The sequence below is a fragment of the Cuculus canorus genome, chromosome 1 (assembly GCF_017976375.1).
Source record: "Cuculus canorus isolate bCucCan1 chromosome 1, bCucCan1.pri, whole genome shotgun sequence".
In the NCBI taxonomy this organism is placed as follows: Eukaryota; Metazoa; Chordata; class Aves; order Cuculiformes; family Cuculidae; genus Cuculus; species Cuculus canorus.
This window is the reverse complement of record NC_071401.1, coordinates 169,836,286-169,958,181: the sequence shown is the minus strand read 5'-3', so window position 1 is coordinate 169,958,181 and position 121,896 is coordinate 169,836,286. Positions and strand designations below refer to the sequence as shown.

Here is a 121,896-nt window from a genome sequence, read left to right as displayed (position 1 = left end):
CAAGCCAAAAACCATTCCAGATGAATGATATCAGGAGAAGCGGTCAACAGCATGCCTTGGCTTACTTCCACTTCCTCAGAGTTCAAGAAAATACAAAGGTGAAAGAAAAATGGAGAGACATGTTAAGTATTGATAATTATAAAAATGCTGAATCCTGTCTAGATCTGTCTAGATCCTGTCTAGATCTTGAAGACAATTTTCGTATTAGAGTTCCGTGATTACCTGTGGGTCAGGTGTGGCAGAGAAGTGCCTGTAGAGGTGATGCTAGATTCTAATACCCCTCAGGGAAACTGTTTGCTATTTCTGAAGTAAAGTGGAAAGCACTTGGTGTTCTCTTGGATAGAAAGAGCAATCTATTTGTGGCATTTGCTCCCATCTGAAAGAGTGACTTGATTACTAAATCTTTCCAAACTCAGCTGTATGAAGAGCTGCTCCTGTTAACTTCATGTGGATGTACCGTCTCGCGCACACACTGCTGCAGAAGTGATGAGCAGGTGAATGTGCCACTTTCAATGACAGATGGCCTCTGAGCTGAAGGATCTGAAATACACTCCATTGTGGCAATTTATGTAACACACCCACAGTGGTGCTGCGCTGGAAAGAAAAGATTTAAATGTTAGTATGACAACTCTGTCTAAGCTCTTTTATGCATCATCAGATCTCCACTTGCAGCCAAAGCTAAACATAGTAAGATTAGCTAAATTCTCTAACATGTTTTGGAGCTGTCATCATGTAGAATAATTGCAAGAACTGGTGTTTAAGAAAACATGAACAATCATCTCTGACTCTACCTTCAGCCACCCCCATCTTCCAAAGCAGTCTTATACTCAGACTGGAAAAACAGGACTACTAGAATTGGAAACAAACAAACAGACAACAAAAAACCCAGAAGGCATCTCAGGTCTTACATGCCCACATTGCACAGTGTGTATCCAAGTACCTAAAAACAGTGCCTTCACAGTTGAGATTGCATTGCCTGAGAAGTGTAGAAACCAGATGGAGTCTATGGGTCACCTTAAAATGAAAGAGACTTCACCTGCAAAGAATCTATAGACATTCTATTGGTCTTCTCTGCTGAAGTAAAGTGGTATTGCTTTCAATTTATTCACACATACTTAGTATTTAGAATTGAGAAGGCATCATCAGGTTTTTTTCTAAAGAAAAAAAAAAAAACTTTCTTCTGCTAAAGATATGGAAAGACCCATTTATTATGCCTTCTTCATTGAGTTGCTGCCACATTTATTAAATATGTCAGGCAAAGTAAAGAGGTGAAATAGCAAAGTTTTGCATGGGCTAATAAAGTTCAAAGTGGAAACATAGTCATTTCCAAACTGATTTTGATTAAACCAAATCACAGAAAGCAAGCATCGTGCTAAAATTTACTTGCCACCTCCTTAGGGCTGCTGTCACTGCTTCTCTTGCCTCCCTTTTACATTTGTCAGGAGAGAAAAATAACCATAGATTAGGATGTATAAAGGCCATAGTAAACCGAGAGTACTTGAAAGTTTATGATTCTATCATGCTAAAAGGCAAATTAACATAATTTAAGACAAAGATAGTTTTACTTTTCTCACATACTTTTCCTTTTTTTTTAATGACACCTGCTCTACTTCCTTTCCTGCCAAAGAAGGCAGCAAAGTACTGAAAACATAATCAAAGCCTTGAGGGAATTCAAGCAACTGGCCTGCCTAGTCAATGTTCATGGAGTTTGTAAAATAAACGGAGTCGATTGTTGATATCAGGAGGTAGAGGGTTCTTCCATAGCTACAGAGAGGATGCCCCCTATTTTGGTCAGAGTTAATACAGAGTAAAAGGGAGCGACACTGGCCACTGGAAGGAGAGAAGGAATAGCATGACAGAGTCATGTCCCTATCTGAGTCAAGGTAAGACAGTATTTCCTTGAGACAACGAAGATTTCTCTTGGCCTAGACTTTGTGATGTTTTAACACCAAGGTTTAAAATGTGGTTCAAGGGAAGCCTAAATCTGATAGAACCTCACTCTCAAACTGTTGCTTATGCCTTTAAACCAGCAATGATTCAGGATCTTCTCTCAACATTATTTGAAGAAAGACTAAATGAGATTACTGTACTTCTATGCTGATACTTGTATATTATGAAGAGGATTAATGCCTCCATTTTATATTACATTTGCATTCTATATACTCATTCTATGATAATAATGTAATAAAAAGCTAGCATATAACTTGGGTGCATATCAGCAAAGTGTGCATCCTACTCTCAACATTCACTTCCCACATTAACATTGTTGCTAGACACTGAAAAGATTAACTACATAAGTGAAATATGCTCATTAGCCTTAAAATGATCATAACAGATCTACACCATATCTTCAAATTGCTTTTCAAAGCCTAGTTTCTATTTTTATAATCAATTTCTTAACTTAACTACATTCATCACTACAAAAACAAATGATGTAAGTCATACATACATTTTTGTCTCCTTGTGACAGACATTGATTGAGAAAGGAACAACTAATTTCAACCTCCAGTAAACAGCTGGTATCCTTAGATAAGAAAATCTCTGCACACGGCCAAGCTTCCAACATTGTGAAAAAATGATGCAGTAGAAAGAAAAAGGCAGCAGAAGTCCCAAGTGCTTACATGAGACGAAACAATTTATATCCAATATTCATAACATAACTTAATTATCAGATTCCTTTTTGCATTCTGTCACTAAAGTGCAACCACAGTTTCCTTTGGCATCATTGGATTTGTTCCTGGGAAAATAAAACACATCACAACAGGAAATATCTGACTTTTGATACAAGAAGATCAGAGAAGAACGGTTGAAGGATAAACTTATGCAATAATTAAGCTTTGATACACGACAGTTCACCATTCATGACTCATTCATAAGATCTGCATGTTCAAAGTCAAGCTCAATCCCACTACCGTTTTAGCAAGTACCTCAGGGTAGAACCGGAGTGTCTGATTGTCATTTTAGCATTAATGCTGTAAAAGCAATTCAAATGTGTTTCTCTGCTTAGAAATCTTATGACTGTATTTAATAAAATGTCTTTTATAAAATGATGACTTAGATATCAGATTGGGCAAATACATTAAACAAGGGCAAATAAAGACTAGAACTTGAATAGAGTTAATTATTGTTAAAGTCACATTCTGTCTGGTTCCTAGGGATGGCATATAAAAGGCCAAGCAACCAACTTGTAGTTACCATAAATACATTTCTTTCAAATTATATTAATGAGAAAAATATCATTTAGTAGTAAAGGAGTAGAAAATAAGATATTTCTTCATGAGTAAAAAACCCTTCCCCTTTTTGTAAGGACAAGAAAGAGAGGCAGGAGATGTTAAATGCCTTCCTTTAAATAAACAAACAAATAGACAACCAACAAAAAAGTACTTTTCATATCTTAAACTATACTAGCCCATCACAATCCTTCCTAATAAGGGAAAGAGTACTATAATCTCCTTATTGGCTCCCCCCTTACTCCAGGATGCCAGTTAAAAAGAAATAACCAAAGAAGCTGTTGTCCTTTTCATGCAGTGCACCATACTCTTGGCAAGCTAGACAGAAATAAAAAAGCACGCATGGTCCTCCTTCACTTAAGCACTCAAGACAGACAAAGTGGCCTTCAGATTCCATAATTAAAGAAGAAAAAGGCAATTGGCTTTCAGGCTATAAACTCTTGAAAGAGCAGCTAAGATATCAAAGAAGTAGGAAAAACTAAAGATCCAGATAAAGTAAATAATACTTAAAGTATTTTAAGTAGAAAGTAAAAAAAAAAAAAAAAAAAGGGAATAAAGAAAAATCATGTATATAGATAACTACCAAGAAAAATATTTCAAAATTATTTTGTTTTTTCTTTAACTCCTTGCTCCTTTCCATTAAATTTAATTTTATTTTATTATTAAGTAAGCATACAAACTTTTCAGAGATGGTAGATTGTTTCCTGCTTTAAAGAATAAAATTAAGCTATATACATCAACAATAATACATCACACCTCCAATATTTTCAGTCAACATTACTCAGACATAATTACAAACACGTTTTTGGTTATATTGTATCTCATGTCATTCTGGACGTGATTCTTTATTGCTATATGCTGAAATATGATAGATGCCAGTTCATATCGGCTGTTTGCAAGGTATGCTTTTCATAATCTTCAGTAAAAGATTCATTAGAGTCAGGGTCGGTTTGTGTGATAGGAACGGGAATCATGAGTTTGACTGTTGATGAATGTCTTTCCTCTAGGACTGTCCAGGAACACCCACACACATAAGGCAGCAGGAGGCAAAAGTAGCCTACTAATTCTTCCATTAATTAAGAAAAATAAAACAAACCACGATCTCCTTTTCTTTGGGTTACTTACAAAATAAGTGCTGACGTCACATACTGTAACTCCAAAAGGGACCAGGTGTTCTACTGACTGGGTGAAGAAATGACAAGAATTCTCCAAATGTTTTTTAAGAAGCCACGAGGAGATGGAAAGAAGGAGAAAGAGATTAAAGTCATATGGAGTCATAATTGTTCTTTACCTATGCAGTGAGCAGAGACCTTTAATCAGAAGCTGCCTTTACAGACTTCCTATGATGGTATACCAGTAGACTCACTTGGTCCAACACTTCATCTGGAAAATGCCTAACGCCCACTGCTCTTGTCCTGCACAAAGACCTAAAGGATGATATCAGACTGAAAAGCCACGACAAAGAAACTTATCCTTCATCTCCTATGCCTGATACAACCAGAAGCATCTGCTCACACTGTCTGCCAGTCTGTTCTGCAGACCTAGTAAAAACGTACAGCTGAAGAGACAGACTTAATTTCAAATGCATTAAATCATAGCCAGACTGCTATTTGGCATAATGAGACAGAGCTTGCCCATTCCTTTTCTGTTTATGTATAAAAATGCATCTATATCGCTTGTCATTAATTGGACTGACTAACCTTGAGGGTTTGCATTTTTGTTTCTGTTCTTTTTTAATGTGCATGTAGAATAAAAAAAATACTCCATGCTATGACACCGGGGAAGAGTTGTACAGGATGAGTTCTCCGGTTTGTTAAAATAGTACATAGTGGTTATATTGCCCATGATGGGCTGAACCGCTGTTTTACCCTGCTCCTTTCCAGCATATATAAAAGAATTGATTCATTGTTTTCAGAAACTGACATTTGTATGTCATTCCCATAAACATTTTAACACATGCTCCCCACAGTATTCAGGCCCTTGGAAGTATTTCATGACTGCTGTGACACTGCAGCTGGAAAGCTGAGCAAAGCTTCTTCCAGAACATTAGCTTTCTGAGGAACAGGAGAACATCACCTGTGAAGGCCATATCTGTCTAATATCCAACACTAGCCAATGGTTCAAAAATAATTTTCCTGAGGTGAACACAATGCATGCACAACATTGTCAAAAACAAAATTATAATAATCATGTATAAGGACATAGGCCTCTGCATTCCTTAATGATCTTTATGAATGGGAATGGTTCTGGAAACCTCTTGTGTGGGAGAAAAGCTGCATCTCATGAATTAAGGAGGCCTTCACAGAGAAGATCATGTGTGTATGTAGGCCACAGTCAGGACTATATACACAGATCTATATGATACAGAGATACATACACACATACTGGCCTAGTGTTAAAGTTCCCCACAGTATCCACAGTCAACAAAACAGTCATCACATTGGGATGACTTGTCTATCTTTTCATTGAGACCTCCTCTTCTCAAATGGAAAAACACTTCAAGAATTTTAAAGCACACCAGGCAAAGCAAAGGAAGGAAAGTTGTAAATAAAGTGCTTACCATGAAACCGAAAGAGTTATAAGTAACTCAGTGTATAAGCACAACGGAAATGAGCACCAGTTGCCAAAGACATGCAAGCTGATATAGAGTGAAAAGGAAGAATTACTGCAAGAGAAAGTCAAGAAAAGGAGCTGTAACTTTCTGCTGAGGTTTCTTCTTTCCCCTTACTCTGCGTGTGTGTGGTGGAGGATTAGGCAAGGCTGACTGAAAAAAAATTTTAAATTATATTGTATTACCTGCAGAATCTGTTGGGTAGAAAGTAGTCTGATTTGAGTTTATAATCCCTGGAGACATGCATTTAAATTCAAGCCAAAGGTTATTCCCTTGGCTTCAAAGTTTTCCATTGCTACATTTGAAAGGAGGAAGTTTTGACAACTGAAATATAGATCTTCGAGAAAAGAATAAAAAGACAGTGAATAAATGTCTCTGAATAAAACACCGCAGGGGTCCAACTCACAGAGTGAAAGATACCCAAATAACAATTCTAGACCTGTGCTTTTCTAATATTTTGTTTCTTTTCTTGCTGAAAAAGGTATCCTCTTTAAAAAGGGAAATTCACCACCTTTAGCTCAGTTTTAGGAAATTAAATGGACCACCTTAATAATATTGGAAGAGCCAAAAGCAACCATCCCACCTGGTGAACTTGGCGGATGAAGAGTCCCGAAGGCACATTTTTTAACTGCTTGATCTTCATTTCGCCAATCTGCTTTGATCCTTTGGAATTACTTTGTTGAAATATATCCTTTCTATGAGTAATATTAATACATGTTACATCACAGTCTATTTGCTATTCATTTTCCAATGGAAACAAAGAAGAAAAATGCTTCTCTCTCCTTTCTTCCTCACATTACTTAAAAAAAAATAAATAAATCAACAAATGTATGTCTCCTCCTCACTGATCAGCTACTGTTGGCCTTCACATCCATGAGGGAAGGAAGCAAGGTCTCCTAATTATTCATTCTTCATATGTTAAGCAGCACAGTTTCTGAACTCCTACAGAAAAAAAAAACCCAAACTCCTACAGAACAGTTGACAAAAGAAAGGTGAAATATTAAGGCTGTGTATTTAAGTTCATGAAGCTTAAGACAAGAAGAGAAAATTATCTATTTCAGGGAGCAGTAGAAGTGTCAAGTACAGGATGGGAAGTTTTCTTCTGAAATCCAAGCAGAAGTTTTAGAGTTACAATAAGTCTATTACAAGACTTGAGAATCTTAAGGCATTATCAGAAATTGACTCTTCTCCAGCTCAGGTTTTCTTTCACCTATATTTTCCAATATCCCATATAAGGCATCAGCTCCTCCCTCTTCCTTGCATTAGTTGCCAAGAACAGAAGTGTCATCAGATCTGCAGTCCTCAGAACCAGACTTGCAATGCTGATGATAAGAAGTCTCACTGTGTGGGTTTTAAGGGTGGCCAATATAGTCAAGTGCTCTTTGGGAGAATCTCTCATTTGTGCCAATTCCATGTGCCCTGGTCCCATTCTCACACCACTTAGCAGCAGGGAATACAAAGACAGCCATTAAACTCTGTTTACATAGATGCACTGTCTCCACAGAGATAGGGTATTTCAGAGTCACGAGAGAGGTAGAGGTACTCCACAGCCTATCCCTCAACCCCTCCTGGGCGTTAGCTGTCTGTACTCAAATCTAGCACTAATAACAGTGCCGCTAGATAACCTTGGATTAGCTGCTGGGTGTGGGAGCTGCATTAATGCACCTCTGCCCCTCGGTGTGGGAGCTGCATTTAAGCTCTAGCATTTGGCCCTTTCCTACAAGGTAGGAAAGGTAGGTACACCTGTGACTTGCTGATCCTTAACCGCTGGTCTTGGCTTGATCTCACTCCTATCAGCCCTGGTCTTGCAGAGGTTCCTGACATTGGTGAGGGATATTCACCAGAAAGAGAAGCTACAACGAGAAGGAGACACAGCAGTAGAGGGCAGCACACTCAATGCTGAGGATACCTCTTCAGTCCTTAAAATTGCAGAAAAATCCAGAGAAGCACTTTTAACAACCCTGCTACATAAGCTACCTGCACTATCCAGCATAACTTATGAGCAGAAATACTCAGAGAGTAGTTGAACTACGTCATTTTTAATTTACAAATTTCAAGACTATAATTTCATTAAACACCTTGGCAAAGAATAGTTGTGACTAACACAAAAAGACTCTTGAACAGAAGGGTAAAGATAGGTGAGCTATGTCTGATGCAAGGGAGGAAGATAAGGCTGAGGTGAAGACCTGAGTGAAACACAGGATATGGAATGACTCAGCTGCTTATTTCCTTGCTTTTTTGTGTTTTGCGTTGGAGGGATACACAGTCTAGCACATTTCACTCATGCTTGATGACATTTTCGGATGTGCCGTTTTATATTTACATTTCAAAACCTATACACAGTTAAAATTAAGGTTACATCCATATCATTGACAATCGAGACTCAGGAAATGAAAATCTACTTCTATTAATTGAACTTTGCCAAGCTGTACATCCCATCCTTTAATCATTGCTGTATTAGCACTGTGTAGCTGTTGACAGTGTACAGAAGACAATGTATACCCTGAAAAAGGCTATTTCTTCCATGGAAAGCAAAACAAATGGCAATACAACAAGCAATAGAAACCTAAAAAAAAAAAAAAAAAAAAAAAATCTGTTTGTGTAAAGCAGCTGGGCTAGTTTCACCACAAGAACATTCATTTTTCCACCTCCCAACTCCAGAGTGTCAAAAAAATTTACTTTTATTAGAAAAACTAATCCAAAGGTTATAAGCTCTTCCAGTTTTATTTGTTTGTCTTCTATGACGCAGACAAGCATCACCACAGATGAGACTGCTAACCCCCAACTTCTGGCTCAAAAAAACATATAAACCCAGATATTTCCCCACTTCTTCTAAATAATTAAGATGGGGATTGCGATCAGAAAGAAAACACCTGCCTCTCCATACCTTTACAAAATGAAAGCCAAATACTGTGTTCTTTCTAAAAGGAGCTGAAGAACAAAGGGAGGCGACTTCTGTTCTTCCATAAGTTTCAGCTTTTTGCCGTATCACTAAAAGAAAGGAATGAGTGATTTAAAAACAAGTTATACTTTCAGTCTCCAAAGTGATTCTCACTTCCTATATCACACAATAAGGAAGCACTGGAGGTTACAATTTTAATGCTTTTTTAACACTGTTTCATAGCTAAACAGGCTTCTGCAGTCAATACCATCTTTCTGTTAGCCTGCTTACCACTCTCATTAATCACTTCCTGAACTGTTAGTTTTGCTGATGTTTAACTTGGGGGTGTAGGGGTTAAACAAACTGTTCCCATAGGTATTGTCCAAAGAGACTGTCGGTGAAGGGGAGAGACCTCCAACACCCACTCCTAAAGCGGGATAGACTGTGGTATGAATGTACATGCCAGCAAAGTCAATATGTGAAGGAGCTCAGGCACAAAATCTATGAAAAGTTTGAATCCTTGTATCTTTCTAAGGCTCCAAAGACAAGATTAAATCAGTAGCAGAGATTTCATTAGTACCAGTGCCCAAGGAACTAATTGCTTTTATTATTTTTGCAAGAGGTACAAAGAAGATATATGGTCTTCTTACACAGGAAATAACCGTGTTTATCACATGGTGAAAAAAGGGAAGTAAATGGTAAAATGGTGGTAATGTAAACAACTTTGTATTTTCATTGTATGTGCTGAAAGGAACTACATTTCATCATACTGTTGACTTTATAGTGGGTTTTCATTAAACAGCAAGAAAGGATATTGCCAGCCTATTCTCTCTTTCTTTCCAGTTCTGGTTTGCCAAAAAAGCAAAATGAAAAAAGAAAAGGCACTATTCATACATGTACAACTTAATAATAACCTTCTATGGATTGCATGGGGATTGCTGCCTGCATTAGTATAGAAGACTAAGGAGAATCCATAGCTAAACAAAAATTATTTTTAAAAAAAATATTGTTGCAAAGTATACAGATGAAACTACTTTGAAAGCATAAGAATCCCATGTTCTACATAAGAAGAGAAATATTTTTAGGTTTTATTATTTTAGCCCCTTATATTTCTTAACATTTCGTTGATTGTTAAAAGGAATGCTGTTGCCCCACCACTCATGTGGTAGCATATGGATCACACAGATTATTCTTTTTATCACAGAGGTAATGAATCATTCAAGGAGGTTAACATGTCCACACCTAAGTTTTGTGGACGTTGAAAAATGCCAAATTTGGGGGAAGATTTCAGTGATCCAATCTAATAGAGAGATTCTCACTTACATTTTTTCAACCAGCATGGAGCACCCTCCAAAGCTAAACAAAAACAGTATATATAGGAGTACCCCCAATGATGATTGATAGCATCTTCACCTAAATACAGTTGGAGGGTGGGATTTTTCAAGCTTAAGCTATAACTGCACTTGTACTATAGATCAAGAAATCTCATAGGAATCAAATCACACTTCCAAATGAAGAACAATATGGCCTGTCAACAAAAACAGACTTAAGAGAAATTACATAAGCACAAAATGTTGCAGAAAATGGAGACCTAAACTTAGAAAACAACCTTTTTTAACAAAAAATGGTGTCAATTCCATTTGGTCAGTTTTAAATGGTTCTGTGCAATACTATTCTCCTCTCTTTAGTGCCTGAAATTATTTCTGCTTTAAGTCATTGGAAGAAATTTGCTTAACGTATGACCACAACACACAGCACTGTTTTGTCTTCAAATAGCAGGAGAATAAATGGAGCTGAAATGCTGCAGAGCAGACACTGTGATTCCGTCAAGTTTATTAAACTTCTACAGTGAAGAACAGCCCTAAAGCACAGAGCAGAGCAATCTTACCAAGCATCATTTCTGAGGTGTGCTATTACTTTGCAAAACTGTGACTGTTCTCTGGTGAGCTCCACATCAGGCTGCTGCTGCCGCTGCTGCTCACGTCCACACTCCTGCACATGGTTCACATCAGCAGCTCCTCAGTTAGGGTCCACATGCTGTAAGACAGGGTGTACTTAGAAACAGGGTCACTGACACATGGGCTATCCAACCGCCACAGGTGAATCACAACCTAGAAATGCCTCATGAGCCCCTGAGAGGGAACTTTGGGAACTCCTGTACTGGTCATAAAAATGAAAAGAATAGTCAAGAGGGATGTGGGCCTAATGCTTCAGCAGCAGGTGATACACAGTTCCTCGATTACAAAATGCAAATAAGATGAAGGAGGGAAAAAAGCTCTGTAGAATATGACTCGTTTCCTCAGAAGGTTCACTCTATTTTTCTTAAACCATGTGTCTAAAAATTACAATATTTATGTTTGCAGCAATCCTGCCCCAACAATCTGTAAAAATGAAATTCAGTTTCTTATGTCCACCCTCCCCTTCACCGGCTTGATTTGGGTAGACTGATCTGCCTTACCCATATGGGACTACCCCAGTACAAACCTTGTCTTCCCTGGGAAGGAAAACCAAATCCATCAATAGCGATACACTTCAAAAGGCAACTCAAGTTACTGAGCAAAAGCACCTCCAACTCATAGCCCCTCAAAACTCCACATCATCATTTAGACATCATAACACTTTGGTTTTTCATTATGAAAGAAACCAATGCAGTATATATCATAGAATCATAGAATGGTTTGGGTTGGAAGGGACCTTAAAGATGATCTAGTTTCAACTTCCCTACCATGGGCAGGGACACTACATGTATGTCATAGTGGTCTCCAGATTGATGCCATGTAAGACAAGGAAGTTGCAGGACCATTACCTCCCAGGCACAAAGCATGTTACAAATGGTCAAGGACAGCCTTTCACCAACAGCTGTAACCTGACCCCAAAGACTGCTGAGATTACAGTAGCAAGGAAAGAGCAAGCAAGTTGTCCCAAAATTTACCTGGCTGACTGTGGAAGCAAAATTGAAGCAATCTCTGGAATGTTTTGAGATTGAGTCACCCCAAACAGAAGGATGTGGTAGCAATATGCTAATATGCTTATGTGCTAATACGACATTCCTCTTTCCTGTATGCAGAAGCACAGAATTAGAGGCATAAAGACATTGGAAAGCACCTGAAAAATACATTTTCTTCCTATAAAATATTTATGACTGATCTAATCTTATGTTAAATGTTTCTTAATAATGGCAAATATTGGAGGCATTATAGTCAGTCAATTGCTAGGCAATGTCAGGAAACTAAATGTTTAAAGTGTAGAAATTACCTTTAAGCTATTTCATTTTGAATGAAATTATAAAATAGAAGATGTTCTATTCATAATTTTACATAGGTTTTATTACAATAAACAATATGGTTCAGTTCATGTAACAAAGGTATCCTAGTTAGATCTCTCTTAAATAGTTAGAAGTTTATTAGTTAATGTATCCTGGATAAACCATTCCAGCTAATGCAGCTATCACAGCTAATGCTATGTTTTAATTCTTGCCAGTTGCTAGAGGAGTTATTTATATGCACAGCATGGAAGCTTATACTCATGCTTCTTTGACGGCACATGAAAATAAAGGACATTCACGTAAAGAGAGAGAGTTGAAAGTTAAAAATTTGAAGTCTCTGACTAACCTACGTTTTCAATAGTAAAAAAGACAAATAGATGGACATGACATGATAAATAAAAGATGTGCATTAGCATATCCGAGTTTTAATAGGCAATTTAATTTATACCTCCCAAGTAACAGACAAGAAGGGATACTTTGTTTTTTAAAACCAGCACATTACTTAGAAGACAGATTTTTTTTATTTAACTGTTATAATTTTCTACAAATTTTCTAATGCATGTTAAAACACTAGACACTCTTCCTTGACTTTTCTCTTTTCAAGGATGACTTTCCTTATGACAGAGATAAATTTGTCCAACTCCCTTCCTTCCAATCAACACAGTTTAAGTTAAACAAAATCAGTGAGGAAAAGAGGAGGAGGACAAGCGTTTTGGTTTAGAGAGTCACTGCCTATGTCAGAAATTCACAGATATCAAAATAAATTAAGACTCATGAATTATAGCTGAGCTCAGCTAGTCACTGTTCCCCACTCCCATCCCAAGAAGAAGCCTCAGTTCTCTTTAAAAACACTGATCTAAACACTAAATGTATTTCTACATTTCCTTATTATGATCACTGTATCTTTTTGTCTTCTTTAATACTGCTTTGACCTGATTTCTAAGAAATTAGGCTTAACGAGATCATGTTTTTTTCTAGGTACAGTTATTTTTTAACTGTTTGGCCAAGTTCCACCAAATTTGAGAGTAGGATAGTGATCTCAAGCCTCAATAGTACAAGAAATAGCTTCCTGTGACAAGCACAGTGAGCACACCTCAGAATACAAACCAACATCTCCCTAAATGTACAGTTTGCTGAAATCCAGCAGTAAGCCCTCTCAAAATATCTCAAAGAGAAGGTTTTGTGTTGAATTACTTTTATTTTCCTCTTATTCATCTTTTAAATGGAAAACAGCTTTACTGGAATTGTATCAATAAAGAGATGGTAAAAAAGTAGCTTTTCCACCACAATTTTAAAAACAAAAATTCACCTACACACCCTGACATCTCCATACAAGTTTCAGCATATTTGTCTTAGTTCATGATGTAAGTATTGTATCACAAATAATTGATAAATAGAAGTATTATATACATAAAAGTGTATTTTATGTACAAGAATACATGATATATTGAATGTATACATACATTGAATACATAAATACATATAAACACATATATAAATGTGTCAGTTGAAATATTTCATCTCTTATTAATAAAAAGATCTTCTGTTTGTACTATCATGTTACAGTTCAGCATTTCCAGAAACAATCAGATTTTTGAAACCACTGTGAAAGGAAGCTTAAATGTAACAAAAACCTAGAGAACTGTGATGTGTTCCTGGAAAAACTGAAAACAAAAAGCACACACCAAATGGTTTTTCTTTGTGAAAATAAACACATGTAGGTTTGATACACAGAAAAATCCTGGAATCTGAATAGTTCACAACATAAAATATACACAGGTAAATGTGATACATATAATTAAGTGCACACAAGCCAGAGACCCGGATAAATAAAGAAAAGCAAATTAGTCCTGTTCCTCACCACAGAAAGCCTTTACATTGCCACTCATCAGTTTTGGAAGCAAGCACTTTCTTTCCATTGTAAGAATCAGCTACTTTTCTGCATTGCCTTTAGATACAGCACAATAGTGTTAAGTTGTATCTACAGCTCTCTCAAACTATCATTGGCCTCAGGTAGCCAATTCCCCTCATCGCCTCTTGACATACTGTAATCTAAATCCATGTCCTCTCTATTTAATTACTGTCCATTAAAAATGGTGTATTCTCCCAGCTACTAGAGCTGGAAAGGAAAATACAAGCATATTTTCCACCAGTTTGAAGAAAACCCCGACAATAATTATGACAATAATATGAATGATATTTTATTTAGATACAAATTATGAATAAATACAACAATATAAAGATGTAAAACATCCAGACTACAATAGCTGAAGCAGCTGCATGACAAGATAGTTGGCTATCAAATTTCTCATCGATATTATTATTACTTAAAACTCATTGTCCTCCAAAGACTTCAAACTCCTATTCAAAGAAGTGACACCACTTTGTATATGTAGACTACAGAAATTTCAGTTTCTAAGATTTAGTATATACCTGAAGTATCTATTGATCAGCAAATCCATCTATTTTACACAATGCATTCTGATTATCCAATGGCTCCCTGAAAGACCTTGCAGATACACGAAGATTTTGTTTATTTGTTTCTTAGAGTTTATTCAAATATTTAATTTTTGAAATGAGAATATGAGGAGAGAGAATCTTAAAAAAATCTACATACTTCTAAAGACAGATGAGGAAAAAATCTTACATGAGTTATACAAAATATAAATTTCTTTAGAATAAGGCAAACAACATGACTAAATCCTTGGATTCAGAGCCCTTTTATGAGGAAACATGATTTGTTGCAAAATGAATAAAGAATAAAAGAGAATACACAAAAAAAAAAAAAGCATTTGCTTAGTGTTTAAATCACCTCTTCAACTTCCTCCTGTTAATTGCATAGTACAACACATTTAAAGAATGATAGGAGGTATCATCGCTTTTAGTATAGGAGGTTATAATTTAACAACACTACCACTCTGTTGAAATTCAAGAAATTTAATTCGTGATAGACCTAAATAAAAGATCTCTGCTTATGAAAATAGCATTAGCAAGCATACTACCCAATTATGAAACATGATTTAAATATTTTAGATAGTAGAGACCCAGGAATAGCAATACTGAGACAGAAAAAACAATCACTATGAAAAATATGATCTTTTCTTTTCCACCAAAAAAAAAAACCAGTCAGAAAATTATAAGATTTATTCTGTTAAAGCAAAATGAATGCGTGGTATAAGTATATTTACCCTTCTTTGGATAATCAATTTCTTCTTATTTTTCATCATATGAACAAGTCTAAAGCAATATTCCACCTTGATCCCTCTGCCTCTTTTGATCACTTTTTCCTAGACAGAAAAATAGCAGAAGTAATGAACCGAAAAAAAAATTACAGATCTCAAATTAAACACCAGAGACCTATTTAAAATAAAAAAGTTATCCATTTATCATTACAAATTTGGCAGTACTGTGCCAATATGGAGTAGAATTTCAAACCTTACGGTCAATGAAGCATAAAATAGATTGTCAGAAATACTATTTGAAATATGAATCCACTGAAAAAAAAATGATTGAAAAACCCAGGATAATTTAAAGAATCAAAATCAGCTGAATATACCTCTAGAAAGTCTCTGCATTCCTTTTCTTCACAGAAGCAATAAAAAGAAATAAAAAGCTACTCATTTATACATTTGAAAATGCTGTACATTTTTTGTCAGCCAAATCACTTCTTATCTTGAAATAATTTACTCTGTAATACAAATTAATAGCAAAATAGTAAGCTTTCCCTCACACTGAAGCCATCTTCTCAGAGAATTCAGGAGGCCCACTGCCATGAAGCCCATGGTGGACTAACCATGATGTTGTATGAACTAGAACATTACCACAGAAAACACAACTTCTTGCCATGAAAAGGCACACTGAAATTAAATTTTTCATGACTGTTACTCAAAATGGAATTAAAAGAGGGCTTTAAAAAAACCTGAAACATACGCCTTATGCTCCAGTTGAAAGGAATCATCTCTCAATAGAGATCTGAAATTTGGTCAGCCTGAATTCTACTCTTGCACGTTAAAGCTTATTAAGGATAAAGCCGGCTACACAGAGTTGTGATGATTCTCTTGCCAGCTTAACTGGCTTGGCTAAATGACCTCCTTAGGCCTACTTCCAGGGCACAAGGACAAAATTGTACCCCTCTCAGTTGCCATTTTGGCTAAGACAGTTTTGGCTTTGCCTACGCTGTTCCATGGCTGGGCTACTTTTTTTGCTTGCAATTGTCATTTTGTTATTAAATGAGGATGTTGCAGAACCAAAAAAATCAATCCCCCAAATAAGAGCAATTGTGTCTAGAAGGAACACGGTAACAACCAACCATCTAGAATTATGCATTCACTACTACCAACAATGATTAAGAGAGTATTAAGCAAGCTTTGCATTTTTTCTTATCCTAATAGTTCATTAAAAAAAGATCACAAGCTAATCTGTTGATATTACTAAATGAGGGGAAAAAAAGATATCTATCTGTTCTGACTCTATTTTCCCCTCTAAGAAGAAATTCATCTGGAACTATTTTTTAGTGAGTCAAAATTCATAAGGAATGAAACAGCAGCTGCTTTCATACTGAAAATAACAAAGTCTAGACTCAGAACACCCAACTGTGGCTTCTTTCAAAACACCATCAGTTTCCAACATAGAATTCCTGAATCTTGTAAACAATCTCTCACCTTTGTTTTGACCAGTGGAGAAGAGGCACTGAGGAGGGAAGCGTATGAACAGACTGCAGAGAAATTGAAGTCACTGCCAGAAAAAGATGGCAGTAATACAGGGTTGAACCAACGCTGCCTCTTGATTTCAGCACATGGAGGTCTGTGTTATTTGCAGCTGGAAATGGAAAATGTCTAACTGCTGACAGAAAAAGAGCTGATGGCTAGGTAGAAGGAAGCAGAATGAAAAAATTGCCCTTTCATCGTGCAGCTACTAGAAGACACTTCAACACTTCAAGCTTCTTTTGTCATTTTTCCTCATCTTTACCCCCACTGCATTCAGTCTCTGTAATCACACAGTACATAGAACACTTTGGTCCAAACCATTCACCAGATAAGGAATCAGGAAAGATTGGGTTTGGAGTTTTGTTTTTTCACTGAGCCCAGCTGGTGAAGAATTGGTAGCTTTTTGCATTATTTACAGTGATAAAGGTAAGAGTTGTAGGAAATAAGATTAACGTTGATTTGAAAGTCTAAGATGCAAGCTGGGAACAAGTATCCCACTGCAGCTTTCAGCCCATATTTAGAGGCAAGGACATCCAATAATGCTCAGCAGTGAGCCCCAGGACTGTAACTATAATGGTGATCTGAAATCTTAATGAGTTTCCATTTAGTATTCTTATACTGTGAGTAGAAACACGATATTTACCAGTGATTGATATCTGAGGAACATAATCTGTCTTACACCAGGTTATTTATTTATACATGAAGAGTCTTGCAGCTCTGCCTGGAGACAGAGTGGATGCATATGTATGCCCTGTACTCGGTGCCAAACTGTAACCTTCTATCTAAAATTCCTTAGGTGGTGCATCTTCACTCAATCTTGTGGCCAAAGCAATGGCTTACTCATGTTAATTAGAGAGTGAGGCCAAGAACTCCTGTCTCCTCCTCCTAGTTCAGATTCCTTCGTGGCTGGGATTCTTCTTGCACTTAAAATCACTTGGCAGTATTTTAAACATGGCAGTGAGAACAGAGACGATATATCTGTAAACAAGTCAAATGATGAACTCAGGAAGATCACACACATGAGTTTGTTTAAAGTCCACTCCTACTCTTTTGGTTGGAAAAAAAAAAAGACAAAAGAAAATTTGCAGCTTAGTACAATGTTCGTTATTTATGTTAAAGGAAAGTGAGGGAAAGTAATTTATGGGTATCAGTGGCCGACAGCATTTCAAAATTACATGCTGCTTAGAGGCTAACTGGGTCCATTCCAGATATTAGAAGTTTGTTACTTTAAATGTTGTGTATTTTAGATTAAAGGATGGCCCTTCAGTAAATTCCTAAATAAATTGCACTAGTGGCAAGCATTCATCCTCAGTTTTCCATTATTTTGAGAAAGGCATCTAACAAGAAAATTCCCTCACATCCATTCTCAACATATATCCACAATATCCACAGAGATGTTGTTGAGGTTTATGTCATTAACGTTTATTAAAAAATCTTCAATAATGAAAATTATTATATAAAGTTATATTCATATATGCCATTTTATCCTTGCATTCAAAGTTCAGAAGGCTGCAGATCTGAAAGGCCGGCAAGTCTTTTGCTTCTGCATCATAATTATTCCTGGAAGAATCTCAGGAATAATCAAAATAAATAAATAAATAGAAGTTTTAATCTTTAAATACTTCACACTTCAGAAGCATGTCAGTCTATCTGAATTCACATTAATATATTTGGCACCTATGAATTTACCATCGAGCTCCTTCAGGGCATGCTGCTGTATGGGGTATCTTTATATGCACATCTTTAGGCAAGGACTTGATCTCCCTGTGATTGATAGAGGCACTTACCACAATGGAATTGTAATCAAGACTGAGGTCCTCTGAAGAAATAAGAGCAAATAATTATGACAGTAATGCTTTAATACCTTACTAAGCAATAATCGCCTCTGCTTTTTTTGTTACTTAACTATCATTTAAATCCATAAAATGTTGAGGTTAACTGGTATCACTATGACCACAATCTGGTCTTCTGCAGAATAACAGCCATAATAAAACACCTGCTTGATGAAATAGCATACTCATTCAAAAAGTATGGGAGTTTTTTACATAAATATTTCTGAAGCTGAAAAACTAACCTATGAAGGAGAAAGGAGAACCTTGAAAGAGCAAAGGAAAATTTTATCATTCCTAGAAAGCAAGAACCCAAGAATTTTGGACCATCGCTCTATGTGCTTTCTGAAAACAGATACATTTGTGAACTCTGAGGGAACAAGGGACTGTAACACATCTGAAATGTGTTGATTTGGGCAAGTGGAGAGTGGCAAACAAGTGAAGAAAGACTGAGTAAAGGGTGGATTTAGATCAACAAGGGGTGAACTGCTGGGGGGGGGGGGGAGGAGGAGAAGCAGTTAGCATTGATGTAAAAGGTTTTACACTTCTCTCGGTCCTGTGCTCATTCTGCAGTTTATGGACATGAGAGGCCGAGGGGAGAGGGGGACAAAATATTATTCCACCTTTGAGTGCCGCACACCTCAAACAGATGGGAAAAGGGAGAAAAGGAAGCAATACAAATGGACAGGGCAGATTCTTACACGCAGCAGTAAAGAGAGAATGCAAGAACAGGGCATACTATCAAGCATACATAAGATTATTTTTTGTCCTCTCATCCTCCAAGGTCCTTAAGACACCCACATTCCCTGCTAACCCCTGCAAAATGCAGATAAGACAATATTTGATGAAGATAAACTCCAGATCTTTCAAAATAAAAACAAACCAACTAAATAGCTAAATATTATATGGCAAGCAATATACCTATGGTAAACAATTCTGTTGATGCAATGCAATTTGTAACCTCATTTGTTGATTTTGAAACAACATGTTTGTTCAGCGTCTGCAATAAACAACCAAATGTTCTTTCATCAGAAAGTGCAAATCAACAAACTTAGTTAAGAACTATTCTAAGAACACTTAATAGCATCCAGGTTCAGTGGCTGATTTTCTATTTTAAGCAGGAAGAGAGGTACAGCACAAACAATCTGCAGGATAAAAGTCTGACAGCAAAAACTCCACACATAGCAAAGAAAATAATGTGCCTATGACAGCTACAACAGCAGCAATTTTCAGCTTCTTGCACTACTCCTGCAACACATTTTGCAGTCATCCCTCTTGCATAAATCTGTACATTATAATTTTGCGTTCCAATGGATCAGTTTGTATGCTCCGTATCTGCAAATGAGGCAGATAATACAGAATATGAGAAGTGATTTGTGCTATCGGTGACATCAGGAATTTTGGAGCTGTAGTTATTAACAGATATATTTTCATCCAGTAGCATTGACTGAAATCAATCATTCTGATAACTAGGCACGGCATGAGCTGTCCACCCTGTCATTTCAATCTGATTAATCACACGTACACAGACCTTTACCTTAAAGGAGCAATTGTTCACATTTAATCACGAAGATACATTCAAGCATATCATCACAGATTACTAAATTTAAGTGCAATTTATGTCTTATGTTTTGCCAAATACGTTTACGATAATGTGGCTTTGGCATATAGATGTATTGTTTCATTTATTTTACAAACATTAAAATCTAAGCTAATGTGTTGTACTCCAAATCATTTATCACATCAGATTTGAAGCTTTTGAAGCTTCTGTTATATACATATCTTTATCTGCAGTTTTATCCTAATAACCCAAGAATAGAGAAGTTATTATTTATTATGTCTTCTTCAGACTGTGCTTGCTAGACAGTGGGTATCTTCTTCATCACAGATGAAACTTGATTTCATTTTACCTGAACATCCTACATTCTATTAACTGGTCCTTTTTTTACTTCAATTTTCCTTTTTAACCTTGGAACAAAGCACAGTTTTTCCCTTAAGATTTAACCAGGAGTTGTTCCATGTCTTTTAGGTTTTGTGGTGGATATTATTGGAGCTTTGTTTGTTTTTTTTTCTCAAATTTGCTTTTCTTTTTAAAAGGAAAGGGATACAAGAGAGTTCTTGCACAAGCATAAAACTCTAGAAGTCAAAGAAGACTGCTTCAGCAAAAACACACAGTTGTGCTAAAACCAAATTGACTTTGCGATCTGTCAAACCAATAACATATTAGATTCTGCTAGAAACATCCTACATTCCAGATACGCTTCTTGATTAGGCCTAAGCACACAGAAGCATTCAAGTGTCTTGGGGTCCACCAGTATTCAAGCAAACCACATAGGCATATGCTTCACTTTCAGTTCAGAGGCCAATTAAATATATGCACTGAAAATTGAGTATAACCCTAAATGTTCTGCTCAAATAAGTGTACAAAACTGTTATCTTTGTCTCTGCTGCTAAATTGAAGTTATATGTAGCAGACAATTATGTTATCTCTTATGTGCATCTAGCAGGTGACTCCTTAAGCTTTTAGTTTCTTTAGAAGTATAAATTCACTAATATCTCCCAAATAGGTTTGGTTTTCTGAAGAGTCAGATCTATATCCTAGAAACTACTTTTTAATTTACTGTTTCTACATTTGATAATGATTATGCTTTATATATATGCTCTATGTACTTTATGTACTTTTTCAAAGATTGTTGTGTTTGAATCTGTATGTGAATTGCCTAACAAAGATTTTTACATTTTACATTTAAATAAGTACGCTATAAGAAATTTAATAAGGCAAAAGTTTATTAGTCAAAAATATAACATAATGGATATAAACTGGACCTTTCTTTCATTTGTAGCCCAATATACAGAAGGCCCCCCAAAAACAGGCTTCTGTTCTGACTGCTGCCCAACCAGGCTCTCAGAAAATGACAAGTTGGATAGGATGACAAGCAACTAAGCACTTGCAAGACAGGAGAAAGTATTCTTCTGCCAATGAATTTTGAAGAGAAAAGTCAAAATGTTGGAAGCAACCAGAGAGTTGTTTATGTTTAAAGAAAATTGCAGAGACATAGATTCATAAACAGAGTGCAACTAATTACTCAAAACTCCACAACGCATTTATTTAATCAGTCTGGATCAGGGATACAGAAAGATATTGCTTCCTATCAAGAACGCACATGTTAAAACACTCCCAGAGGTTCATTTACCACTCAGTAATGCAATCCAGTAGCTAGGCAGAATGTAACAGGAGTGTAATCGTCACTAGAAATTTTCATGCAAATGCTCCTTAAGGTACAGAAAGCTGACTTTTGAAAACATTCCTCCTCATCATATCCTAAAGTATTTTTCAGAACAAGAGCAATTGTTAATATTATTGTGCCTACCTAGTTTAGCAGTAAAACACTATCACCTTCGGTCTTGATATTGCAACGTACCTTTATCAGGTAGAAAAAGGCATCAACAAATTGTACAACAACCTATATTTTATGCAGAGTATGTTTGGGGATACACTACAGCAAGTGATTTTGGATCTTTGTTAGGTTCCGGAAAAAAAAGAAAAGATTAATGTGAGGGGTTTTGTACATAGAGCCATATACAAATTAGAAATCTAGAAAATGCAATCACAGACCAGAATATTAGTGCATCTAGTATGTAGCCCATTTTCCATAGCTAGCAGCATGAAGGAACATGCAAAATGCCTGTCATCAAATAAATGAGGCTAATATCTCCCAAGTCATAGGTTGCATCCACAACATTGTGTTTAATAGCTACTCATTAGCCAGTTCTCTGTTGATTTTCTGGTCTCTTTTTCAATCAGTTTGTACTTTTGTACACTGCTGGTTTGGTTGTATGGGGATTTTTTTCCCCTGCCTAAGCATACTTTGTCATAATTACACTGGATTCCAATGGTTCTTATGGAAGAGGATGAACAGCTAGTCCCTACTAATCTCCTTTGCACTTCCCTCACATGTACCTCTTCTGTGCTTAAAAGTTCCAGCCTGTCCAGCCTACCCTCATACAGAAAATCATCTAGGTACACTTTCAAAGATTTTTCTTTAAGACCATTTGATAAAATACTTAAGAAAAAAATATTCTGAAATCCAAAGTAAATTAGAACTATATTTCCCTTTTTAAAGGCTGAAAAGGGAATAGTGTTAACTATTCTCCACTACATCACATTTTATTCATTCAATTTATTTTCAGCACTATACCACGGCAGCCCTCTGGCAGAACTCTTTCAAACATTTGGAATTTATCACCTTACTGTTTTGCTCAATATTCTGTTGTTATGAAAAAAAGGCTAACAAGAACTATCAAAATCATCATTTTGAAGACAAGATAATTTCAACCTTTCTGTATTTCTTCTTTTAAACATGGTTTTCATGCTCAGATTTTCCTGTATTCTCTCCAAAATTTTTGTGTGATTTAGGGTGATACAATATCGCACTGAACATTTGAAACACTATTCCTAACAGTTATTTAGAAAGGCATACTAACAGGTTTTTGCCTTCTTTATTCCCATTCCTTATGTCCATCATTTTTCATTGTGTCATTAGAAAACTGACCTGCCTTGACTGACAGCAAAAACCAAACAGCACAGAATACAGGACATAACGGGATTCCTTCTCTCTACTTGAGACACAGTTGGCCAGGAGTCTCGTGAGTTAGGGTTTCCGTAGGTAAAAATATGTAAATAAATAAATATTCATACACACAGTGAAGAGTAAACATGAGTGGCTATTTCTTCTCACCACACACACGAAATATATTTTTTTAATGTAGTAATCCATTTTTAGCCTCTTGAAAAGAAACACTTGTTTTTATTATGCAAATCTAGTTGAAAGAGTTGAATGCCACAAGACATGACAGAAGCCAAGAAGTTTACTACACCTTTTCTTTTTGCCCGGATGATAAAGCGTATCCTTCAAGAGAGAAGCCAAATAGGTATTTATTTACAGGTTAAGAAGAATGTCTCTTAACAGATAGATTACTTTATTATCATCCAATAAAATAGTTCTTGTATTTTCCTGTGAGTAATGTAGTAAAGCCTAAACAAGACACTAAAGACAACACATTGACTTGATGAATCATGAAATATGTTAACCTTAACTTTCCAAGGAGGAATGAAGCAATTTGCCCAGTCATGATTTTCTTTGCTGACTAACTGGATTACATCTTGAGCGTTTGCAGGGTGGGAGGGTGTTTTTTAAATACATTTTAACTGGCTACTATATGATCAAGATCTATTTCTGTTGCTTCATTTGTTTACTTTTCCTGATGAAAACAAAATTAAGATACAAGACACACTTCATCATCTCAGCTGGGCTGAGATATGCATATAAGTATATTCGTGTGATACAACTTCCATCATACAACTATACTTCATCTGTAAAAAACATATTTTGTCTCGTTAGGGAAAAGAAATTTACCAATAATGCAGCAATATTTTTATCAACTTCAATTTGATATGATTGAATCAGTAGGAGGAAGATTTTAAAAGGATTTCTTTGTAGGGATAACTTAAAGGAAGAGTTGTTCAGAAAATCTAACATATAATATTCCCCTAAATTTCTAACTTGAAAGTTCTCTCTGAGAAGCTACACATGTGGCCAAGATGATGTTCATGTAAATAAGGCCTTTGCAGCCCTATGATGTAGTTTTTCAAGAATGTAATTTTAAGAATGTGCCCAACGTCAGATTTTACCTTACCTACAACAGTCATTTATTTTTAACTCCTTTCAGAAATGGGAGTACATTCAGCAAAAAAGAAAGCTGAGTTTATCAGAATTGAATCTGATATATTAATATGGTATAAGTAATTAATAGACCAATATTAAATACAATCTATTGCTACCATCCTACTCCAATCCGCTGCAGATCATGTAGATGCCATGCAATTCTTAGAGCTTAAACATGATTTTTCCTATTTAGTGTATTTCTGGAAGTCAACATTGCGACAATTTTTAAAAAATAATCCTATGGGAGGGAAGTCTAATTTATTTCTCAAACATACTGATTGTTTCTAGATTCTGTTAAAGACTTGTCACAAGAAAACCAATAAAGAAAGATGATGATGTTCTGAATTCTGTCATCATGCACTCTTATGACAAGCCCCTAGACAAAAGACGTCAGGAAAGGAAGGTTCTTACTGATTTAATGCAATAACTAGGTGAAGAAGAAATTAAAACAGAATCAAGGAAAATTCTCAGAACCTATAATCAGAATTACTATTGAAATAAAAATAAAAAGGACCAGATCCAAAACAATATTTTAAAATAAGTTCACTAAGATACATTTTGTGCATATTATATCATTAATTTATATGATGTACACCAAAAAACTCTACTAAGAATGCATGTTTAAAAGAAAGATTGGAAATTGTGTCTTACGTTCTAACTGCTTTAGACTGTCAAATGAGATGTGGACGGTCAGATAGGTCTGAAAGCATACATAAACTTTTTATTTTTTTCTTTCTTTGTGATATACTTGCAATTATGACATTATCTAAATTCAGCTTTGGTAATGTAACTGAAATCCAGACATTGCATACAATACATTGCTATATATCAAGAAACACAGGAGCTGAGCAGGCCTTTCCTTTTAGTTATGTAGCAGTGATATGGTCATAATTGACATTTTTGTCACGTTGCTGCGTAAGTCTCAGTTTGTGCTGCATAATTGCACAGAAATTCAGCTGCATTTCATCGCTCTTTTCCCCTACCTGTCATTGTATTTTCTGCTCTCTTCCTCTCCATCTCTTCCTTCCAGCCTTTCATCACATGTGAGGATTCAGTGGTTTGGGTTTGTTTTGGTTTTTTTCTTCCTACCCACAAGCAGAAGAAAGAGGCTTTAGTGTCTGCAGACTATGTGGTCCTAAACAAAAAGCAGCAAAATTGCAATCAACATCCAGATGAGGTCCTCTAATTTAATCCTGAATATGAAGGATAATTTAAATCACAGTATCAGAACATTGCTAATGCTGGTTAAAAACAAACAACACCCCCCCCCCTTAAAAAAAACACCAAAAAAACCAGAACATATTTTGAAATGACAGAATGAGATGTGATTTATGCTTTACGTCTTCTAATTCTAATTTTTATAGAAAATATTTCAGCTAGGACGCATCAACGATATTAATATTCAAGTCTATCCCTTTAAGTATCACACAGGCACTAATCAGAGCTGAAGGGGACTAAGCTTTTCTCACAGTTTCCATTCTCATTTTAAAATGACTTGATTTTGAACTATTTTATATTCACAACACTGTTCTTTATCTGGCATGTAACCCCTACAGTTCAAATAGTTAAACAAACAGCATCTAATTTGATATTCTATAAAATTAATTTCAATAGAGTGGCTGATGAAAACCAGAAAGGTTTTAGAATTTCTCATATATATATATATATATATGTGTGTGTGTGTTTGTGTGTGTGTATATATGTATGTATTTCTCATGCTTGTCCCTCCAAGGAAGTCTTCATAGTAGTCATTTCATAAACAAGATATTTTTTATGAGGTGTTCCTTACATATGCAGTAGAATATATTTCACAATACACCTTCTTGTGCTATTAACATAGAAGTATGTCCTAAAATACAATAAAATAACACTTATTGAGAAGCAAAAATTTCATCAGAATTATAGAGCAATCACGGTACCTAAAACTGAATTGTGCTCGTGGTACTACAACACTCATACACGGGTTCTGTTTAGCAGCAATGTTTGCTTCGCAGTTATCACCTTCCACCCATCTGAAATTCTGATCTAAGCTTTTGCTTTTACAAAAAGACCCACTGACACCATATATACTGGATTTCCAAATCACCACCACTTACTGATTCCCCTATGTTTTAGTCTCATTTTTTTCCTTTCTGACAATAAGATTCAGCTTGTTTTGTCACACTTGAATAGCCCAAGATAATCCTTGCTTTCCCAGGCTGACAGTGTTTACAAAACAGAATATGGGAATGCCAAGGGAGATTTTTTTCCAAGTCCTATTCAAACTTACAAGATTTCTTCCCTTTGAACATCGCATAGAAATTTAAAGCATCTAAGAAGGGAGACAAAACTTCTTATGTCATCAATATGAATACCTTAGCTATTTTTAGCATTTCAAAGGTAACCATTTAATGTCTTATGTATACTGAGCCCAGCTTGAAGACACATCTTCCCACCAGCTTCAGAAGGCTTCGCACAGGGCCCATGGGAGCAGCACAAAGCCATCCCTCTGCTTCAACCACAGCAGCGCTCCAGAAACATCACTGCACATACGCACAAGAGAAAACTCACATTCATCAGCATTTGTTTTGTACATTCAAACGACTCCACAATGCCATGCCAAAATGGTGTGAGGGCACAGAGTGACAAAAGCCTGGGCTGATGCTATCAGAGAATAGGACCTCTGAGGATGGAGACGGCTATGACAGCACTTCAGACCAAACCTCTCCCCACTACAGTAGTGTCTAAGCAAAACCTTCCTACCAATCCAGTTCAGAAAAAAAAAAAAGACAGAAAACTCACAATGCTGAGCTAGGAGGAGGCTGGGGGAAGGTTGTTTACAGGCACTTACACTAAGAGCACTAATGGACCCTCAGATCAGGTACCAATGTATGCAGAAGCAGAAAGACCAACTGTCCCTCAATCATCCTTTCAGATGCATTAAAATATAATTGAATACATCAGTCTACCACTTCACTTTTCTCCATATTTATTTCTGGTTCCACTTACACAAAAAGCCAAGTTCTCGTGGCTGGAGTCTCCCCCTTCCTACTTTTCCACATCACTTGTCAAATCACGCACAGACCTCACTATGGCAGAAGGAAGGAGGCAGTGAAATCCTTCCAGATTTGGACAAGAGATAAACAGACCTGTCTAGGACTTCCTAATTTCACAGCGTAGCCCACAGTATTGCCATTTTGACATGAGTCCTTGATGTATACGTCGTCTTTCTTGAAACCCACATATCTCACTCACCTTGTCTCCTACTTGCTAAGCCTCCTTGGCCAGAGGGCACAGCACTCCTCAAAACCCCTTACACTGTAGGAAGGAAGCAGCAAACACAGAACATATTGCAGAGGTTAAATGAAACTTGAAGAAAAAAACACTCTTTTCTCTCTGACCTTTTAGAAGAAGAATATGGAAAGGAGGAATTCAGTGCACTTATTGCTTTTTGAGCATGTCTTTGGCCACATTTCCAACTTAGAGTAATCAGGTTGGTATACTTTTACTTTCCACTGAGGCTATAAAAGCCTCATATTCATTCCCTGATCAAAGGCATTGATCTGCATGGATACATTGTCTACACTTATTTTGTCCCATGAATTTGGACACTGGTAATTCTCCCTTTAAAAACTTGCAATGAGAGCTATGTGGGACCTTTCTCACACCAATGGGAATAAATTGTTTTAGAGGGTATAAAGCATTTGAAGGAGAGAACATTTTCTTATCAGACAACACTGCTGCCCTTCTTAAGTGCATTCCTGTAATCTCACCCACGAAAACAGTCACGAGAGGCCAAGTTTTCCAGCAACTCCTCATTTCTTCCACATGGAAGCCCCCTCTCCTGTTTCCTTAGGAAACCCTGCTTTGTTAAGGAACAGCTTCTTCAGCCTTCAGTTTCTTATGCCTTATCTGTATCAAAATTGTCTCTTCATGAGTGAGAAGTGTCTCCCTTTGAGTCATTTTTTCCATGCTATTTTGTTCCTTTATAGATTGTCTACTAAATTGTCAGCTGAGTCACAGAGGAGCAACGTTATGAACAGTTGTAATAAGAAAATCACTCCAACGCCAGTGCTTTCTCCGTATGCATACCAGTGGGGGGTTATGTTATACTCATAAATATTGTTGGAGCTTTCTTGTATATTTTCCACAAAAAAAATGAGAAATTATGAACATCATCTAATCTTATGAAAGAAAAAAAATAATATTGGTTAAGGGACAGCTTGTGGACAATCTTGATTTGATTCTCTGTTTGACTTCTGTTATTTATGCTGCTTTATACTTATCATCAACGTGCCCTAACGCTGTCCATGCCATTGGGCTGATGTCAAGTACCTCTACAAGCCACACACAGATGCACATCACAGAAACCTCCTCTCGATAGTGTGCTGCACTGATTAATGGGGATCAGTGCCCAAATACACATAAAGGTATCAAGAGGCATCCAACAGCTGTTAGATTTCACAAAGTTTAGTTGATGATACTTCCCGCTCACATTCTTCACCTGCACGAGACCACAGCAGAGAAGTCAGGCTGGTTGATCTGATCACATTAACAAGATAAACATATGCCCTCGAAAGAGCCACAGTCCTATTGATGTCAAAAAGCAATGGATCGGGTCCCCTGTCAGACACAGAAAGCAGACATCTGCTTCGCTGCAAATGTAAAGAGGAATTCATTAAGTCAAGCATAGTCTTATTCCAAACCAAACACTATTAACATTTGAAGTGCTTAAATTTTTTAACCAATGTAAATTGTCTTTAAAGTCTCTTGATTTCCTGTGTGAAACGGTGATAAATATTCAAATAATGAATTCTATGATTTCTTATTTTTTAATTTTCTTGCAAATTTTTGATACTTTCCTTGTGCTGCTCCCCCCTCCTCGTTCTATGCATTTCTACCCCCTGCTGAGTGCATCTGCTGTCTCTCTCTCACTTGCTCTCTCCCTGCTGTGTACATCCACTATTTCTCCCCACCACTCCTATATGCATGTTTGCCATCTCTCTCTCCTCCCTCCTGCTGTGCGTATTCACTGCCTCTCCCCCTCCCCCAGTATGTGCATCCATCATGCACCTTCCTTTCCTTCTGCTGTGAACATGAGCCTTTTCTCAGCAACTCCTACAAGCATTCACGCGCATCCTCCTGTCTGCCTGTCTTCCCTCTCACCCTTTTTTTCAGCCCCTCCCTTTGCATATCCCTTATTCCTGCTTATCTTTATCCTTTTTTTCCTTCCATCTTTGTGATATCCTGCCTCCTTCTATCTCCTTATCTGCACCACCCTTCTCTCAGTCTCCCCTTTGTACCATTTCTCTCCAATTTTCTCTGATTTGTTCTCGTAAATTGATTCTACAGGAAAAATGTTCTGCTTCCATTTGCAGAGGTATGCAAGCCTATGTTGCAAAACATTCCATGGTTTGCAGATTCACAGGTTGAAAGCTTATGGATGAGAATAAAAGACCCAGGTAACACAGGAACCTTGTGGTTGGTGTATACTCTAGGCCACCTGATCAAGGAGAGCCAACCAATGAAGCCTAAAGGAGGCTTCACGCTCGCAAGCTCTCATCCTACTAGGGGACTTCAACCACCCCGATGTATGCTGGAAAAGTGGCACAGCAAGCTGTAGGCGATCCAGGAGACTCCTAGAGAGTATAGAAGATAATTTCTTAACCCAGCTAACAGACCTCCCAAACTGAGGGGATGCAATACTGTACCTGATGGTCACCGGTGCAAGCAAGCTCATTCGTTACATCAAGACTGGAGGCAGCCTTGGGCTGCAGTGACCACGCATTGTTGGAGTTCAAGCTCCTGAGGGATACAGGACATGTGAGGAGTATAGTCAGGACCCTAAATTTTTGAAAAGCAAAATTCCAGCTGTTCTTCTTCTTTCATCCCCCTTTCCAGTCAATGCATAATAATAGTGACTTGGTTGTTCAGTTATCAACTAATTGACCCAACTCCTCCTTCTCCCTCATCAACAAATTTTATCAACTTGCTCTCACTTTCAATGTCCAAGACACGTGAGGAAAAATTTAAGACTGACCACAAGGCTCATCCTTCAAGAATTTCACTAGTGATACCTACGCAATCCTGTACTTTCTCATTCAACAGTAACCAGTGCTGTTTCTCATTTTGCTAATTGCATATTTTACTTATACTGATCCTCACTTTTCCAATTTTCCTATTACTATCCAGATATTAACTTCCAGGTATCCAGTACAGACAGATGATGTCAACCATGCCTCGTTGGTCTAGAAATCCATTAAATTTAACAAAAAAACTATATTTTCTCCACTTGGTATAATGTACCTCTAGGAACCCCTGCAGCATTTGTCTCACTTTGCATTATCTTCAAATCTTAAATAAATATATTTCATGTAGACTGTGTTCTATTGCCTTGCTCAGGCTTTCTTTAAATTTTTCTTTTTAGAACATGCGTGGTAGATTTGCTATATGCCCATTTTCTACCTTTTTTGCTGGTCCTACAATAACATCTACTAATTCTTTTCCGCAGTCTAGGATGGGAATTATTGGGAAAAAGAAATAGTTAATTTTCACTCTGTCTTCCACTTACATGCCTAGTCTGCCAACTTCCACATATGTAAGTGGAAGCCTACTCTAGTCATATCTCCTTTGTCACTTTTATTCATCATGGCTACCTCTGCAGCTATCTATTTTCATAGAATCATTAGGCTGGAAAAGACCTTAGAGATCATCAGCTCCAACCGTACCTGCCTACTACTAAATCACGTCCCCAAGCACCTCATCTACCTGCCTTTTAAACACCTCCAGGCATGGTGACTCAACCATCCCCTTGGGCAGATTGTTCCAGTGCTTGATAATCCATTCTGTGAAGGATTTTTTCCTAATATCGAATCTAAACTTCCCTTGACTCATCTTGACACCATTCCCTCATGTCCTATCACTTGAGCCAAGAGATCAACACACACCTCTCTGCAACCTCCTTTTAGATAGTCGTAGAGAGCGATAAGGTCCCCCCTCAACCTCCTCTTCTCCAGGCTCAACAACCCCAGTTCCCTCAGTCATTCTTCATAAGACTTGTGCTCCACTCCCTTGACCAGCTCCACCCCCTTCACCTGGACACTTTACAGGACTTCAATATCTTTCTTATAGTGAGGGGCCCAACACTGAACACAGTATTTGAGGTGCGGTCTCACCAGCGCAGAGTACAGCGGCAGATTCTCTTCCCTGGTCCTGCTGGCCACACTGTTTCTGATACAAGCCAAGATGCTGTTGGCCTTCTTGGCCACTTGAACATGCTCCTGGCTCATGTTCAGTCACTGTTGACCAACACTCCCAGCTCCTTCTCTGTCAGGCAGCTTTCTAGTCATTCCTTCCCAAGCCTGTAGCGCTGCACAGGGGTTTTGTGTCTGAAGTGCAGGACTCTGCACTTGGCCTTGTTAAACCTCACCCCACCAGTCCAGCCTGTTCAGATCCCTCTGTAGAGTCTCCCTACCCTCCAGCAGATCGACACTTCCTCCCAGCTTAGTGTCATCCACAAACTTGCTAAGGGTGCATTCAATCCCCTCACCCAGGTTGCTGACAAAGATATTAAATAGGACTGGACCCAGCACCAAGCCCTGGAGACACCACTTGTGACCGGCCTCCAGCTGGATTTAACTTCATTTACCACCACTTTTTGTGCCCGGCCATAGAGACAGTTTTGAACCCAGCAGAGGGTGCACCTGTCCAGGCCAATGGTAGCCAGTTTCTCAAGTAGGATACTGTGAGCAACGGTTTCAAAGGCTTTATTAAAGCCCAGGTACACTATATCCACAGCCCTTCCCTCATCCATCAAGTGGGTCACCTTGTCATAGAAGGCAATCAGGTTATTTTGGCAGGACCTGCCTTTCATAAACACACAATGAGTTGGCCTGATCACCCGGTTGTCCTGTATGTGCTGTGAGATGGCACCCAAGATGACCTGCTCCATGCCCTTCCCTGGCACTGAGGTCAGACTGGCAGGCTTGTAGCTCCCCAGATCCTCTCTCTGGCCCTTCTTGTAAATAGGTGAAATATCTGCCAGCCTCCAGTCCAATGGAACTTCCCCAGTCAGCCAGGACTGCTGGTAGATGATGGAAAGAGGTTTGGCAAGCACCTCTGCCAGCTCCCTTAATACCCTCAGGTAAAACTCATCCAGCCCCATAGACTTATGAATGTCTAATTTGCCTAGCAGGTCTCTAACAATTTTTTCTTGGATCTGCTCTTCCTCCCTGTCTACCAGGTCAGCAGTTTGAGTACCCAGGGAACATCTCTTCTTACTATTAAAGACTGAGGCAAAGAAGGCATTAAGCACCTCAGCTTTATCCTCGTCCTTTGTCACTATTGTTCCCCCTGCATCCAGTAAAGGATGAAATCAAAGTCCTAGGCAGCTTGCTAGCCTCTCTAGACCTTCCCTAGTGCACCTTTTTCTTCTATTCCCTGCAGGTGGTTACATCTAGGAGCCAGAGTGGCACGATGGCGCAAGCAAGGCTTGAACACTCTGCTTTTCTAACCTCCTGAAATGTGATAGAGTCGTTTCACAGTCAAGGAAGATGTTCTTCGGTTATGTTACTCCCACATGTCTGCAGTACGCCAAACCTGGAAGCACTAACAAAACGCTACCCGAGACTGTAATTTGAGAAGGCATATATTTGTTACAGGCATGCACGTGTATCCCCACATCTAAGACTAATTCAGATTTTCTAGATCATCCTCTACCTGAAATAGCTTGGAACTACAATCCTCCCACCTGTCAGTTCTGACCTTAAACTAGGCTAAGTAAAGTTCCTGCTCAAAACCTGAAGCCTGATCTACGTTTTTTGTCAAAATCTTCTGTTACAGTAGTACTTCTCCAGACAGATTGGAAATACTTCCACAGCTCCTGATAAATTTTATTGAACCATTTGTGAGTTGGTAGGACAGTCAGTAAAATATTCACTGATATTAAATTCAATTTACTTTTCTTTCATCACAGAGAGCACCGCTAATCTTCTTTTAAAAAAAAAAAAAATGAGGCAGAACTTTATATTAAAATGCATAATAACACCTGTTCTACATTTTGTACTAAAAAAGTACATTTTCTTTCAAGAATGCATGATCACTGTCATTGTAGCAGGAGGAAATTTTGGCAGCTACACAGAAAAAAGGGATAAAGGATTTAGTGCTTAAAAAATGACCTGGGATTAAGAAACGGGTTCACTTGCTGAATAAATCTTGCTGAAAGTGATCAACACAAAAAAGGATAACATTGCAACTGACATTTTCATCACACACTTTGAGTCTTGACACTCCAAAGAGATAATAAGAAAGGTGCAAAAGATCAAAGTTCCTGCCACAGGCTTTCTGTACTTTCAAGGAGATGATGGTACATCAATTTATACTAGATTCAATATTTGGAAGTGTTCTTTTTCCTTCTGTATTCATAGAACTTTAAGACTCATCTATATGACTTTGTGCTAATGAATAGATTCTACAAAGAACACAAAATAGGTAGGTCCATACCTATACATAAAAACTTAAACAGTGAACTAGGATATTTCTCATGCAAAGCACTTTATAAACATGAGAGAACAGCAGAAGAATATTAGGGATATTTTTCCACACAAAAATACCTGCAACATTTTTGTTGCCTTCCTAAAGTTAAAAACTCCATTTGTATTTTAAAGAATGTCACCACCATCATATACCAACTAGACTAAATGTAACTTTATCTTGGTCATCTAGAAACAGGTCAAACCAGTTCTGAATTTCCTGCCTCTTTTGCCAAGCAGACATTCTTCATCTGAGAATAAATTTTTATGCCCTGATGGAATAAGCCGCTCACAGGAGAGTGATCTAACAAAAATGACTGAGGCCCAGAATATGAATGTAAAACTGATTGCTTGACCTGCTCTGCAACACAGCTCATATCATGCATATGCACCTGAGAAGCTATTATGATTTGCACATCTTCTGTCTGAATGACTGCTATCCTATCTGCAATAACTTTACCAGTTAAATCACCATCTGTTTCACAGGCTTTCTAATGTTTATATCTCCCTTTTCTGTCCTAGAAAAGGAACGAAATTGTTTTCCTGTATTGTATGAGAAGAAGTACCCCTGCACTCAGCTGGAGAGCTAACCTAATGTATCTTAACTATCTCTATCAAACCAAGACAGATTTAGCATTCAGATGATATGAAATTAAACCTATGATCCTGCTTTCTCTATAGAAGGCAAGATAGACCAAGAAACACATTGCATATCTTCCTTCCTCCCTCTGTTGCATCTGGTAAAGTTTCTTACACGATGAATGCACAAGAAACAGACACTTAACATGTACCAATAGAAATGACACAGCATTTACAAGGATCCCATGTAGGTCCTAGGTAAATATAACCTGAAGAAACTGGGATGCTCCTGGCTAGAATATAAACTCTAGGAGCTGTCAGCTCTGCCCTCCACAGAATCATCAATTGGAGATTAAGTAGCTCCCATACTGTTATTCAATTCAGCATTATTAAAGAAAAAAATAAATAAAACCCAAAACACAACCCTAAAACCAACAAAGCCACATTGACCTAACCTTGTCTACAAAACTCAAGGAAACAGAACACATCTTCTCCAGCAGAAGTGAAGTCCATAATCTCATTCCTTACATTTGTACTACATAATTACAAATTCAGACAATGGCGACATCTACTATAGGTAGCTCAGAGCTGATACTGTGCAGGTCAGAGACTTACAGAGGTCTGGCAGGAGGGGGCTCAAAGGGAATCTTTGCAAAAGATGTCTCAATACAGATTTGCAGAAGCATTCTAGCATGGTCAGAATTGCTATTCAGCTCCCAGGACCCTGGATTAAAGAGTCAGAGTAGAGATCATAGTGATTATATATAAAATCTTTCACACTGGACAGGATTAAGATTAATTAATTTGTCTCTCTTTACGCCTTTCCTGGACGCAGCCAGAATCTTTGTGGGTTTGTTACTGCTGAAAAAAAAAGTGTTACTCAATTAAAATGACAAATATGTATTAGAAACTGACCACTTACAAAAGGAGCATTTGCTATGCTTCTGTATGCTGCTCTATTATTCAATTTTACTGACACAAAGAAAAATTACTTACCACTAGTTGTTAGTCATAGTCTGGTCTCTTCCCTTCCCATGACAAGCAGTTCCAAGAGTCAGCAATATGATGCCATCTATCAAGAAGCACAGAAGCAAAACATTTGCAAAATCATTTTACTAATGTGCATATACCCTGAGTCCTACCCTCTCTCTCTCACACACACACCTCTTTTGTTGAAGAGATTTAAAATTTGGTGGGAACTGCACCTGTATCCAAGTTTATTTGTCAAATAAAACATCAACTGAGCAACAAGCCCTTCCTGTCCACACCATGCTTCTACCCTCCTCAAACTGATAAAGAGCCTTCAGAGCATTCATTTGATAACTTAGAGATGTAGGCTTAATGCTTATTACTGAATCACTGAACTATGCCAGTACAAAAGCCAACAGTCTTGGAAACCTTTGCCTGGTCCCAAGCAACATGAGGCAAAACCAAAGAATGAAGAATGATGAGGCAAAATCAAATAATGATGAGGCAAAACCAAAGAATGACAAAGCAATCACAAGGAGGAGTCCCAGCAGTACACTCAGTCCTAACCTTGCCCCAAGCCCTTACCTGCACCAGTCCTTTCCCCAGCCAAAGCCTATCTAGACTTTTATTAAACGACCTCCACTAGCAACATCTTCACAGCCTCCCTTTGCATACACAGCTGGGTAGAAACAGCAACCTCTAGTTTGAGTCAGCTTCACTGTAGCCATTAACCAAAAATGTTTTCAAGCAGATAAGCAAGAGTTAAAGCTTTCAAAAGAAGTCTCATGTGCAGCAGTTGCAAAAGTCACTGGCACAGAAGGGAGTGAACAAGATGTGTAGTTGAGAGCAAATTTTGCCCGAAATGATTGAGAAAAGCAAATCTACTCAATAATTTAAAAATATATATATTAATATCAGAGATAAGGAAAAGGGAAATTACTATAAACTCTGAAATTTCTCAATCCATTGCTACAAGAACGTAGGAGTTGTTAAAAGTTGAAGAGCATACGCAATGCGGAGTTCCTTGGGAATTTGAAACCAAAGCAAGACTCCCACACTGGTATTCCAGAATGAAAAGCAGGGCCCTGCAAGATTTGATATGCTAGTCTTTCTTTTTATTTTCTAATTCTTTTTTAATTGCAAGACTACTAGCAAGGAGAATATCTTGGACATAGAGATTTTATCAATTCCAAATACAAGAATTTGCAAATGTTCAAGTGCAAACTGGAAGCTAACAATGCCGCAGTGTTTTCTGATCTGCAAAAGGAAAGAATTCATGTACAAAGTCAGTTCCTTCTTGCTATTAAAGCAAGCAACAGCTGAAAAACTCTGCTGCAGGAAGCATCTCTACTCATCTTCCTTGTAGTCACCTTCAAATGTCACCTAGGATTTTGAAGTACAGGGCACTGAAACAAATGTTCAGTGTCTTTTAAAGTGTCTAGAAATGAATGAGTTGCCAGACTCATCAATTTCTAGAAACCAGGGTGACAGAACTATCAAAGACCCAGAGAAGTAACCACTGCTTTGTCTTGCCTGACCTTCTGTGATGATGCGCAGAGGAATGCAGCTGCCACAGGCCTTATTACAGGGAAAGAGTTCTTTGTTCCTATAGCTTTCAAAACAAAGTAGCATGATCTTTTCCAGTGCAGCTGAAGCAATTCTATCACCAGTGTCATTTTTCCTGATGGCTGAGCTGTCTCCCTCAGAACTAGTTCTCTCTCTAAACACAAAGAGCCGGTGAAAAGACAGAATGTAGGTAGCTGGGCTTTCACCCACAAACTCAGTGGCAACCTGTGCTAAAGGAAAGATGTACACTAAAAATAATAGTGATGGTCTGCATATGGTAATTACTGTTTATTTGCTGTCAGATTCAAGTCCAGACGGGGGGGCAGTTAAGCACATGGTCCGGGTCTCTTGCAAGGATAAAAAGCCTACTACTTGGAAGAAGACGATGTGGTGAACAGACTCTTTCAAAACCAGATTCCCTGAAATCCGAGTATGGCAGTTTTTTGTTACTCAAGTGCCCTGACTCGTTTTCACCATCTATGGGACAGACCCTGTCAGGAAAGCCTTCTTTGCCCTTCCCACTACTCTTCTACAATGATCCCTCACTTCAGTCTTGGCCTTTCTACTCTTCTTTTGCTAAAGGGGTTTCCCCTCTTTCTTTTATTTCTCAGACATAAGACAGAAAGAAAAATGAAGGGTGACCTGAGGAAAGGATCAATCTAGACACTGAGAGAAAAGAGGCCTGACAAGATTACACAAACAAGATGGTCTATAGTGCTAAGTGCCCTGACTACCTGTCCTGCAACAAAAGAACACTTCAAAAGTAATTATTCCAAGAGACAGAAATTTGGATATGACATCCCAGCAGAAATATGTATGGAATAATACAAGTACAGGTTATCTCATAACAAATTCACCAGTTTTACCTATTTTAAAAAAAAAATCAAGCTCATTAACAAACCTCCTACTTTATATGAAAATTTTAGAAAATGGTCAATTTTTATGCCATTCATGTCCAGCTACATTAACAAAATAATGTAAGTCTTAACCTATGATCAAACTGTCTGTTGGTAAGCTTTTGCTTTAAGACTGTACTATAGAAAGCCTAATTTAAACTCGTTTAAATTTCAGACAAGGAATAGGTGGTCAAGGACTTAATACTGACATATTTTGCTTCCCGAGATCAGTAAGCTAAACCTAATCTCCAGAAGGAGATTTTAAAAAACTAATATTTTTTAAATGAAAAATATAGGTTTGCAAAATAGACATCTAGTAAAAAGGTAAGAGTATTTACGGTTAAGACGGCAACTTAAAAATCTGAGATAGCAAGGAAAATGAGATCTAATATTTCAGCTGTCTCTTTAATTAAAGTATTTTCCCTCTTAGAAGACATTTCAGCAGCACAAAAGAACTTTGACTGCATTCTATTCTCAATTGCCTGACATAACCTGTTAATTCACAATGACAAAAAGTGAAGTGGTATCCATAAATGCTGAAACACTGGACGCATTTTTTATTTATTCATCATTCTGCTTTTTGAACCGAGTTTCATATTAGTATATTATGTAATCTAAATTTATTGTACATAGAGAAGCATGTATAAAGTTAATACCAAACTGTAATAGCAAAAGCAGTTAGTGCTTTTTTATACAGTATAAACTGCTGCAGGAATTAAAGCAGCAGATGTACAGAGTAACAACAGTAAAACAGTGCAAGGTATTAAAAACCTTAAGAAAGAAAGAAAGAATCTTACAGATTTGCAAGATCTACAGTGTTCAACTCCAATCTCATCTCTCGCATATGCCTGACCGTCTTACCCCTGTAATGAAAATCACAGCTTCCAAAATAATATTATGCATATACTATGCCTACTCTTCACCTCCACCCAGATTTGTACTGGTATGGCACTCTCTATACTGACAATTACAGCTCATAATCATTTACTCCTCTTTTTGCCTACTTACATTAATGTTATATTTCATTCATTATAAGGTTCATTTTACATTCTTGACAAAGGGGCAAAATCTTTAAAGAGCATTGTAAGCGTGACTGCTGTTATGGTAAGATGGTACTTTCCCCTGTTCCAACAACCATCTACTTCTCCCCTGCATTTATCAGACCTGCTATGGAAGACCCCTTCCAGCTACTTCGTGAGACAATCCTGCTTCTGCATAGGTCACTTGGTAAAATAGGAAACCATAATCTGTTTTACCTGATTACTTGCTCATTTTATTACAAAATGAGTGTTTCGTATATGACCATAGACAATGCTGAAGTCAAGGATCTCACTGAATTCAGAGTTAGCCAGTCCTTTAAAAATCTCTCCCAAAATATCATGACCTCCATGGCTTTGAACTGACTCTCCTGGCAAAACATCCCATATGCCACCTTTAACAGGAGTGCTGCAGCCTGACAATGCTTGTAAGGTATTCAGGCAGCAACTTCAATTAAATTTAATTTCAGCAGGAAAGACCTCTCAAGTGTAACAAAGAAGATATTACAATACCTACACTTAATCCTTTTTACTAGATTGCCCTACATTGCTTTGGGTCTATAACTTGCAGTAGAAAGTGACTGCATGCAATTTTAGGATGCAAAATGACTGACAACAGCATATAACACCGTAAGTAAAAAGTGATGGAGACAGTCCACCATCACATTATCGAGACAAACAGCAATACTCCTTTCTTAAAGGGAATAATTTCCTTTTGCTAAGCAATCCTTTAATTTCACAATGTCTTCGTCCCAGTGAGGATCTTACTTCCCCTCCTTCCATCTGGGACTGCATTTTCTTCAAGAGTGTACACCTCCCGCTGCCACCTTCCCATCAGAAGCAGGGAGATGAGGGCTTTTTCCATTGATACAAGGCAGATGGAATCTCAGAGCTGAGATGTCCCAGGATCCTCTCCTCAAGGTTGCTATGGCTCGTTAAAGCAGGCAATAGCAATGCAAGTGCTTGAGGACTGCCTTCACCCCTATGTTTTTTCCTGCAGCAGCAGCAAAGCTTTTTCAAAGAAACAGCCATTAATAGCAGATTTCATGATTCACCCTGACTGGCTGTTAGTAGCTCTGAAGAATTGATACTGCCGCCATGGAGATAGATCCAGAGAGCATCACATGTCTCCAGTCACTTTGACAGTCTCTGGCTTCTCCAGGAATGTCAGTGCTCACAACATCACAGTAGCAGGAAAAAAAATAGAGAAGCTCCTAACTTATAAATAAACGGAAGTAGCTTTCCTTTCCTCCCTTTATACCAGATGTATTTACCTAGGTGTATAATTCCAATGTCTTGCAGAAAATTACACCGTTATACCACACATTACAAGCATTACTTGATGCTTCTTTTTATTTAAAAGAAAACAATGACAAAACAAACAGAATGTATGTGTGTGTGTTCTTTTAAATATAGCATTATATATTTAACTTCTGAAGTGTATATAAACATGTATATGTACCTCAACTGACCAGAAAAAGCATGGTAATCTAAAGGACTATATTTAAAATTGTACTCGCTCCTTATCTCTGACCTCTTTACTTATGTTTAACATGATAATTCATATTGATCTACAATAGTTCAGCGACAGCAAGCTTCACAGCTTCAAACATCTATCTTTACAGGGTGAAAAAGGACACTCAAAAATAAAAACAAAACCTAAAATCTTCAGGCAGATTTTTTCTTTTTATTCTCAAATACATGAATAACCCTTCAAATTGTACTGCCTTTAGGCTCGAATGGTTAATATCGATTCAGAGTTTTATATTCTTTCATTGTATCACAGACAAACACAAGATATTTCTTCCCTTCCTCTGCTCTTCCTGATATTAGATCTAACAGATCACAAAATCCCTGACCTTAAACCCTTCAACACTGCATCCCAGTAGTTTTGCGCTGGTTCTTAAGCAAGCCTTTCATTTTATGGCTCTCTTCCTAGTCCTTAACTTCATCAAACAACAGTAAACCTAAATAATTCTATTGACTTCAGAGATCAATTTGAGGATTCAATGTGTTTTTGGATGAGAACCTAGGGAAGAAAGGGGGGAAGGAGAGGGGCTACAAGGGTACCTGGGAACCACAGTACTTCGTACAGCAATACTGCATTAGAAAGCACCATGAGCAGGAATTATAAAGCTCTGGAGACCTGTTTTGCACATGTACAAGGAACATGATTTAAATAAAAGAAAAGCTGAATGCCAAAATGCCTGGAGGGTCAGACAGGCTTTTTGTGAACTGCCAGACAGAACCAAGATACTGGAAAAACAGTCAAGTACCACTGTGGATCTTGCTGTCAGTTATTAGGCAAAGAAATAATATGACCTGCACAGCAGAAAAGGCCTTGCTTCGAAATGGATATAGTAGCTTGGGATATATGTGTATCCACAGACAAACCATCTCTCAGCTTGTTAACGGAGGGTTGCGTGTCCTGGCAGGTCTCTGGAGACTGTGCTGCACAGGCTGGAAACATCTTTGTAGCAGTTTCAGCTAATAGCCCTTTCTGCTTCCTAATGGCTCCAAATATATCTTTTGTGATACAAGCCTCTTGCTTTTAGCTGGCTGAAGTTTGGCGAGTGACTTATCTTCAAAACATCAGCACAGGTTATTTGTATGTGCCCAGCCTGGGAAAGCAGTCACCATAGGCTTTCTTAAATCAGAACAGGTCTGGCAAGAAGTTACATCAAACTACAGAAGTTCAATACAAAACTAGAGAAAAGATAGCTAGATCAAATAATCACATAATGGTCCAACTCCTGATGGCAATTACCGAGGCTGATTTAGCACATTCAGCATCCTCCATACCTCACTCACAAATGTCAAAAGACGTTAACATTATTCTAAGCAACATTGCTTCACAGTCTCTCTGTAAGCAAAAGGATAATAAACTTAATTCTTTTTTAAAAAAAATCAATTATATTTTCTTAAAAAATAAAACAGCTTACTTCTATAAAGCTCTCTGTGGTAAAGGATTTAAAAAAAAAAAAAACCCTGTGCTTTAACTAACTTATTTTGTGACAAATAATGAGAGCATAGGTATCACTCTGTTCACAATTAAAAAGGCCCCAGAATTACTTCTCTGCTGGCATTTTGGATAAAATTTTAGCAGACTCCCTAGTCTAATTGCTATGACACCGCATACAGCCTGCCTCAAAGCCCAGAACATATGGCATCCTCAAAGGATTTGATATCATTTTTTCTTTAAAACGTGCAAGTCAGTTGGTCATTGTTACCTCTCTGTGGAATTATTCAAACAGCTGCTACCTTCCAACTAAGAGGTAAGAAAATCTTTGTCTTTTTTGTTGCTGTTAAATTCACTGACACACTTCTGTCATATAATGAGAGTTGGTAATACATCTATAATGCATTTTAATGTTGCATATTTGATCCACAGTGTAAACAACACTTTGTTGAAGACTGACATCTACAAAAGGATGCTTTTCATGTTGCTTGCAAAGTAGTCTTAATCATGAGGCACACATTTTAAACTGCAAGAAATTAATTTAGTACCTAAACCTATATGAATAATGATATGCAGTTGATGTTCACTTCTACAGAATCACAAATGTGACACTTGAACCCACTTATAATGCATAAAACATGTCATCTTTAAAATGTTTTAAATTCTTTATCACCAAAACAGATTATTTGTTTTAAAGTTGTCTTTTATTTACAGAATAATGATTTGTTAAAATGTACTTCTACCTTATGACTAGAAAGTAGATTTGTCTAACGATACCTTGTTCATTCTAGATATAGCAGAGTTATGGATCTCATAGTTTTCACAGTTCTTATCTTCCATGGTTCACAGATCCCATCTTTTCTTGATCATCAGGGTATCTCTCCAGATTGAACTTTTTTTTCCTTTGTACTCTTTCATACTGATAAATTTTTCATTCTCTATCAGAAGATTAATGAAATAATAACTAATGTGATAAAAAGAACACACTAGCAAAAGATAAAATGATAAATGACTAAAAAACAAATCTCACAAAGTAGAGAAAAAAATAAACGGAAAAGAGAAAGAGAGAGGATCAAATCATGATCATGCACCATAGGAACAATAAATGAACATCACAACCTCCTACGTCTAATAGGGGAGTAAAATTTAAAAAGAGATGTTCACAAGATTTTAAAAAATTAAGTCACGGGAATATTCTTATAGGGATCATCCTGCATCTGGCAAGATAGTTGCCCAAGCTTTGTTTTCCCACTTTTTCTCCTTCTTTGGAGTTTTAGTTGTAGTTCATATTTCTTCATAACACATATGACCTTCTCATGTAATGGAAAAACACTAGTGAAAAATAGTTAAAATTTTCAAGAACCAGAAGATGACAAACATTATTTTTATAGCCTAAAGACTGCAGTTTTATTACAGTTTAGTAATAAATAATTTATACTATTATAGAAAAAGTGCGTAAAGGCTCTCGTGATACTTCAAAGGTTCATATTAAACCATATTTTCAAAATCTTTAATTCCAACACACCTATATCAGAGAAAAACCTATTCAGAAAAAAAGACCCACTTTGCTGTCTGCTGTGCCAACAGTACGTTCTTGGCCCTGTAATAGATGTGAATAAGCATAAAATAAATTACTGAAGAATACTAACCATATAAAAGATACAAAATGAGTCAATAAAGGAAGAATTCATGAAGCATCTGATCCACAGTATACAGCCAGTGGGACTCTCCATTCACTTCAAATACTTTTAGATAGCTCCAAACAGACAGAGATCAGCCCTGGTTTTGGTTTAGTATAATTACCCTACTCCCCTCCAGCTTCAAATGCAATAGGAGAGGCAGAGAATATACTAGTTAAATATGAAACATATTAGAATCTCAGCAAACATAACTTTCAACAACTTCAGAAGTACCAATGATCCAAGAATTTATTAGACCCAGTAATACTTGGGATATGTCCTTTCATGTTTAAATCCTGTCCAAAACTCAAAAAAATAAAACACTGAAAAAAAAAATATATTAAAAAGTCATTGTGCTGTAATGTGCCATTTTTCAAAGACTTTTATAGTTTCTCCCATTCCTATACTCTAACAGAAAGACATCCATCATCTTTTTTATCAAAACTATCTTCTTTTCATCAAGACTCCCTCCCACAAAAAACATTCCTATTAAGTTTTTCTTTTACTTTTATGAATGTAGGGGATTGTTAAGAATATCAAAACCCTTTCACTGAGATCTAAGTTACCTCCAGAACAGACACATATTTTTTGCCAAGAGGTGAAACAGACGTTTTTTCAATTATTTTGAATTTCAGGAGTTATAAGAGATAGTTGGATACGTGCACATGCACATCTACATTACATGCATTGTATAGTAAGAATATATTCTTGTCTATAAAGCCCATCATCAGCTTGAAAATAAAATTACTAGTGAGGTGACACTACCATTCTCTTATGCCACAGCCAAAAATTTCCAGATAATTATAATCATTTTACAATTTTCACTGATGGAAGACAAGAGTTTCCAAGGTGCAGAGAGAGGTATTTTCTTGTCAAATTATTTGTCAGATCTAGTTGAAAGAAGCTTTACTACATACTTCTCCATTTAAGCCTGGTAGTGTAGGGAAACCAAAGACATTTAAACTGTAATACTCGAGGTAGTATGCCTGCTTATTGATCAAGCAAGTTCAGTTAGCTTACCAAAGCATTATAGCCAATGATAATAAACTTTGTTTGTTATATAGCTCTTAACTCCAGGAGCTGCATAATTGCACTGTGTTTACTTTTTTTAAAAGTTATCTGAGCTCTAAAATAAAATCCACCTTACCACAAAACACATGGTTACATCTCAAAGCCTGCAAAAAAATCAAAGGGAAAAAATAAGCACACATGCACGAGAAGGACAGCCCCATCTTCTAAATGTTCTCTTCTGCCCTATGAGGACACATTAGATTGTGTTTTCTCTTATCAGAAGCCATAGTTTTAATTTTCCACCTGCTCCTAAGGGGAAAGAACACCTACTCAGAAAAAAAGGCCTAATATTTATGGAAAAAAGAAATCCATAGTATTTTGACAACTAGTCAACCAAAAAGTCAAAATTAAAAAGCCCCATGCTCCTCCAGCAGTGTCGTCAGGTTAGGATGGGGCAAGAAGAATTTCAAGACTTCAAAGTCCGAATCTTTCATTCCCCCAGTGAGTGAGTGATCACCTTTCATTGCTGATGACACTGTAATGGTCCTTTCACACCTTTGTGAACTTTCTTCATTTAGTGCCAGCAACCTGCTAGGCAAACGGATGATCTACTTCAGTAACTCTCAGAGCAGGGGAGAGACATTTCTTTCAGCAATGCCAGCTGATGGAGCTTTATTCCACTGTCCTTCTCCCCCTCCCACACCCAAAACTCATTTTCTGTTCTGCATTGCTATTTCAGTTCAAGAAAAATGTCCTTTATTGCCATAACTCCATATATGATATTTCATAAGACAAAAGGGAACTCTGAGGGATGTCTGGTTTGAATCATTACAGATTGATTTCTTGGCCACTACTGTATTAATAAATGAGGACCATGTACAGTTAAGATAAGACTATAGCTCAAAACACAGCTTGATGAACTAAAAAAAAAAAAAACCCTAAACACCAAAACCACCCTTAAGCGAATAGTTTTAAAACACAACATTCAGCAAGGAAGAAATCAGTATGACAGGACTCTTAACTAGCCATCTATACGGCTGTGAGATTACAGCACAGAACATCAGCCTGCTCTGATCGCAAGAGGGATTGCAGTCAGTACGCCTGACGCATATGCAAGGTATCACCCACAGCCTCACGGGTTACTCACAGAGAGAAGGGAAAAGCTAACACCTCTCTTTATCACATATGGTGCTAGCATATGCTGAACAGACACCAGAACTGTAGAGCTGCAGACAGCGAAGTAAAAACCTCTGCTTCAATCCATGGAGTGAAAGAGGTCAATTCCAACAGTTTAATGCCAGCAGTACGTCAAAATATGGTAGACTGAGCTCCTATGATAAAATAAGGCAAAGATTTAAGTGATGATCATCTGGTTGACAGCCTGCAGGCCACACTGTTAGAGCAGTTATTGGATTACACAGAGCTGACAAAAGCTGACAAAAGAACTGGTCCTTGGTCTCGAGCGAAGAAATGCTGCTGTCATTAAGATTAAAACATATAAAATTCTTAAACCTAGATAATAACAGCAGAGTATTAGAAATTAAGGGAGTGCTTCTGATCTGTATTGAGAAATGAAATCACAAAGTAGAGAGAGAGTTCTAAACCAGATCACGGCATTAGCACATACCATTAAGCAGCAAAATATTTTACATTTTAGAATTTTTGGCTTAAAGATTTCAACTGTTAACTTCTTTTTTCCCCAGCAGGAAGTATTCTACTGTTCATTTAGTGAAAAAGCAAATGATATTTTACTGTCGCATTACCGAGTTCTGGATTTTTACCGTGGGAGCTGAAAACTTGAAAAATCTTCCTAATGCAATTTAAAGCACGGTCAATTTTATTCACTACTCTCAAAGAGATGGCATGCCTGTGCCCAAAGAGTATATACTTACTGTACATGCACAGCATAGATTTCTGAGCTACACCCACTGTTTTAGGAGATACTGATTTTGCGTGCTCAAATCACAACTGTAGTTATGAGAGAGAAAATCAGGCAGGTAGCAAAGCTACCGTAAGTGCTGTGCCAGACTTAACTATCTGATAAACATAGTCAGCATTGCCCTGGTGCATCTGGGCTTATCAGCCATGTTAAGCATCTGCCGAGGAGGAGTACTATAGGAGGACTTTACTATAATACTGATAAAATAGACCATAGCAGCTGACAGGGGTTGCTTCCTTCCTTGGTGCTCCTCAGCTCCCAGAAATGTAGTCAGGATCTCTCCTTGGCCCAATCCTCTCAAGTAAGTTCATCCAGACTGTTAGATTGGAAGAAAGCAATTGACTTTTTCCTCCCATCTTTCCGCAGGCTAAATTTCTAACAGTTCAGTGAAATCAAGTTGCACCAGTGTCAGCAAGGACAAAATTCCTGGGAAGAGACCCAGGATGCAAGAAAGCCACTCACAGCAGCAGCAGCAAGCTATTAGATCACTCCAGTCACTTTGTGTAATCTCAATGTCCAAAGGATCAGCAATTATGTTGTTAGCTACGGCCAGAGAAGAGGGGAAATGGCAAGGAAGACAACTAATAGAAGCTTTTTATCCAGCCCTTCACAGCAGTCAGTGAAGTCTTAATTCTGCCCATCTTTTGCATAGGCAGGCACAAAAGTGCTTTTTTATTGCTACAGACTAACGCTTAAATTTAAAAGCACTACAGAGAGACTTCTGTACAGAGCACTAATTTCACAACTTCAGAAGCAGCAAGTGGGTTCAGATGCAGAGAATGATTTGAAGCTATATTACTAACTTGGCTGGGAAGGTAAAAAACCAACCAAACAAAGAAATTGAAAGCAAAAGCAGTCTGCAAGATGCCAGGAAAACAACTGATCTTAGCTAAACTTGGAAGTCATAGAATCATAGAATCAACAAGTTGGAAAAGACCTCTTGGATCATCGAGTTCAATCATTCCTATCTGCCATGTCCCTAAGCACCTCATGTACCCGTCTTTTAAATACTTCCAGGGATGGTGACTCAACCACCTCCCTGGGCAGCCTCTGCCAGTGTCCAATGACCCTTTCTGTGAAATTTTTTTTCCTGATGTCCAGTCCGAATCTCCCCTGGCTTAGCTTGAGACCATTCCCCCTTGTCCTATCACCTGTCACTTGGGAGAAGAGGCCAGAACCCTCCTCTCTACAACCTCCTTTCAGGTAGTTGTAGAGAGCAATAAAGTCTCCTCTTAGCCTCCTCTTCTCAAGGTTAAACAACTCCAGTTCCCTCAGCCGCTCCTTGTAAGCCTTGTTCTCCAGCCCCTTCACCAGCTTCGTTGCTCTTCTCTGGACATGCTCTGGAGCCTCAACATCCTTCTGGTAGCGAAGGAACCAAAATTGAACACAGCATTCGAGGTGTGGTGTCACCAGTGGCGAGTACAGGGGCAGAATAACCTAAGTCCATTCTAGTTGTACAGAAAGCTAAGAACAATTTTATCCCAGTCCACTGATAGCCTGTTCACCCAGAGGAAAGCAGGAAGTTTTGAAGCCCTGAGACAAGGAAATCAGGAGTCCAACCACAGAGCAGCTTAAATATCAAAAGGATTAAACAAATTAACTGTACACTTTGCTTCAAGAAACATAAACTGTATGTTCCAGGCCTTACCAATATCATGGTCTCTATGCCGTAAGCAGTGCAGTGTATAAAAATCACCAGGCAGCCTAGCTCAAAGCTTCAAGTGAAATAAATAAATAAATCACTTAGCTTTTAAAAACAAGGAGAACAATCAGAATGCAGGATCTCATGGAGTGAAGAATCCTGCCAAAGATCAGCATTCAGGGTTTAAACAACGCTTCAGGGAATATACAGAGCTACAGATCTCTACAGGATGTGCAGTTTTGTTTTTTGGCATCATGTCTTGAAGCACACTTCCCGTGTGAATTCTAAAAAGAATGGCACCAAGGGTAGATTTCTGTGTTTACTGCCTCCTAAGGAGCCATCACTTTGAAAGAAAAAAAAATACAGTATTTGTTAAAAATTAAGCATCAGATCCTCCAACTCATATCAGGCTCTTATGCAGAATGGCAGTTCCTTACATCATTAATTAACATCAGCAATAAAGGCAAGTACATCTCCAAAGATAATACTCTGGTGCATCTGTCCAGCAATTTCTTCATCTTCAAATTGTATTCTCTGTTTCACCAGCGCAATCAAAGACCTCCAAAGATTTTGCACAGGAACAGTTTGCAGTTATGTATACAATGTCAATAAATGATATATCGAAAATGAACCAAATCCAGCTTGTTTACTTTGAGCTACCCCCCATTCTTCTTTGCTTTGTGGGATTGCATATCAGAGCATAATTGCTTTTTAAAAATCACAGTGAGCATTCTCTGTAATTACGTGTGACTACCTGGCAGCCATGCTTCTGCTCAGCAGAAAGTTAGCGTTAGGGTTAGAGGTTGCATTTGGGTTTCTGTTCGTGTTTGGGTTTGCATTAGGGTTTGGGTTGGGGTTCTTTGTTTGAGGGGTTAGAGTTCGGGGGTTGGGGTTAGGGTTTGGATATGGGTTTAGAGGTTTGGGTTGGGTTTTGGGTTCGGGGGTTAGGGTTTGGGCATAGGTTAGGTTTAGGGCTTTGGGGTTGGGAGCTTTGGGTTGGGGAGATAGAGTTAGGGTTAGTGTTAGGGTTTGGGCTTGGGTTCAGGGTTAGGGTGAGGGTTAGGGTGTTGGTTCAGATTATGCTTGGAGTTAGGGTTAGTGTTTGGATTTGGGTTAGAAGTGTTGGTTTGTGTTATGCTTGGGATTAGGGTTACAGTTACGGTTAGGGTTTAGGGTGTTGGTTCGGGTTACACTAGAGGTTAGTGTTTGGGTTAGGGTTAGGGTTTGTGTTCGAGTTGGAGATTAGAGGTTAGAGTTAGGGGTTATGGTTTAGATTGTATGGTTTAGTGTTATGGTTTATGGGTTAGGGTTAGATGTTAGGGGCTAGGGGTGTTGGTTTAGGTTACGCTTGGGGTTAGGGTTAGGATTTGGGTTAGGGTTTGGGGTGTTGGTTTGGGTTACGCTTGGGTTTTGGGTTATGGTTAGGGTTTGGGTTAGGGTATGGGTTTGTTGTGTCTAGGTTTCTAGGTTTGAAACTTGTATATGATGTCAATACGATAAACTGAACTGGAACTGTGATGAACTGGAACAGTGATAAATTCAGCATTGGCAGTCCACAGAAAAGTGTGTATATTCACTGTGCATACACCTCTTCTTACTGTTCCTATCACTAAACAAATTCTTGCCCTGTAGTTTGTAGGTACTACTACCAATTGTTGCTGAAAATCCACATATTATCAGTCAAGACCAACTGCTCACACAGAATGTATTATTGGAAGGTCAGTCTAGTACTGGACAGCAAGGTAATGGTGATGAGAGTAAGATTATAAAGTAAGTTTGACATTTTTACACTAAGCCAATTCTGAGTTATGTGTGGACAAAAAGAAATTTAAAAAAAAATACACTTGTTTCTTTTTTCCTTCCCAAAGTCATAAACTACCACTGCTTCAGTCATTGCACAAAACAGTATGGACAGTCTTCCTCACTTTTTCCACAAAGAATCTGTGTCTTTCTATACACTACACAAAACTTATTCTGTGTAGAAAGGAACTTCCCATTACTCAGTTTGCAAGTGGATTAAATCAAACTCTAGTTTAAGAAGGTAACTGCTACATAAATTAAGTCTGGATCACCACAGCATTCAGTCATTGCTACTCTTCCTCTGCACAGAAAAGAAAAAAAAAAAAAAAAAAAAAAAAGCAGTGATCCTACTACAAGGTTTTTCAAATATACAACCTCTAAAATCCACATAAGAAAAGTATTAGCTCTTTATTAGACAAACTAAACAAGCTTCAAACATGAAAATTTTGCTATAGACTACCCAAACACATAATTTATCTCAGCCTTCCCTAAGACAAACTGCTATTGGATCAGTCTTATGTTCACACGTGACCTGTTATTGTATATTGTGGGTCCATAACACCTCATCTGAGCTGGAAGTCAACAGACACTTGAGAACCGATGAAGGGCAGCTTTTTGAACCACCTCCCAGTACAAATGGGCTAGCATTTTCAGTCTGCTTCAGAACTTCGACAGATAACATAACAGCCCAGCTGAGGTTAGGGTTTGTTTCACCTTGCCCTGAGATAGACCACAGAAATTTCACAGTCAGATGTCATACCTCTGCTAGGATGCCACAGCTGAAAAACAAGCACTGGACATTATGGCTACATGATACACAGGGTATGTCCAACCAGGAGATCCGGTCCCTGGTCTGCTACCTCTGTCTTACTGCTCTGTTCCAGAATGAGCATGTTCTGGGAGAACTCCAAGTAAATACAAGGCACAACAATGCCCAAGATCTCCATACAGGCACAGCCAAAGACTGTTTACATCCCTCTTTTCATATGCAGTTTACTAAAACAGCATGTAGATGCACTAAATTGGGAAATACTATGTTGAACAAGGAATTTTTTAATACGACAATGCAGAAGATTTTTCTCTGTTGAATTGTGATGTGTCAAATGAGGTCGCAGTTATTATGTGGTCTGTTTACATTATGAAATAATCCCCCAATAAAACAACTTGGCTAGAAGATTATCACAGAAACCTACAAAACTATTGAGAGAAAATTATTGTACTGAGACTCGGGAAGAACTCCACTGATGACCATAAAGGACTATCATTCAGAGGATGAAGGAAGTGGATTACTCAAATGTACTCTTAAAAGACTACTCTTTCTATGACATCCTCAAGGAAAGATTGCTAAAACAAATAAAGCACTGAAGTCCTGAAAGCCTCTTGGTAAAACTGTGACACCTAAGGTTCTCAAGATGCTTCCTGCATCACAGGGAGATCCAAACGCTTCAGGAGACTATAACTAAGACCAAGTGCTGGCTTTCAGGCACTGAGCAAAGTCTTCACACAGCTCACCAGACACTGATGCAAGGTAAATGCTCTGGCAAAAGTCTGTTAAAACTGAAATATTCCAATGGAAAAATATTTCAGCTTACATTAGAATTTTAAAATAATCACAAACAGTAGGAGAATGATAATTTCAAAGTCACTCAACTATTCAGTGGAAGAGCTAGGAATTGAGCTCTGCAGTACTTGCCATCTGTAAACGTGGTCTGTTATCACAAAATCCTCCTCCTAAAAAACTGTTTGGGTGTAAGAAATGGCAAAAGATGGGGAACATTTTGTTTCATTTCACTGGGGTGTGTTTCAGCTAGATCAGTCCCTTAATTTGGTCACTGCAATGACCATACCAGCTCTTCTGTCAATCCAGCTGAATGGCTGACAGAGAGAATAGGCATCAGTGAGCTGCAACATCAACCTGATCCTGCCAGAACATTTTACAACACCAAATCACAGTGTTTTCATTAAATTAAGTAGCCTTGATTTAGTTAACAAGTGAATTAAGTACCTTGTCTTTCAGAGGTGGAAGCCAATGTTGTCAGCAAGATCTCAGACTCGTGACAAGCTCAGATCTTACATCTGCTTTTAAGCAGACACTGTAGGCAATCACCAGAAACATTTAACAAGGGCAGAATCTGTCAGTATAGGGGGGGCTTAGACACACTTTACATCTCTGCATCAGAAGCCCTCTGAATGCCTGATCTGAAAAAATAGCTCATATGCTACCTTCTCCCACTGCAGCTAAATTGCTCTTCAGGTCTGGAGCTAAGTGGTTACTATTAGCTCAGGAGAGATCTACGTGTGTTCATCTTGTGCAGAGTGAACATGCCATTGCAGTCCTAAATAGCCTCAAGTTTGCTTTCTATAGCTAGTCAAGAGGTGGAAATATTGTTTTGAAATTTAAGCTAATTATTAATATAATCCTATCTGAGAACAGAAATAGTATAGTTCCTCAGAGTTACATTTAGTAGACGGCCTCTTAGATGAGAAGCGTATATCCATATATCAAGTCTGTGGATTGTCTTTAATGTCTTTTATGTTTATATTTTACATTATGATTGCCTTTTACTTCTTAACAATGCTTTACTTGAGGAACATTACAATACATCATCAACTACCTTTTACACTTGTGCAAGTACTCATATTCTCAGTCTTATCTCTTTGTTAATAAGACTGTCAGCTGTTGTTTTTGGGGATGGAGTTTTTAAACCAAAATAAAATGCATCGAAACACTCTCCTGTTTTAAAACTACAAGAGTAGTGTAACTAAGCTAATCACTTCTCCAATATTCTGTATTTAGTCCTATACAAAATCCATAGTGAGAAATATCACTAGACAAAAGGATACAATACTGATAGATTATATGTTGATTTACATGAATGTCAACATATTGGGAAGCATTACAAACCATTTAATCTATCATCAGAGCAGAGAACATTTTGAAATGAAAAAAAAGACCAATAGTGCTTCATACACAATTTGGCTTTAGGGACCAGATGCATTATAGCTTCCATATGTCTCAGCCTACTAAATGCATTTTTAATGGCAAGTTCTTGTAGAGCAAAATCTACACAGTAGCTTGAGTAGTCTGTCAAAAGGCAAAAATCATTTCATCCAGATTTGCTCTGAACATTATTTCAATGATGCTTCCGTATGTTCTGGGAACCCCACAGAGGTCACAGAAGGGACTGAAGATCCAGAATGCTTTATTACCTAACACAAACCATAATAAGCTTTTTTGGATATTCTGACAGTGCCAGGGCAGACAAATATATATGATTGTTCTTATGACTCAGTATCTCAGGCCATACTGACTAGGTAACTGTCCGCAGATACTGACAGATCGTTAGTACTGGACCACTACCAGACCAATAACTCATTTGTGTATCAGGACAAAAATGTTACAATCAATTGTCCCTCAAGCAACAAAGCTCTGGGTGCTGCAGTTCCCTGGGTCTTTTTGGTTTTGAGTACTAACTCTAAAGGCAACAAAGTTCCCAGGGGAATCAAAGCCAGCAGTGCACTAAATTTCATTGTGCAAGCAAAAGCCCGAAATAAACAAGGCACAGAATATTCATACCTGAAAATTACTTTTACCAAAAGGAATGAAGGGGCAAGTGTTACTTGGTGAAACCCAACTTGCCATTGGGCACACATTGGTACTGGGATCTCTTCTCTGGGTTCCCCAACATGTATTTTTCACTGAGCCACCAGAACAAACCCCAAGCTTTGTAGAATAATTAGCATTCTATTAATAAATATTAAAATGCTTCAGTGATGTAAAGGTCAAACTTCTATTTCCATAAAATTTATCTGGATGCAGAGGATCTCAACTTTTATTGAAATCTCGTAGGATTTAGAATTCAGAGACATTGCCACTTTGAATATCTGAATGGGTTATCATCAACAAGCCGAGCTACTATAAGCTTCTATATGCATTCAGCTGAGTTTCTACTGCAAAGACAATGTGCTTGGACAAATGACCTCAGAGCTGTTCTATGCTAACAGTGCATGTACAGACTGTTCATTGCAGTGATATTAAACAACTGTAACTTGATTGCATATTTGATACCACGGAGTAATATTTCTACATGCCTAAAAACATGAGTTCGAGATATAAGTTATTACTGTCATGTAAGAGCATTTTTAAACATGGAAAAAAATGTTTAGACCAAAGTTTTAGCGAACTACTTTTGCTACCAGAAAAAAAAAAAGTTAAATTAGGATGCATGAAGGAGTAATTCTGTAGTAACCTGTCAGAACAGATAGACTTAAAAGACAAACTCACATACCTGTAACCTCTAATATAGTCAATTGCATGAACAAATTGCCAAACTTCCAGCATAACCTGGAGATTCCTAAATTGACAGTCTGTAAAGGCAGTTCTAGGGAGGGAACAGAGTCACACCTGAATGGTCATAGCTTATCAAACACATCAAACTACATTGCAAGCCAAAAAAAAATTCCCTAGTTTCGGTATGCCAAAAAATGAGGTTTTCCCTATCTACTGTGGAACAGAAATTCATGTAAAGTACTTTAAAAAAACATTCAGCCTCTGTTCATTATTTTCCTACTCTTAGAATTCTGTAGAGCAATCATTGTATCACTGTCATTGGCGCTGTTATCCAACAAATACTCTCTAAAAAATTCCATATACATATTTTACACTCAGAAAACCCAAGCTTCTTCAAACACATGAAGAAAACAAAAAATAGTTCCACATAAAATGTTTAAGTCAACTACTAGATTTACAAAATATCTCACATAGACTTACACTGCTACCTACAATATTTATTGCAAGTGATTTAACATTATCAAGATGCCTCTTGGTTCTGTAATTTGCTCTATACTGGAGAAGCTTCCACCCTTTTGGACCTTCTAAGTGCTGTGTTCAAGCAGGGATGTGCTCGCATAGACTGGACTGAGTGATGAGGTTGTCAGTTAGTCAACAATATGCAATAAAGTAATAAAGAAGAAATATATTATAATTTAGTATAGTTGCCAGTTAGTTATCCTGATATCTAAATTCAACATCCAGTCACTCCTAATGTAAACAGCATAAGGGACATGAAAAGAGAAATCATTTGGGGGGTTTGGCTGTTGGGGTTTTTTCATTTGTTTGCCATAACTTAGTTATGATCCACAATTTCTATTGGCTTAAAAAAATAAAAAGTTGTGACATAAATTTTATACTAGTGGGAAAAAATAAGAAAAACTCCTAGCACACCTGATTCAGAGCTAATTTGTGAAGGCCATTTCTAAACGGAATGTTGCATGTGGAAAATTTCATGTTAAAAGTCTCATTATTCTTCATTTCTCCTTACATTAACCCTGATTTTCTGTTTCCTCTGATAAGTATGTTTACTGGAAATCAGAAAAAGTAAAGCATAGAGCATAGACAGCACCTGACACACTGTCCTAAGGCATCACATCTGTCAGACACAGGTGATTTACTACAGTGTTACATCAAACGTCTTACCCTGGTAACTACTGCCTTTCTTCTCTTCTCTGTTAACCTCAGTAGATTAGTTCATTTATTATTAAAACCTTCACACACATCAGATCTTAAACATTTAAATACCTCAAAGATCACTCTTCAGAATGCCTTTTGTTACTTAACAAAATGACTATAAAAAGTGAAACTATTTTGTAGTAGCTTGGGTTTGCTACAAGCACTGAAACAGATCACAGTTGCTCTTTACATAATTACAAAGCAAATACTCTGCAGCAGTATCCTTAAAATTGCATGTAAGAGATTACTTTTTCTTAAATAGCATGACAGTCACAGCAGCTCCACTGATAGCAGCTAAGGCCACATGCCAATACATGGCACAGGCATTATAGTTAATTTTGCTGTCTCTGAAACCAAGTAGAGGGTTCTACAGCATCTGTATAAAAACTCATTATGAAATGATTCTAGATTAGCAATTAATACTTGCAGTCAGCAAAACTTCTTCAGAGTCATGTAAGACTTCTGTGTAGTCATAGAACAAATTCATTGACTAAACCCAATCCCTGGAAATTCAACATCACATATTTCTACTTTTATCAAGTCAGCTCCTTAGATCTCAGTCAATTTTAGAACTTAATAAGACAGAAAGAGAGAGACAAGGACGATCAGAACTTTTTTAGCCTTATGTGGGTTTATGTAACATGCTCTGAAACCGGAGTCTCACACTGCTAAAATCAGTGATGCCACGCTCCTTGAACACGCAGAAGCAAGAACAGAGGCATGCAAAGCTGAAAGGACTACATGAGCCTGATGTTTAGAGAAACTTCGGACTTCCAAGTTTCCTGTTCTGCAACTCGTACGAAGAAAAGTTTTGGGGAATTTGGTGTTTGATCACCTTGGTAGAAAAGGCACACTCAAAATATGGTAACTCACAAACTGGCCAGATCTTGGTATTTTTGAAGTTATAGTCGCATTGTATTGCAACAGCATTCCTGTAATCTTTTTGGAAGAACTTTAACTTCCCCAGACTTCGAGACGTCAGAGGAACACCATTTCACAGCTTATATTATGTTTTACCTTTAAAACTACACTAAAACATACCTTTATTTCAACTAGCTGGTAAACTGTATCCTCCTCTTGAAAAGGCACGCCAAAGATTTTATACACTACCCAAACTATATTATTTGTTCATATTTGGAAAAGGTCACTTCTTCTTTAAAAACAACCTAACTTTTGCCTCAGAGAGAGAGAGAGAGGGAGGATTGAAATGACCTATGCACAACTAATCATCAATGGCACATGATGTTCCCACACAAGGCCCATTATAAAACCAAGGCAGATCACATCATTTAGTGGCCATTTGATGAAAGAGGAGTAATGTTCATACTTCATCAGTTAAACTCAGGATTACTCATCAGGAAGATAAACACCTTGTAGAACACGCATCCTGTTAGAGCCAGAAGTCAAAACGTAATAAGCAATGAAACACTGATTTTTTACTCATTTTCCCTAAAGTATTACCCACGATTCTTAAGGACAACAAAATTAGATCCCCTTCATTCTAAATTGAATGTTTATAACATGAGTACCCATTTAGGGTCTGTCCTAGATATCAAGTCCCCTGCTCCATCCCAAAAGGCCTACGACAAGATCTACCACCTACCCTGGGCAAACTGTGCTTTCCCTTTTCAGTCAGACTCACCTCTTCTGTATAGAATGTAGAACATCAGAAAACATCTTGGGATGTTACTCTGTGGGCCACAGTCACAGGAAAATTCCACACAGGAATTTTTATATTCAACTGATCAACTGACACAGTGGAAAAAAACTAATTTTTTTTTTTACTATATTCTGACATTAAAGGAGTCAAACAACACTCAAACACTAAACTATTTATGCATAATAGTTTCTTTGTTTCCTCCCCACTGCCTTCTAATAACAAAAGAATATTTGAAGTAAAAAGGTAAGTGATAGGGGACCAAAGAACAGCAAAGAAGCTAACTATTTACAACATCAGACAGATAACTCAGCAAGTCACAACAAAGCATTGGGAATCTTCAAATTAAGTTATATATCCATTACAAGCAAAGCATAATAACTTTTGTAAAGAAAAATCATGTCATTTCTATCCTTCATGGTTCCTGAAAAGTTCACCAGAACACTAAAGAAAGGAGAATGGATTGATATTAATTTGAGTTTCCAAACAGCCTTTGACAAAGTTCCCTGTAGAAGACTTATGGAAATTAAATCATCGCTATGTGTAAAAATAAAATCACATACTATCATAGAAGAGAAAATAGCCAAGAAACTGAAATGCACAAGCTGTTAATTTTCTTTTTCGTTCTTTTTAAATATCATCTAAATCTACCACCTGAAACAAAACTCACAAAACAAAAATACTGACAGTGTCATATGCAGGAAAATTGGTCTAGAGCGTTTTGTTTAAAGAGCTTTATAGAAATAAAAACTTCAAGATATTTTGATATTAAAAACTGAGCAAAACATTTTTAGTCATAAAAAGACTTTTGCTTTCAATAAGCTATGATTATCAGAAAGGAGACAAAACAAACGTATTATAACTTATACATAGCAACACCACACCAAAAAAATGATGTATCCCTAGTTGTCAAACCATTCACTGCAAAACGGCAGCTTTTCATGTCTGGTCAGCTCAGGACACCATCTGTACAAGCCATTTGTTAAATTTTCAAGCAGATACTTTCATCGTCTATCTTGTGATGCTCTCACGGGTGCTAGGACTTCCCCCAAAATATTTACACAGCCAGGGGACTGTACTTTTTTACTTTCTCTTTTAAAACATTCCCATGCCCAGTAGAGCCCTGCGGGCCAATGAAAGAACCCCAGATGCCTGTATCTGGGTGCAAACACCACAAACATTTGCACAACACAACAGCTCAACCATACATATTTGATCCAGATTAAATAACCGCACACAAGCCCTTTTTCCTCACATTAGCAAGATCACACAATATCAAATTTCTTCTGGCTGTACGTTAGTTCTGGTAGGAAAGACGCAACCTGATTTTCTCAAAGTAAAGCTAACCTACAAAAGATTTTTTTTAAAACCATGTTTAAAACAAATGGTTTCATCACTACTGACTATGCCTCTCAGTGGTATCACTTCATTACCTCCTTACCTTATCCTACTGTATGAAATGCCTGCCCCTGTATTTTAACACTTTAGGAGAAAAGTTCTTTCTTTTTCTTCTGACATTGTAAGAGGCTACCCAAACAAAATCTTAGTAGAAAAGTTGGAATACTTAATATTATAGTAATAAAAGAATCCAAAGACAATGCACTATATATAAACATAAGGAAAATTGTTTTATCTTGAAAAAGAAAACCATTTATAATCTGAAAAATATATTGGACTTCTTAGAGTAATACTAGGTTGTGTATTAAATACTCTAATCATATTAATCATCTTTGCACCATGTAGCAGAGATCTGAAAATTGATCAACAAAACCAACAAGGAAATTATCCCGTGAGCCTAAGTGCACAGCCTCCAGGAAAAAACTTATTGACCATCATTTCCTCTATAAAAGCCATGGTTAAGTGTCATGAGGACTGTCTGCTTTGCTTATCTTCCACTGCCATAATGTACACTGTTTGAACTGCAACAAACTCACTTCTGATAATCAACACAATGTCATTTTTCCTCACTGCCCTTAGACGAGGAGGTGTGGTTCTCTCTTCAAAAGAGTTGTATTTTCCTACTGAACTTAAAGTGTATGGCATTGGAGCATAAATATTTTGTCTAGTATACATATTTTTAACTTTTGGAATAACTTGGTTTCCCCCCTCCTCTACCCACAAGATAAGGGAGAAAACTTCAAAGCAAATAGGGGGAGTATACTGGAGTTTAGGGGCAAGTAGAAACCACACAGAAAAAACCCTTGATATTTATCTAGGTTAGTGAAAGTAGAAAATGCACTGAAAAGCTGCAGAAGACATTTAAAAAAAAAAGCTAGTTAACTTGACAACAGGACTAGACAACAGGTGCAGAAAAGATCATTTCAATCATTGCTGCATACTGATTGGTTCTTAGACAAACTACAAAACTATTAAAGAAAAAAGAAGTTAGAATTAATGAAAAATGGTTTTGAAAAAAAAAACAGTCAACAAAAATACTCCCCAGTTTCGTTATGATACAGAATTAAGGTATATTGTTATGATGATGTCTGCACCACAGTACATATTCTTGATGTGTCCTCATTTCCACTTCTTCTGAGAAGCAAAAAAATAAGTGGTAGGAAATGCAAAAAAGTGTGAAAAGACCAAAGAAAAGCAAACATCAACTACTCTGACATAAGAGGACAATTTAAGAATAAAAAAAAAAAAAACAGAAACCAAAAAAAACCTTACAATTTTTCAGGTTATACACGGAAAAGGAATGTGATATGAATAAATGAATAAACCCTAGACTACCTCCAGGGTCATTAGGCCATACAAATCTTTACAGCACCCAGAACACTGAAACAGAAGGGAATAGATAATGTCATTGCTTGTTTTTCCATTACGGAAGTTTACTACCTTCCTTTGAGGGTAAACTTTAAATGCAGAGAACGAAGACTACTGGTCTAGTTCTAGCAAGTCCTGTTTCAGTTCATTTTTCATGTAACTTAGCAGTATATACCTCCAGCCATTAATCACATAATATACATCATCTTATAATGACAACATGGCCAGTTTAGTGTGCTGAAGGAAGGGAGAGCAAAAGCACTCATGAACTGATGACAGGAAAGAATTTGGTGACAAATTATGTAGCTAAAATATAGTATTTGTTACATCACTATGAATAGTCAAGAAAAGAGATATATATGTGTAAGCCTGTATGTATCCACAAAACAACCAAGAATTCACAATGCAACATTTCTTTGATCTCAAACAAAAAGTGAAGAAAAACTAGCTTATGAAAGTTGACAAAACTCCAGCAAATTGTGAAAGAAGAATTAAAAGAACTGCTTAGTAAACTAGTCATGTTTCCAGTGACATGCCTCATCCAAAATAGACAAGGATGTTGGGTTTTGCTCTGGAGCAGGCTCCTCTCTTTTATCAAAGAAAATGCAAAAAATCTGGTTTAGAATAAAGCCACATATTGGTCAGACTGAATTCAAACATGTCCTCTTTTCCAAGAGGCTCTGTGAATTTAAGAGACTGACAGCAGATAGCCTGAACCCTGGGAAAACTTCTGTGCATTCCACCTCATCTATTTCAACCTGGATAGGAGACACAAGACACAGCGACAAGGATTCTCAGACCCTTGTCTGATTTAAGATGATATGTGTGGTGTTATTTTCAAAACTCTAGATTCCTACACACTTCTACATTAAAACTAGATCATTATTTTTTTTTAAATGAAAGTGATAAGATTTGCTTGTTTCCTTAGAAGGTATACTCTCTGTAAACAAATTAACTGGAGTGCAGGAAAATTGCTTTTCTTTTGACTTACATAGGGAGCTCTTCAAAATTTTATTGAACATATAACATTCTGTATATATATATAAATGCTGCCATTAAATTACTTTACAATTTATTTTATAGAACAGCATGCACCATTTTGCTTATATAAACTGCGAGTGAACTAGTCTTGCCCTCAGCATCTCCCCTTCAAACTGTTCCAGACAATTTGAAAAGGAAACATGGTGCGGGGAAAAGAAACAATACGAAAGAGCCATTTTCATGTGAATAAATCCTACTTTCTTCTCCCATTTAAAAATAATGTCTCTAAAGACAAGTTCTTCAAAGTACACATGCAAAACAGGGACACAACATAACTTCTGCAATAAACTGGTATCATGTCTGTTAAAGTAGTCAAATGGATTTATAGAGTTTAGGAAAATGCTTAAGCAAGAGGGATTAATTACTACTAAAGTGACTCCCAAGCCTTCAAATTTTATCAAATGCAATTTCTTCAATCAGATAATTCTTGACAGCTGACAAAATATTAAGCTTTAAAAATATCACCAAGCCTAGAACTACTCCCAGAGGATTTTGATTTTCCTACTAATGTTCTGGTTAGGATGGCACTAGCAGCTCCATACTGATAATTTTCTTATTTTCAGCAAATTATTAGTGAATAATGGCATAGGGTATAATACGATAATGAAAGAAAACTTGAATTAGAGTTTTGGAGTTAACAAAATGATTTGGCAAACATTGAAATGCAATTTATCAGATTATCACAACTCTCACACGGTCTCCACAGTTTGTTCCTGCTGAGTAATGACGACTGTCTGAAAGGTAACAGGAGTACAACAGCTTGATAATATTACAGCATGATCGCTCTGACAATGCTCCTGTGATTGCATTTTGCTTAGCTATTCAGTCATTCAGGTAGGGTGCTTAAGTAGACTGCTGACATGTAAAAACACTGCTTCTTTGAACATTTTAAGTGAAGCATTCATCCTGAAAATGTCATTGTTATTTTGATCATAGTGTTCATAAAATGGCAAAGAGCTAATGGAAGCTCCACGAGAACACCATGCAATCCAAAACAAACAAAACTAAAATCTCTGAAAGACTATCAGCCTTCTCCTGCATTGTATTACAGAACTGCAGCACAGTACAATATCCTGTGCCTTAGCATTATGCCCATAGCATTATGCTACAATAAAACATTACTCAGACTTTCCTCCAGTTTTACTCAGCATTTTATATACTTCTAAAATATAGAATACTACCTCCTCACAGAACTTTTTGTGAACAGTCTGTCCCTGTTTAAAGGAGAAACCCATTTTAAAGCACATTCCTCAAAAGGGAAATTTAGTAGGAAGTTTTTCCATTTAAAGATTTACAAACTGTTACATCTAACATGTTAAAGTTTTATTCTGTATAATAGTTTAATAGGTATAATAGTTTTTTCCACTGATACATACTTTTCTCTTTTTTTTGAGGGTTTACAGGGCAGTTTCTCATACCTTAAATCCTGCTGAAGACAGGCTTATTTATATTCCCCCATCTCTATAAAATCCCTTTGACCCAGGATGCCAGACAAATAATAGCCAGATTTCAGACACCAAAGACCACTCTGCAATAGAAAGGGAATCTTTATACCACTGTAAAAGACAAATATCTGTCACTGAAAAGGCAGGAATTAAGGTTCATCATTGAACTTGCTGACTCCATCACAAATAATATTTTAAAATTATATTTTCTTGTTATGTAGAGAATTTATAATGAGAATTATGAATGCCTACCTAGTCCTTAACAGTAAAATCAGCAGAATTAACTGAGAGGTAATTTTCAGTATGCGATTAGGCAAAAATTCAGAATTGTTCAGCTGAAAACTGTTATCCCATGCTATAGAATCCAATGTCCCCCACAGAGGAAGCACACAGCCCTCACATTTCCCCTACACTCCACTAGCCCTGTGGACACAGGCTAGGTCAGCCTCCCAGCCCCAGAGGAGTGGGAAGACCCCAAATACTGCCTTCCCCCAAGCTATTCCAGAACCAGCAGCACAGCCCTCATCATACCTGTTTAGAATCAGCCACAGGAAGGGTTGAAAACAAGAGATCATCAGCTAACACTGCTAACGTTTAATCCAGCAAGGTTTTGGTGATGGAGATCTCATTGATGACTATCAGTAGCAACAAAATGTTGCGACTTAAATTCGGTGAAGAGGCCAAAATAAGTGTTACAGACCTGTTTGATTGCTTTGGCTGAAAAGTTTCTGAAGAATCCCTAGATGAGTATATTTGTCAGGCAGCACAAATGTCTGGGTTCACGTTTCTACCACCCTGCAGATGTCGCCTGAGAGATGGGGCAGACACTGCCACAATCAGAAACTTCTATCTTTTTTAGGGACTGGATTTCTATAACTTGATACAAATTCCCATTAGCTTGCTGAAGTCGCATTGGGAAAATAATACTGTGCTCAACAAAATTTGATTCAACTTCAATTTCTTTGAAAGTGCAATAGAAAGCATACATTCTAATACAGTGTTTGGAGTCTGACTTCCTTCAAGGTATTACTCTCTAATTTTGCAAGATCAACAACCCAAGTGATTACCACCTCTCTGATTTAAGTAGACTGGAAGCAGTGAGTGGAAGGGTTCCACCAGAAGATCTGCACAACATCTTTGCTTTCCTCCAGAAAAGTAAGACTTCTCCCTGTCCTATGGACAATTTATAAAGCACACTGTCAGCATAAATTCGGTGTTTTGTTAGTTCAAGATCCATTGCAGACCTGAACAAAAACCCTCAGTACCATTTTAGTCAGAGATTCGAAAAGAATGAAACAATCAGTTATGAATGCTGGTTCTGAAATAGGAGAAGTGTTTATATCAGGAATAAAGGAGCTACAGAGACTAGAATTCAGACTAAGACATGACTAGATGCATATGAAAGTAGGAAGGTGAGACATTTCAGGATTGATAAAAGTAGATCACATAGAAAAAAGTAACAGAAATAGATCATAACAAGTCGATTAGTTTCCCAAAGACAGGAAGCCAAGCAGTGCAGCAACAGACTGATAATTAAAATCTGCAAAAGAGAACATTAGGACAGCAAGACAATAATACTAGATAGATGAAAGGATAAACTTAAAAAAAACAGCAAGCCAACAACAAAAGATAGAGGAAAACAAGACAAGCTAAAAAGACATCCGCAATATGTGACAAAAAACTTGTCTCCGACTAATTTAGCATTCCTTACTTTCTTCACTTCTAGTTTTACATCTTCACAAGCTCACCGTATCACATACATGTAGTCATTTGCTCCAGCAAAGAAGGATACTGATCATACCTTGTACAATAATCATTACAGTTGAATTTTGCTTTTTATCCTAAAAAAACAGTGCCGTTGATCACATACCTAACTCCCTTCACTGACAAAAAGGTACCATTTGACCATTCATCAAAGCTAGTCCAATGACTGCATGCTGTCATGGCTAACTATGCATTTAGCACTGGGATTTATCTATTCATGGCATGGCAAATTAAGCAGCCTTAAAAAATAAATCAAAAAACCTGACACTAATACTACCACTGCCATCCCTCACAATTTTAGCTCCCCCAAACAGCTATCTGCATCAGACAAGTAAAAATCCTCATCTAGAATATGAGACCAGACAACAGCATAGGAATAAAAATAGTACCCTGCCTTGGTGGTAGGTAATTAAGTTGGATTAATGTATCCGAGTCATGAAAGCACGCTGAAAATCCTGAAGATTTTCCTTGCCAGATAAAGATCTATCAATGAAATCATCATAAACAGGGAAACAATTAGAAGCTGGGTATCTTTCTGTAAAATCTTTGTGAAAATGTGCCCAACTGGCAGATTCTGGAACATTATCCATTTATATGTAATAATTCGAAAGCTGTTGGGCTAAGTACTAGGTGTATTCTTGTACAGTTTGTCACAAATCACAAATGAAGTTAAACTGGGCTGCCTATGTCTCATCTCTGGCCTTATTTTCAGTACCACCTGCCTTCCCACTATACCCAACCATCACCTGTTACATCCTGGAGCAAGGCCAAGCTCACTAACACTCACCTGGAACTCTCAGCAGCTGGCAAGTCTGGATACATTGAACCCTCCAAGGAGCTGGATCAGTACCTCTGGTTTTTAAGTGTTCCAAAATCTCAGTATCAGTATCCAGTAGGTCACACCTGAAATCTGGCCAGCCTTGCAGCCTCTGCGGGAAAAGGATGAAGTAATTATATTTAAAGTCACTAACAGACCTCTCCTTGGCTGCTTTCTCCCCTGGCTGGGAGCAGATGACAACAAAATCTCTTCCAAGCTTCAAAAGCAAGTTTATCCTCAGGCTGCTGTAACACTCACATACAGCGTCATTTAGAGATCAGGTACTCGACAGACTCTTGCAACAAGCAGTTGTCATTTGCTTCTTCTATAGCTGTGAGCTTTGGGCTGTAAATATTCACTGAGAACTTGGATAATGCCACGAGTGCTGTCTGCAGTGGGCTACAGGTATCCACTCAGGTGACAAACAGAATGTGACAAAAATTCATATTCTCTCACACAGTAGCCCATCTAATACCAAAACTCTCATGCATTTCCTATCTGCATCAGGCTGGGCAGGCAGTGAAAATGAAAGAATCCAAGGTCCTAAAGAGGATTTTGACAGACAGTGTAGTTCTGGCAAATGAACATCTCAAGAACAGTACAAACATATTGATACTAGCCCAAAATAGCTCTAAGTCTGTCTCCAGAAGTATCAATAAAGAAGAGCAAAAGCCTCCGGAACATAAAAGCTGCTGACAAAACCATGAGTGCTGTGCAGCATTTGACAAGAAGGACAAGAGCCAATCTGGAGCTCAGGGGAAAGAAAATGAAATCCACTACCCAACTGCCAGTCACCCAGAGCTCACCCCTTACCCTGTAACGAAGCCTGCTCCTCATCCTCTGGCCTTGCCCATCCACAGGCAGAGAAAACAAGAAGGCACATTACACAGACAAAATTGTCATCATCATTAGAGCTGGATATAAAACCTTTATAAAAGATTCAGCTTTCACTAACATTACTAGATGGGAAAACAAAAGCCCAGTGTCTTTTAGAGACAAAGCACATTTTCTTCTCTAATTTGAGTCTGAAAGACATGTAGAAAGGAATACTATAGCAGATTTAGCACACTCCTTTGGAAACCATCCCTGGTTTGAATATGCATTCTTTTCAGAAACATGAAGGAAAAAGATTATTTCATCTTCCTGGTCAATGAGAAAAGAGAACTCGTTAACTGAAACCTTACTTGCGTTACAACTATTAACAAAAAATACTTCTTTTCCCTCACTGATAATAAGCAAATAGTGCCAATCCCGTCTTTGTAGGTCATCCTTTTCTGTTTTTTTATCAGAAAAGTGGAAAGAAATTGGAGTGAAAAACAAAAATAGCAAGAACAAAAACAAAATGGTAATTTTCTGCCATTATCATAAAATAATAAAGAATAGTTTGAAGAAAATCTTTGTTGTTAAAGAATACTAGGAAATGAAAAATTGCAACCAATTGTATAATGATATCAACTAATCTTTTAAGATTCATAAATTAATTCAATACTGTCAGTATAAATCTATTCTGTTGCTGCTTCTTAATAACTGCTATAATAAACATAATAAATTTAAGTAACTTCCAGCTACAAAGCATGCTCTACTAAATCTTCATTTTACATTTTCAGGTTTCTAGAAAATACAATTTATTTCTTAACATTTCTATATAAAGCATTTAAAGCATTTATTTCCCTTAGTAGCTCCAATTTGCTCTGTATGGAAATGGAATATATTGAAAGCAGACTAGAAATCTTTCCTGTGCTGTAAGGTGTCCTTTATTTCCAAATTGCAATATTCTAGCCCTAGTGTTTCATTACTGTAGTTTTCGTCCGCTTGCATTTCTAAAGTTAAGTGTTATTTTGGCTTGTCATTAACATGAAGCACAGATCATGCTTCTGTAGCCTAAATTACATATAGCTGAGTTACAAAGGGAGTTTCTGTTTGACTTGATAGTTGTTAAGAAGCTTCTGGAATCAAACATTCCCCTGTTTTGGGGGAGGAAAGATGAGGGTAGAGAAGATACTGCTTTTGTTTGTCATCATGTGTATGATAGACCTACACTGTCAAATAATTTCAATTTTGTCTGTTCCTCCAATATAAATCTGCAATATTATAGTCTACAATTTTATCATGCCCATGATCATACTAAAAGACATAAAGTAGCCATTTCTACATAGGAAACTAGCAGAAATATAGACTTTCTCAAAACCAAACCTTTGATTTATCAATGCTCAGCAATGCCGAAATACAAAGGGACAATGCCGAAATACAAATATTAATAACATCAAATCTATTAAGAAATAATAATAATCTTGAACAAGAACTAAAATTTAAGACAAATCTCTTGCCACAGTCCTGAGTAACTGAGAAAAAAGCGCCATGTTAAAAACTTGCCACAGACCTTGGAACATGTATTACCATCCTTAATTGACGGAAGATAAGGAAACGATGCATAGACATCAGGCCCAGGGAGGAACACGTACTGAAGTGAGAATAAACATCCAGAGCCCCCATGCTCAGCTATGTAGAGATACATTGCATAGCTGCACTCAACCCCCATCTGTGTAATTGCATCAAACCAATATCTCAGGTAATGGGGTTGTTGCTAGGATTCCTTGAGATCTCTCTCTCAATCAGCTCCTCACTAATTCAAGCCAAAGACTGACTTATGATGCTTTCAGAGAGAACTTGCTTATTCTATTAGAGCAGAGGTGTTTTTAGCTCACAGACATGTTTAGAGTGGGTACTTTTGTCTAGGTAGTTTCCTTTTTCTTTTTGCTTCTGCTGGACCCATATTATGTTACTGGTGAACAAATTCCTTCTGTCTGTGTTGTTGCAGCTGATAGAAAGATCGAAGACGGAGGGCAGCAGAGATGTTTTATAGCATTTAATCCAGGCAGATTATAATTATCTGGCACTGGCAGCAGTGACATTACAAACATTGGCAAGGCAAAGTAAGACACCTACTGCATGACTCAGTCACTCAAAGATCTTGGTTTTCAAAAACTTGCAAGATGGCTCGTGTGGTGGAATCACATCAGTGTTCAGGAACACTGGTAGCATTGTGTGAGAAGGACACCCACTCATGGAGCTGTGTAAGAAATTTGCCATGACCCATGTTAGCAGAGACACATAACGCAGGTTCAGGGCTAGCCCGTTTGCTGTTAATAAATCAAGTGAAGAGACTTGTAGTTTATTCTACAGCTATCCTGAAGATGCTGCTTACGCAAGTGAAATTATATTCACTGCCAAATGGCCCTCTGCACCACTCTGAAACCATCAATTGCACGTGAATGCCTACTGTTTGCCAAAGACAAAAAGTAGTAACACCCAAATATTATGTGTGTGATGACAGATCAGAAAGGAAGGGCCGCAAACGTCAGCGTGAGCCACACAAAGTTAGCAGTACCAGCTTACAGAGGAAACCTAGTACGTACATGCTTTGATATTTTTGTTGGATAACATGATAATTAAGCAGCTTGTTTGCCCAAACAGTAGAAGATGCCCTGCCTTGACATATAAACACGTACTCCAACATTCAGACAAATGCTATTTTCCCTGCCCTTTTCTGTATTAACAATACAGCATCTACCATTCTGCACAGCAGTGGAGGTCTGTGAAAGGTATTGTGTGGACTAAATCCCTGATTATTACTCTTGCAATAATTCCAAAAGGAAAAAAATTTATTTCTCTTACCTTACTTCCTGTTGCATGCAAGTTCCTTCACATTACAGATCATCTAACATCTTAAAAATCAAGCAAGGAATTTCATAATCTCTACACTCTCACCCTCCGTGATATTAAACAAAATCTGCTGTCTTGATACAATTTTCTTTCTACTTTAGTAATATCCAGACACCTTCAGGTGCCATATTGACAACCACGTCTCATATTTCTAGCAATAGAGCTAACTTTATTATTATTTGCCAGAAGGACTCTGTCATACATACTCAGAAAACTTCTGCTTTGAAGACATAAGCATGTGCAAAGGACTTAAAAGTGGTGATACTCCAATTAATTATTATTCAACTACAAATTACTCTTGATCTTTAATTAATGTTTATATGAAAGATTTTAAAATGTAGGAAACAAATTTATTAGTCTAGGTTTCCACTGTGCCCCAGATTAATAAGACTTTCCAGACTCTTCCATATTTTTCTTCTGTCATTTCCTTTCCATCCTACATTGTTTCCTTCTTTTCGAAGCTGAATCTTTAGACAATTTCTATTTTAGTATGCTTTTGATCTGCAGTATCACTCCACCATTTCTAATCATGACTTTTCCCCTTCTGATCTCTCTGATTTCCTGACCTGCCATGCTAACAACAGCATTTTACAAGTGCAAGTCCCTTTTTCCTCCATTAGCTAGATGCTGCTAAACTCTGTTATTAATCTACCGATGATGTACACAGTAAATACATAACGGTTGTGTTACCAGTTTAAAATCCAAACTCTATCTGGAAACTACATCAGAAGGAGACGGCAAGAGCAGTATATAACTGAACCTTTTCTCCTTAGCACCATACACTTTCTGCTACCTGCAAAGTAATTAGCACAACACAATCACATATTTCCTGTTTAGTAAACACACAAGGTCTGTAGGAGAAAAAAATTTGTACCATGAATCATTAGTCACTGCATAACCATAATTTTTATGTAGATTAAGTGGTTTAGGTTGACTTCTGATTCACTATTTGTCTGAAGCTGTAAAATCACACAAGGTGTATAAAAGCTTAAGGCAATTGAAATTACTCATCTGGGTCACTGGGATTTGGGAGTGCTTTGGAGACAATTTTTAAAGTATAGCGTTGGTAAATAATCATTTCAAAGAACTTTTTTCTCAGAAAGACATACAACAGAATAAAACACAGCTATACAAATAAACTCATGGGTATTGTCTGGTTACTACATTAAAAATTCAATGCACAACTTGAACTTAACACTTCAGCAAAAGGTGCTTTACTTCAGGCAAGGCAAAAGATGTGGTTCTTCATGCTGCCATTTTGCATATGTATTTAGGAAAACATTATGTTTGCAAACAACATTAATTCAGAGAGACCATGAAATATGGTATCTTGACTCTAAAACTAGTTTTTAAACAGAGGCTAATTCATTGGTTATCATTGAATGTTGAGACTCTGTGCCAAAAAGCACTGCAAAAGTTGACAACAAAGCTTACAGCAAAGTAGCCTGGGACTAAAAACCGATAGTCCTCTTCACAGCTCCCTGCTAATAAAAGCATTAACTTTAGAGCACATATGAAAGGAAGTGAGGACCTCCTGCTGCCTCTCTGATATAGTATTGGTGGTAAATGGGCAATTTCAATATATGTGCCAATTCATTAGTGTTACAACCCATACCCAAATGCCTTGAGGCACTAAAATGTCAGTCAGGAGAACAGGATGAGCATTAACATGTGATTATGAAAGAAATAGCAAAAGGGAGAAAGGGAAAAAAAAAACCCACAACAACTCTGATGAATGCTTCAGTGAAAGTTCCTTTGTAGAAATGTTTTTAGAGGCATGATCTGAAATTTCATGTTCTCACAGGCACAATGCAATTCACTGTTATGAAACACTAAGCCAAGGCAGTAACCCTTCATTTCTCTATGACCTCTCCTATGAGTTCACAAATAGCCAGATCCATCCAGAATTAAGTGAGCTGTGGCAAAAGTAAATATTCTTGCTATGAAAGGAGATGTATGCTGTAACAGAAACCAAAGAAGCTTGCAAGACGGGTGGTTGGGCTCGGTCACTACCATGTAAGAGTTCATGAATAATTCAAAATATCCTGTTCTTGGCTTACTGAGGAAAATACCACAAGAAAGAGAGATCAGTTGTCCCCTCTGTTCATTATTTATCATATCATAATGTCTGTGAACTGTTTACCTTTCTCTTTAAATGCACAACTTGAACTGAGATTAATAAAATACAAGATTACCTACCTCACTTAAATACATACTCTTGAATTTCATGAAACACAATCAAGTTTAAAATCCCTTTGTTTAGGAGGCTACATTTTTTAATATTGCAAACTAACAGTGTCGAAAGCAGCATCTAATATTACCGTAAGTAAGAGGAGGAACACTGTTAAAATTGTTCAGATTATTATCTAGACTTTTCAGTTTGTTCACTTCATATAATTAGTAACTTGACTATAAATAAGTGGATTTTTTTTTCATGAAAAACAGATAATCAGATTTCAAAGCTGTTTCCCAACTCGGAGAGTAATTCAGGGAAAAACATACCACAGAAAAATGCAATAAACAATAAAAGGCACACTAAAAAAAAAACAGAAGCAGCAAGAACAACTGCTTTGAAGTTATTATTTTTTAAAAGTGTATAGATTTCAAGTTCAAGAAACATTTCTTCTGCTCAGGAGCCAAGCAAACTACAAGAAGCTGCTGAAGAACTTTTTTTGTCTCTTATATTACATGCATTAATTTTATTCTGTGGCAAAGGAAAAAAAGATAAAAGTAGTGGTATGTAGAGCCCTTTGTTTATGCTTAGAGTTTTATCATTTACTGGTCTTTAATGATTGATTACATTCTCTTCTAAAATTGTTCAGTCTATGCCACATAGCTCTCAAACACAGCTTTTCTTCATGGAACATGCGTATCTCAAGTTGTACTGTACAGCAGCCCAAAACATACTCACCGCTTTCTGAGCAGATAATGCATTTTACTGGTTAAAAACAGTCCATCGCATTTCCCTAGAACAGATACATCCTCATACCTTATGGCTGATGTAGGAGTCAAAGAGTAAAGGTCTTTCCTCTGCACTTTCTAAAGCAAATGTCAGGTGGCTTTCACTGTAGTATGAAGCCTATGGCTTCAATACACAAACCTAACTTGGCTATCTCTTCCCTATATCTTCTTAAACATTAAGCTTTTTGGATGTGCTAAACGGAGCTATAACAAACACAGGAACACCTCATTAAGAACACTAATAATAGCCACCTGTTCGCTCAAGCCTTGGTGCACTTGCATGGGAGGCATGGTTTGTGTTCAACATACGAAGCATCCAGCTCTTGAATGTTCCCAAAATTTCCACATGCATTTTTCATATGCAAGAGGAGTATCTAAAGTGTCTTGGCTCTTTGCCACCCACCTACTTCCTACAGTGCAATTTTTGAGGAATCAGTTCTTATCCATTAAGCATTGGAACACACAAAAAGAAAAAATTTTTGCTCTAAGGAATTTAGCAAATGAGCAGTAAATATTTACCAGCTGCTAAGATCAGCTGGCTGTTTTGAATTTAATCTAAGTATAATTAAACAAAAAAAATCAAACAAACAATCAGGATATCAGGATTGCATTTAAAAGCATAGAATAAAACCATTCAAGCCTTCTTCTGTTTTAAAGTTCTATCAGCCTTAATGACCATAAACACAGATTCATTCTTTCACTGCTAGACAAGTGCTAGGTTTTGGTTAACTAACAACTAATACAACAATAGCTTCATAAATCATTGCCAAATATTTGTTAAAAAAAGCCATCTGAGAAACATTTCATTTTTAAGTCCACTGTCATACCATAAAACTGGTTTGCCAAAGCAAACTTTTCTCCAAAGAAATCGTAGTTTTGTTTAAATTAATATCAATTCTTCATCTAGAAAACATTTCCTAAATGAGAACTGTAGCTTTCTGGCTTGCTTTCTTAACTTGCATTTTTGCCTAAAGTGTTTACTTTAGGAAAAATCACTGAAGTTTTTCTTCTTTTTCTTTTTCCAAAAAGTATTTGCAATTTCATTGTCACATCTCAATTTTAATGTTTTCAGACTGCAAGTCATACGTTAATGGAAAGAGCCGGTGGTTTTGAGATTTTAACAAAGCACAATCTTTTCCAAATTCATGAGGGCACTGGAGTTAAATATATATACTAGTAAAAGTAAAAGCAAAACAGTATGACATCCTTCCAACTGTCAATTTCTAGGGTTTTGTTGTCTTGTCATGTCACTGTGGGGGAAAAAAAAAAAAAGAAGGGGAGGGGGCAGGGAAAGCATAGTGTACCAGGATTCCTCTGGACGTGAACAGATAGCAAAACAAAAAAACAAAACCCAACCAACCAATCAAAAAAACCAACAAACAATCCTCTCCTGTGATTAGCTTTATAAGAGAAAGAACAATTATTGTACTGAAACTATATAGATTAAAATATCTTTTCACTGCTATGGATGACCTGAACTTAACCAGCATACATGTTAAGTAGAACTGATAAATGTGTTATGCCCAGGATTACAAATGTTAAATGCTACAGTACATGACAAGAAACAGCACTTAAATCACATGGCAGCTAAGTTCCCAGCCCAATGCCCCCTCAACTCTGGAACCTCAGAGCACAGAACTATCAAATCTATTCCTCCATGAAGTTACAGCTCACTTTTTAACAAGGAAAATTCTTAACCAGCTTGATTTTGTAGTATCTAGCATGCACTTTATTTCTGGAACGTTTCTTTAAGAGTTCTTTAGGTGACTCATTGCCTTCATTTTACAGATTTCCTGATTTAAAGTAAAAAGATAAAAAGAAAACCTAAGTATATTTAAAATCTTCCTCCCAAAGATGTACGCACATTCACTTTGTCCTTCTAATTCCTGTTATTAATATTTTTAAGTAAACTAATTCCATACATAAGATTGAATGAAGGCTAGAAATGAACAAAACAAAGAAGCATGCTCAAGTCAGTGCTTGGAACCATGCTCAGGGGCTTTGGTTTGTGTTTAACTTTTGTCACTTACTGGGTATTCATTTTGATAAGGCTTCAAGAAAAAGCTGATTTGATGATGGAAGTAGACTAAACATCAAGTTTGATGTGACATAAAGACCCATTCTATTCAATTAAGAAGCTAAATCTAATACGCCTTCAACCGCTCTACTCAAAGGAAGCGAGAAGTTACATGACTGATGTGAGGAATGTAAGAGGGACAGTAAGCCAAAATAGAACTCAACATGAAGAACAGATTACACATGGTCAGAAAAAATATGATGTGCATCAAACAAGATGTAATCGAACAAGGTAAGCAAATATTTTGTTTCAGTTTCTGAAGAGCAAAACTGAAAACAACAGAAACATGCAGCTGCATGTGCAGTAACTACTAAAATTCTCCTAAGAATTAAGAAGCTGCATACTCAACACACAAGGTTGGTGTCATACACCATTAGCATTTGATATTTTTCTTGATCACAGGCTTCTGAGCACAGCTAAGAAGAAATGAGGCCCACAGATGGCTCATCATTGCACATAAAACCTTTCATTAGTGGTCTCTAACAGAGGACGGGAGGTGGAAGTCACTCAAGTATCACCTGTTTGAACTCCAAAGCTAAGAGAGAGGAAACTAAAAAAAAAAAATAATTAGGCCAAGAGAGAGAAAAAAAGAAAATAGTGTTATCTACTGCACATCTTGCTGTGCATTTCCAGCTGTGGTTAGGGGAGGCTGGGGACTATCAGCCTGTACTGAATACAGAAAACTACATGGATATATCTGTTACAAGCAGTCTAGTAGCTGGAAGTGGGCTAATTAGCTCTTGAGTGCCAGTGATTCAGGACACAGTTCAGTTTTTAATTGCACTGGTATCTCTGTCTTTGGAGACACACAAAAACTATCTGGACATGGCTCTAGGTAGCCCTGCTTGAGCAGGAGGTTTGGACAAGATGACCTCCAGAGGTCCCTTCCAGCCTCAGCCATTCCATGATTCTTTGGCTAAGAAGTCACACTAATGAGAAGGAATACATCATGTGCCACTATCAGGCACTCGACCATGTCTTCCTTGTGGGCTTTAAGTTAGCTAAGTCCAATTTAGCTGGCTGAGTGCAAGTCCAGTTCTCTTGCTGATGAGAGTCACTGTGAAGCCAGAAGGGGGGGGCTGCTCCACCTGTCCCTTGGGAGCCACTTTTTGACTGGGGCTGTACTGTTGTCTCCCCTCTCTACCACACTGTAGCTGGGTTGCAGCTCTGTCTGCACCCACTCTCCCACTACCTCAGTTTTTACCCTGGCCCAGACCTGCTGGCTTGGCTTCAGATGTGCCCCAACTCACTGTGAACCCACTGGGCAATCGGTGGACAGTTTCTGATCCTGACCACTGTCTCTACACCTAATCTTTACTCTGATATGCCGCTCAGCACCCTGGCTCCTTGTTGGGAAGGTCACTGCTCCCCATCTGCCTTGCTACCGCTCTTGGTTCTCAACCTACCTTTGCTGATGGAGCCGCCAGACCTTGCTACTACCCAGCAGCCCAAGCATAAAGATAATAGTTTAATTGGGAGAAAAAAAAATGAAAATTCAGATGTGTATTGGTAGTAAATGTCAAAAGAGAAGGAATCAAGAGGACAAACAAGTCAATATTTTTATTATTTATGCTAAAACAGTTTAAGATAAATACAAGGCGACAACCATATTAAATACTACAGAAATTCCTGGTGCATAGTGGCGTGTGATAAGAATAATACAACTTTAAATATAATAAAATCTAAATGCACACAGGACAAAAGGATGCTAGATTTATCTGGTAATACTACAAGTAATAGGAGATAATAGTGAATGTTATATTTAAATAAATGTTTTATTTGGAGTCCAAATGAGTCCACAGTACTCCAATGACTAAGACCACATTACAGTAAAACTATAAAATAGACATTTCCTGGCTGGGGTTATGGGTAAGGTGCAGTCATCCAACGTCACAGTAAGTAGCAGAGGAAGGCAAAAAAGTTTAGTTAAAATCATCGGGACAACCTCCTATTTTAGCAAATGGGTCCCTTTGATCCTTAATGCCTATGAACAGAAAAAAAAAGCAAGTATTTTTTCATTAGAGAGAGAAAAGGGGGGAAACGTTCTGAAATTCTTCCAGAGTAAACTCCACAATTCTCAGTGAATTTAATTCCTTGGGAAAATATATCAAGTTCACTCTGCTGGAACTGGTGGAGAGAAAAGGAAAAGGAGATATTCCCACAAGCTTCAAAAAGAAAGCATTTACCTGCATTTTACTGAGATGTGCTCAAACAAAGCAACCATGAGACAAATAATTGTACTACTGAGCTTCAGACCAGCCTTCTTTTAAAGTACTGTAAATTAAACAGAAAATCCAATTAGAAAGAATGATGAGCTCTTGCTTTTATTAGAGATAGTTTTCATTCTATTTTCTTTCTAAGAGCCTAGAAAATTTGATGGTTGGCAAATTTCTAAGACACATCTTTCATACGTTTTCTGCCCTCATAACCAATGGCAGGCATGCACTTCTTATGCCTTCCAGAATTAACACCTAGGAAAGGATTACTGTGGCCCTGTCCAAACATCGTTCATGCCTTTTACATGAATTTTACTTTAAATGTAGTATTTAAAAATAGGTGTTTAAATCAGGGTTTTAAATACACAGTCAAGCGTCTGAGCAAGAGAGAAGTAGTTTTCAGAAAGGCTTATCAATCCCAGTGCCAATGCAGAGCCAAGCTGAGGAGGGAAGGACAGGGCTTTGTTCAGGAGGAGATCTGACATTTAAGTTAGACCAAGGAAAAACATGAGAGGTGACTCTATTTTGACCTTTAACCACAAATTTATTTAATGACCTGGGCTCTGGACTGACCCTGCTGCCATCCCTAGTCTCCCCTTAAGTAGCTGCCTTCAAATTCTTTCCACATCAGGAGCATATTTCAGTAAAGGGAGAACCATTAGTTTTTGTGGCTTCATGTTCTATTTCTGATTTTCAGCAGAATTTCTGAGAACTCAAAGCTCCGAATCAGATTTCTGAGAGTCATGAAAACCAGTGAGAACGAAACAAAACTTCTTCCTCCCTCCTGCTGCTGCTCCAGGTATTTTACAATAGACCTTCAGTAAAAGATCTCCCTCACATATTTTCAGTGGTGCATCACCTCTTGACATTTGACTAGATACACTGTGAATTTCTTTTCTGGTGAAGGAAGGAGGAATGCATGATGAGCAATACAGGAAAAACTAGGATGCCAGGGTACAGAAAACAGAAGCATTTAAAAAAGACAGTTTTGTATCTTCAAACTTGAAAGATATCTTTGCAATACTTTCAAAAACCTGACATATTCTGCGGTTGGTATGCAGGAGCCATATGTAATGCATAGGCAGTACATTCAACACCTTTATTTTTACTAAGCAAACAGACTTCTTCCTCCCTTTGTGGGAGAGCCTCCTTTCTAACACAATTCCAACAAGACTGAATTGGGGAAAACAACATAGCAGCGCTTCACATAGTCACACTCACCAGATAAATACAACCTACCTTAAATGACAGAGTAAGAAGTTACTCGCAAGACTTGATGTTCTTATGCTTGGGTCACCTCAATTGGTATCTCTATCCAGAATCAAACCATTAAAACAAACCAACAAACAAATATCATCACTAGCGGGCAGTTAAAATCCCTCTCTCAAACTGAATACCTGCTGGGCTTATGCAAGAGCTAACAAAGCCTGGAAAAGGCAACTTGCTGCTGGACATGCAGTTTCTTTTCCCCCCCCTGCAGACAGCCTTGTAGAAAAAGAAAGAGCAAACATCACAGCCAGAAAGGAACAGGATTGTGCAAATGGCCACTTTGGAGACAAAAGAGCTCATCTGGGTTTTGGGTTTGGGTGGGATTTGGTATTTTTTTGGTTGCTTGGTTGTGGGTTTTGTGTTTGTTTTCTTTTTTAAATGACCAAACTTAATACAGCGTTGTATGTGCTGGACAAGGCTACTCATTGAGTCTTCTTAGGGAATGAGGCAAGTATCATTGTGTTTCCTAGTCATGGATCCAAATTCATAGATTATTCTGAACTATAAATATCCCAGAGACATGGAGCCTCACTGAAATAAAAAAAATAGAATCATAGAATCATAGAATCATTAGGTTGGAAGGGACCCACTGGGTCATCGAGTCCAACCTTTCCTAAATAGTTCCAGGATAGTCTAGAACAGCTTGTGTGCAACAGTACCACAATCAAAAAATTTTGCTAATCTCAGGTATTCTAAACATCCATGCTCCAGCCACATGCTCTCATGTTTTCTGATCTCATGTGTCTGCAAAAGGTAACTTTAAATCCCAGATGAATGGACTTGAAGACTCCTATAGTTTCTGGATAGAATAGAGGTAATTTTTGAAAGGCCAAATTTTTGCACCTCTTATGAGCCATTTCAATTTACCCTTAAAGTAATTAACATACAAGTAAGATCCCAGCGTGTTACTTGGGATAATATGGATCATTCTCACACACCACCTCCAAGTGATATAACTCCCCCAAATTCATGACAATAGAGGACTTAAATGACAGGTAATCTTACATATTCCATGTAATACATATTAAACAAAATTCACTCATTTTAGGCCTGATTCCACTGACATCAAAGAAGACTAAATATGGTCTTTAGCTTTGAAAATAACTATGGCCCATACCTGTATTAAAGCAGAAAACTTGTGTTTGAAGGTACTGCAAAGGCATCTGCCTAAAAAAGTTATCTGCAAAGTACAGAGTAAGCACTGCTGAACAATACAAAACTTCAAATACACTGAAGCATTATCTGCAAACACAAATCACACATAACGGATTAAGAATAATCCCAACAGACTAGTGAATTTTTATTTCGAAATAATACTAAGTATTTTCTTCTGTTGGACACAGTCCCATGATAGTTTATATCCATTAAAGAAAAGTCTAGAGGGTTTATTCTAAATAGGGGTATCAAGCTAGAAACCAGCTAGCACCTGGCTCAAATATGAAGGCTGAATAAGTGGAAAACAAATTATTCCATGTATATCCATAGTATAATACAGGTGTGGGATGTACATCTGTTAATACTGTGTACAAATACAGTAGTTAAAATAGGGCTGCCACTCTTTGCTATCTGTGAATTCTAGCTTATGAAAGGAAGTACTGCTGTTAATTCTCTCTACCACAGTTTCATTTCTCCACTGGCCCATGGGAAAGGAAACAAAAAAAGAGCAATGTAGCCAAGAGAAACAGGCTGTTCTGGAAGAAATACTTTTACTACAAACTACTCTCTGGAGGGAGAGAAGTTGAGATAATTCTAAAATGACCTCCCAAAATGCTACCTGTTCAATAGAGGGGTTGTTTTTTCCCCTTCACCTCCGTCAGTTAGGCTCCTAAACAAAAATTACCTCATATAGACATACTGTTTCAATTTACACAGTCATTTCAGATTCCCCAAGGTGATGCTGCTAGATGTTGGAAAATAAAACCTGTGCTGAATTAGAACTTTTAGCAGCTGAGACTTCACTGACTTTTTGGCAAAATGATACTAAAGAGTACAAAGAGTTTAATAAAAAGGAATGTCCCTTCTGAAATCTAGTTAGTGTCTATCTATGATTCAAAAATTAGATGTAGAACACACAGTACTAAATAATACTTAATACACTCACATTTACATTTACTATTAAGTGGCTAATGAAGAATACTAGCTTCATCTTCTGCTTAGTAACTGCGGGTTACTTTCCAACTGTCACAGTTTAGTAGAAAGTATTCAATTCTAAGCAGTGCTACCATTTACTAACAAGAAGTCCTACTAGCTGTCACCTGGATAATGTAAATATATGCATGCAACTTAGAGATACAAGGATAGAAGAGGAAAGGAATCTAAATTTTCATAATGAATATTGTTGAGAGTTTTAATACGTATTTTTAAAACAAACCAGAAAGACTTTGTTCTTTGCCTTCTACATTACATTGAAATATGTTCTCTGGGCTGCTCTTTAACTTTTAAGCACTGACAAAATGCTAAGAATTTTGAGCAAAAAAATGCTTAGTTGATGAATGAATTTTTGCTGCTTTCTCAGCTTATAGAATTTCTTGTCTGGAACCTTTATTCCCTCCAATAATATTAGGGAATATTAATTACACTTAATTACAAATTCCTTTACAGAATAATTAGGCTTTAAAAGTCTAAACTAGATAGATATTCTATACTTCATTATTTCACATATACACTGATATCATCAATGACCCCTGGAGTTGAATGCACGAGGAATGTGCAGTCTCTAAAGCATGTTTCAAATACACAGGTACTAGCATCTTAGGCATGCATAATGCATGCATACAGAGATTGCTACTAGAAGAAAAATCTACTTTTAAGAGTCAGTAGTGAAAAACGTGAAAGTATATTGCCTGATCCTCTAGCTTAGAAGTTGCCAGTAGCAGAACGCATTAAAGGATGCCCATTAGATAAATAAAGCAATAAGCCACTAAATACTTTTATATCAGAGCCAGTTCATTATTTTATTATCACTCAGGACTAAAACCAGAGAAATCGTACATGATCACTTAATATTCCTACAGTTTTGTGCCAAATTTCCACAACAAGAACATACCTACATGAGATTAAAAAACACTGTTAAAACTTTAGATACCCCATAGTATTAACCAGTACTTAAAATGGGTTTTCCCCAAAAAGTATTTCCTGCACATATTGAAGTTGCTTGCTGTGAAGTATCAAGTTGTTTAGTTTCTTTCAAATTCTGCCTTCACTTTTTTAACTAAAGTTCCTTAGGCATAAAATAAAATCTACATTTCTGAAACAGAATGTATAGAATACAATTGCCACATTTTTTCTAAAATAATGGGAAAACGTCTTCATAATACTTTTTACCACTTTTAACAAAAAACATGTAGTAACAACATTAAAATAAATTTAAGAATTAAACTGAATATCAACCGTGTTGCTGAGGTATGGTTTGCAAATTATTGAATTTTTTAAGAATGTTATCTATAACAACATATTAAACTCCATTTGAAAATATAAATTCATGCATGTTACTATAATAATGATTAGAATTTAAAAATAAAGACAACATATGAAAGGCCTCTTGCCTAGAGACTGACCTTTTCAAGCTTATTCCAGTTTTTACTCGCTCCTAATTATCGTTCAATATTCCTTTCCCAAGAGCATATTATTAATAATAAAAGGAAGCTAACCACTATGATGGCTGATTTGGAGGTTCAAATTCTTTACTGTAGCAATGAGATGGTTTTTAAAAAGGCAAAATGCCAGTCATGAGATTCTACCAGACCATTGGTAAACTACTGACAGCAGCACTACAGCAAATCAATCAACAATGCAAAAAGCTGACAAAGAAAGAAGAAAATAAAGGCTTGCACAACTTTGCAGTTTACAGGCTTTTGTTGATAAATTGTGCTGCCTAATGACATTTTATCTTGTATTAAAGGAGAATTCCAGTTTTTGGTGTTTGGACAGGCAATAAAATCCAAATAAATTTCAAATCTAGGAATACATACGACAAATAAAACATTCTCTCCAGACACACAAAAAGACGGCATAAAGGCAGCCACATTTAAAAAGAGAAATAAATATTAAAAAGGGCTTTCCAAACCAAAGAACTGTGGTAATTATTTTTTTGTGATTTTTCCACGTTGCTACTTTTTAAGTAAATTATTTGCATTAAACTTGAATTCTAGTTGGGAGTTAGAAATCTCTCAGTTAGGTCTAATTGGCTTTGCCTCACATGCATAAAAACTCACTAGATTACATTACAAGCAATCAGTGGTATTTTTCATTTGAAACAGCCCGCGGTGAGCCTCATTTATAAACAAACAAGACACAGCATTATTAATTTATTAATGGACTCAGTGTAGTATATAATGGCATCATTAATACCAAACTCACTTCAGTTCATGTAACTAATCAGAGTTCTGGGAGGGGGGAAATTAACGTGACAAATGTTTGGGAGAAAATATGGAAACAGTAAGTATGCAAAACAGTTTTTTAAAAGGCCTATGGAGACCGGCAGCTGATGAACTTTGGAAGAGAAAAGGCTGTGTGCAGCAGCTGAAAGGGAAAAAAATGCAGAACTGGCTTGTCCATCTGAAATATCCTCATACCACGTGAGTAGAAACTGACTGAGGTGCTAACAATAAGCTTAAGAAATCAAACAGCAGGATGGAGTATTGTTGCCTGCTTTTGTCAGGACCCTGTTGAGAATCGATAGTCTTGTTGTCCAGCCTCCTCTTGTCCTGCTCGTGGCCCAGGGACCCATTTCAGCTCAGCCTGGGGCTGTCAGTCCCTACCACAGCAACACCAACTGTTCCAGTCTCTGGTCCTGCCTCCTGGATGGACCCTGGACCTGGGTCATCACTGCCCTGGTTTGGCTGTCAATGGAGCCTGTTACCTGCACCCAGTTCTGGGTTCAGATCCCCTGGGATGTGCCCTTTGCCTTTGCCAGACACATCCTTGGCTCCCTGTCCCTGAGGGATCAACAAGCTCTTGCTGCTCCCTGACAATTTTAACTGAAACTGAAGCAGACAAGTACATTAAAATGAAAGACAGAAGGTGGTGTACTGAAACAAAGAGTTTATGTTCATAATAAAAATAATTTCCAGCCACATCTGCCTATGCACACATTTAAACAGTTTAGCTTAGGATGCAGTTTTTTAACTATATTGCTAGATTTTGTTGCTTACTTGCAATAGGATCATTTTACAAGATTCTACAGAAACTTCACAGACCTTTTAAGTGCACAGTAAACACTGGCACCCCACTTCAATTCATGCTTTTTTTCTCTTCATGCTGACTATATTAAAGTAATAACTAATTACATTACATGTTGTTTCATTTGCTTTCTCGCAAACTGCTTGCTTGCAGAAAGGAACATCCTCCTGTTTCTCTGTCTCTGCCAAACCTACCAGCTCCCTGACTCTCAGCCTTCTGAGGCAGCAGGAGACACCACAGCAATGCACCTCCGGCATCTCCCGTGGGCGCCTCCCTCTCTCTCCACTAAGCTCCTCAATGGGTCTCAGAATTACCCAAATACCGCCTGATCAACGGCGTGTTTGGCACCAGCCATCCTGCAGCAGCTTCACTTGGCTCTTTGAGAGCCTGGCTGATGCTAATGTATGCACCCAGAAAATACACTATGGTTGGTAATGAGCCCTGTGTAGCAGGTGTGGAGGACAGCCTCCCCCAGATATCTTTGATGTGCTACTTCTGATGCACTACCAGTGTTAAGAGAGCACTCAGCACGCTTCTCTTGGGCAGACATAAAACAAAACCACAGACTTTGTTTTAAGACCTTGCAGCCTTTTTCTGTGGAAGGAAAAAAAAAAAAAAAGGAACGAGTGAAAGACACGGAGATGCATGAATTAAAGCAATAATTTATAAAATAAAAACCTTGTCCACCCAACAGCTTTCCAAGTCACATCATGTCTCCTGGCTTGACATGGCCCATGTCACAGGCACTATGTCAGAGACAACATGCAGAGAGATGCAGGGCACAGAGAGAGCAGGCAGCGCAGGAGTTAGACGAGATTACAAATCAGACTGCGAGAGAAAACATTAAGAGGGACAAGGAGGAGAAGCCAAGCACTGAAGGGCTAACAGCACAGGCAAGCAGAAGAAGCTGTCAATATTGGAACAGCTTGATAAATTAGGCATTTTCAGCTTTTAAAAGTCAATTGACAGCTCAGCCACATCCTCTCTCTCTGGCAAGCTTAGGAAAAAAAGCGCACCCTCCCCCTTTTTCCTAGGCACGTTCCCACTTTTACAGGCAATTTCAGTCTCCAGAATTTGTTAATCTTTCTGTTACAGAAAATGCAGCCCCACTAGTCCCAGTGACAGATCTCTGCTACCCTCCTCCACGTCAGCCCCACATCTTGCCTTCAGCACCCTCAACATCCACACCCCATTCAAAAGCCTACCAGTATTTGTGTCGTTGTTGAGGTCAAGGCAGCAGAGATAAAAGTCTTGTGAGCCCACTGGTCAATTTTTACTGAAAATGCCTGCAGAACACAGAATTCAAACTCTTCAAAAACAAATTCTTCTGTTTATAGCAAATATTTCAAACTCTTGCTGATTCTATGCAAAAGTATGGATGAAGAAGGGATGTGCATAAAGACAGCAAATGTCTGAGGCCAGATTTCAGATTCTTATTTTTTCCCAAGAACTGTGAAGAGTACGGTGTGCATTTATCTGCATCACTGAAGGCACACATTAGGTCTTCCTTTGTAAGCACCGGTTGCTGCCTTCCATTAAACCAGTTCTGCCAACTTTGTATCAACCCACAGGCATGCTCAGCCACGTCTGTCAGCTTTCCCAGGTGGAAAAAAAAAAAGGAAAAGAAAAATAAAAAGAATAAGGAAAATTAATCAAGACAGGTGGGAATTTTTTTTTCCTCCTCCCTGAAAGGATAGTAGTGGAGGAAGGAGAAATACCACTTGAAGAACTATGTCTGCTTTTAAAAAGTCATTCTAAATTGATTTAGCCTAGAAAGTTCAAAAGTATTTTGAGATGTTTGATTAACATGAGGGTTTGTCTCTCTGATTAGCATTGGGATGCTAAAAGAATTGATTAACATTTATTCCTGTATAAATTATAAAAGCAATTGATTCTTTATTCCCATCTGCAATTGATCCGAGAGCACACGTGACAGACTCAGTTCAGAGAAGCAGGATGAAGTAGTGTCCCTACCACTGACCAAGTAAGGGAAAGCCTGAACTAAGCTAGAAGGTGACTATCAAGACATCAATAAATAAATGTTTTCTGTGCATATCCCTAAATCCTCTTGTCCATTTTTTGGAAGAAGATAGGTAAAGAAATGCCAGAAGCAAGAGTAGAAGTTATACATGATGAGCAAGGGTTTCCCATAGTGAGAGAGAAGTCAAATTCATTCCTCTGCCACTGCAAAATGAAAAGTATTTGACATAAAACTTTCTATACATTAATTTTTATAGAAATCATTCCATTTAAAAGTTTACCTACCTATGATAAATATTAAGTCTGAAAATTCTATAGATTTAATAATGGAGGAAAAAAATACTGAATCACAAACAAAAACATTTTGCTTGTTGTTTACAGTAGCGAGAACATGCAGTCCATTTTTCAATACCACAGAAGCCACTGACAGGAAAGAGTTGGAGATATATTCAGGATGTGTGACATAGAGTCTTGTATACAGAGGTGATTGCTGGGTAATTCCTAAAGAACTATCCCTGTTTTTGGTGGCCTAGGTCATTGATAGTATTGCAGAATAATTTAGGCTGGAAGGTAGTCTCCAGAAGTAGTGTGGCCCCAAACCCTGCTTCAAACTTGACGTTGAATCTAACTTCGAAGTTAAATCATCTTGTTAGGGATGAGCGATATTCAGTTAAACTTTGAGCATTCCCACTGATGGATATGTCCTTTCTGGGCACTTTTTCTAGTGCTTGATCATTATTGAAAAATGTATGTGAAAAATAATTTCCTTCTAATTTCTAATCAGATTTCTCTTGTAAATTGTGCCCATTGCTTCTCACTCTTTGCACAACCCTAAGACAAGTCTCCTCTATAATCTCCCATTAGATATCTGAAGATAGCATAAGATACCCTCCAAATCTTCTCTTCTCCCGACCAAACAAAGCCAGACATATTTGTCCCTCCTCATGTATCACTTCTCCTTTGTTCATCTTGGTGATCGCACACTGAACTGTCTATGGACAACGTATTGCTCTTGTTAGGAGGCCAAGGCTGAACATGGTACTCCAGCTGCAGATTTAACAAATGCCAAGAGAAGATGAAAAAAAAAATTACTTCCCTCAGTTTGCTGTCTATTTTCTTCCTATTACAACCCAATATGCAGCTGCTTTCAACGACACATATACATTACTGACTTGCATTCATCTTGTCCAACACAATGACCAGGACTTTCTCTGCAGAACTGTCTTCCCTACTGCCCTTACATATCTGTGCTGTTGCAAGGGATAAATTTCAGGAACAGTAAAACCAACATAACACAACCAATTGCTTCACCTATGCCAAAGCCTTGGAAGAGAAAGCCATCTGCAGAAGAATAAACTGGCACACAAAGCTTGAGGGCTCTGTCACAGAAAGACAGATGGAGGCTCTACCCTAGCACTGAAGTCTTTTCTTCCACATGTCTATTCCTGTCTCTAATGAAATAAGCTAAATACAGAATCTAACTTGAAGTATATCTAATCTCCTTGCTATAATGCTGCAGCATTGCGATGCAAAGCTCAACTGCCAACAGAAGAGGATTTATCAGCTTTTGTCATGAGGCAATATTTGAGAGAAATGCTCAAAGTTATTCAGTATTTCAAATTTTAAAACTTTATAAGGACCAAACACAAACTTTTATCTAACATACAGAGTAAGGAAGTGTAAAAGGCCAAAGCAATACATTTATAATATGTGTATACCACAGAAAAGGGTGTCGGGATGGGAATTTGAGGATGCAAAAACAACTTTTCTCCTCTAAAAAGGAAATAGATGTGTTAATCAGGCTAAAGATAGGAACTTCACAGGCCATATCCACACCTCCCTTCAAAGTCCCTCTCTTTTATACAAGCAATACAATGGGAATACAAAGCAGAAGGTATCTATATTCCACACATATATTCAGCAAATTATATTTATCTCCTCGAACATCTAATACACTGGTTACTACAGTTCTTATTCAGTGAAGTATTTTACCTAGCAAGCTATTATCATTTCAAAGTCCTTCTAACTTCTTGATGTTTTACTATGATCATAACTCCATTTCAAATATTTACAGATTTTATTGTATTGCCCAGGGGAATACACTGACCCTTTACCATAGGCACTAATGTATCCTTCTATTTAAGCAGCAGTTTCTTTTAGCACAATATTTAACATGAGTTGCATCATTTTCACATGGCTTATTATCCTAATAATAATAAGCCTCTCCTTCTCCATGTCAAGAAATAGATAAACTTTCAAATACATGAGGTGCCATCTATTTTTGATAACAGTTTAAACAGCGGAGTTGCACTTCCCTTAAGGATGGCTGAACTAGAGTCTATCTGGAAAGAAGAGTATACCCTGTCAACATGAAAGTATTCTTTAGCATAGCAAGAGGAACAGACTTTTTAAAATTCTTCAGCTGGCTAATGGATTGAAAACATTCCAACAAACCCTTAAAAGAGAAAAAAAAAAATATCTGTACAAAATGTTAACATGAACGCTTAACCCTGCTTATAGCATAACACATAAAACAGACAGCTGAATGATTAGCTATGACTTCCAGGCTTCCAAAAATTTTAGTTAAATCTCTATATGTATTTTTCAGCTAAACTATATTTCTCAATTAATGGAACTTTAAACTACTCTATGTGAAAGGAACAGCGCTAACCCCACAAAAGTGCAGTTTCTCAGCATGCATAGATCTGTCGAGTCTGTCTGCAAAGGCAGTGTAGAAACATGGGAATCAGAAGGGAAATACAGCCAACATGTAGTTTAAAACAAAATTAAAAAGGAAAATCATACACGGAATAGCTGAGATTGGAAGGGATGCCAGGAGGTCACCTAGTCCAGTATCCCTGCTCAAAGAAAGGCCAACTACAGCGGGTTGACCACAGGCATGGTGAGCTGGGTTTTAAATGTCTCCAAAGATGGATACAGCATAAGACCTCTGGGCAGATGTTCTAGTCTTTCACCACCCCCATGTTAATAAAATTTCTTATGTGTAAGTTGAATTTCTTGTATTGAATTTATGTCCATTGCCTCTTGTCCTGCCACAGGGCACCACTGAGAAGAGCCTAGCTTGTTGTTCTTTATTCTTTACCATGAGGTATTTATAGGCATGTGGGGCTGCAGAGAAAGACAGGGAATCAGGAAATAATAGTGACTGTTTTGTAAACTATAACTTATGTATTTGCATTACACTAGTACAATGTACAGATGACGTGCAGACAAATGTCTTCATCCACGTACTTGTGTTTAGGTACCGTTTCTGAATTTCCAGGAAACTACACTATGTACACTATCTATAAATACAATTTATACTACATAAACTATAGAATATGAGCAGAAAACAAACTCCTGTGCTCAACACTCTTACCTCAGTTCAAAGCTATAGCAATGTCACATTCAAATAAGACTTTTTCCAGTCCAAATTTAAAAAATAACAAGTAGTGAGGCCACCAATAGTGGCAGAGCCTGGGGTCTTCTGACATAATATCAGGTATTCAATATTTATGAAGTACTACTTAAAGGACAAAGGGGGCAAAGTAATAAAAATTTAGTATATGAGGGACAGGATAGAATATCCTGAAAAAAAGAAAATCAGCCATTCCCAGAATAAAATGCTTATAATTTTGAAGACTATGACCTAGAAACACTTCAAATAACACAGACATCATAACAGTTCTTTTCCAGTTTCATAATATGTCTGAAATTTAAACTTCTGGTATAGGAGATGCAAGTACTCCCTTCATTCTTCTCTACTAAAAAGGAGTGGCATTGAGCTTCAACAACTGCAAAATTACCTGCAGGCTTCCTAGGTAAGGTGAAAGCTGCCATATATATGACAGAGCTATGAAGTACTCATTTACAAAGCTTCAGTCTTTTCAGCAGCTAAAAGGGATGTTTCAATAATTAAAGAGATAGTTTAACTAAAACTAAAACTTTCATATTTTATTGAAAATCTCTTTTGATTCCACTCCAAAAGACATGTCAGCTTCCTTTTTACTCTTATTCTTTGCTTCTATTCACCAAATTGCCATATTTACATTTCCCTGTATAAAAACCCAAATTCTCTTCAGTGTACATAAGTAATGATTGCAGCACAACACACATAATTTTTCACCTATAAAAATATTCCAGATAAAAGATTAAAATAAGCATTTTTTTAGTGTTTTAGGTTTTAGTAAGGTTATTTTTGCCTTGATTTGGAGAGGGTTGTTTATTTGGGGGAGGTAGGTTCTGAAGGAGGGTGTTATTTTGTTTTTAAGATAATAACCCTATTCCTAACCCAATGCTATTCCTATATCGTGTCACAGGAGTTTGTATGAACAAAAAGCTTGGCAAGAAAGAAATAATAGTCCACGACACTCTGCACTACTGTAAACAATTTCCTGTATTTTAAAATACATTAGGATATTACAGAAAGAAGGCTTTTATATGAAACAAGGAAAAAGACATTTTGTTTTTCCACAAGACACGTGCTCTACTCTTCTGACAAATGCATCTTCCCTTCATCCATGACATTTGTTTACCAACCTGTAAAGACTGAGGACCCATAGAACTGTTCAGGTTAATGCATAAGTCATAACTACCACCAGGAGAAAGAAAGACAACTGCATATATAAACCAAAAGAGAGAGAGTAGTGTGATAATTCATATCACATTTAGAACAAAGGCAACAGTACTCCATACTCTCAAAGTAACACTGTATAGAAACTTAAACTATACTGATTTCCTGAAGAACTTCCTGAAGTTTTTCAGGAATGTGGTTATCAATACAATGAGTTGGCTCTGTTTCATGAGAGATTTTTTTCCAGTTCAACTGTTAAAAACAAAAATACTAAAATTCCTTTAATAAAATCCTCTGGAGGGCAGCTTTGATAGAAGTAAAACTATCAGACTTCCGTCCTCAATTAGTAACTTTGCACTTGATGCAACAGTAAAATATATCCACTGCTGCAAGCTGTTCCTTTCAGAGAAGTCAAAGGGAAATGTTTCCAAAACTATAGATCATTAAAAATGATTCCATACACACAGCTACCAGTGGCAAGTGGAGTTACAGTGTTTTCATATTCTTTTCTGCAAGCTTCAATTGCTCCTTTTAACTTTAGAGTACAAAGACATTCTACAAAGAAATTTTAGGTTACATTCTAATGATTTGGAAGAGCTGATGTACATTTCTTTAAAATTTGCTTATCCTTTAAAATTACACTGACAAAATTTTAACCCAAAAAAGAATCAAATATTTCCTTGTCCCTTTCCTTGTAAACTCTGACTTCACACATTACACTTTCCATAAAGTTACTGCATCTTGTACAGGCTAAAGCATTTTCTAAAAGGAAAAAAAGAAATTCTATGAGGGCCACCTGATGTTTTAAAAGATGTAGGGAATCAATAAAAAGTAACTGTCTGGCTTCAGACCATTTTCAAATGGGAGAAAATGCAAGGCATAAGAACCTGTACTTCATAATAAAACATAACTACAAAGCTCTAACATACAACAAAAAGTAGAAATACCTGTTTCCTTTAGACAAACCCTGCGTCCACGAACTCTGTGGGCCTCAACTATCAGTCAGAGCCAAAAGACTTCTGTAAGACCTGAAACAGGTAAAACAGCCTGGCTTTAAATAGGTCTACCAAATATTTTAAAGTTCAGCAATGTCATCAAATCTTAAGAGAAGAGTTGCAACAAGCCAGCTGAGGTTCCAGTTTGATAAATATCTTCCAGACAGTCCTCTTGTGATGTCTTTCAGGAAAAAAAGGACAAACGGTGAGCAGCTCAACAGCAGTCTACCCGCTGGCACTGCCACTGCTGCATCTCAGCAGTAGCATCTATTTATATTCCAAAGAGCAAGAGACATCCAGAACCACGTTTTTAAGAAATAGCCAAAACTCATTTACCTCAACCATCTAAAAGTCTCAAAAGCCAATAACGTGTTTTTCAAAAGTATTCCCATTTTAAGTCTGCTATCAATCTTATTTCCTGTGTTATATCCTGCTCCTTGTATAAAATAAAATTAGGTGATGTCACCTCATATGCACAAAGGATTTCTCTGCTTTCCTACTCTCTGCATGACACACTCTTTCTCTTCTACCTGAAGACCACTCAGCAACCTTCTTCCTGCCAGCCACATATACCATTGGTTTTCCCAAGGACCAAGGAAGGTCTCAAATCCCCATCCTCTATTTCTTCCTCCATTCAGTCCATACTACAAATAACTAGTCTTCCATCTCATGTGTAATGCCAGAAGCCCATCCCCTTTCGTCCCCTGTGAGAGCTTATGTACCTCTGAATCATCTCCTCACAGTACCAAATCATTCTTTTCTTGCGGACTGAGAAGCAAATCAGTATGTGAGTTAATGTTTTAAAACAAAAAAAGAAGATGGGGATTCATTTAGGCTGGAAAGTAACCATTCGTTCAAGGCTACCACTGACTGCTTTAGATTCTACAGATGTAAATAGACAGTTAAGTTGATAGTGCAGCCCTTGATTTACTCTTCTGGTCCTCACAAAAATGAATAAAATTCTACCCAGACGTGCCTGAAAGAATTCATAACATTTTCAGATTTCCTTGTGTTTCCAAACCAGGGACTTGCACAGATATGCCATTCAAAGCAAAACATCATTTCGATCAGCCAACAAAGGAAAAAGCAATCAAATGTCAAAACATTCCCAGGTTTATATTGCTGTTAATTCAAGCTTAAACATAAAATAATGATAAAATGCAAAACTTCCACTGTAACAGTCATTGTTTGATAATTCTCTATAATTTTAAATTACACGCTTAATAAACATGTGAGAACAGATAATATCATACAAAAGACATCAAATAAATGTGAGTTGAAATCACACAACTGAACAATCAGTAATAACACCGTATTGAAATGTAAATAGAAAGTTCTGAAAAAATTAGAGGAAAAAAGATCTAACAGTTCAATGGGAAATTTGTCTAATGAAACATATGCATTTAAAGTTTCTTGCTCTCACCTTTATTGTTATTAATGTACTAATCAAAGTACACTTGCAAATGAGATTAAAGTATGAAAAACTCTGCCCCAAAGAACTGATGAATCAAGCACAGGAGTAGCATTTGAAGAAGTTAAATGTTAGATAGATAGATAGATAGACAGACAGACAGACAGATAAACCAATAAAACCCTTGTGTGTGCTCTCCTGGATACCAGATGCAGCACAAACCTAACAACTTCTGTTCTGACTTTTCTCCTTACATCACTTCAGGGTGGAAGAACTTGCTTTCTCTGAGGCAATTTCCATTTCGACAGAGAAAAGAAAAGAAAGGTAACAGTACACCAAAAGAAATCATATTTGCAGCTCCTGTTCTGTGCAGACCACAACCAGCATGTAGCTGCCGTTAGAAGCTTCCAGCTGAAGCTGGCATCTGTGCTGCCACAGCTGGTTCACTGTCCGCTTGCACCTCAGCTTACAGAAAAAGGGATGGATGCCCAGTGGAGACTTAGGACCTCAGTCATCTCATTGTCCTGTAGAGACTTCAGCACCAGCAACAACCCTGAGCGTGGGCAGAGCTCCACACCGTGCTGACTATCCAAATGCAGAAGGTAGCACAGCAACAGAATTCATATCCCTGTCTGGCCCCGCACCATCCTTCTTCCCTAAGTTCCTAACATTTACATTAATAAGAAGCGTTGCCTTGATGAGCACCATGGAAGAAACTAGGATGGATGTCCCTGAAAACATCTCCTCCTCATAGTTTTCTCAAAACAAAGTGTAATCTGCTCTCTGGCAAATCTATATAGTGAGTTCAGTAATAATCAAAGTCATGTTCTTCCTAATTTGTCCTTTGATTGTGTTCTGTGGCTTTACAGTAAAAAATGATATATGGTAAATTTTTCAAGGATTTTACTATTTTAAAAAACCTGCGAAGGTCAGGAAAATGTAAGGGATTATAAATTTTGTATCAACATTTAATTGGGAGAAAAAAATAGCAATTCTTATAACAAAGCCTTAATGCCGCCTAATTAATCATTGAGGGAAATCTATCAATGTTAAATTTTGCCTAAAAATCAAGCACTAATTTATAGAACACACCTACTTCTGTGTATTTCGATAAAACTCTTATCTTTAAAAACTGGTAGATCTAAAGATACAAACCTGAAATGCATCACAAGCTCAGAACTATCCCAGATTTGACAACAGGTGGGAGTAACAGTGTATTCATGTTTGTGAGGCTGTGCATGCAAAATAAAATACACGGGCTAAGAGAAATTCATCACTATTTGTTAAAAAAGTATTATTCATACAACAAGCTAATTTTGACAGAGAAAATAAGATCATTGTTTAGGCTGTTTAGAAATGTGTGTCTGAAGTGTTCAAGTCTGTGACAGATTAATAGACAAAATATAGGCAGGACAGCTGGGACTTTGTAGTAAATGAAATATCTAACACATCTAAATTTTTGTGTTGCATGTAGCACATATATACATATATATTCATTTATGAAGCACCAGTGGTTGAATTAAATTAAACCATTTTCTAACTCCTAAATTGGCCAATTGTAAGAAGCTAGGCTGTCTGATCCATTTTAAAGGAAGACTCATTAAGCAGTAGCCTCCATTTCTTTCTTTGCAAGACACCATGATATGCAGTTAATGATTTGAAAAAGAATCTGTAGGCTGCAACTAATGATCCATTTGGGTCAAAGTTTCTATTGAACTTGTTTATTGCCATTTACAAGATATTTCAATGTCTTGTACAAGAGATGGCAACATTTCTTGGTCAATGTTCTTTCACTGATAGAAATGAAACTTGCACATCACTTGAAAATTGTGTATTTTGGGATGTCCTAAATCAAAGACCAACATAGTAAAACTATTTTAACTCTTTGATATACATTAAAGCATAATCTAATACTAATACTTCACTGTTCGGAAAGTATTCATAATGAACAGATTTTTCTTAAGTTAGTTTTCTGCATTCACTCAGGATAGTTGTGGGAAGCCAGTTAGTTACTGGTTTTGAATATGTTAACTACATAACCAATAAAAAGAGCCATGATGAGGAGAAAAGGTGCAATTAAGCTGGCATAAGCAGCCCAACTGCTAAATGCATAACCACAACAGAAACCATTTCCAACACTCTAGGTAGAGAACAGACATTAAAGTGGACTTGCATGGGTAAAGAGAGGAGGGTAAGGAGAGCTCTACCAGGGCAAAGGGCCAGATGAAGGGCAAGGGTTGCAACTATTTTCACTAAGTAGGATACAACAAGTAGACATTTTTTCATTCATTTCCAAAGCCATGAGCACATCTGCTCTGAGGAAAGGCTTCTGTTTTAAGAAATTGCTAAACTTGCCCTATCTAAACACCATTGCATTGCTTATTATATCTAACATCACTTTTCCACCAGGATTCTTTAACTGGGAGTTTAGCTGGCCAGTCAGCATTTAATTCTGTCTTAATTTCCAATTTTTTTCAAAGTCATCTGATGAACCAATGCCAGAATTCCTTAAAAATCAAGTTTTTATCACTCCTTCTTTCATTGATGCTGCCATCAGATGCTACATATATATATATATATATATACACACACAAGTTTATATATGTACGCCCATGAGAAATTTCACACCAATGTTGATGTCAACATTTCAACCTCAAAGAACTTTGCTGCAACACCGTTAAATATTTTTCTGTAATGGAAACCAAAAACAGTCAAAATATTTTTTTTTTAAAAAAAACAGAGATTAGTCTAGAAGCCATTTTCTTAAAAGCCAGCATTTTTTTGATAGGTAGGTTCTATACTAGATTGCTATGGAAAACTTCCTGCAAAGAGATTTTTTCCAGAGCACAGGGCTCTATTATTTTCATTCGCTCTCTCTTGCCAAAATCTCTCCTTTCAAATTTTCAAAGCTTCCTTCAGCTGGTAACTCCTTAACTCAGAACAGCAGCTTGTTCTTCTCTAGAAAAAAATATTATACGACTCTGTGAAGAGCAGTTATTCACTGCATCAGATCAGATGCATAGGTCTATACTAAGGAATCTGTTCCAATTAGGTGGTTTTCTTCCTGAGGATAAAATAACTGATGCAGAAGAAGCAGTGACACTGGTAGAGCCTGTTGTTTACTGAGTAGACAGAATTGAGTTAAAGGACAGCAACTCTATTAAACCCCAATAGGACATCCTAACCAGAAGGAAAAATAAGATGGAGGTTAAATGTTTACTTTCCATTTTTCTTCATTTTGTTATAAGCCAGCTGGCAAAGAAATTCTGTCTGGAACACATTACCTTATTACCAGTTAGAATTACTACTTTTAGTTCAATTCTTTTTCTACATTATCGCCCTTTCAGTTTCTGATAACTACCAAACATACGGATGTTCTAGAAAATAGCCAGGTCAGACCACTCACTATCTTCCAAGAAATTGAAGGATTAAGGACTGAGCTCCTAACAAAATTGTTGATTGCCCTCCTATTAAGATTCTCAACTGATATAAACGATCCTGAACATTGTATCTCAACTTTCATTGGATTTCAGCATACTTACAGCCCGCTTCCTCTTGTGGGATGCTATTAACTATTATTACAAACAACTTTTCAAAACACATATAACATATCCTAATACTCTAGAGCACTGTATCTGCATGTTGCAGGTAACTCTGTTCTAAATTATCCTCCCACTCCACTATTACCTCACCTCCCACTCTCTACAATAAAAACAAGATTTGCTGGATTTATAAAGGAAGTAAACACACCGTTTCAGTTGTTTATAATAGCATAAAATGGCCTGAGTATGGTTCAAGGATACATCTGCACAACTGCTTGATCTATAATTTAACCACATTGTATTATTTCAGCTTTACATTTGACTTTGAAAGAAAGCTAGAGAAATTGCATTTTTATGCAGTTTATCCAAGATGAAGTCCTGATGTTTTCTAACACATAAAATGACATTTGACATAGTGAACAAAAATAAGTCTCAGAAGGAACCAAATGACTGAAGACTGCCATTACTCAGGCTCAACAGGAATCCCATTCTCTTCTTTAGATTTGTATGAATAAATAAAGATCTCCGAGACTACCATCACTTTGTATTACTTGCTTTATTACATATATAGTAAAAAAAAAAAAAAAATCAAAATATTACAAATTTCCCAGTCCAGTTTGTTCCCAGGACATCCATGCCCTCACACATTTTTGCAATTCGGACAAGTTTTATCTCAGAAGTTTAAAAGAAAAAACAACCCCATCCATCTAAAATACAGGCCATTAAAAATACATTTCTCAGCTAGATCTGCTCCCTGATCTGTTCACAATGAAGCTACACAGCGGTTGGTGCACTAACCAGGTAGGGATACCGGCTGTATATAGAGAAAAGCAAAAAAAGCAGGAGAAAGGGGGAAAAAAGAGGGAAAAAGAGAGAGAAGGAGGGAAAAAGCAGTAGCACACTGCCGTGCTTTTGGTGACAACATCAGTTCGGGACCATGAGGAGCTCACAGAATTAGCTTCAGGTCACTGCCTCTCCCAGCTGTTTACTGGTCTTTTGACCAAGTCCTCACTTAAAGGTAGTCCAACTTGTATGCTGCATCAAGTCATTCAGGGCCATGTTCAATCAAGTTTTGAATATCTCCAAAGAAGAACCGAAGACAGATTGAAAGTGCACATCCTTAATTTAAGGGAATACCTGCTGCATGCTAACTGCAGGCCAACTACTTGCACCAATCCTCTGTTTTATTATTTTTATTTATGCTGACTTATTTAAAGAGTCAGTAGAAGCACCAGATTCTACTTCATATCACATTGCTAAGGAGACAAAATTAGAGAGAAAAAAGATGAAACCACCACCTCAGCTCTCAATAACATAAGGATTCCGGGGTTCAGGGAAAAAAAACACCTTTGAAGAAGCTAAATACAATCCTTTCAAGGCAAAGACAATGTTCTCAGAGCCTTTGCATTACTTCATCTTAGTTACACAAAAAAAAAACCCAAAGAACATGGCATTTTCCATAGTCAGAATGTGTGCTATAACTTCACTGAGAAAGCAAAGTACAGGAGAAACAAATTATTATGACTGATAAACACCACCCACTTTTGAAGCAAGCTAAGACAGATACTTTGAAAAATGACTCAGCTAGTTAAGCTGGGTGCAGACACCTCTCACCAGTCTAAATAAATCTTAGAAAAGGGAATTTAAGGAAGCTGATGGGGTAGCTCCAGTGACAACAGAGGAAAGATGAAGAGTAGTGGAATGAGACTGCCTCTGTCCCATTGGCTTCTATTTCCTTCCAGCTCTTGCCTACAAAGGCAAAAAAAAAAATGGAGAGGTATCAACTGTGCCAGCACCAGGAGCAAGAAAGAAGAATTTGGCACCTGAGACCAGAAAAGCCTCAGGTGCCCCACTAATACTGATTACATTTCTCCTTCCTGCTGCCCCTAAGAGACATAAGAAAAGGTTTGGTTTATTTATAATGCTATGTATGCTGAAAACACCTCTGTTGACTTGAGCTCAACATATGTATAGCTTATTAAGTAAACAGGATCATTCTAATAAAGAACAAGCCACTGGGACGTATTCCAAGGGAGAAAAATACATAAAACCAGATGCTTACAATCAATTTAGTTTGTTTTCAGAACTATATAATAACTGCACAGTTATTGCAACCTCCTTTTATTGATTCATTTCACCTTTAAGAAACATTTCAGGGAGACTGAAGCATTTCACATGTAGTTCATAGGATAAAGAGACTTTTGACCGGTACTTCAAGGCATTCAGTCCCCAGCCTGCACTGCGAGGGACTAAAAGACATTATTATCTGACAGCTCTTCACTGACTTATATAGTAGAGGGCAGCAGAGTGTCCTGAGAAAAATCATACTAAGAACTCTTCCAGATACCTCTCCATTCCAAAGGGTACAATTCATTACCACACCTTGACTCTGGAAAAAATTCAGAAACCACAAAACACTTTGAGAAGTTGACTGGGGAAAAAAGTGGGAATAACTGATGAAGCCTCCCTGGTAGTCACACATGTAAACCTGCTTTGCTTCCAAGACTATTTAATTATGATACATTTATTATGATTTTCGTGATGGCTCACATTATTTTGATCAAAATGTGCTCAGACAATATGGCACAGTTCACACATGCCGTAAGCTTTCACATTAGCCTCCCTCTACCCATCCCTGATGGTATGCTGGTACGTTTTGCAATATTACTTGACTAGCTTGGCACATAAATATATTGAACACGCTTGCATACTCATGACACATGCATGCACATATATCCTCCTCTCTACTCACTATTTTGCCCATGTTTTTCACACTCAGATTAAAATTCCCATTCATACACTCATTCTACACAAAAGCACAAAACTATTCTGCTCCAGAAAATGTTGTGTGCCATAAGGAATCCTCCTCACAACTCCTGCTCCACCTCTGCTCATTTTAGGCAAAGTATACCCTCATTTGTGAAAAGGTATAATAAAGCAATCTTAGGTAGAGCATTCGATCCTATAACCTTGTATTTGTTGGGACTTATTGTTGATCATGTCGTATACTACTACTACTTAATGAAGGTAAAGCATTAATAAGAATATCAAAACAACAGATTTAGCTTTCTTCTTTCCATTGGGGAAGCTTAAAACCAAAAACAGTAGTTAAAAATTATGAAAAATCAAGAATACAGCCTGTCAGCTAACAATGGTCCTTCTAGGTTCCCTCCTTCATGACCAAGCAAATTATTTACTCAACGTAGTAGCAAAGTTGCAGTTTCCAATTTTGCTTATTCATTTTTCAGTATTTTTGCAAATACTTTTGACTGTAAACTGATGAAATTATCTCTCCAGCCTCTCTCTTTTCTCATCAGTAAACATCTTTATACAATACGAATGCTTGTCAGTATCTCTATTTCAGTTTTTGTCCTACAACACATGATGGGAAAGTAGTTGTCCTCTTCTCTTCTTCACATTTTAGAAAAGCATAAACAGGCTCTCAAGGTACATAGAGAAGATATATCCATAACTAGTTTAAAATCCTTGGTAGGATTTTCCTGCAGAACTTTGAACTGAGATCCTTACCTTTCAGTGCAATCCTAGGAAAGCACTGCTCTAATTCTTGTCATTTAAATTGAACCATGAAAGATTTCAAGATTCGTATGAGAGAAATTAAATTTTAGGACATCACAAGTATAAAAATGTCTCAAATACCTGGAGGAAAACTGCAGATTGGCTGTCCCTTTTACATGGGTGTCAGCACTGCAAATGCTGGTCATCCTCAGATGTTCAACAAAGGAAAATTACCTACAATGGAGTCCAGAAATTTATTTTAATAATAAATAACCAGTATATCAAAATGACACATTCCTTTATTAAACAGTCTCTGCAAACAGTTTTTAGAACAAGTTTTTACTGAGATAAAGAAGAAAAAGCCTGCACGCTAGGGCAGCTGATATACTTGTGGAATTTATGAAGTTCAGCACAAATTCTAGGACTAAATGAGCTTCTTTAATTTCCATAATGAAATTGTTTTTGTAAAGTTAAAAATACTGTAATGAGGCCAAAACGGTGTGCTTTCAGGGACTCCCATGGTGAAACAAATGAGATTTTAGCTTCTCTAATTGGGCATACTGCAAGCTGGGCTTGATGCTGTCCTCAGCACAGGATGTTTGTTATCCCTAACAAAAAGAGGTCTACAGCTGTCAGCACAATACCATATAGCTTTTCTGAAGCCAAGCCATCACAAGGATGGCTGCTGCTCTCTGACTGGGACCACCCAAAGGGATAGATCAAGTAGAAAACAGCTCTACTCTTCCCTGATTAAGAAGTTATTCGTAAGGTAATTTGTTTACAGCTATCAGAGAGAAGCTTTTGAAGCAAGGTCTGAGTATTCCCAGAATCCTACAAGAGAATTTAATTTGATTAAATAATGAATATGGATATTCCCTCATTCTTTCATTCCCACCCGCCCTTTTTCCCCTTGCTTATTACAACTCATTACCTGTCAACGCAGGCCTTCAGAGCCTTACTGTTCTAGCAGCAAAAAGAAAAATGTTAGAGGCTATGTGCTATGTCTACAGTGCCAAAATCTGCTGGTTTGCAGCCATCTGCAACACCACAGTGCCTATCTCCAAGTCTTTAAGAACTTAGGACTCATTTTGAATAAATATTATTTTCATTTTACCCCTATACTTGTTTTCAGGTGTAAATCAACAGGGAAGAAAAAACCAACAAACAAACAAAAAAAAAAGAAGACAAAAAAAAAATCTCCAGCCGGTTAGTTCTTTCAGAACTAAATCACAATTTTTTATTTGAAGCAAGAACAATAATTCTTTGGAGAGAGCCAAGCACTATTAGAGCTGAAACAGGGAATGTGACTATACATACTTTAAGAAGCTAAACACAAGGATGTTTAATTCTGATTAGTTACTTGAAGAAGAAAGACTTCCCTATAAATGCAGACTGATGGAGATTATTATCCCTTTGCTCTAGACCTAAGCCATCATTGTAAGACCACGCTGCTTAACCCATGCCAAGACATTTTAGTGGATTTAAAATGTCAAGCCACAATTTTAAAGTGACTTCCTTACTTAATATTTTAATTTTATTATAATGATTCTATTTGTTGTTTCATTGTCACAATCAGAGTATTTACGTATTTCTATATCTAGCCTTTCATCCCTTTCGTAATTTTCTGCTCTGCTTTCACTTCCCAAGCTTTCAATTGTCAACCTGCTACAAACAAAATGGGGGGTTTTCTACAGAAAGTCTTTTGGAAGCTTGGTAGTTACCACTTGTTCCATAATCCACCTCTCTGCTGACTCATAAAAATATAAGCAATATAGTCTTTTTCATGGAAGAGCGAAGCATTATGATGAACGTTCAAAAGAGGTTAAAATATAATACCAAAAAAATTAAAGGGACAGGAAAAATAATAGTATCATAACCAAAATTCTAAACCATCAAAATAAAGGAATTTTTGCAAATGGATTTTTGCATTTTTGCTTAGTTTTGGAGAGTGAAGAGTGCAGCAAGATTGTACATAAGGAATGAGAAACTAGGTTCTTCATCAGCAGTCAGAATGTTGCCGGAATTGTATAAGGCATCCATTTAAAAATATATATTAGCAGGTAAATGTTTAGAAACCCTCATTAAATTATGCTCTTTAAGCTATTTCCAATACCCCTGTGTACTGCACTAATATTCTGTAAGGGAATGTATGGAAGTATTGGCAGGAGATAAGGGATTCATTTTGTTTTTTTCATTTTAATTTTAACTTTATTCATTGAAGCCTCCCAAACAACCTCTATAGTACATGAATCAGATTTAAATCATAAGATATTTTAATTAATTTGAACTTGAAACTTCACTTTGGATCACAGAAACCTTCTTAGAGGATGCTCAGAAGACCAGCATGGGGTAAAAAGTGAAATATCCCATTACTAGGAGTTCAAAGAAAACATATCTTGAGAGTCTCCTACAAAGATAAGGATGATTCCAAGGAAAAATAAAGAATGGGAAATTTATGACAAGCATTTGTACAACTCATTTCAATAGTATCCTATCATACCTGTCTTTGTGCCTACTATCACACAGTAGGCTAGACAAAAATTATATGCTTATTGCATACAGTTTTTTAGTATGTGGAGTAAATTATTCAAAACATTTCCTATTAGGTTTTCAAACAGCATAGAAATTCTGAGCAACTTCTCCCTGTATACCTATGTAACACTGTTAAAAATGTTATTATGTTGTGTATCTACATTAGCCGAGGCCTAAGAGACAAACGTAAACATTAAAAATCTAACAGCCTCCTGAAATAGGCATAAAATAGATTGTAAATGGCAACTGGCTGTCAGTTTTCAGAAAAAATAATACCAAATTATGAAGTATTGAAAAAAATTAAAACACTAACACATAGAAATATACATCATCTCAGTGTTAACAATTATTCAAAACCAGTTTGTTACAAGACTGTTTGTCTTAATATTTAATTCAGATCTAATAACCCTACTAATTTATTTCAACTAGCCATTAAAAACAGTAGCATATCTTCCAAAAATCTTTCTTTTATGGTTGCACCATGAAAGGGGAAAATGTTTCAGTGTAAAATTTCTTTCTTCCACTGTTTTGCTTTTACATATTGTTACTACGATGAACAAATTACATTGTCCCATCGATGGGCACATCTGAACAAGATTTATTCTGACACGAAGCAAAAAATAAATCTCTCCCTGTAATGAGTTCTGCTTTCTAATAAATTCACGCATTATTTTAGCCTAGAAGATTAAATGTTATAAAATCTATAATAGGAAACACACACAAAATGTACATACACATATACAAACAAACTTTGAGGTTAAACCACATTTTGGTATTCACATTATTTCGCAAATAACATGTCACCTTTATTTAAGCTGATCGGACCAGTATTTCTTTTCTATCAACTGAAGCAGCTAATTTACTTTCATTGACCATCCAGCAGTATAATGTACCACCTGCTTATTGTGATTCTCTCTGGTTAGGCATAAAAAAAACCCTCTTTTTTCTCCTCCATTCTGTAATTTAACTTTGTACAAATGTAATCTTAAATTCTTCAATTCTCTGAGGCATTCCGTGAGTTGAAACGCTGGGATTTTTAGAGCATCACATCTGTGCATGCACATTGTGATTAATACAAGACAAATCCTTCAGGCATATTGCAACTGATGCAGCAAAGCTGAACTTACTTGAAGCACTGCAAAATTACCTGTTTTTTCAACTCCTAGCTAATTTATTTGTCCACAGCCAGAAATGTACAAAAGCTAAAGCACTTTTTATCATCGTTGGATGGAAGGAGAAGATGAGCTCATGGTGATAAAAGGGCAGACAACAGTGTTGTAAGAGATTCTAATATTTGGAACTAATTTGCTTTCCAGCACAGTTCAATATTTTAAACTACTTAATACACTTTAGAAATTCTAAGCCATAATGTAATGCGAAAACCTATCTAGTCAAGTTTTCTTTCTATTGCTCTGTAAACATTCACAACCCCACCAAATGCTAGTTCATACTTACTGCTGAAAATCAGAAAAAGGAGCCAGAAACATGTTATGTTCAGTCTGCTACTTCATTTTGGCTGAAGAGACTACAGTTTTGACAGTAGGGCCATCTGCTGTTAACTTTCCTTCTCATCATAATACCAGTCCAGTCAAAAGCAATTAAGCATGTTTTGTCATTATAATATTAGATAATTATGATAAATTACAGTTTTTAAATCAGCCTCAATTTATGCATGTAGTAGGTATTTTCCTTGCAGTTACTAATGTAAAAAATATTCCTGAATTTGCAAAATATTTCAGTTATTTTACTAATGATGTTAGTTCTGTAATAAGATATCTACAAGGAAATTTCTTAGGCAGAGAGCCTGACAGTCATTAGAAATCTATTTATATCTCAGCAAGACATTTTGCCAAGTAGATAGTGTCATAACATTCTGCACTGCCATTATACAAAATACTCAAAAAATGGTCTATTTTACTATATTAGAAAAAAACCCAAACACATGCGTAAAGAAGTAAATAAGTAGCCAGAAGAATATTTTAGTGTTTGTTACAAAATGGAGTTATTAAAGCGTTTAACATAGGCAAAAACACCTGATAAAAACACATTACTTTATGAAATACACACTAATGCAGTTTTCTGAGGTTCCTTTGATATTGCTCAAGTGATGCCTAGGATTAGCCAGGCATAAATAAGCAACAATTTAAAGTGGAGTTAATAAAAATTCTTCCTCTATTGTAACACTGGATTTATTTTGAGGGTACTTTTTGAATGAGACAGTCATGCTGTCATACTTTCTCTGAAGTTTAACTAAAAAAAATTAATATTTTAATATTTTTATATTGTTTCCTCAGTATTTCCTTGCTCGTTAATGGACTTACTGAGAAATAATTGGTCCCTACAATGTGACCACACGCTTTTCATAAGCACACCAGCACTGAGTGATAATCCCGGCCTGTTCATACATCTAATTCTTGCCAGGAATTTGCTACCTGTTATGAAAGCTAGCTCATAAATCCTGAGCACTAACAGCAACTGGCAGCACCTGAGTCATGGCAGGCAACAGAGGAGCAAAAGGCAAAAAAATGTGACACAATAATGCCGGCAGCAGCAGAATCAGATCTCAGCTACGTTAAATGCATGGAGATGGTGTCTGCCTGGCAATGACCTTATCACCTTCTCCTCGTTAAGACCATGCAGTGTACAAATACAAGTCAGAGAGATAAAAGTTAGCAAGAGATAACTCTCAATTCAATCGACTTCAAAAACTTGCAGCCAAAGACACAACTGGTTTGAACTGATATTTAAATCTTTCCCTTCAGACAATGCAATAAAGCACTATTTCCATGAAGAAGCAATACAGAAGGAAAACCAGTGGTCAATATATGCTCTGCTTAAATGTCAGCTAGCTTGCTCGTCAACTGCGCTTGCAATAACCACACAGATCCAGAAACAGTAGATACCAACAAAACAATAGCAGAATATCCTTATCTGTGTCTTCCGATTCTGAGCACTTCGAGACAGGAAAGGATAAGATCTCTAACTAAAGGGAATGAAGTCTTTATATAATTCTGCTCGTAGAATAGACATGTTTTCTCTCCATATCTCTCTGCTAGCTGAGTCACTGCCATTAACAGCTGCCAGTGCGTTACCATACTTTTTCTCCTTGGCAGGACAGGCAAATTGCTCCCCATAGAGCAGATGCCACTCAACATGGCAAAAGGAACTGTGCTGAGCATAATTTCTCTTCCCATAATACTAAGTTGTTTTCAAAACATTTGGTTTCCATCAGACCACTGCTTGGGGTGAGCTATTGCTTGTAGATTTGTTTTCTTTCAAACATAACATTAAGTGGTACTCAATTTCCATAATCAATTAAGAAAACACAGTGGATAGTTTTACTTCAGAGCTGCTACAAAATTTAACAAATCGTTCAACTGAAAAAGGTCTTGTTAAGAAAAGCTATTGAAAACGTAATGTTTAACTAAGTTATGATTACAAGATTAGTTTTGCAACGTAGCAGAAAAAATAAATTCTACTGCTCAATACAATTCTGTACCAAGGATTTCAGAAGAGGAAATTTGGATTGCTTCATGTCTAACACAACAAAACATTGCAGTTTTGGGTGCAGAGAGCTGCATGTTCCCTATAAACTGCAGTACATAAATACATGCACATAGAAAAATCTATCTACATTTTGCTGCTTCAAAAGAAAACTTTTGCCATTTTATGAATAAAAACAAGAACTGCCTTAAGTTAATTAGACAAGCCTTTGCTTGTCTAATTAACATGAATTCATGCACAAGCTAGCCCACTCTGTCAGCAATGCAGGTGTCTCTTCAGAAGCACACAGAATGACAAAACTATTCACCAAAACTTTTTGGAAGCAGTAATGCTGATAACTACCTCCTTAAAAGCATATATCAAGATTCAGAACAGCTAAACAGAAATGCAAATAAAATTCAGCAAGAAAAGTCCTCTTCTTAATCAGAGAAGTTCTCAGCACACTTTTGCCACAACTCTGCTCTTGAAAACAAAATCTAATTAGCACCACAGCAAGGACTAATAATCAGTTAAAGGGAAATTGACTTAACCAACAAAACACACTCCAAACAAAGCTGGGGAGACTATCTCAATCGGGATGCTTCAGTTTGGAATACAGTCATGCGGATTATTATTCATGCAATGCTGAAAATGCACAAACAATACTGTAATCGGTGAAGAAACACTAAGCTCAAACTAAACTTAATAAAACTTTAGTCTCTTAATTGAGAGGCAAAATTTTCATTTTCAAACACTTGGTATTCCAGTTGAGGGCCAAAAGCATGCCAAGGACTTACAAGAGGCAATATAGTTCTAGGTGACTGTGGCACTTAATTCCCCAGTACAACTACAAGTACCAGCACATACAAATCTAGGAAGAAATAAATTCTTTCACTATTGTTCTCTAGAATATTTATATTAAGAAGTGAGAGTGTTTATTATTAAACCAGGAAAGAGACAAAGGCAAACACCTGCAAAGCATTATCCATCATTAACACATAAGTGCCTGGTGTGGGTGGCTAAGGCAGAGTGAAGATGTGCTCCCTGGAAAGCAATGCCTCGGTGCTCTAAGTCAGCAGAACAAGAGCCTGCATCTTTGTGAATGCATAAAGCTTATATCTGGTCTTCAGCAACCAATGTGGGAAGTGGCATTTTGGTAAGATGGAAAGTACGGTGGATTTTTGAGTCAAGCCCTATTTGGTACTAGTCTCCTTTTCAATTGAAATAGTGAGATGCACAAACATGGAAAACTTGAATTCCCTGAGACACCAGTCTTCACCACCTCTACTTGTTCAGCCTGGAAAAGAGAAGCCTCAGACGAGATCTTGTAGCAACCTTCCAGTACCTAAAGGGGCTACAAGAAAGCTGGGGAGGGACTGTTCACAAAGGCTCGGAGTGACAGGACTAGGGACAATGGGTATAAACTGGAGAGGGGCAGATTTAGACTAGAGGTAAGGAAGAATTTCTTCACCATGAGAGTGGTGAGGCACTGGCACAGGTTGCCCAGGGAAGCTGTGGATGCCCCATCCCTGGAGGTGTTCAAGGCCAAGTTGGATGGGGCCTTGGGCAGCCTGATCTGGTGGGAGGTGTCCCTGCCCATGGCAGGGGGGTTGGAATTGGCTGATCTTTAAGGTCCCTTCCAACCCAAGCTATTCTATGATTCTATGATTCTACTTGCATCCACTCTATTTTAAAATTTCAACAGAATGCCTATTAATCTCACTTCTGTGGCATTTCAAACATTATCCGCAAAGCTCTACTGCAAGGTGTAAAGACCTACTGCAAGTTGTAGTGATTAGTAATGACTAAAACACTTTGATATTTTTTATTTAAAAAAAAACAGTTCCCTAATTTTATTTACCATTGAGGTCTTCTGTATCCAACAAACCACAGTGCAACTCTCTACAAGCACTCAGGAGGAATTATCAGCATTTAATTACCATCTTATCTCTCTCTAGTATCTGTCCCCTCTCTTTTGGTCCGTTATGCCTCAAGAATGGCTTCATCTGCTTTAAGGCACCCTTCTGCAAGCTGTCTCCAACCAAATCTGCCACAGCACTGTGAGGGAAGTACAAAGCCTCTGGGACACCCTTTCAAAAAGGTATGGAGTCAATCTTCCAAGCATTGTCAAAGACACCAACTAACATGGGAGAGTGATGCCCAAGCACTCAGAACGATGAAGGGGGGAAGGAGCGAAAATGCTTAATTCACTTGTTTGATGCATATAAAAAGAAGATAAACTCACCATCACTTAAATGCCACTGGACTTGTATTGTTATCATCCGTTCTCACGCTCCACTGAACCTGTTATCTGTGTTCCCAGGCAGGCACAAAGACCTTGAAACCTTCAGTAATATTACCAGTGTAGTAAGCACCTCGCAGGCAGCAGGCTCCCCCCTTTACAGATGGGCATCTATGAACACTAGAGTTCACACACTGTGTGAACTAGTGCACACAAAGTGCACTTACCAAGCTGCACGCTTTGGCATAAGGCCTGTCATTTTTGTCCTCAGAGCACTGTATATACCAGAAATGCTTTGAGATACAGCAGGAATGACTGCATCCCCAGGAAAAATACTGTGACTGTGTTATTGTCCTAAATGCATCAACTAGCAAGATTTACCAAAAATCTACCTAAAAACACAACTTGTTCAGTGTATCTTACCATACACAAGAGGGAAAGTAGTCTCTACCTTATTTTCTTTTCAAACCTGACTGAAGTAACGCATGAAAAAACAAGATAATTGCACACAGACAACTCTGAGAACTACAGAATGCTTTTTTCATACTACAAATAATACGTAGAATAAAAGAGAAGAACTAAAATATAAATAGCTTTCTATGTAGGTCCTCACTTGCAGTGTACTGCTTATTAAATGATTGTCTTTGGACATACAGGCATACAATACAGCATCTCAAATACCTTCAAAATGCAGACTCTGCCTGCAAACCCTTCTTCTGAAGCAAAATGTCTTCTGGAAGAGAGTGTTGTCATTACTTTCGGATGCCTATTATCCAATGTCAGAAAATCACAAGTCTTTAAGCAATGCAGGAATAAGCAATAAATTGGCTGACAATGCCGTCCTTTAACTCAGATTCCACACTAGCCCTGCCTGTGCCTACTTACAGTACCTGTTAACGTGCCACCACAAGAGAAACGGAAATACTCTGTTCCTTCTACAGCTTTTATAACATTGATTCAGATCCTTGGCAAAAGAAGCAGAAGCAGGAAAAGTAGAAATATTCACCTGAAGTATCCACAAAGTCAAGATAAATTTCAAAATGCTTTATCCATGGCTTAAAATAAAAATCTGCTGACATCTGGAATGGATCAGCTGGCTGAATTGCTTTGATTACTCATTCATTGCCAAGTTCTTTTTTATTTATTCATTTACTAATTTATTTCATGGTTATAAAAATTTATTTCATAATAAATATGGAGAGTGACAACACAATGCTGATTAACAAATATGATGTTCTCAATTTCTTTAGCAGATTTCAGCTTTTAAAAGGAACTGAGTGTCTGCAAAAACATCAGTCCTAAATTTTATCCATGCCTTTGCTGTCACAACTTGCTTTTGCCTTTCTTTGGATATGCTAAATTTATAGGTGTTGACAAAGTATTAAGAACTACAAGAAGAAAGCATCTGTTTAGGGCACTTCTAAGGAATTTTACTATAAAGACACATTCTCCTCTAGCACACAACCCTGTGCTGCAAATCACCAAGGGCTAAGAGACTCTCCTGGGAAAATACAAATACAGAATACAGGCATGTATATATTCACTCTGCTTTAAGCACCTACTATAGACCACCAACAGACAGAACTTACCACATCTCTGGTCTGACCTAATGTAGTGTATCTGCATGAACCAACATCCCTAAAGAAGCAAAAAGGATAAACAAAAAAACAAACAAACAACCCCCAAACCATCTAGTTCTTAAATGCAGAAGACTCAATTGATGAACTGAGGAATATTAGAAACATACAATAATTTCAGTTGAAAGGGATTTCAGGAAAGTACAACTCCTTACTCCAAAAAGGGTCAACTCTGATGCTAGATCAACTTATTGAGAGCCTTTCTGAGTTTTTAGCATCTCCAGAGTGAAGGCACCATAATCTAACAGTTTTTCCCAGTGCTGACCACCTTTTTTCCTTCTTTATTGGTCAATCTTCCCTTACTGCAGATTTTGGCTGTGCGTAGCGTACTGTTGTTTTGTCCTGACCACAAGAATTTGCATTCGCCTTTGCTGACAGCGAGGTTTCTCTGAGCCCATTCCTTCAACCTGTTGAGAGCATTCTGAATAGCAGCCCTGTGCTCCAGCAAATTGACTGCTTCCCTTCCAAAGAGTAACACAGGGGAAACTCACTGAGACTGCATAACATACAGGTTATTATGCAGATGTTAAGCAGTACCGGCTCCAACACTAAGCCCTGTGGAACTCCTAGGTCACCAATAACAGGCAACCAGCTGGACTTCAGACCACTGACCCCAAGCACAGCAGTCAAGCCAGTTTTATACCTACTTTATAGTCTGCATAAACAAAGAGTATCTCACTAGTTTAGCCACCGAGCCATTATGGAAGGCCACGTCACCTCTCCTGAAGCCCAGGGCTCTAATCTTGCTATTCACCTTCTTCATTTCCCTCATGATCCTAAACTCCATCATCTTATGACTGTGTAGCTGTGGCTAGCATGGAACCTCACACTCTTCACCAGGTCCTCTTTACTCACGAGCAGCAGGTTCAGCACACCACATCCTTTAATTGATGGGGCCACCATTTGCATTGAAAAACATCCTCAACACATTTCAGTGATCTCAGTTGTTTGTGCTACACCACGTTACCCTTCTTGACTGGTTAAAGCAGCTCACAAGGAAATGTTTTTAGTCAAGCTTCCACCAATTCTCTAAAGAAGGCTTCATACAATTCCTTTTCTTGATCAGGTATTCTGCAGTAGGTGTTCACAGGCACACATTCATGTGGGACTCTCCTTTGATCTTGACCACCTTGATACTCTTTCCGAAGCAAATCTGGCTCTGCAAATTCAAGTCACTATTTGACGTGGAGCATAAGCTTTTCTTCCATCTTACTAGCTGATACTTCTGAAAGACTCTGTATTCATCCACTTCAGCACACCATTTTTGTGAGCTATCTTGCACCATATTTCTGTGACAGTAAAAAGGTACTGTGACGGCACACAGATTTCTTATTCCTCCCTTTTGCTCCCTATGTACTGTGTGTTTCTGCACAAATACTTGAGATGGGCCATCAGGGAAAATGTGAAAGATTCACTTATAATTCTGTGCCCTCGTTGCTTCACCTTTATTTGGATTTTGATCTCCATTTCCTAGTAAACTAAGGTTAAAGCCCTTCTCCTGAGATTAGCAAAAACAGTCGCATATGCTAGGGAGCAACAACCCTACTACCTTCAAGCCAGGCTGCTCACTTCCCCTCAAAATTACGATTATAAAAGGTACCTTGGACAATGTGAATCAAGCACATATTGTAATAACGCTTACTTGAATCTGCAAATGACCTGAAAGGACAGTTCTAAAAGACAGTAGCACCCATTCAGCTTAATCAAAGCTTATCAGACAGCTGCTCAACCTCTAGATCATATGGGAAACATTCTTCCCTGAGGATGATCCTCATACTAGAAGGTATTAATTTATGTTCACATTGTTAAAGAACAGATCAACAATAACCACAGAGCTACAAAGTGTACAGGATGCATGGCTGCTCTTGTGATTAATTACTGAAATTACAGGAAGACAACAGCTATAGGTGGTTTGGTTACGCAATGAGCTAAGGATGTACATTACCCTTTCACCACATGTTCCAGCAATGCTTCTTTTTCTACTTTTTCATATCTGCATGAAGCAGGATTTTCTGGAAAAGCTCTTGTTAAAAGCAAGTACAGTAACCTGCTGAGTACTGAGAATGAGCTACTTTTATGTCTGAAACTTCCCACTGCTTCTAAACAGATTTGTGACTCCAAGCAGACTCATCTATCTCATTAACAAGAAGTACTATTAGGGGAAAGACAGAAACCTTTGAATTTAATTAAAATTTAAGTACATTCTGTCTGAATGCACATTTTTATATATGTTGTTGCATACAAAAGGAAGAATATTATAAAGTTGCATCTACCCACTTGTTTGCAGAGAAAGAATAATCAGATAATATTTTGAGAGTGCCATGAAAACATCCAAATACAGGGAAAAAAGGTACCAACTACGAAAGTTTGTTAACTCCTGCTTATAGCTTAGCTTTGCATGCCTTGGCCTACTCCAGCAGTTACCCAGTGGAAAAAGATGCACCTTGATACCATAACTTCAAAGTGATCTTCAAATCGGTTAGGCTGGAAATAAAAACAGTTGAGGTGCAGAGGAGCATGGAAATCCACTGATCGATCCTGACTCCTGCTTCCATTATCATCTGTGAGTAGGAGGCTGCATTGATTTAAAATCTTAATCATACAAACACGTTTTTAAATAACTTTTTAATATCTTAGAAGAATAATTCACAGTTGCATTAGCTAACTGGTGATCTCTGTAAAGCACTTGCATAATATGAAACACAAAGCCTAAGCACTGTAGGTTTCTTAATTACGTGCTCTGTCAGTATTGCCAAAACTGTGATCCTATTTAAAAATAAAACTAACCAAAACATATATTACCAAGAAAATATCCACACGGAGAGAGGAGGCTGATGAAGGTGCTGAAGAGAGAGGAGCAGAGAAAAAGCTTAAAGGCTTCTTTTGCTACAGACAACAAAGCAGAAAATCAAATTTAGAAGAAATAAGCATAGAGCTAAGCCATAATGAGTTATAATTGTTCTTTGTCTAAATTCTGAAATATTTCTAGTGACAATACTGAACGCACACTTATTTTTCTCCCCAAAAAGTCAGGAAGGACAGGGCTATATGATCAGCTCCATAGTAAATAACAGTACTGGCTTCCAGTGAAAACCACCGTTCTTTTCACTGTAGGCGCTCTCCCCATGAAGTTCTACCCCAACAGAGTGCACTGGAAATGCAAAATACCAAACCAAACCCACAACCTTTGATCAGTTACATGGCTACAAACACCTCATCTTTACAGAGTAAAACCCTTCCAGTTCCTGAAACACAATACTAAGCCTCTCTTGTGGTAACAACACCCATTCAACACCACACTTGCACAAATCATTGATTTGACAGTTAAGTGGCATTCACATATTACACAGAGGCTGACATTAACCTGTAGTACCAAGTACTCCAGACAGAACATCTGATTTCTGGAAAGTTATCGCTGTTTTTTCTAACGAAGGTAATTGACATGAAAGTTTCTCGCACAAACAAAAGCTGTATGCCAAAGAATACACTATCGATTTTCAAAAGAAGCTTGGAAAAAGAAGAAAAAAAAATGAAAAACACAAACCAGCATACTGCACACCAGAAAAAAAAAAGGAGTGAACTTCATGGAGGCTTAGTCCCTCAAGTCAGGCTCCCAGAAACCTTCTCAGCTTTTGCATGCAGACTTCAGAATTCAGAAAACTTGGAAGTTTTCCAGCAAAGCAAAAGGCAGAGCTTTAGAATCTACAAGACTTTAATTAGACAATTAGCCTTTTCCCAGCTCTATCCCCTAGGATATGTTCAAAGGGAGCTGCATTTCACACACTGAAAACATGAACAATTTTCAGCACCTGTAAACAGCAGTCTGGGGAAAGAGAGGAAGAGAGCATTAACTTCCAAGACTTTGCTTCTACAGCCTGACAGAATCAGGCAAGCTGAAAAACTCTACCAACCTATCTCTGAAATACACCACAACATTTTAATTAAAACAGTTTTGTACTTGTATCTTTGATCTAGGATCAAAGTGATCACCTCATATAAAGCCGAACCAAGTATTTGGGTATTTCAAATGCTGAATGACAGGCCAACTGAGGATTAAAGGTCAGGCCAATAACCTCAAATGCAGTAAAAGCAGACTATACCAAAGAACACTTAGATCTTCACAAAATACAAATAGCCTTCAGGCTTGCTATAAGTTTACTCGAATTGAGACAGTGTGATCTATTCAAGTCCCACTCCAGGCTGGATGCCTAAAGAGAGAGTTGTGCTCATGACTATGGTATCAATTTCCTATTTGAGTTATTCTTTTGGATCCACCTGTATTTCCCTACTGACAGAGCAGATTTATTCCAAAGTTTTACATTACTATCATGGGTCCCATTCCCTCTGGGATTTATATCATTTTGCCTTGGGCTCCTGTTATCTGTCCAAAGTGCTTTTGCCTGCTAATTTTTCATACAGCTGGAAATGAAGCTGAGGCCTCCTCAACAATCATAGTTCCTCAGGGACTATATATGAAATTGTTATTACTCACATAATAAATTCCCCAAGTACAGCATATCGATGAAGCCAAGAATGCTCTTTCCAATGATTTATTTAGTTGTTGACTTTAAGTTTCCCTTCCAAGTAAGATTTTTTTGGTTTTTTTTTAATCAGAGATAAGTAAGTCTCTGAATAGTTCTTCTAGTTTAATACTGGGTTATCAGCTTGTCAAAGCATTAACAATAATTCATTGAAGACCACTCCTGGTCTTAATTACCAGGTTTTGATTGAGATTGCAACAACCACCACAGCATTTATCACTGGTCTGTTGGAGCGACTAAGCCCGAGCAGTAACTTTGCCACCATGCCCTGAATCTGTCTTCTACAAATGCTTTTTGCACTATCTCCTGTCTGCAATTTGTACCATGTCTGCAACAAATCTCATTCAGCTACATGTGATAACAAGTATTTCTCAGTATATAATTAAAAATATTTCTACTCCTGGCATCAAGTTAATACTATAGTAGTACTGTACAGATACTGCTTCAAAATACGAGAGTATCAACAACAATCACACACACACACAGTCAAAACCAGTGATTTGTGTAAAAATCCCATCTTGAAAAACCTTAAGTTTTATCTGGTTTCCAGAGATGGTGGATATTCATATCACTGAATTGTGGTTCCTCAATCCTCAGAAAAATAAAGACTTCTCGAGGAATAAATTCAGAGCAAAGACCCAGTGAAAGCACATTGTAGAAACAATTCCTACTAGAAGTGATGAAAACAATAAAAAAGCATAAGAGAAACTAGTTGACTGAGGCTAGGTAGTTCACACTGGAACACAGAGAAATAGAAAAAAATCCTCATTATAGCATGCTATCTCTTCAGGCCAGTGGAGTTCAATGAATCAGACTTTTGATACAGCTGGATTACTGCCTTCTCATATTCTTTGAGGAGTGTTGCTCCCTGCAATTCTGAATGATGGCCACAGCTAACAGATTTCACGGATATTTTGATAAGAAGGTAAACAGAAGTCATATCCTCCCAGTATAGAAATTATAATGTTTATCTACTGTTTAGCCTCTGTGGTTATACAATTTAATTAACCTTACTGTAACATCAGCATGACCTGCAGTAGAATAAAAGAGAAAGCTTTATTTGCCTTGCTAATTTCAATTTCACTGTAAAGTTTCAAAGTAGCGATTGGAAAAGTTGAGCACAGAGTGTCCTATCATATTCTAAGAGATTCCTGAATGATACAAAAAATTACTATGAATTACCTTCTATACCTGAACTGCTAATCAACTGTATTATTTGTTAACATGCCAGTACAAGTGGTATCTTTTAATGCTATCATCACATACAGCTGTATTGTGACAAGATGAAAATGTAGGCTTATGTCATCCAAGACTCAAGGATTCAGGAATGCTTATCATCACCTGGACAGTTATTAAACTTATTCATGGTCCTGGATTTGTTTAGAAAGCAGATATCTTTTAGATAAAGGTCTTGGGTCCTTGGCTTCATTTTGGTTAAATCATGAGATCATAAGCACAAATTATGCATTTTGCAAGAGAGATGTTTTTATGACAGTTTGCTATATAAAGAGCAAAGGTAACACAATTCACCTTGAGTACACCTGAATTTAGTCACAGTATGTGGTGAGTAATTCACACTACGTGGTGGACAGAATGGAGTTCTTCATATGAAATGGAGATGAAATCTCCAGTAGTGTAAATCTTCATAACTTTCTCAAACAAAAGATTTGTTGATTTCCTGCTATTACATTAAGTTATTCAGGCATTTCTTATGGTAGCATTCCAAGATGTTAATCTTGCTCCTTGTCTTTTATTCTTAAAAAAAAAAAAAAAAAAAAAAAAAAAAAAGTCAAATATTTTAATTAGAAGAAAAAAATATAAACTTTGACATTGCTAGACTTCTTCAGTTTCAGACTAAGCCAGCTGATAAGCATTTGCTCGATCTTGCCCAAAACACTTCTGCACACAGCTATAGAAACCACTTAAGATTCAGATGTGCTGCAGAGCATGTAACAATCCATATTCCTGGCTACAGCAGCTGACGTGTCCATATCTGTCCCTCTATCTGGTAAATGGCTAGAACCATATCAATCTTGGAGAAAGATGAGGAAACTATTATGATGAGGCTCTGTTAAGACATACATAAAAAAAAAGAAGTTTAAATACTTCACATACTGATGTATAAACTATCTTACGTACTCCTTCAAATGTAGATCACGTTACAACTTCGAAAAAAATCTCAGCTGATACTTAATACAAAGAAAGGAAACAACATGCAAACATGAGATGGATCATATCTCAGATCTCCTCTTTCACCCAAGAACTCTTCTGTCCTCCAAGCAGTTTTTGTAAAAACAGTAATTTTCACTCAGAATATTCCTAGGTATATAAACTGCTGTAATACAAGAGTTGCTAGCCAGTGAGATCAGATGTGCAATCTGCCTAATATCGTGTGCTGTATAGATAATAACTTGTTATACCTTATTTCTACTTTTAATTTTGTCTGTGTATTTGTAAGACTGAATTCTTCTATGAATGATGTGATTGCAAACACATGTCAACTTTTTTTTACCCTAGGTGTTCTTCGATGCTTGTGATGGAAGAATAACAATTTTCTTAAATGAAAAAGGAAGAGGAGAGGGTAGAGGAAATAGGAAATGCAACCACACAAGTTCCATAATGGCCTGGAATAATTTCAGAGGGGAAATGGAAGGCAGGGTACAAAATTTTCTATACTGTATTATGGAAGTGTCTTCAGTACAACCAAAGCATAATCAGAAACTCATAACCATCACCATAGTATTTTTTGAATAATTTGCAGCTGATGTCTGGTCATGTCTGACTGAATTTCAGTCAACAGAAGCAACAATTTCAGGAAGAACAGCAGAACAAGTAACGGACCTTAAACTTACTCTTCTTTGAGCAGCTAATCTAATTAGCCTGGCATCTCCCATGTCCCTCACAACCCCCAGTTTTCCTTCATATTCCTAATGTCTGTCTTTGTAATAGCCTATATTATCTATCTAATATCCTCTCAACATCCCCAGAGTTATGCCACTACATATCCAAGTTTATTCCTAGAATGCTCAATGCAGTACTTTTATCTCATTCATTTTTCTCCCAAAACAGCGATGCATCTAGCTCCTTCTAACAATACAGACTGAAAATAAAGTTAAGAGCAGTACTCTCCTTTCCTCTTCATAACAGCGGCATTAACATGGTTCTCTGCTCCACGTCAACATCAATTTTCATACAGCCTCTAAAACCTCAACAATTTTAAGATCTTGCTTTAAATTGGCAAAAAGATCTATAAGCTATTAGGGCATAGAGATGGAGTAACGCCATATGCCTCATTTCCTTAAGCAGGCAGGCAACAGGTTAGGTAAAAGGATGCACTTTGCACAAAAATGCTCATGTCACTGCCATGAGCCATCTAACATTTTTAAATTTACAACTTTTGTGTACTAATGCACATCCATTTGGAAAAGGCAGACAAAGGAAGAATGCCTATTAAAAAATACCCCAAAAGATTTCTTAAGCACGGTAATACACATCCCAACAGTATGAGGCTTGTTAAAATAAATGAACAAATAAAATCGGTAATTTTTAGCTAGATAGCAGCAATAAAGTTACCAGTGATATGCTTTACTGCCTTGACAGTAACTCAACATAAAAGATTTTTTAAAAATGTTTCCTGTCATGTAAATGAGCTGCTTCTTGAATAATAAAATAGTTGGACCATGCTATGCTACTGCAAGTCCCTATGAACAGAATACGCAGTTAACGACAGAGCTAATGGAAAACTGACATCTTATACATTTTGTTCGTTTGCACTGCTTTCTGAAAGACTAGAGTAAAACACTGTATGACACACTGCAGGGAAGACTAAGAAAAGGACTCGGCAATTAAATTTCCCAAATGAATGACATTTTTGACATTTCTCTTCCCTTAAGAAACTTCATTACTCAGGGTGCATTTTTGTTCTGCTTTTCCTTACAAAAATGCTATCAGGATAATTATAGTAATTGGTAAAGAGATGAGTGAGAAATCCCAGAAGCAAACTCATGCTAAGAGGCCACAGTGAGTATTACTGAGGAATACTGCTCTATTACACTTTTAGTTGACTCATAAATGTTTATTTTACTTTTTTTTTTTAATTTAAAGAAAACTTTCCAGAAAACAAGAAGACACAGTAGGAAGGTCTCAAAAGGTCATTTAATCCTGCCCCTGGCAGGATAAATCACTTCTGCTAAAGACATTCATGCAACTTCTCCAACTAAGACCTCCAGCAGCAGAGACCCCACAACCCTCCTTAGGTGTTAGATGAGGTTACTTCCCTCACTCGCTTTCACAAAAGTCCTTTCCTAACATCTGACTTGAATCTCTTTCATTGCAATTTAACCTACTACTTCTCCTAGTCTTAAAAATGCCATGTAACCACTCCTTTTCCCTCTATTATCCTTACCCTCAAGATTCTGTTGTTTATCTCTTCTTTCCTGAAATTCAGTGACTCATCCATGCATCCAAGATCCTATTATATATAACATAATGTAACGCTGTTCATAATGTTTTTTTTAAACAGCAGAACAGTGTTGATCACATTTAGTGTAGTATACGATGCACTTATAAACTTTTCTTCAGTTTTGTCTAAGCAGACATTCCTTCACCTATATTGGTGCAGTCAACAATTCCGAAGTGTAGTGCCCTGCAAATAGTCCTTACTAAATTTCACCCATGTTTTTACTGACTGTTGCGCCACATGTTTATCCCAATCCTGCCCTCCAAAGTTCTTCTTGCTGCTTCCTCCTCATAAGCACCTGCAAAGTAGGCACGTACTCTGAGCAGATCCAACCTAAACCCTCCAGAAACACATTCAGCCCCCTATTCAATAGCAGATGCTTCACACAATTAGCCTAAACGTTTCCTAACCATTGGTTAATTCAGCTTGCAGCTGTTTCATCTATCTTTTTTTTTTTTTGCTTGCTTGTAAGTGTATCAGGGAAAAAAAAAAAGTGTCCAGGTGTTTAAGGCAAGATGCATCTCATCTACAGATTCTCTGACATATACAAGGCCTATCACTTTTATGAAATTAAATTAGACTGGTTTGATAAGAGTTGCTCTCAATCAAGACACCTGAATATTTTTTTTTTTCAAAGTATTTGTCAAAGATTGCGACTCCGTCACTTTTCTTGAATTTTAGTTAGGTAAATTGTCTGCAAGTCTGATTCTCCTCTTTCACTTCCATTCTCTTACTATTTCCATTTTCCTGAAAATTCATCCTCCCTTAATGTTTTCTTGAAGGTGAACATTTCGCCCGTTTCATGAAATGCTTAAGGATGACATTCATTAGGATCAGCCAATAAAACAGCAATCTCTCCCTTTCTCTTTATACTCCTTTATTATTTATAATAATCATGATAGCTAAAGGGGAAGATCACCATCAAATCCCTTTTTCCCCTTTTAATCATCACCCATAGACTTCCACACTCAAATTCAAATGCAGTCTGGACCTCAGAGCAAGCATGTACAACCTTGATAAACCAATGTCACTCCTATTAATAAGGAAATATAAATATTCAAGCCTCTGAATCACTCATTACAGCATATAACTTTGACTACCTAATAAGGATTTCAGTTCTTCCTCTTTATTTCTTGCACATCTTGTATGGCATTTTGAAATTTAAGATGGGCAGCAGACTGCTGCTTTTTCCTCTCCTCTCCCTCATGAGCTCATCAATCATGAACTCGATATAAAGATATCCAGAGGTTACCAATAATATATATTTCTTCAATATCATTATGCCATTTTTACAATACTTCACAGACCCTCGTATCAAGTTTTCCAGAAGAAATAAAAGCCACATTCGCATCTTAACAACCCCTAACTCAAAGTAATCCATAACCAGCATCATTCTTGCTCACCTACTAAACCATATTTCAACAACAGCAACCACAGAAACAAAAAGGCCAGTTGGACAATGCAAGTGTCAATCTTGACTATAAAAGCAGAAGCCCCCCGCCCTGTATTAGGATCTGCCTCTGATAAACCAAAGGACGTTATAATCTTCAAGAAAAGACACACACAAACCAAATCTGTGATACTTTCACCCGGCCTCATCTCATTGACATACAAAAACTCCACTAATCTTTTAAGGCTCGCAGGCGAACAAACTACATTCGGTGTGCTCTGTCAAATGTAAGTGGACAGAAAAAGAACTCAAATGTCCATCTGCTATTCTTGCTGTTAGTCAATGATAAAAGGAAAGAAAAGTAGAGCTTTGTTGTTTTGTTGGAGTTTTTTAACCTTGACTCTTCCAAGGAGACAGATTCCGAGGAACCATGCTCAAATTACTTTAAATCTATAAAAGAAATGTGTCATAGACTAGACTTTACTGTTACTATTGAATTTTAGAAACATGTAGAGCTTATTTTAGCTGTACTTAATTATGACAGTCTTATTTCCCTACACTGCCTCGCACACTACATTTGCAGAAAAACATACAGTCAATTTTCTTGTAAGCAGTAAGAGATGTCAAAGAAACACTTTTTTCTAACAAAAAAAATATATATATTATATATTGTAAAATATATATATATATTTTACAAATATCCACAAATCCTACACTAACTGGAAAGAGTGAGAGCATGCATATGGATATGTCCACACAGATCCCCATCTCATTTTCTTAGTAATAAACTAAATTGTTAGCAGTAGCCCTTGTTCTCAGCCATGGGCTCTGTATCTTCAGGGTGTCCAAGCTCACCCTTTTATATATTTGTTCTAGACCACTGTTCCTGTAGAAAAAGTCCAGCCTGAAGAGTAGGAAGGAAGCCTCTGCACTGACTGCAATCTCCAGTCTCAAGGTATCACAAGGCCATAACTCTGTACATGGTCTAAGTTTAGTTATTCTCTGTATCTCAATTTCCAGAGGTGCTATGATACACAAAAACAATTGGCTTCAGCGGAACTCGGAGTAGCCAGTATAGCATGCACTGTTAAAGCATGGATCTTCAGGAGCCATATTGACTTTGAACATCCAGTACACATAGGGTTTAGAAGATTCACTAGCTGAGGGACACAAGAAATTCAACAGAAAACTGAATTTCTTCTTGTATTTCCCTTCTTTCTTCTCCTCCTCCCTCCATAGCAGATCCTAAATTAAGTTTACAGATGGAGATACTGATTTAAACAGTTTTTGGGGAAGGGAAGAAAGATTTCCCCTTGTTTTCATTAAAACTATAATATTGTAATTTTGAAAAAAAATGCACAACTATACAACTGCTTAAGGCATTGTAATAACTTTTAGGAATTACTAATGGCCAGATCCTTCTCCCCTGCAAGAGGAGAGCATGCTTGAATTGCCTGTTTGTTTAATGTAGTACCATCTCAGCTGTATTCTTTCCTACAACTGCCTCACCCAACAAGATGTACTTGTCAACTTAAACATAAGATCAGCTGAATCGTAGACCTATAGGTAGAAAGCAACCTGAACTGATTCATTTGTTTAACCAAGAAGTGGAAGGGCTTCAGATTGTCTCTACCCCACTGGACATGGAAACAGAGAAAAGGGAGCTGCCTGCCTGTGGTGGCAACTAATTATACAAGGATACCGTATATAACCTTCCAGGAGAATTCTAACACACACCCCTCCAAAATCCATTCTCAAACACTGCTTTATGTTAACTCCCCAAAATACACAAAACTTTATCAGAACTTGAAATGGAAAATGCAATTGCCAGTAAGCAACAAAACTTTACTGTTAATATTCTCTTCCTTGCCCTGAATGCCACAGCCTGATAAAAGATGAGCTTTTCACAGATTTCTACCATTTCAGCTTTTTCCTTTTGTGACTGCCTCAACATAACTACTGAATTTAGGTTTTTGTTTGTTTGGGGTTTTTTATAAAATATGTTTGGCAAAGCCCAATATCATTCGCAATATTCCAAAAATATAAATATTAAAACTAAAAAACTAAATTACATGGAATATTCTATACTATCAGCAAGCCTCCTTCTTCTTGCTATGTAGCCTTTTATTAAAATCCAATACTAACACCAGATTAATGTGACAGCCATGAGTATACAAATCAAGTTAAAAAGGAAATAAGCTTTTATTACTTTTTCCAGAGATAGCTTAAAAGTAACAGAGGGATGATGAAAATTGCTAAGGAGGGGGGGGGGAAGTCTTTCTTGGAAAAATATGCAAATTGTTAATTGGATTGCAAGGCTTACAGTTAATACGGGAATCCTCCTTACGCAAAGTCCTTACTTTTCAGCTGTATTTCCTCATGTATAAGCCAAGTACAAGATAATTTAAATAAAACTTCCCTTCAGCATTTGAGATGTTTCAGTTGTTATGATGGAGTTACATACCTGCAAGTGGTATCAATACAGAGAACAACCAGGACCAACAACAAGAAATAGAAGTGAATTAGTCAGATGCCAAAAATATGCATAATGAACTGCCTCAAAATAGGTTTTGTCCTGCTGGAATTCTCCAGGAGTGCTATGACTTCAAATGCAACAGTTGCTGAGCTCCAGCTGGAAGAGTCCTTCTCAAAAATCATTAGACATCAGAGAGTGAGTCATTCTGTAGTGAACATTAATGATAAAAAGTTTCAGTGCCATTAGCGAAGTCGAACATTAAACTTCTTCTAAACCATTAAACAGATGTTCCAGCATTTATGCTAGCATGAATTTTTTCCTAATTACCTCAATTATGTCCTACTAGGAGACTGTTGTTCCTACAGCTCTGCAAAGGACTCGAACTTCCACCCAACTTCAGCTGAAACTTTTCTCATCTTCTTCCACCTCTTCAATTTGTCAATTCCCTTGCAGGGGGCAACAAGAGCTAAGAGCTGTGCTGCTAACGAAGCAGGGTCTCAGATGAGATGAAGAGACAGGACTAATGAAGTGACGGCAGCAGAGGGAGGAGGTATGTGCTTGCCCAGGTGGGTTTAAGCACCAGGTAAGCACTGGGGTTGGATGGGAATAAGTGCATTACAGAAAGGGACCACACAACTCCATCTATCCTGTTTACAGTTAGTCCCACAAAAAAAAATTGCCCTGGCACAGGTTAATGGCCCCTTAATCCTAGAACAGGTCTTTAAAAGAAACAGTAATAAAGCCTTTTCTCTTCTTTACACTCCCTTGCCCTTAAAGACCAATCACAGCTCATCTTCCTGCCCCTTAAGAGGGCCAAGACTGGGGATGAAACCCATGGAGTTCTGTATTTTTAGAAGAC

The 121,896-nt window shown here is 37.3% G+C and overlaps 2 long non-coding RNA genes across 3 annotated transcripts; both read right to left on the bottom strand.

Annotated features, from left to right (window-relative positions):
• Positions 1 to 8,580: 8,580 nt before the first annotated feature.
• LOC128850999 (uncharacterized) lies at positions 8,581 to 11,780 on the bottom strand. Its single transcript, XR_008448279.1, has 3 exons — positions 11,655 to 11,780; positions 10,611 to 10,759; positions 8,581 to 8,832 (listed from the first exon to the last, which is right to left on the bottom strand). It is a non-coding gene; the product is annotated as an uncharacterized LOC128850999 (long non-coding RNA).
• A 2,558-nt stretch (positions 11,781 to 14,338) lies between these two features.
• Positions 14,339 to 64,942, bottom strand: LOC128854231 (uncharacterized). 2 transcript variants are annotated; one of them, XR_008453208.1, is made up of 5 exons: positions 64,804 to 64,942; positions 35,333 to 35,408; positions 34,952 to 35,060; positions 25,232 to 25,333; positions 14,339 to 15,274 (listed from the first exon to the last, which is right to left on the bottom strand). It is a non-coding gene; the product is annotated as an uncharacterized LOC128854231 (long non-coding RNA). The 2 variants fall into 2 exon arrangements; XR_008453209.1 differs by lacking the exon at positions 34,952 to 35,060.
• Between the last annotated feature and the right edge of the window lie 56,954 nt (positions 64,943 to 121,896).